Raw genomic sequence first — 144179 nt, 5'->3', positions numbered from 1 at the left:
TTTTTACCAAAAAAAAAAAGTAAGTAAAAAGAAAGTAAAAAAATGAATACTACCTCACAGCAAAATTCTCAAAAATCACAGAATATGCTGGGTTGGAAATAATGCAATTAAAATTGTTATATAAAACATTCTAGTATCTAGCCCTTTTCTTGACATTGCAGTCACCCCTCCACTGCCCTTCTGGGTTCTAAGGTTGATGGCTTCAGTCTGGTGCGTGTGTGGATATGGCCAATGACAGTATTATGAGTCCTTCACCAGAAGGAATGTGTCCAAGTTTCTTCCTCACTCTGTGATCCGAATAGGTTCTTCCCATATGTGTGCTAACACTATAGTTTGCTCATTCTTCACCAGTCTGCAAGTAAACATTACTTCTCAGTTCACTAGATATGGTGCATTCCACAAGTGTCAGACGTACTTGTATTATCGTGCAAAGATAGGTTGATAAGGTAACAAGTTAGACAGAACCACCTGGTCATTACCAAAAATTGCTGTAAGAGCGAAACATTAAAAATATAGCTCTGAGCAAGTCAAGAGCAGTTCAGACAAGCCTTAGACCCAAGGCTTTGAAAAATCAATTCAAAATCTGTGGTGTTTGCAGCAATACTATATTTACTGAGTTACAGTATTACAGTAGAAGCAGCATGATCCAACTTGGAATTTCAAGACTACCAAAAGAGTAGAAAATTCCTGATCTAAATGAATATATTACTTGATTGTTTTGATGCAACCAAATAATCATCCTGGACATATAAAAAGAAATGTCCACTGAAAAATCTTATAATCACTCTTTTTTGAACAGTGCTCAAATGTTCAATCCTCTGAAAAGAAATGCTTGTGCTTTGTGCATTGAATTAATATGGGGTGACTATATCTTTCCATGTGTCTCAGCAATGGGTAAATTAAAATAAGTGTTAGTCACTATGTCAGACTATTCTGACGTGTTATTAATTCTATAATCCAACCCTATACTTCCATATCTCACCTTCACCCTTCAGAATCCATGATGAAAATGCCTTGTCTTGTAAGGCAAAATTCCTTGCATTCTTATTTATATTATTCTGCAGAGGCTGGTATCAGAGTTCTCCCCTTATAAATTTTCTGTTAAAATGGAAACACCACAGAATATAACTGAGGGATTCTTCCTAAGCCGATCACACTTGTTCTGAAACTTGTAGCTAGGTGAAGTCCTTGTTTCAAAAGTAGCCATTCTTTCAATTTATTTTGAAAACATTGTTTCACTGTACACTTCTAGCCACCTAGGATAATTTATTTCTGTCCATAGCAATTTCTGTTACAGGAGAAAGACATTTTCATAAAAATGAACACTATAATGAGCAGTAAGTACTGCAATATTATGTCAGAGTCAGTTCTTAAGACATGATCCAGAGTCCAATGCGTCAAAATGACTGTTATTAATTGGTTCTATTTGTGCCATTTTTATTTACACTCTGTGGTGGTTTTTCCTTAGGGATGAAAATTACACATTTTGTGATGGGGGTGACCATGGCTATAACAATGAATTTAAAAGTATGGAGGTAAGATGATTTCTATTCAAGTCTTATGCTTTATTAAATACAAAATCGTGGTTTGCTAGGTAAACCACCAGAATACAGAATATATGATAGTTTTTGCAGTGTGCTTTTTCTTCTATATGATAGTTTTTGCAGTGTGCTTTTTCTTCTATATGATAGTTTTTGCAGTGTACTTTTTCTTCTATATCATAGTTTTTCAGTGTGCTTTTTCTTCTATGTCAACAAGATATGTAAACTGTTAACGCACATTCTACATCCACATATTTGTGTTGCCTTCCATCTGTGTGTACAAGGGCTACTTCACTGGGGTCCTGTAGTAAAACCTCTCTGGGCTTACCTTGGCTGCTGGGAGCCAGGGTAGACTACAGTAAATCAAGTACACCATGTTTAGCTACGGGACACTGAATTCTTTTGTTATTTCATTCTTCTACCAAGACAATGACTGAAAAATCTCCATAGGCTCTGGATGTTCACCTAAGCATCTGAAAGCCTGTATACTCAAATAAGCCAAATCTCATTGTCTGTGCTTATCTTACAAGAGTTAATCATATCATCAGAACAAAAAAGTTAGCGTAGTTTCATCCAATTTTCATTTCTGTTTACAATGAAAATATTTTGAGGTCTTGAGCTTTTGATTTTTCATGTACTTTCTGTGATGTGAATCTTTAAATATTAACAAGCATGCCACTACATGTCCCACATTCTGTGTCCAAGAATCAAATTCTTCCAGATCTTCACAACTTTGTTAAAACCAAATGTCAGAATGATGCTGAATGTTTATATGGAAAGAAAAGGTAAATTCTAGTTACCCTGGAAATGTTAATCATAGAAAACCTTATTCTGGTGGCACAATGACCAATGCAATTTTTTTCTTTATAAAGGAGCAAATGTCATCTTTCTAAAATAAGTTAAAAATTCCTTTTCTATTATGGAAACATAATATTGCCTTAGAACAGGTCATTGTCCTTTTTAGTCATGTTTCCTGTGTCTTATGGCAGAGAGCTTAGGAGGGTTATAAAGTAGTAGAAACTACTGTGAGATTGTATGTAGTGTCAGTGTTTTGCTACAATGCTTGCAAACTCCAGCAAGGGTCATCCAGCACTGCGTTGTACCATTGGTGATACAGATGTAAGTCTTTGCTGAGCTTGGAATGGGTCTCCACAGTTCCCTGCTGACTGCTTTAGCCATGGCTATAGACCCTTGAGTGACCCAAAGACTTAAGAATGCAACGGGTTTTAAAAAAAAGCCCCAAAAACCCAAACAAGAGTCATTATATAGTTCAAACTATCTTGCTAAATGAATTTATGTTTTGCAATTTTCTTCAAATTATATACAATGGCCAAAATTTGCCTTCTTTACCAGAACAATCCTGTATTTTTAACTTTTATGACTGCAGAAAGACTATCTTGTTTCATTGTCCCAGTTTCCATAAAATGCAACTGAATCATTTTTGAATTTGGATTCCTTTAGATGAACTTTTTTTTTTTTTTAATAATAATCTAGGCTATATTCTTAGCACATGGTCCAAGCTTTAAAGAGAAAACAGAAGTCGATGCTTTTGAAAACATTGAGGTTTACAATCTTATGTGTGGTGAGTAGAAACAATCCAATACTTGAGATAATAAACTGCTTTCAAATACCAGTGTTATAAGTGCTAAAAGAAGAGTAACTAAAAATTCAGTGAATTCATTCAGAAATTAGATTTTTCCCACAAAACAGTAAAGAAATGCTCTTATGCCTTCTGTACAGTGCTAAAATGTTAACTGCCAAAAGTTGTTCTTCTTTGAAGGTTTTTTCTGTTTGCAGAAGAATTCTATTCAAGAATCAGAAAGAACAATACCTACCATGTGGGCTTGCTGTTGAAATGATGCCTGCGGAATTGTGGGATAAGAATCTTGTAGCTTGTAATGTATGAGGGATCGTTGCAGTCCTGGCAATGAGCAATTAGGAAGTACGTGCCTCAGGAAATATGGATTAAAGCATCACAGAAAAATGCAATAGGCTAGGATGCTTCACAGTATAACATAGTTGCAATCACATTTGTACTCCACATTAAATCATCTAATCTTGTGAATGTTATGGAAATGTATAAAACTATACCAACAGTACTCGAGTCTATAATTACCAAATTTTGATGCAGTGGAAGATAGCAAAGAACCCCCCTACCTAGAAAATTGCAGGTTGATGGGAGTAGTTACCATCATAGTTTAGATAATGGAAAAAGCTATGACTTCTACATTTAGAATGCATAGGAGGTGTGTAGAACTGCAAAGTGAGTGACTTTTGAAAATGCCATTTTAGTCTTAAAATATGTTTACAAATTTCAAATGTTCCAACAGATTTGCTGCGTATAACACCAGCACCAAACAATGGAACACATGGCAGCTTGAATCACCTCTTAAGAAAACCTTTTTACAGTCCTTCACATCCAAAAGAAGAATCGCCTCCTTCTTCATGTCAAGTTTCCAGTTTGATTCCTGAAGATGCATTGGGATGCACATGCATGCATGTAAATAGGGACTTCTGGTATCAGTTTCAAGCGTGTTCTGCTTTCTTTGTTTTTTCTAAACTGTGGATTAATTCTGAATGATTCCCTTATACTTTACAGATGCCAGAAGAAAAACTAAATGAGAGGTTAAATCTCACTACAGAAGAAAGTAAGTAACAAAATTGAAAAGTACCTCAGTACTTTTAAATCTATACTTGGTTTATATTTTATGTAGTTGGTATCAGTGGGGATTTTTGCAATGTTAATTGCAGTTGGAAGTGAAGTAGGAAAGCCAAGTCAGAAGCATATCTTTTTTCCTTTTTCCTTTGTGTTTCTTTAAAGAATGCCAATGGATACTGTTATAGCAACATATATATATATAAGAATAGGATCTGAATTCCATTAAAATCTTGGAAAAAATTATACAGGTTCCAGTGGTCTTTGGAGACTGAGTACCTACAGCCTATACGTTGTAACTCTTGTTTCCTACCTTGTATCCATAATTTTGTCTTTCTCTAATCAAAAATTCCCATAGATATTTCTATGTGCTTTTTTGTGGTTTCTGGAAATGTTAGGAAACATTGTAATGCTTCCTAGCCAAATAAGATGTCATTTTCACTGCACTCCAAGATAAGTTCAAAATATATATATTGGTATGAGATTTCAAAGAAACAAGAATTTAAAAATCTGATACATTGGCTTTTGTACATTAAACATAATAAGAAAACTATTTTCTACATTTTTTATTCCACTCATAAACTAAAAGCTTAAAGAAACACATATCCATGTTTACTGGTGTTTTTTATTTCTATTTATTAAAGTTTTAATTTAAATTCTTTTCTCTTCTCTCTTAAACCTTTGTGCCATCCAATATGTTAGAGAAGAATAAATCAATAATTGTTGTTTAAATTTTAGTAAAGAAGGCAAGCTCTTATCATTTGCCATATGGGAGACCCAAAGTTCTTCAGAAGAAAAATGTATACTGCCTTCTTTCCCATCATCAGTATGTGAGTGGATACAGCTATGGTATCTGGATGCCACTGTGGACTGCATACACTGTGAACAAGCCTGTAAGTTATCATATATCTGTACTATTCTTAAATATATGATATAATGGTTTGAAAACGGGGTCCGTTCATCAGGAATCCTGGTTAAGTACTGATGGCCTAAGGCCCTTACGTCTGAAAATGAAATAATTTAAATATAATGATATAATTTAAATTTCAGCTACCTTAAAATATAGTTTTAAAAAAGTGGGAATGGCCATTTTTTAGGGACACAAAAGGTATAGAAGAATAGAGCTGCTGATAAGCTGGTTCCCTTCAGCCTGTTCTGTAAAAGGAATATGCTGTCAACACAGTGCTCCAACTTACCCATCAGTTCCTGAGGAAAAGCAGGCTGTGATTTCCAAAATCAGAAGCTTTTAAGCTTTCCTAAGAGTATCGTGATCTTTTTCCTATTTGGAAAAAAATTCGGAAAAAATTTCCTATTTCTTTTTCCAAACCCTTAAAGACAGTTTGTACTAATGCATATTTCTGTATGTTCTGCTTATTTGCTCTCTGTTACATGATATCATTTCTGAAAAATGTAATTATACTTGAATGAACCTCTCAGGGTTCAAGGATATGTGGCTCCAGAATAAATTGTTTGAGTTTTCAGGGTCAGTAAACTAGTGGACATTCATGGGCTTATTTTCCCCCATAATTTGACCCTTTTTCTAAGTTGTCTTGAGGAAATAACTTCTACATTGATTTTCCTGTCTGAAGAGGTCTGTTACTGATGTCTATGAGATTTCTTATTTTATCAGCACAAATATGGGGAAATAAGAGACCATAAAAAAGTTAAAGCTGTTGTTTAATATCACAGCTTAATCATGAAGTTTAAAATACTAGTTTCTTCCGTGACCCTGATCCATTAAGCTTGCCTTACTGATTTGGACACTATAAAGGACAAATTGCTCAAATGAATTGGATATCAGATTTGTACTTGGATATACATTTGCTTGACAATGATGTGATGTGCTCAGGTGGCAAAGAAAGACTTTTGTATTATATATTTCATTCCATATGATATATATGTTTTCCATTAATATACAACCTGACCATAATATGGGCATCTGAAAGAATTTTGACAAAATAAAGTAAAAAATTTAAATCCAGGAGTAGAAAGAGGCACAAGAAGAACATTCTTGGTTTTTATTTCTGCTTGGTTTTAACCAATCAAAATAAACAATCTACTGAAAATCAATTTAGATGTTTATTCTGTTTATAAAGGTATAAAACAAATAAATAGGTTCAATTCTTACAAAAATTAAAATAAATTATATGCAATTTACATGTACAGGATGAAAAAGAAAATGACAGAAAAGCATATTCAGATTATTTAGTTAATGCTATCGCAAAATTCTGAAAAAAAGGTTGTAGAAAAGGTTATAGGAACAAAAGTTAAGGCTATAGAAACAACTAAACACATCAGAATCACTTTTGACAAGATCTTATCTAGTGCGCATGTTAACATGTCTCAGTGAACTTAGTGAAACTAACCAGTAAAATGTACCAAATTTACTATGAATTTCTTTAGATATAACTCTTCAGCAGCACAGATTCTTATGGAGACAGCATTCTCAGATGCTAAGATGAGATGATAGTGTCATTTTTGTATACTAGCTGCTTTCCAGGAGGATGTGACATCAAGCTTGTGTTTCCAGAAATATGTAAAAGTGACAAATGAGTCAAACGTCATCTGTTTTTGCCTAAGGTATAACCTTATTTTGCTACTACAATTTTACATGCTGCATAAGGATTTCCCTGAATTACCTAAAAACAGAAGTAGAGGAAAAACACTATCCAGAAAACATTAGTATCCCTTACTTGCAGTGACCTGATTCACTATGAAAATAGGAGAAGATTCAATGAAGTCCATTCTAGAAAATTAAAACCATACAAAACACTGGCTTAGCCACAGCCGTGGGTGTAATACCTTTTTATTTTTTTCCTTTTCACAGGAAAACACATCTTCTCTTCCTCCCACTGTTTCAGACTGTCTGCGGGCTGATGTTAGAATCCCGGCTGCTCAGAGCCAAAATTGTTCCAACTACCCAGAAGAGCTGACCTTCACCCGCAGTTTCCTCTATCCTCCCAGTGAGCATGGTTCTTTTTATAGCTAGACCTTAGAAAGTCTTAATCAGCTGGATGTGGGTTTACGTTTAAACATATACCCAAACACCAAAAAAAACTTCTTTTGGATCAGCATGTTGGGCAGAAAAAGGTTTCCAGTGTTTGCAGACTGACCAAAAGCAGGACAACTGCTACTTGTATCCAAATATTTTCAGTTTAGAACATTTAAGTTTTTCTTTAAAAAATGGAACAACTTGAACGTGATGAAAACTGGTTGGAAAGATGTAAAGGGTTAGAAGGAAGGGCTATGCCTTTTCCTCTGCATAAATATTAATTTCCTATTGTCAAAGTTGATAATTATTATTTATTGAACAGATCGTACAAACAAATAAGGTGATATGTTTGCAGTAGGATCATATGCTCATGCTCAAATATAAAATGTAATTGAATTACATATACCTACAATTCTTAGTGATATATTGTCTTTGTATGGCATTCCATTCATTTATACTTTGGTCTTTCTATATAGACTTCAATTCATCTGCTGTTGAACAGTATGATGCCTTACTTACCAGCAATATTGTTCCCATGTATAGAGCTTTCAGAGGTAGGTTGCAAGATTTTTATTAATTATGATTAATTTTCTGTAATTCTGGATTTGATAAAGCTATCACAAGGACTTAAAAACATTTATGCATGGCCTGCTGTATATCCAGATGTTGTGAAAATACATTTAAAACTTTTGAAAACTTTTGAAAAGAACACGTTTGCAATTTTGAAACACACTTACATGAGTTTGGTTTTTTTTTCCTGTGTATAGTCCTGTCTGATCTCTGCTTAGGTGTACCTGTTCACTTTCGAATTTTCTTTTCATCTACCAACGTGAAATGATAGCTAGGAAACTCTCATAAAAATATCCCCTTGGGAAAATGCCCAAGGTGAATGAAAATGGCACTTTTTCCTTTTGCAAAATCTCAAGAGAAGACAGAACACAATTTGTTAACAGTATCCTGATAAAGTGCCTATTTCATCAAGCAGAAACTCAAACCAGATAATATTAATCTTGGAATATTATTTCTATAAGAGATCTTTTAATTATACAAATGTGATAAGCTACATTAACTTTTCTAATCAAGCCTGACTCACATTTGTTTGTAATCACTGATAAGAAATGTTCTACAACTGCATGTCATCCTGTTTTACTCTTAGGCCTAGGCTCATTTTCTTAGAAAAGAGATAAAAAGAGGAATTGTGTAAGGCAAAAGCTGGAGAAAAAGCAGTGATGTAACTAGCTTTCTAATGCATTCAGACCTCATTTAGATTATGAAAAATTTTTCCAAGTAAAACTACGAGAAATTCTCTAGACCATGAAGAAGAGGAAAATCAGTAGGAGATGCTCTCAACCCTCAAAACACATTTGTTCTTTTTTGCCATGCTAGTTATAAATATTTGAATAGCCTCACTAGTTTATATCTTACAAATTGTGTTTTCTCTAATGACATCTGTGAAATAGGCCAAGTTGTCTAGTGATATTAGATGTGAGTTCTGTAGAGTTAAACTGACTCTCAGGTGGTGAATATTTCCTCACAAAACCATTATCTCAGTTCCTACCAATTGTAATATACTAAAAAATAGAGCAGAAATGAATGACCTCTCAGCTCTAGAATTGTAGCTCAATTTCAGATTGAATGCATTATATCTCCAGTTGTCCAATTTACCTTGCAGAACTATAATAGCATTTACTGTGCCTCTTTCAATGGTGAGTGAGAATATGTCCCTTCTGATGAAATCCAAATTCTGATGAAATCAACAAGGAGTTGATTTTACAGGCAGTTTACTTCTGAATTTTTTATCATTATGGCAAAAAGAGAAATATGTTATTTTTCTTTAGTGGTTAAATGATTTCAAATTAATATTAATTATGCTTTCATTTTCTTTTAATGACAGACATATGGGACTATTTCCATAATGTGCTTCTTCAGCAGTACGCTAGAGAAAGGAATGGTGTAAATGTTATCAGTGGACCAGTGTTTGATAACAATAATGATGGCCATTTTGATAGTCTTGATGAAATTAAGCAGTAAGTACACAAAAAAGCCAGAAGTCAAATTCTATATTATTTCCACTGTATTTCCACATAAGCAAGTTATTATTTAAAAGGAACAATAAACAAATATCACGGAGATATTATTTATATATATATATGGAATATTCTCTTTATAACCCTACATCCACTATTACTCATAAAACAGCAAATACTCTTGCAAACAGATACACTACTGTAAAAGTTGAAGCTCCAGTAAAGAGTAAAAAGCTTTGCAGATACATATGTATCTCTCTACACAGGCACAGATACAGACCTATAATTAGTTTCCCAAGCTTTATGCCTTAGATTTTGGGCCTCTGCAACAGAAATACAAGGAGAATATATGGCATCTAATTATTCAGAAGATATGCTTAACCATAATTTTCTCACTTTCATGTTGTGCTTGCTAATGTATTTGTTGTTTTTTCCTTTGTATCCAACTGATGTGTTTTATCAAAGATCAGATTTCTGTGTTTGCCTTCTCTGAATTGTGTAACTGGGAATGAAAAATGTAGCATTCCTGAGAGGTACTTTTCATAGCTATGACTTACACAGCTCACTTCAACATCTAACATGTTTGAGGTACACATAAAAGATAAAGACTGATAATTTATGTTAGTGATTAAGGACAAAGGGAAGAAAAAACAGAATTAGAACTACAACTTAGATTAAGGAAAATGCCTTGTGACAGTAAGAGCATTTATGGAGTATAAAGGTGCTGACAAATCTGCACAACTGAATCTGTCACTGGAGATGTTTTATTCAAGGCTAGACTTCATACCACATCTGTTAAAAATGGTTTGAGAACAGGAAAATCAGCTCTGCCACGCAGTAGGAGCATGGAAGGGAGGAGAAACTACAACTTCCTTCCAAGCAGAATGCTGTAATACCCAGCTGACCGCATAATGTTGCCTACAGTTTGGAATAAGCATGTTTTATTCAGCAGTATAATGATTTCAGTGATGGTGTTTTGTTGAATACTGAAGATATACAGAAAGCTTGGGAAGCGTTCAGCTCCTCATCAGTTTATACACAGAAGTGACCATGTTCACAGAATAGTCAGAAAAGGGTGGCAAAGACATTTTCAATTGGTTATCCTAAGCTGGTTTCTACAGTACATAGCCACAACTCATAATTCGGGCATTTCTTGTCATTTCTGGCAAGGAACCAGAAGTTAATTTTCTTATTACTCTTCTCCAATTCACAGGGTTGAAATTCTTAGTGTAATGAAGGGCAAATATGATGTTCTATCCTGCGTCTTCCAGATGTAGATATCTCTGGTTTTGTAAAAATTAGTATTGACCTGTAAGCAGTCCTGTTGGTTTCAGTGGGACTGCTTGTAGCAGAAGGAATAATCCATGCGTGCTTGCTGTTCATGAAATAGATAGTGAAGCTGCCTATCCCATCAGGTATTTTTTTTCAGCTATAAAAGAGATTTAGTCATATAGTATTGAAAGATCTATGCTGAGAAAAAGTCTATACATTGTTAATAGCATCAGTGGGTTTAATACTTGATAGTGCAATGAATGTCTTAATTGATGTTTATTTTTAGGTATGTAAACAATACAGAAATCCCTGTCCCAACCCATTACTTTGTGATTCTGACTAGCTGCAAGAACAAGTCCTATACTCCACTGAACTGTTTAGGGTCCTTGGATGCTTCATCTTTTATCATTCCTCATCGACCTGACAACACCGAAAGCTGTGCTGTAAGTATAGTTCTATGCTCCTGTGTGCCAATGAGCTTTGTGAACTGATTCCCATTGGAATTCAGTCATCAGGAGAATCTTTTTAATTATTTCATTCCAAATGGGTTAAGATTGAGTTGAGAGTCAAAACAATGACTGGAAGAGCAAGAAGCTCTAGTAGAGGTAGCCTGAAACTAATCAGCTGATAGGAAGCAAAGAAGAAGAAAGGAAGGTTTGACAAGGTTTGACTTGGAAACACTGCCACCTAGAACAACCAAGAACAGCAGTACAGGCAACAGGGTAATGAGATAGCTTTATGGAAGGTTATAGCATAAACTTACTCCAGAGGTATCAGAGGACTTCAATGTAGCTAGAAGAATTCCTTCAATCATTTGTTCCATCTCTATGAGAAATTGGACAGCAGGCATTTAGATGGATGGTTCTGCAGTTGAAATTCATACTTGGATTAAATAAAATCTATGCTTAGCACTAACAGTGTAAATCCCATGTTTTGTAGCAAACAAAACAAATTATCTGAGTCTAATATGTATTGTTGTGCCAGCTGAGTATCTGTTCTGCAAACTCTGGATCGCAGAAGGTTCCTTAACTCAGTGTGTGTATTACAGAGTCTCCAGACACAATAATATAGCTGCATGGACTTGAATTGGCTCTCAAAGTCAGTTTTTAGTTTATTTATATCTTTGAACTCATAACTCAACACAGGTGCAAGTTTGTGCTACTTGGAAACAACTTCTGTGTCTCCTCATTTGTGGTGTGTGTAATCCACAACTTACCAGTGATCCTTTTGGTAGTTAAGAGTTGACTAATTGTACAAAATTAGAATTAATTAGTTAGCCTTTATACTTTGGAAATTAACTGTTATTTCTAAAGTTTAGCAAACCCCTCCCAAAATTGTTGCACTTCATATTCATTGTATCTTGCAGTAGCATAAATTTTGTGAGCCATTTGTGTTAGGAGCAGATATTATTAATGGAAAAGCAAATTACCATCTCTTTGCAAAAAAAACCCCTTTGTAGTAAAAGAGCTGAACAGTAACATTTTTGATTGATTAGTGGTTACATTTCCATTGTTTTCTCCATCTAGCTAGCAACTATTATTGCTGTACAACAATCAAGACTGAGCTGTTGTAAGGACTTTGTTCGGGTTGTCAGGTGCCTGTTGTTGGACTAGCCTGAGCGCTGCAGCTGATTTATACTGTAACTAAAACTATCCCTACTTGTATGTTTAAAACATGACTCATATGTACTTAGTAGTTAAAGGTATACTTGCCATTTCAGCACAATTTGCTTCTTTGTGGTTTTGAAAATGGGGAGGTGGGAAGAGGAGACATCCATTTGATTCTGTTTAAATGAGATACCTAAAAGCAAGACTGTAAAGATGCCTAGGAAAACCCGAAAGAAGTTTTACCAGCTGGAGGCCTTTAGCCTGTCAAACTAGTTCAAACACTGGTAATTGCCTAGCATCACCACCAAAAAACAGAGTGCCTTTTTTGTGTTTGAACGTTGTTCTTGTTTGTTTTGACAGGAAAATAAGACGCTTTCCGAATGGGTTGAAGAAAGAATTCAGGCTCATTCTGCACGTGTTCGGGATGTGGAGTTGCTAACTGGGCTTGACTTTTACCAGGAAAGAAATGAACCCATCTCCGAGATCTTAAAGCTAAAGACATTTTTGCCAATATTTGAGGCTGAAAATGACTGAGTACCTGTGAAAAAAGTGTCAGCACACAGAAGAAAGAAAATTTAAGTGATTTCACTTTTTTCTTTGCTAAAGTACGTGGGAAACATGACTCCAGCTCTCCTATAGGAAAACACACTTAGAGGAGCTAATTTCTTTTTTTAAATTTGTGTTTTTTGGTCAAGGGTTTTGTGTCAATAGAAATTGAATAAAAAATATGAATAAAAATTATGTAAAGTGAATTGAATCATCATTGTTGAGCCAGGCTTTCAAAATACAAATTATATTTTTATTATATAAAAATTAATATACAACATTATATAAAATACACAATATAAAATATTAACATAGATATTTTATTAGTTGTGGGGAAAAAACCAAACCTGCAAAAGAAACATATTTTATAATAGAGAGATGCCAGAATTGTAGACTGTATAGAAAATATTTCTGTAATGGAATTGGAAAATGAAACAGTTTGAAAGGAGCATGTGTGGTTTTTCCCTTGTGTTTATCACAGAGATTATGGTTGTCTAATACTAGGATTCCCTTAAATGTTCTGAAGTTTCTCACCTATTAATTCACATGAAAACATATTCAGCGTCACAAAAAGTTTGCATGTTGTGGAAATGTCTTCTGCAATCATTCTCTGTGTTTTCCACTTGGGTTAATTCATTATGCTGGTAATGTGAAGTGAAGTTGGAGTAAATGAGCTATACTCTGTACCCTTCAGAAATCGAAGAGATAAAAGAAATGCTCTAGCCAGAAGAATTTTGTCTGGATGTTTACCTGTATTTTCAGTAATTTCCAAATGCCTGGTAAAAAACTGTTTGTGTCTATTTTTAAGTAGTTAAACCTGAGATTAGAGCACAAAATTACTCGTAACATCCAAAAACAAGCAAAAAAAAAAATCAGTATTCCTTTCTGTAGAGACTGTACACAGAGACTCTGTAACTCACACTGTGCTGTACACAGATTATTACTGAGGATGGGTAAGTAGGACAAGACAGTGGAAATTCCCAGACTCTGCTATTATACAAATGTCACCCATTAATAGTGTTGAGCTGATTTACTCCACTGAAAATGCTGCTAAATATAGGTATGAATAACAGCAGATAATTGATCACTTATCTTATTTGTAGGTACAGTGGGGGCATTTTAAAGAACCGTGTCAGAGTGTTTCAATCTGTAACTAACTGTGTACTGAAGGAGGTATATCTGTTTAAAGAGGGAAACTTTAAAGTCTGCACAAAAAATCCAAACCCACTCCGGGACATTTTTTCCCCCCAGGTCTTGATCATTGTATGCCCACACATTCCAAACATAGTTTAGCAATACTGATCTTAAATCATGATGTGGGACCAGAGATTTTTATCTTTGGTTAAGCCACTACACTGTCTCCTTGAACATGGAATTGTATTTCACCACCCTATAACACTACGGCATCTAAGTCTGCCCATCTAAATCAGAGACTTATGCTAAACTGCCCCAATTAAGACTACAACTGATTTTTCACTGCATATTAAATCATACCTAACTCTAGTCAATAAATCTACACAACACATACTTACTTAGGCACGTACATTAATTAATCTAAATCATAAAATGAATTTCAGAGATAAGAAGAAACAGTTTCTTAAGAGTATAATATTTGGTATGTCTACATTAGCAATTTGAACTAGCTTGAACGATGTGATGTTCTTGTGACTTGATATATTTAAATTTTAATTAACCCCTACATTACAAACCATGGCAGCAATACAAGCTTCAGGACAATACTTCAATTATGAAAGCAAACTTCTGGTGCAGATAAGCCTTTGTGAACAGTTACACTCATTTTTGAATTATGTATATCTCTGGGTACCTGCATGACAAAATAATATGTTTGAGTTTTGTGCAGACTTCTGAATATTGATTTCATCCGTGTTCTCACACATGACAGGTACTGGATTTAGCAACAAATTTCATAGCAGCAAAATTGATTCATTGTTCTCCTTCACAATATTCTTTCAATATTCTTACGTATCAAAACGCCTAGCCTCTCCCCCAAAGCACCCCATCCTGCTGATAAAAGTTGAGCCGCTATGTGTAAAGGTCCCTGCCTATCAGGCTGATAAAAACTGTACTTATTTTCAGTATTTGTGTAGCATCTAACACAAGAGGCTCTTGATCACATATTTGGGTTTTACACAAACTTTTATGGTAATGGTGTCTCAAACTGCAGTTATTCTAAGAAAGCAAATATGAAAGTGATTTTGCTGTAGTCATGTTTATTTCCCCCTACTATTCATTCAGCTGTCATCTACAACGCTGCCGTTTCCTTTGAGAACACACGCAGGATCACTCTCGAGGAGAAAAGACAACGCAGAAAGAATCGTATCCTGCTGAATACACCACCTAAGGACTCTTTCTGCTGTGCCTTTTGCAATCGGATATGTCTATCTCGTATTGGCCTCATAAGCCACCAGTGTGCCTGTAACAAACGTGGATAGAGCCTTCCTAAATCTTCGTTCGCGAAGCCCAGCCATGATGATTCATTCAGCTGTCATAATATCTAGCATTCAAAAGTGAAGTGGGTCATTTACAGTTAAAAGTATAGACATTACACAGGAATATCCCACTGAAATTTTTCTATGAGGAACCTTTATTCTTCCCTTGGCACTGACGGCTGGGTACTTTCTTCATGTTGTAGAGTCTCCAAGTGGCATTTCCCTATTCAGCATCATACAGCTTCTGTCATGCCCCATAACATAAACTCTGATATAAACTCCTTTGGGCCTCCTTAAACCTCATGAATTTTTTGTTACTTAGATGAACAATCCTGGAAAATTTTCTTTCCCTCATCATTACTAAGTTCAACTAGGGTGTCGAGTTATTGACTGATGTGCTGCATAAACCAACCTGCCCCCAGTCCAGGAAGGTCACCCACAGTGTGTTTTGCCTGTAATGGTTGGAAGTTGGAAGGAGAGAAAGTGCTTCCCAAGACTACTTCCAAGGAAGTGCAGATCTCCAGTTCTTACTCCATGTGCGAGAAACGTGGCTAGAGGGAAGAAGACATCAGTTTTCCAGAGGCTTTCCAAGGAAAGGCAAACTTGCAGAGCTTTATTTGCTGTCTAGCTTGCCTCTTATCAGTGAGTTAGATTGCTGCCTAACAGATGGAACAATTCCCTAAAGGCATGTGTGGTTTTGCACAAGATTAGGGACTGTATAGAGCCAAGAGGCAGGGTGGCCTCATCTGGGCAGGTGGTGGGCACAGGCTTTCCTTCCTACCAAAGAAGAGGCTCAACTAATCTGATATTTGGCAGTAAGGATGACATTTCTCTGGCTGGTCATACCTCAGCAACAGGTCCCAGAATCACAGTTAGTGACAGCAGGACATTATTTAGAAACCACTCTCAGGAGAGCCACAGCTGGACAAGTGAATCCTGACCATTTTGTAACTTCCGTGAGATCAACAGTTTACAAACAGATTTGCCAACCATATCAACTCCAGCTGTGCTTGCAAGGCATACAAAAAAAGACAACTGAAGGTTTTTTAATCATTTGCATAACTGCCTGTGGTGCCACGTAGCTGAAAGAAAAATGAGCTGTTGGTCTTCCTCCACATTTTGATGGGAGCATAAGCCAAAGTTAAGTTCTGTCATTTCGTTAAGACTCCCGGCTTTTTAACCCTCATTCTATCCTTTGGTAACCTGTGTTCTTAGCCAGATCCAGGAAGGATATCTACAGTAATTCAGGAGGATTGCAGGGTGCCTACAAGGCACCACAGGGTAAGGTGGAGGCAAAACTTGAAAGGACCTGTAAGGTTAGTCTAGATGCATTTTATAGATCATTGCAAACATAGTGAAAGAATTTTTTCTTATGTTTAAGCTGAATCACCTGTGTTTCAGTCTGTACCCATTTCCTCTTGTTCTGTAACTGGGCACCTCTGAAAATAGCCTGGCTCCATCCTTTTTGCACCCTCTATTTAGGTATCTGTCCACAGTGATTAAGACCCACCCCAGGCCTTCTCCAGGATGACCACTCTCTCTCTCTCTCTCTGTCTCTCTCTCAGGGCTCCCAGTCTCTTTCCTTGCAGAAAAGATAGTCCAGTCCCTTAATCACTGTAGTAGCCCTTCACTGGACTTTCTCTGGTATGTCTGTACTGGGCTCCTGTACCAAGGAGCCCAGAACAGAACGCAGAACTCCAGATGCAGCATCACTACTGCAGAGTAGAGATGAAGGATCACTTCTCTTGACCTGCTGGCAACACTCCTAGTGCAGGCCAGGGTACCATTAGCTTTCTTTGCCCCAAGAGCACATTGCTGGCTGTGTTCAACTTAAGCCCCAGGTCCTTTTCTGCCAAGCTACTTTCCATCTGGATGGCCCCCAGCATATGCTGGTACCTGGGGTTGGTCCTACCCAGGCTCAGAACTTTGCACTTCCCCTTGTTGAACTTCTTGAGGTTCCTGTCAGCCCATTTCTCCAGCCTGTTGAGGTCCCTCTGAATGCAGCATGGCTGTCTGGTGTTACCACTCGCTCCTCCCAGATTAGTGTCATCAGCAAACTTGCTGAGGGTATGCTCTGCCTCATCATCCAGATGTTGGACACTACTGGATACAGTATAGACCTCTAGTGACTACTCAGCAATGGGAATGCCTCAAAGGTTTCAAGGCTAAGATCTGTGCTTTTTCTGGAATGCTTTTTGAAGGCAGTGGTTTTATATATTGTGATGATTGTTTTTCTCAAAGTCCTGTATTTCAGATGTCAGACTTTTTTGTATGAGTAGCTTAACAGCCATCAGCACAGATGGAAGCTATGTCAGTCATCTGTAAATATAAAAGACTCAGTTTGATCAACCAAAAAAAATTTTCATTACAGCTATGGTAACTAATGATCTTTCTGTCCTCTTGTTATCAGAGACAGGTCATCCACAGAATTCTCTCTCAAATCTCAAAAGCAACCAGGTTTCTAGGGGAAAAAAGAGTACTTACAGGGAATGACTGAGAAAAAGCATTTTGAAAAGAAATACTCCCTTTGCTTTGCAGGAAAGCTAGTGAATATAATTTCCTTCTATTCAGCTGTACTGGTTTGGCCTTTTTTCTCCATGGCTATTAGTTTTCAGGGGAAAAGCTGATAGATGTGTGCCTAACTACCAAAACTACAGCTGTGAATACCATTTCTATCATCTCTAGAGCATTTGGAGGATATTCCCATCAGCCAAGAATGCAAAACAGGATTCAGAAATGATAGTAGGTTTTAATTTCTCCTCATGAATTTCTCCTTCATTTGAGGGAAAACGATGCCTTTTCTGTATCTGGGAACACATTTTCATGCAGCAGCATATTCCAAAGAGGTTATTTTGCAGCCTACTTTTTCTCTCTTCCCCAAGAGGCATTGTCCACATCTTTTCAGCTCACCAGTTTCTATTCTTTTAAATTTTTTATTCAGATTACAGATGCTAGATATCTCCCTAGCACCATTAAGCATTCCAGATCAGTGTTCAGTTACAAGGAAGAAGAAGGGCAGCAAAAAAGCACTGCTGAATGTAGAAAAAAAATGAATATTCAAGTCTTTGTTCCTTTGTATTTTTAAGACCTTAACTGTAAACCCATGGGAAAAATGAGTTCAAGCTGTTGCTTACTCTAATTCTTTCCACAGAATGAGAAATCTTGCCTCATTTCCTTTAATCAGTTATGAGTTAGACCACGTTTTATGTGGTATGCGACTTAATCTCATGAGTAGTACACAGTTTTGGAAACAGTTTAGCTGCATAGGCTTAGGAAACATACATGATAGGAGCTCATATTTGTTTCAGTAGATTTGTATTGGTGAACATTTTCAACAATTTTTGTGTGCTGTTTGGTGTATGAAACTTGCTTTTGGTGGTTTGGCAGCAAATAATTCCCCATAATCCTGGTTCCTGAAGGCACTGTCAGATGAAGTGATAGCAAACAGGATGCTGTCTGGTGGAAATGCTGTGGAATGAGAAAAGAGGAGGAGATGGCAGTGAGGCGTTTCTAAAAGGACTGGTAATGTTTCCCTAGGAGACTGTGGGCTGTGGAGGGCACAAGGATTGCCCAGTGACCTCTCTTTGCAGAGACCCATAACATTGGGTAGAAGAAACAACCACACAAGTTTCTATTTTTTTGTGTAATGTGTTACTGGTTGTATCTTCTGTCTAACATCTTCTATTTCCCATGGTTCCAGCTTATAATTTCTCTTATTCCAGTGTGTCTTCTTCTCTTTGGAGCCTCCGTCATGTTTCTTCTCAGTGCTTGTGTCTCAATGTGATCTTTGGCTTCTCCAGCAGTTGCCACTTATAAGGAAAGGAGTCTCTGTTCCTTTCTCCAACTTTGCCCTCAGCATTTGGCTCAACTGTTCATATGCCAACCATACTTCCTAAATGATTAATTGGGAATAGAGCCAGTATGTAAACTAGCTCCATGCTCAGTCTTTGGGACTGTGATCACTGCCACCCATGCTTTCTCTGACCAGAAATCTTACTACTTCTGCAACTCAGGACTTTCAGAAAGTTTAGTATAAAAGTGATTAATTTAGTCATGAAAATCAGATGGCTTCTGCCAAAGAAATAGAATAAGCTATGGGAAGCTCAGAAATAAGCATTTTCAATTACAAAAACCTTTTAACATGTATGGTATCATAACAGTTCTCTGAGCTACAGATTTAATTTAATGTACCCTAAAAAAGACCCTTAGCTAGAAAAATTCTGTTGGTCTGAGTAACTTGTTGTTGAGAACTTCTAAGTAACATCATTGCATTAGAAATGCTGAAAAACCATATGGGTTACAGAAGTGTATATATAGTTTTTCTTTTAATGTCTTCCTCACAAGCAAAATGCTTAAGAGAAATAATCCAGGGGAGATGTTGATAGCTATACTGCCCACTGTTCTAGCTACTAAAAGCTACCAACTGTTACCAAAAAAAGTGCATAAAAAAATGTGAAGGCTTTATATAACTTTATATAGAAATAAAAATAGAATAAAAGTTTTTTGTATCTTGCATAATAAGCAGTGCATATTTCAAAACAGCAGGGAGAAATTGCTACCTGCTGTGAGTGCAGTTATGGAAAGTTCCCTCTTTTCCTTTATGAATAACCTAATATAACCACGGACATAATGCTACAGTATTGCTTGACAAATTTGCTGATTAATTGCTGTAAAAAAATGGGACCTTGTGAAACATATTTGATGCATGACGTAAAGTCAAAAGGGAAGCTGATTTCTGGAATAACTTCAGAACATTATGGAACCCACTGTAAGAAAGATTATATTTCTTCATAGGAATTGATTTTATATTTTCTCTTATATGTTTCTGCACTGTGATTAATGCAGAATAACTGCACTGTAAACCAGCACTGAACAAAGTTTGTTCTGGATAAAGCTCCTGCTTTATGAATAACTGAATCCACAGTCTATTTCTTGTCCAACCAAGCTGCACAGCATTCTAGACGACTATAGCATGGGATAATGACACACAGGACATGACACACCACTGTCTTGTTTATGCTCAAGGATTTTCCTGTGTGACATCTTGGCTTGTTTATGGAGGTTTGAGGTTAGACTGAAGAAAACTGTGATTTCCTCCTAGTCTCTCACAATCCGTCTGCTTTTTAACTGCTCAGTGTGATTTGTGAACTGCTGTCAACTTGTACTCATTGCTTTGAAAACAAAAGAGGTGTTCCATGTGTATTGGTGTTTATATAGCCACGGGGACTTGGCTGGACTGAGTAACAACTGCAGTGATGCCCTAACGGCCAAGGAGAGGAGAGGAAATAAAGAATGGCATAATTTCTTCTTCCTATATTAATTCTGAGTGGTTTTATATATAGCTATTTACAGGTTTGGCCAGCTCAGACTAGATGGCACAAGGATTGTGTGTGGACCTGGAATGACCATCAGTGGCAGTGAAACTCCCAAGAAAGTGGTCTTAGTCATCCTAAAACCTGTAAAAAGTGCACCCAGGGCTTCAGAAGACTCTTACCTTACAAAAAACTTGCTTCAAAGTGAAGAAGGGTATGACTACCACTGGTGACACCTCCCCGTCTTGGATTACCAGTTCTCAGTAGCTAAGTAGCTGGTCAAATAGTTGTCCATATGGTCTTCAGCGGTGAGTGCTGTAGGTAGAGACAGAGTAGAGCAAATGTAAGGCTGGCTAATGCACACTGATGATACATTTTTGTTGCTGTTGAGTACCTGAAAAGGGCTTCAAAACATAGGGGAACATTGTAATTCCAGTTACAGAAGAGGTGATTTCAATTTGGAGCCAGAGCAAAGGAAGGTTCTGATATGACATGGAAAATTAAATCCCTATATGGTTATCTACTTAAATCACTTCATAAAAAATAAGAGATTTTAAAATCTTGTTTTTGTTCAGCAGAGCAAACCCAGAACCTTAGAGGAGATAAACCACTCTTTCGAGCTGTATTGCTAGGATTGATAGTAGTGATGACAGATTCTCATCAGTAAGCTTCTGGAACAGCTACTCTACGAAAATTGCAAGGGATGAACAAAAATACTTTAAAGTAAAGAGCTTGGTCAACCTCTGAATGAGCCTGAATTACACAGTTACCCATGACAGCAGGCAACTGTCTTGATGACTCAAATGGATCTGTGTTCTTTGCCTCAATGAATAATAATTAAATGAAGGAAAAAAAAGGTATTTTTACTTTAGGAAGGTAATGCAATATCTGATTGAGACAGTACTCAGGGATATTTTAATGGAGATTAATACGTCAAGTTCTTACAACCAGGAACTTGAGAAACTTGCCTGGGTTTATTGCAATTTAAATAAAAACTACCTGTGTTGCCAGGATTTGTAAGAGCACTGCTCATGCTGCCATTTCACCAATCCTATCTCCCGCTCTGCTTTGACTGCTTGTGAAACATCTTCCTGAATACACTGACAGGAAAATTGTTCCCTACTTGCTTTACTTCCATCTGTGCGTGTGAGGTTGGGAAGTATGTTTGTGGATGACTGACTAAAGGAAAAGGCAGTGGGGAAATGGAGGAGTCCTCTATTCCAAGATTGGGGTTGTAATGCAATTCATCAATATGTCCTTCCTGTATTGACTTTACTGACTGTTTTGCACACCGTCTTCAAAAATGTATGAGACAGCCTCTCTGGAATGACATCAGGAGATGTCATGCTGAGTCAGAAAATATTTGTACAAAGTGCTTTTGATTAATTAGAGGGAAAAAGGGCATGGATAGAGCTGGTCAGAAAAAACTTAATAAAACTAAGTCAGGGTTTAGGTGGGTGTTTTGGGATTTTTTTTTTTTTGAATGAATTAGTCAGATCACCAAATTAAAATTATTTTACAGAGTCTGAATTTGCTTGCAGTGGTGTCCCAATACAACCTTGTCAGCCAAACAATTTTCAGAACAAGGTTAGATGCCAACACATCCTCTCCATGACTTTTTCTTTCAGACTTCTCCTGAGCTGACAAACAACCTGAACTCATTGAATCCTGGCTGACAGCCACACTGCTCCATGGCCTGCTGAGCTGACAAAATCCATAGTTGGAGCAGCTCGAAGGCACAAGCTTGATGCCAGATTTTGTACAACTTGAGTGAGTGTCTTAACAACTAATCTGCTACTTGTTTTGTTGTTTTTCTGTCTGATGTGTCCCCACACCTGAAAGATTGCTCTGACCTGGTACAGAATGTGAGAGGTTTTGAAGTCCTAAAAATTCCCCGAGGACAGGAAATTTTTTCCAGCACAGCATTTCTGCCATGACTTTCCTCTGCTGCACATCCAAAACTCATGCTGTTGTTCTTGCTTCCTTTGCCAAAATCCTAATCCAGCTTCTCATAAGAAAAATATATGAATTTTTGTTGGAACATATACAGAGACTGAGGCAAGGCAGCCTGGCTAAAAGGAGACCAGACACATGATGGAGGATGTGGTCTGCTCAGAAGCTTTAATTTCAGAGAAGCTGCCTTGCAGGTCATTTCCATTTATATCCGCTGAGAGCAGTCAGTCAGAAAACAGAGAAGAAATGCAAGAGACCAAAAGCAATTAAAGGTATTAAATTACCTAGATGTGAGAGATGATGACTGACTATTATGTGAATATCATAATATCTGGGTCCCTGCATCTTTTGTTTTGGATGCAGGGGGCAGCAGTTGATCATTATTCATCAGTATCATTATTTCATTAGGGACAGAAGACTACTCAGCTGTTATCCTAGGATGCTAGACAGTGAAAAGACCTGCCTGTTTTATCGTTTGCAGACTTCCAGAGTAGTTGAAAAATAAATTCTACCTTTCTGTTCACCTTTCAATTATCTAGGGGACACACAATGCATAAGATAAACACCAGTAGCTAATAGGCAACCTCAGAAAGAAAATCAGAGTGAAATTTGTTTATACACTTAAGCCAATGCATGAGATAAACTGATAGACTGGAGCTTCAGATTTTTATACCATAAAGGAGAATAACGAGCAAATTTACTGCCTCGTAGCTTTTACCTTTAAAAAGTTTATTCCAAATAGTTTTCATGTGAGCCTTGCAAGAATTCAGTATTTATGTACTTCATAGGGTACAATCAATGCTTACTTCTCTCTGCTCTCCATATAAAACTTGTAAAAAGATCAGTGTGTGGCATGTACTTTGAGACTTTAGGCTCACATACAGAAAGAAGTGTAGTAATATCTTCCTTGCATCCTCAAAACTCTTTTCTTTAGTATCTATCTTCCAATAATTAACGGAGAATCTAAAAAATAATACTTGCTGGCATATAGGCTTTTGTAAGCAAAGTACAGGCTGGATGGAGTACAAGGGTAGCAGCACTGCTGGGACTGACCATCAGTTTTAAGATTTGTCCCACCCTATTACTGGTGCCAGTTGAATAGCTCTTTTTTTTTTTTTTGAACTCATAGTTGTACAAAAGACCACGTCACAGTGGGAGCCCCAGGAGTTGGTCATGTATAAGTCAGCCTCCATATGAGATTGGTCTTCCTGATAGATCTCAGGGTTCTTGAGTTGGATTTCCTCGTGTTAGAAAGATGAGAAATGTGGAAAGTGAGAAGGTTGCAGCTCCTGTATTATAAATTGTGCTAGCAAAGAGGGCTGTAAAAAAAGCCATAGGAAATGTCTCTGTGAGGTATCAGGCAAAGAAACCATGGTTTGTCTACATGGAGAAATAGTCTGTGTTGTTACTATGGAAAAGTTAATCTGTGTTTATAGAACCCTCTTAGACACTCCCATTGCTCTCTAAGAATGCCAGAAAGAACATGGAGCTATGCCCAGAGTTTTCCCTGTTTCATAATTCTTTGTACATGATCTGAAAAACTATGGGGCATGGTGGATTGCTAAACCAGTCAGTCACTTCTACTCTCAGTTAAAGCACATCGTTACTTCATCTTAAGGAATCTGTTGCCTTACCCCTCTCCTCCATGGAGAGCAATTAAAAGTATACTCTTGACCTTCCCCTAAATAAGGTAGATTAAAAACATATTTTGAAGTTCAAAATATAAGATCTTGTCTGGCTCTTTGATTAGTGGTTCTAACTGTGTGTCACAAGGCATCACTATGCTGTCAATTAATGCTACCATGATTATCAATATTAAACATGTCTAAAGGGTAACTAACAAAGAAGTGCCTTAGCACAAATGTTTTGCCATCTTCAAAATGCCAGCTATCACTACTGTTCATATGCTTCCTCTGCAAATTATCTTGCAATTCAGAAGATAAGAGTAACTACTAGGGTAACTAAGTTCAGCTACCCCATGGTTAGTTAACAACGCAAAAGAGTTATAGAAAGATACCTTCTGGAGACAAGCAATTCTTCAGAGACAAACTGATTTACCAATAACTTGGAAACTTTGTTTACAAAATATCTGGTAAATAGAGCTCTTGGAACTTCCCATGAAAAAGGAACCCCAGACAAAAATAAACATTAACTAAAAATACACTAAGTTTCTTTCTGGGTGAAGGATAAAATGACTTTTAGACATCACCAACATCCTGGTTGAGTCAATTCAACCTCCCTCAAGTCAAATACATAGTTTGGTTTGGTTGAACATATTAGTTTTTAAATTAGTTTTTAATTAGTCTAAAGAAGCATTCCTACAAAAGAGCTGATGATAAAATTCTTTTGGTGTTTTTTTCTTCACATCTTCTTACAAAAATACGAAGAGAAAAAATAATATAAAAATTAGCTGTCAAGGAGTTATTTGTCAGGTAAATTTCATACACCTGCATTTTGAGATATTTTCCTTTTTTCCAGCTTCTGAGTCCTAGTAGGAAAAGCTCATATGAGAAGGCAACATTTGCACAGACTCTGCATTACATGTGAGTGACGCTTAGCCAGGATTTGCTCTCTCATAAGTGATGGACTACTGAGAAACTGAGGAGAAACAAGTTTTGGCAAGGGAAACAAATATGGAATGAGCAAATCTGTCTCTGACACCTGAAAATAATCTGGTGGTGGCATGTCCACATAAGGAATTGCTGATTTAGTTGAATGTAGACAACTGCAAAAAGAAGTTTGTTAACAAAGTTGACATAAATTATTTGGGAATTTTATAAAGGATACTTAACTCTACTCCTCAAAAGATTCATTTGCAAATTAAGCTGGAATGAAGAGTGGATTTAGCAGTGAATGGGCTGAGATCTTACTGCCTGAAATACCCAGTACAGGCTTGTAGTCAGCAGAGGAGTGGCTGCTCTGTTTATTCTGTTTTTTGTTATTCTGCTTCCTCAATAGATGCAAGAGTATTGCCTTCCATTTCTCTTATGGGCTACAGGAAGGTATGAAAGGAGAATAGTAGAGATTGGAAGCCTTATGGCTTTAGTATCCCTTTATACTAATTGTGGAGTCAGTATTGACTAACTCACCATGTGTCCCTTTAGGACTGGTTTAACATGTGTTCCCTAGATGAGGTCTGTCAGGTTCACCTGCAGACTTCAGTTCTCTTTGTCCACCATATCTTTGTCCACCAACAATATTATGACTCATAACAACATCCTCAAATTCTACTCTGAAAGTAAAGCAGTGGATTGAGTTTTGATGGCAAGAAGAACATGGGCATTGACTTCTGACTCTTAGTTGAAGCAAATTGTTACTTCATCTTAAGTAAGGGGTTGCCTTAACCCTCTCCTTCCTTGTGATCTTCTGGGCTTCTGAAGATCATGTCCATGGTCTGTTGCATAGACCTTGCTTCAAACCTGGAAGAATGTGCTTCCTGGTGTGCTCCACAGTCAGAAACAGCTGTTCTTCCTTGCATCTAGCTCTGGTGACTCTCTAGACAGTCTTTTGATGATGCCCAGGTCAGGCATAATATGCCCAGGCCATACAATAGCAGGGATTCAGCAGTAGGCACCCTGCTAGAGACTTCATACTGGTCCTCCAAATATATTTACTGAAGCACGCATTGTTTCCCTTTCTTGGTGGGCTTCTTGCCTGGGCCACATCCCAGAAAATGGTTTAATTTTATCTCTCTGGAACAGCTTTGCTAGAAGCAATTGTGCATCCTCTTGTATTTTTATAAATATTTCTAAATATCTATTTTCATAAACACAGAGGAGGCAAGTAATGGAGCCCAAAAGAATAACACTAAAATAATCTCCCGGAATTTCTCTGGGTAGTTTTCTGTTGTGAGAGTCTGAGATGAAACAGCACAGGTTAGCTGGATGACAAGGCAGAGTTGAAGACTCCAGCTTTGAGCAAGGACTGATGAGCTCAAGTGCTGGCCACACTCACTCAGAGAGTTTGGAGATGAGAGTGTGAACATTTCCTATCAGGAGACCGTGCTCCCCGGCTTGGTGATTTTTTATTTATGTGCATCAAGTCAGAAAAAGAACAGAAGCAGAACAGATGAGCAAGAGACGTGTGCCAGCGAAGAACTCAGGCATAGGCTGACATGGCAGTGCAAGAACAGGCATTTACTTCTAACAGTGACAACATGTAAGACTGTAATTTAGATGGTAGTTTCCACTGGAAAAGTTAGTCTGCCCGAGAAAACATGATTCTAGTCAGCTCACTTAGCTATTATTAGCTCTAAAATTCATGGTTGATTTAAAATTTATAGACAGATGTTCTTCTTAAACAGTGTTTAAGCTTTCAAAAGTGCTCATGCAGAGACCTCTCAGGATTACAAAACCAGATGTCCAGTGAAGGCTGTGATGGTCAAGATTTCAGAAACATGAAGTATTTATTGTTGTCTTTACTCTGAAGCACAGAAATACCACAAACTACTCAAATTACTTGAAGGCTTTATGGGTGTCCTTTCTGTGGAGGGGCAATTTGATTCAAACAACAAAATGTTTTCATTAGGTGTTTTGTTCTATTTAATCAGATCACCTCTTAAACTTACAACACTTGCATACAGGGCATTAAAATTCAGATGAATGAGAAACAGCATCTGTACCATTAAAAAACAAAGATAAAACTTCCCCTCTCCTTCCTTCCAGGTGCTGCTCTCCATCTGTCCCTTCCTCCCTCACTCCTGGAGTTCTTTGAGTTTTATCTCTTGAGTTTTCCAGTGGGCCTTAACATTATACTTGTCAAGTATAACATTAATGTTAATAATTTGAATATTAATGTTAATAATAATGTTAATAACGTTAAAATCCTGTCTTATACCTTCATTAGGTCTTTTGTTTGTTTGTTTGTTTGTTTTCCTGAAAAGAACACATGTTTCTTCTCTCATTATCCCTGAACACAGTATTCTAATTTTGTGTGCATTTTATGGAGTAATTTCATATTTTACAATACCAGATGTTTCCTTAAATGTGAGACAAGTTCCTGGATCCTTTGTTGTTTGTTGAAACACCGGAAGAAACAACTTGCATTGTGAAAATCACAAACTTTTTTTTCCTTGATAATTCAGTGCAGCCCAACCTAAAGCATCATTCCAGGTACTTTTCTAAAGTAAAGATTTCTTCCAGAATCTTGTCTTGATGACTTTTTAGTATGTTCATTTGAAATAGGTGTTGTTTCAGCAGTGAAATACAAACTTGGTATTCCATGCACTTGTTTCCAACTCAAGTAAAAAAGTGGTAAATGTCAATGCCTGTAGCTGTTGGAAAGGAGACATGCTAATGCTACTAAACAGGACATAGGACTTCCTCAAATTACATTGACTTACATATTTTACATGAGGACAAAAAATACTAAAATTTAAAGAGGTATTTCTTTAGGTACCAAAAATTAAAATGCAAAATTTTCTACTGCACAATAAAGTAGATTCTAAAAGTGTGCATGTGTTCAAAAAGTGGTTAGACAGGATGAAAAATTATCTCAAACGGTACTCAGTAGGAGACTTTCCCTTTGGCTCAAAAATCTTCTAGATGCAGACCTCTGACTGCTGTTTAACCTAATTTAATACAGCAGTTGTACTTCTAGGAGTGAAATAAAAGTGGATTTCAAATCTGTTTATATGATTTAGGAATATAAATTTGTATGGAGCTGCAGTATGTGCATTCATACATTTCTTATGTATTTTTTTCAAATCTCTGCCCTTAACTCACTACCTATTTTGAAAGCCTTTTTTTCCCCATGCTGTTTTTTGTCTAATCTTGTTTACTTTGAGTTGTCAAAAATCAATGAGATGTAAGGGAATATCTAGTTTAAATCATAACACATTTAACTTGTGAAAGAATGTTTTATCTTCTTTAAATCACCATCTAGCTGCAGTGCATGTTACAGTACCTACACTATTGCTTTTTTCTGGACTCCCCTCAGATTGATAAATACTGCTTTTAATCTCACTACAGGCACCATGGAATTTACCTATCAAGTCTTCAAGAAACCACTGGAGTAGTTACTCAAATACAGTATTTTCCCCCCCTTGTTTTTTTTGTTGTTGAAGATCCTACAATTCTTTCAACATGTACAAAAGTATTCTTCCTGATAATAGCCTTGCTTATGCAGACCTCTCAGAAATGGTCGGCAGATTAGCTATTGTCCTAGTTAGAACAGCTGGGACCAGTTCATCACTGTATGGGTGTAACCCAAAACTGTGTATTCTATAGCCTCCCATGCCATTTCCCAGAAACTGTTATCAATAGACTATTTACACCATCTGCCCAGGGCAGGCCTGACTCCTCAGGCTATAAACTGGGTGTTAAGAGGCCTGCAAGATAAGAGGGTGCTCCTCACACCCATTGTGGAACTCCCCACCCTGAGGGAGGTACTGGGCATTCCTGCCTGAACTGGAAGATATATAATCTTGGGGTCTTGGGACTTTTTCAACCACTTGTGGGATCCAGAGGAAGACTGCAGACCACCACTCTTGACTGGACTGCAACCACCACCCTCAACTGGACTGCAGTCACCACTCTTGACCAGACTGCAACAGCACTCTTACCAACAGGTTTTTCCCCTCTCTTTTTACTTTGGACTCAGGGGGCCCAAGGAACACCACTCTGTTCATGCCCCAGGGTGCTGGGTTATACATTTGGGTTTTGTGGGTTCAAACCAATTGTTTGTCTGTATAATCACACTTATTGTATTATTTTATTAAATTGTTATTCTGATTTATAATCTCTCCTTTGAATTGGGTTCATTTCCTCCACCAGTTTACCTTTAAACCAGCACAGCTATTAAAATTGTGTTTGCTAGAGAGATTACACTGATAACACCATAATGAATTTCTGCTTGGATAGCATTAAAGTATCCAAACATCTTACAATGTGTATCCCAACAAATACTACCTATATGTTACCATATCAGGATTTAAAGTTCAAAGGTGCATAGGCATTTTTTTGAAAATCAAATAAAGGCATTTTAATATAAGCTAGGGAGACAGGCAATCACTGTCAAGCAATTATTTCCTGTTGCTAAAAGACTTTTCATATTTTGCTTGTAGTGTTGCCAGCAATCTAACAACTGTTAGGTTAACAGTTATTAAACTTGCAATAATATATGCCAAACTAAAACTGAAAGCAGGCACAAGTATGCCACTTTTCCATGACAGGAAAAATATTAGGTGATAGGTTTATTATCCCTACTTTTTTTTTCTTTTGGAGACCAGTAAAACAGCCTAAAAAACGGGTAATTCTTTGCAAAAACAATTCTCTTTGCATACTTATTAAAAGGGGCATGTTGAGGACCAAAATAAACAGATTCTGAAACAAGTAGTTATAAAGCACAAAGTAGTTTTTCCTCACAAAAAGACATTGTCATGGAAAGTTCAGAACCTGACACAACATGTGTGTTGAAACTCCAACTTGCCCTTGTATCTTGGATCTTTGCTCAGTTGTGTATCATCCCTTGATGCTGGTTTTGTAGATGCAAATCTGAAAAACACAGTTCAATCCACACAGTTTAATATGGCCATAAATGCCACGGGATTTCTGACTTCATCTTAGGCATTACTTCCAGACATAATATAACAGTTTTGAGATATACCTCCAGCTTCATTTGTTTCTTTCACTAAGGATTCCTTGCATTTTTTAAAGTTTGAGACGTACTTTGAGCGCTAAATAGAACTCCCCATAAGGATATTTCAGAAACTAAGATAATTACCAGTTTTTCAGTGATTTTTAGAGTAGTTTACAATGCAGATCTCATGCAACAATGCCAGAGAAGTCCTCATAGCAGAAGCTGAGAAACAGAGCTTCAAGTAGGTAAAGAGTCCAGTGTTAACACTAGGCAGCAATGGTCTTTAACAAGCAGCTTCAGGCTTTTCTGGGGCTTCTGGTCTTTTTTATGGCTACAGAAATTTTACTGAGGATTACAGATAATGTAACATGAAATAGTTCCCACAACTACTGGGAGAAGGTTAACATTGCAGTTTAAGGGTCAAGACTCAGCCAGCCTGGAGTTATCGCAGGCAATCTTGCAGGATGATACTCCTCTGCCTACAAGCTCAGTCTGTGCCCCTGCTGTGACAGCAGCAAAGGTCTCCCCACTCTGTCTGGAGTGACTGGATAGTCCACTCATGCAATCTGGTGCAATTTACAAGCCCTGTCACTAGCCCATAGTTCCCATTTGGGCCATAGCCACTTCACAACCTGGGGCCAGATGAGAGTACTTGGTATTTGCTCCAGAAGAAACAGATATTTGGTGGAGATTTTGTCGAGGTAAAAAATGCAAGTAGAAAGCATTACAAGCTCTGACATGCAGCAGCGTGGAAAACTTCTTATGTTTACCTTTTTCTCCTACTACCTCATTTACATTCGTCTTCACTGTAGCTTCTATCTCGTATTGGCCTTTTTAGCCACCAACGCGCTCTATCTCGAATTGGCCTTTTTGGCCTTTTTAGCCACCAACGTGCTTGCAACAAACGTGGGTAGAGTCCTTCCCAAATCTTCGTTTGCGAAGCCCAGCCATGATGAGCCACTAACAACTGAACAGCAAATTAAAATTGATAATCTCTTATGACCCCCTTTACAGATAAGGCCTGGAAACATGAAGCTGGTGTTACTTCTGTTCTCCTTTGACATTTGGTTAGGCAGCTTGATTCAGTCACAGCTGAAGCTGGCAGCTGTGCTGGCAGAAGCCCTGGCTTCCTCAAAAGCTTCCTCGGTCTCTGTTGAAATGGCCACAGCCAATTCTTTGGAATTTGGATTTGCAACCTCAGTAATCCCTGCAGTTAATTCATTGCACAATGATGTCTTTTGTCACGGATTTCTTCAGATGGTATTGGACTGCTATTTAACAACTTCACCCCAAAGCAGCTGTGAATTTCTGAAGATTTAACGTTGGAAATGTTTTGCCTCTTCCCCCAGTATTCAATAGATTTCTTCAGATTGATCTGCTATATTCAGCATCAATTATTCCTTTTTAGTTTTCCATTCTCTTCTTGTCTAGAGCACTTTGACACCCTGTCGGTCAGTTGAAATGAGCTTACTTCTCACCAGTAGGTTAATTATTTTCCATGCTGGTTAATTATTATAAGCCTGAAGCACCTTAACTATTTGTACTGTCATAGAAAGAAATTATAAAATCAAGGGTGTCTCATGAACATTTGTACACAAAAGAGTAACTGTTGATGAAAGAACAACTCAGAAGTTAGCTCCAGCTGCAGAATATCCTTTCTTTCTATGGAAAAAACCCATACATATTTGTCTGCAATGTAGTTATACATAATTTCCATTGGATCATCAGTATGCAACCTATACTATTCAAATTTTTGAGTGGATGAGTTACACAGGACAAGGAAGATTTACATTTGACTTAGTCTTAAAATTAATCAGAAAATATCTTTCTACATACAAAAACATGAAAACGAAGAATGAAGTTTTCGTTATTTGTATAAAAACATCTCTAAACTTCTAATTTTATCAGACTTTTTTTTTTGGAAGAGGCAGGCATTTTCTTTATTTTTATAAAGAATTTATATTTTTAATATTTTAACTTAAAACCATGTGATTACAGTATCTTTTCATTTTTATGAAGAAAAATATAGTGAGGCTCTTGTTGTCACTTGTGCTAATTCTTAAAGCCCCATTCACCAAAAAAACTCTAGACCCAAACAATTCGACTATCTCAGTTTTCATGAGAGTTTTAAAATTATCAAGCAACCAGTATTCAATTTACAATTTTTAACAGTTCATATCTCAAAGGCCTTGAAGACATAATAAGTCAGCTGCTTAGTTGGACAGTTGTTCGAAATGCCACACTGACAGACTAAAAGAGCTTCTTAATACAGACTCAAGAGCTCAATTCTCATGGTTTCTGTTATGTTTTTCTTTCCTCTGCAACCAAGTGAACTATTAGTGTAGAAATTCTCAAGACTGCACCTATGGAACCTCATAAGATGTCAACAGGCATATGGAGGCAGCTGAGCAGTAATCTTCAACATGCTGTGAGCTGCAGTAGCACTCCAGACCTGCAGTTATGTAAATGCTGTACCTTTGAAATTATTTTTAAAGGAAAGTTGTAGTGACAGCTTGATCTTGAAACTCAACTGAAACAGAAAACGGAGCAACAATACCGTGACAGGGATCAAAGTAATTTCCAAAGGAAATTTTCATTTCACTTAGCTATTATTGAGAAAATATAGATTTTTGTCAGAACCTATGCAAATGCCACTCTCTTCTGAGTACACTAACAGCTAAATCTCACACAGACTCCTCAAGCCCTAGGCAATCAAAACCACCATCACACTAGAAGTGAAAGAGGAAGCCTAATGTCAATAAACATACCTGTATATAATAACATTGCAATTGGATATGTCTATCTCGTATTGGCCTCATAAGCCACCAGCGTGCTTGTAACAAACGTGGATAGAGACTTCCTAAATCTTAGTTCGCGAAGCCTAGCCATGATATAATAACATAGTATATTGAAAAATGAGATACTTCTAGCAATTTCAAGCTTAAGCATACTTCGCAAGTCTTGATGCTACTGAACACTACTACGTTTCTTAGAGGAAGGAAAAATAACCCACCCCTGGAGCCAGCCCCTGCAGTCAGTACCTACACACGTAGAGTGAACTGTCTTTCCCCACGGGCAGTCAGCATGGGTACAAATGCCCGTGGCGCATCTTTCTCTTGCCAAACAAGTAAGGCTGAATTTAGTGGGAGTGAGTGGGAAGTGACTCCCTGGAACCAGGTGGTGCTTGAAGAGCACCCAAACATGAATTTCACCCCGACAACGCTGCCTCTCCGAGCACGGCCCGGCCTGGGGGCGTTATGCCCAAGTCACCCCAAAGGAGAAGCAATGTCCCCTGGGCGGGCGATGAAGCCGCCTGCCGAGCTGCGCCCCAGTGTGCGGGCATCCAGCTGGCCCGATGCCCTGCGTGGGGAATTTCCGTGGGCGCCCCGCGGGCACTTGTGGACGGGAGGGGAAAACCTCCTCGGGAAAGGGCGATAACTGCAGGGAGCAAAGCACCGTCAGCCTGCGAAGGGGACCAGAACCTGGCAGCGCTCTGGGTGCAAACGCGCACCGGGGGCTGGCTGCGTGCCTCCGGCAGCACCGGAATCGGGATCGGGAGCAGCGCCGGGAGCGGCACCCCCGCCCCCGCGCACACCTGTGCCACCACCACTGGGTGGCTGCGGGGAAAGCTCCGCCACCGCCTCCACCCGCTTTCCGCGCCGGGGGTCGGGTAGCGGAAACTTGCTCCGCGCTCCCTCGTAAACACGGCCCAGCGCCCTCCCCCGGACGCTATTTCGGAACAGCGGGATGTCCTCCGGCCCTGCACCGCCTTCTTGCCCTGCCCTGCCCGCAGGGAGGGGCGGCCGCGGCCCGCCCTCACCTGCAGGGAGGGGGCGGAAAGGCCGAGCGGGAGTGAGCGAGCGGGGCGGGAAGACAGGGAAGGAAGTAGGGGAGCATCCCGCTCCCTCTGCGCTGCGGCTGGCGGAGGAGCGGGGGCCGCCGACGGCCGCGCTCCCAGGCGGGGTGGGGCGGGACCGAGCCGCTATTAATAGCCGTGTCCGGGCGGGCGGAGGGCAGAGCTGCGGGGACCATGCAGGGGAACGGGCAGCAGGTGGGGAAGAGCCACGAAGACCACCTGGCCGGGAACGCGGCGGCTGACGGCGGGCTGCAGGCTGCGGCTGTGCCCATGCTGCCGGCCATGGAGGTGGCCGAGGAGCCGGACAGAGCTCCGGGCGGCAAGAGCAAGGACCCCAACACCTACAAAGTGCTCTCTCTGGTAGGGGCCGGGGCGCCGCGGGGCCGGGCGGGCGGGCGGCGGTGCCCGGTCTGACCACACCGGCGGGTGCGTGAAGAGCGGCGCGGCTGGGACAGGTGTTTCGCCCCGCTCCGAGCTTCAGGAGACGTCGGGGCCTTCAGAGCCTCCCGGCGGTGTCGGAAGAGGGAGACCGCCTTCGGCAGCACGGGCTCCTCGGGATGCCCCGGGCAGCAGCGCTGCGGGACGGTTCTTTTCCTCCCGCTTCGGGAGTAAGCCTCGGGCAGGAGCGTGGCACTTGCGTATAGACAGCGACCTACCTGAAAGAGGGATTCGTAACTCTTCACTTGATATATTTTACTCTTTTGACTCAGCGTTCGAATATTTCCAATTCTTTTGTGCTGTTAATGGTTGTCCTGAGTTCCATCACGTGGTTTTCACTGTTTGCTGTAGGGGGGACGCCAGGGAAGACAAAACCAGGTTAAAATAGGAAAACATGGCTAGAAAAACTAAAAAGAGTTGAAGAGCCTAAAGGACGGAGGAAGTGTAAAAACTTGCCTTACATTGAATTTGAGGTACCATGGGTTGAAAGTTTGTATCCAAATGCTGCTTGAGGACACTTCTGGCCCTTGTTTGGAGGCCCCAATGGCCAAAGCCTTTGTTAGCAGGTAGGTCACTTTCCCGTTTTAGCCACGCTGCTGTATTATAATTATCTTCCCTGTAGAGCTGAGAAAATAAGACCTTCCAGTGGAAGGTCTGGAGTGATCATTATGGGGCTAAAATCATTATCAAGGTGAAGGAACTGTAGTGTTCTTGGAAGGAAGCTTTAGTGGAACTGCAGCAGACTTTATTACCCATATGTATATATGTGTATATATACACCCATAAGTAGTCCTCTTTCAATACATTAAAGCATATGGATCAAAGTGCCTTTCCAGATTTACCTATAGCTTTGTAGTCTGGTTACTGTTTCAAATGAACCATCCACCCATGTCATAGTGATTACATGTTGGTCATACTTCCTGATGTAGTGGGTGATAACTCAGAATATCATAAGAAAAATATAAAAATTCATGTAAAAATCTATGGTAGTTTCTTTGCAGAATTTTTTTTTGGAGACTTTTCATCAGAAAAGCCCCCTTAAATAAAGCTTGTGTTTTGTAGCTTGTTTCATTACTTTGTTGTCTTCTGGGCAGGTTAAGGTTGTGCCATAAAAACCATTGTGGTTGGATGGTAAAAACAGCTCAGCTTTTTTCAGGCTTAGAAATAGATACTAATAGTGGAAAATAATGATATACTGTTCAAAATGTAATGTTGTTGCTCTGAGCGTTTTAGGCTCTAATACAACAAAATGACTAGAGATACACAGCCACTTAAAGACTGGAGTTGAGCGCAAGTTAAAATGTTTGCAGGTACTTTTCTGAATTAAGTTCTTATTTTCCAAATTGTGGCCATTGCCTGAGAACTGGCAAAAGATTCATCCTATGCTGATTAAAGTGTCACCTAATAAGAAACAATTTAAAACTTGTAAATGTAAATGACCATGCAGTATTCTTTTTGGTGATTGTAAACACTGAGATAATGTAGAGTATTCAGAGAGAAGTTGAAAACCTTTCTAAATACTGCAGGGAATATTGGATTGAGTAAGACAGGAATATATTTAACCGAAATGTGTTAGAAAGCAGAAAACAACAGGAGTTGGAAATACAAGTTTGTTCTTTCTCACAAGCCAATGCATTTAGAAAACAGTGATGATATTCCAATGTAAGAAAAAAGTCAATAGCCTTATCTGCTTGCTGTTTATAGTTTCAAATAGTAACGTGGAACTATTAAAGTGTCTAGGTGTAGGTAAACCCCCTTTGCTTGCATTTACCCTAGTTGTATGCACCATTGCTTCCTTTATTTGGGTAGATAAAAAAAATCTGGTTTCAGGTAAGTTTATGTTGAAATTTTTGTAAAAACTGATGAATGTATTTTTGCTCATTAGGGAATACTTGAATTACTCTTTCCATTTTTCTGGAAAGCACAGACTGGCCTACATTCTGCTCTACCTTTACTTGTGCCTGTCACCTGTAGATGTCTGTGCAATTTGTGAACACCACCTCAATGTTCCCAGCATCTGTCTATAAGCCAATCTTACTCTATTACAGAGCAACTGCGGAGTTCCCACGTGCAAAAGGTTATAGTCCCCTTTGCACTCTACAGATATGTTTTGTTGGTTGCTCCAGAAGCCTCTGTGTTACATCGCAGTGCTTAGTTGTTAATTGAATGGACGTTGGTTGAGGGAGGGTGTAGGTAGGTAAGGAGGTGGTATAGAATCACCCTCACTTCTGGCAATGTTTGTTGTGGCAGGCATAATTTTAAGTTCAGTGACAGGTTTTCATACCATGCAGGTCACTCTTCTGTTGCTGCTGCATAGGGAGGATTTCACGAATGGTGGGACAGGCCTGGAGGGATTTACTAATCCATGGTGCTTTCCCAAACGCCTGAAGCACACCTTTTCATTTACTATCTTGCCGATTTTTGAGCTCAAACCTTTTCTCATCAAAGTCCAGTGAGCTGTCTGTAGTCTCTCCAGGCTCACTTACTGCTGTTGTGTGACTGAGCAGCATGTTGCTGCCCAAGAGCAGCGTAGCCTTTGCTTAGGTTTAAGGGCTTTTTATCCCCACTTGCCAGTAACTCTCAGGCATTGCATTTTGGTCTGATTCATTCATTCCATTAAAACAAAATTTTCCATGCCTGTGTAACAGCTGAGATGTTGAGAGGAAAGAAAAGTAATAACATAGAGAACATTTCTTTTTTACGGTTTCAGACTTCCTTTGTCAGAACTGGAAAGCTCATTTAAACTGGCACTGTGGTTAGAAAAATTTTTAAAGAGTTTTTGCAGCTTGAGAGTTCCTGAGGAAAAAAAATTACCAAAAAAAGTTCAAGTAAGGTCCAAATTGAGACATAGATACTTACTCTAAAGAGTAACTCAAGCATTTCAGAGTGCTTAAAGATAATAAAGTGTGAAGTTTTAAAAAATACCGTGGGAATACACTTAAAATAGTTTGTAAGTCTGTAAATTTTTTCTTTGTACTTTCCTCATTAAGGCAGTCCAGTCTTTTTTCTTTTTCCTAAGGCTAGTGTTTTATGCGCATCCCGAACACTAAATAGTCTTCTGAAGTCTTTTGTTGAATTGCTTTCTGCAATTCAATGAGAGGATAGCTAAACTTCATATAATACCTGTGAATTAATATGGTTTTATTTAACAGATTGACAGAGCAGCTCTTGGTGCCTGCTCCCAGAAAGCTGCTATGTTTTATTGCTGGTTGCAGATGCAGTGAGAAGCAATCCAGGATATTTGGTTGCACTCTTGTAGATTTAGTTACTTTTTCATTTGGACAGCTAGTGAATCCTTTATCAGCCTGAAAATCAGACTAAAGCGGTGGGTAGGACAAGGTCTTGTAATCATCTGCAAAGTGAAACCAGTGAAGGATACCATGATACAGATGACATCCTTAGGAGGCTCTGCACTGATTTCAGTTAAATGTGCTGGGCAATATCTGAGGACTGGTAAACTAAGAAAGTTTTTTCTTTCCCTGTACTAGCACTTGTTAGATACCACATCAAATACTGTGTCCAGCCTGGGACCCTCCACACAGGAAATACAGGAAAGAGCAATTCAACTGGAGGACATTCAGTGGATTGCCACCAAGGTGGTCTGAGGTTGGAACTCATGTCATGTGAGGAGGAGGGGCTAATAGATCAGGGCTTGTTCAGCCTGGGGAGGAGATGACTTGGGTAAGGACATGTAACTGCAGTTTCATTATACCTCTGAGGATATCATCAAGAAGATGGAACCAGGCTCTATGTTGATATGCACAGTGGGAGTATGAGATGATATCTATAAATTGAAATGAGAGGTTCTGACAGGATATGGAGGAGGAGGGCAAAAATCACTATGAGGATAATTAACCGTTGGAACAGATTGCACAGAGGGGTTATGTTGTCTTTGTCCATGGAAGTTTTGAATGCTCAACAGCATAAAGCCCTGAGCACCCAGGTCTGAATTCAGTTTTGACTCAACTTTGGGCAGGATATTGAACTGAAAACCTCTTAAGGTCCCTTATCATATCATAGAATGGTTTGGGTCCAAAGGAACCTTAGAGATCATCTGGTTTCAACCCTTCTATCATGGGCAGGGACACCTTTACTAGACTAGGTTGCTCAAAGCCCCATCCAACCTGGCCTTGAACACTCAGGGGTAGGGCATCCACAGCTTCTCTGGGCAATCTGTTTGTCTTCCCATCCTCACAATAAAGAATTTCTTCTTACTATCTAATCTAAACATGCCCTCTTTCAGTTTAAAGTCATTCTATCACTACGTGACCTTGTAAGAAAGGCATCTTTCTTGCAGGCCCCTTTAGGTACTGGAAGGCTGCTGTAAGAGCCTTTTCTCCTCTAGAGTGAACAACCCCAGCTCTCTCCACCTGTCTGCATAGAAGAGGTGATCCAATTCTCTGATTATTTTTGTGGCTCACCTCTGGACCTGCTATAGCAGGTCAATGCCCTTCTTATGTTGAGGACCCCAGAACTGCATGGAGTGCTTCAGGTGGGATCTCACAAGAGTAGAGTAGAGGGACAGAACTGCCTCCCTTGGCCTGCTGGTCATGCTTCTGTTGATACAGCGGTTTGCCTTCTGGGCTACAGGCGCACGTTGATGGCTCATGTCCAGCTTTTCATCTATGAAAACCCCCAAGTCCTTATTTGCAGGCTGTTCTTAATGAGTCCTTCTCGCAGTCTGTACTCATCTCTGGGATTGTCCTTACCCAGGTGTAGCACCTTGCACTTGTTGAACTTCATTAGTTTCTCATCAACCCCCTTCTTGAGCTTATCCAGGTCTCCTTGGATGGCAACCCTTCCTTCTGTTGTGTCAACTGCACCAATTCAGCTACATGTCGTCTGCAGACTAGCTGAGAGTGCCATGTCACTTCGAGCTTCTCATCCACTAATGCCCCCAAGTCTTTCTTGTCAGGGCTTCTCTTCATCTATTCTCTGCCCAACCTGTACTGGTTCTGTGATTGTCCTGACCCATGTGCAGGACCTCACAGCTGGCCTTTGTATGGGCCTACCTCTCAAGACTGTCCAGGTCCCTCTGGATGGCATCCCTTCCCTTCAATGTGTTGACCTCATCACACAGTGTGGTGTCCTTGATGAACTTACCGAGAGTGCACTCAGACCCGCTTGTCCATGTCACTGACAAAGATGTTAACACTAGTCCCAATACAGACCCTGCAGAAGGCCACTTCTCACTGATCTCCACTTGGACATCAAACCCTGGAGCATAACTCATGAGCATGACCATCCAGCCAATTCCTTATCCACTGACTGGTCCTGCTGTCCAATCCATGTCTCTCCAGTTTAGAGATAAGGATGTCACGTAGAACAGTACCAAATGCTTTGCACAAGTCCTGGTAGACGACATAAGTTGCTGTTCCCTCATCCACCAGCGCTGTGACCCCATGGTAGAAGGCCACCATATTTGTCAAGCATGATTTGCCCTTAGTGAAGCCATATTGGCTGTCACTTACCACCTCTGTATTTTCCATGTACTTTAGCATAGTTTCAAGAAGTATCTGCTTCATGATTCTGTAAATCTGTTTTCAGTTGTCTCTTGGTTGCTATGTTAAGCCTAATGTGTAAGATCTAAATCATAAACCTCATTTATCATAAATGAGACAGTTTCTGCTGTCTCAGTTGATATCTACCATTGCTGCAGTCAGGAGAGAGTCTAACTATAGAAAAGAGATCTGTTGGATGTCAACATATTCTATGTTAGTCCTGAAAGTTTTTCACCACTGTCTTCTAAAATAAACCATATCTGCTGACTTTCTGCTCATGCAGGGAAAGATGGGTCAGGATGCCAGGACTTTGTAGACAGCTGTAGGTTTGTTTGATTTGTTTTTAAGTCCTCCATAGAGATGAAGGTGTGGAAACAACCTTTTCTTACATAGGTATCTGGAAGATTGCATGCCTCTTTGGTTGTTTTCATATTGATGATTTTTCTCCTAAATATGTTTGAAGATGCCCAAACCTTTGTATAGGTTAGTACTTTTTTTTTTTTTTTTAATAATGCATTTCTGTACTCTTTCTCCAGAGGAAAAAAAAAATGCAAAGTATGTATTATTTGATATACTTGACAAATTTATCTTACTTTCACTTCTGCACATGCTATTGGAGAAGGAAAGATGGAGAGCAGTTAGAGCAGGTGGGAAATTACTTGGGTTTGTTGAGAAGTAGTGCATTGGCCCAGACCCTTCAAAAGGCTGTTCTGCTCTCAGGTTCACTCTCCTGAGAAGGGTGTGATTATTAGATGAACTATTGCTATTGCTGCAATGTGGTCTTGTTTTCTGGTGGAAGGACTGTGTAGAAAGTTGGTTCCAGTCTCACACATTTTCCTTTTTTGCTTGTCATAAAGACTAAGGAATTAATGTAACTTATGTGAGGAGGGGAAAGAGTGGCAGGAAAGTGTTCTTGCTGAAACCTTGTGATTTGGAGCATGGCTATTCACTTCAGCCAACTTTAGTGTGGGTACTTCTATGGGTATCAGTCAGTTCTTAAGCACTGGATTGAAGGACTGATTGTTGTCTGAGTTCGGGAGACCTGGGTGACATGTTCAGTCTTTCCTCTAATCTTCTTTTGGCCCTCAGCAAATCATTCAATTTCAGGCTTTTTTGTAGTGTTTTACTTTATGTGACTTGTTGGTTTTGTTTTGTTTTTTTCATTTTTCAGTAGGGAAAAGTGGTCCATGCTGAAATTTACTTGCTCCTATGAGAGTGCTGGATTAAGTTTAAATGGGATTTGTGTGTTCCAAGAAACACCACACATCTTAGAAGTAGTATTAAAGTGACTGACTGTTAGGTGACTTAATTTTTTTGTCATCAAGCATCCTTTAGTGAAATATGAAGTAAAAAATGACAGTGACAGGATGGCCATATTTTAAATAGCCTTTGAGGTGCTTTCAGTTTAGAAATATTAAAACAGTTCTTGGCCAATCTCCAATATTTTAAAATTTTGTAGGAAAGTATTCCAGTGTTTGGAAACAAGAGTATCTTACAGCTGTCTTCTGTCAGTGTTACAGCTCTCTGGCTCCAGTGGTGACTTGGTTTTAAGTCTGAAGAAACAGTAAAAACTGACATTTAACAAAACTTTTTTTATTGCACTTGCTGTTAATATTGCTTAAATGCGTTAATTAGAATGCAGTTGTAACTATAAAACAAAAAGACATTGTTATTCAGTTTAAGCCATCAAAAGAAAGTTTGGGGTTTGGTGAATTTTAAAATCATTGTAACTTTTAATGTTTCTCTTCAGTCAATGAATTTTTCAAGGAAGACTTTGTAAATAATTCTCATTATACAAAGGTAACTGTAAACCCACAATTTCTTTATTGTTCTTCAAGTGGGTACCTTCATTCTGGGTAATGAAGACAAAAATCATAATCTTGTTCTGCTACTTGCTTGGACAGTAAAAAATAAAGAAATATTTAGACATTTAACTCTGAAGGGCTTCCAGGGTTAATTTGTATTCTTGCTTTATTTACACTTTACTTCACAGAGCTACTTGGTGTATCCTATCCTAGATGATAGAAGCTGATATGAAGTAAAAAATCTTGTCCAAAGAAACACTTGCAAAAATTGAGACTTTGATTGTTTTTTTTAAAGTATAGAAAAAAACCCCCAAACTAAAACAACAGCAGACCCAACCAACCAAAAACCAACCCCAACCGAACAACAACAAAACCCCCACATCTCCCCCAAATTCCACTTCTATAAAAATCTTCACAAAGGAGAGTAGAGACCACCTTTGTTTATGCCTTTACTCAGAACTCAGTTTTAATTTTATTGCCGAACTAGGTTGAATTTGGGTGCACAGTCAAAGGGGTGTTTGTGAATTGGCTAAGCACACCTCAGCTCACTTTAAGTTTAGGTATGGCTTTCTGCACAGACTAAACAGTATGCAGGTTAGGTAAACCTCCTCTTGGAGTGCAGTGTGTGTGTGAATGCCTTTGGCTGTCTGGACTCCAGCTGGAGTGTAAAGCTTGCAACAGGCTGAAGTACACCCACATGGGTGACTGGTTCTTCTATCAATGCTGTTGGCTGGTTGCCTGTCTGAAAACAACGACGTTGTGCCTAGGAATTTAATGTGGAATACCTGCTGATAGGTCAGCCTGTAGTGTGCTAGGATCAGCCCTTTGGTCCATTCAGACAAAACAAGTGAGTGACTGGGGTCATGACTGGTGTCATGCTCAGACTTCCTGCTCCAACATTCAGAGCTCTTACTCAATTCATGCCTTAGGGTTTCTGTTACCATTCTTTAATTTTGAAGTAATAATCTTTGTCTACCTGTCAGGCATCAAATTGAGGGCAGGTCACACTGGAAGAGAAAGAAAAACTGTATCCAGTAGTGACAACAAGGCAGACACCTTGTGGCCTCATTGTAAAGGGACAGTCTCGCTGTATGTGAACAAGGTGAGCACAGCAAGTTTGAGGATGCTAACCAGGTTCAGCCAATAGTCTAAATTGCCAGATAAGTATATAGTGATGAGACAGATCAAAGTAAAGAAAGGAAGGCCTGTGAATTACGGTCAATAGAATGCTTGGCCGGGATGGACTTGACTGCTGTGTGGCTCTAACACGGTTCAGACAGGGACAGAAGCGCAACAGGCTAAAACAAGGGTGAATGACTCTTCTGAGGCTTCCTCTAGCTTTTTGTTGAACTGTCTTCAAGGCTGGTTGGGGTTTCCCAAACAGTTCTATCAATTGCTCAACCAGTATTGGAGAACTGGCCCCAAGCACACACAGCCAAACTTCTGGGAGAAGGGAGTGTGCTCTTGTTCTGAACACACTTCCATGTACTTCTGCAAGGCTCTTGGATACTAAAATAATAAGGAACATGTTAATTCAAGTGGATAGGCTTTCTCTAGGTTTAATTATTGACTTAAACTCAGAACAACTTAGTTACTGTGCTAAAACTTAGATTTCAAGCAAGACCAAAGATACAAGAATTATGCAAAGCTTCCTTTCAACTCCTGCTCTTTAAAAATTTTCCTTTGCATCCTTCCACTAATATCAGTAGAATTACACAGTGAATTGTTCTGAATCAACTTGCTGTCGAAGCTATGTTTCTGTTGCTTCCAGCTGAAAGAAGGAGCAGAGCAAAATAAAGCCTTTGAAAACATGAAAGATATAAGGAGTTTCTCATGTTGGAGACAGTATTAGAAATTATTAAGAAAAAAAATGAAATATTTGCATTTCTGAAGAAACTCAGGTGAGCATGAACCTTAATCCAGTTCTGCTGTTCAATGGCATATAGGCAAATCTATGTATATAAATTCTTTCTAATATGTGGTAGTATTGGGGTACAAGTTTGTGTTAAAGATTGTTTGTTTGTTGTTCATAGAATAACAAAAACTATAATGTTGTTATAAGCTGCTTCAACAAAAGTCAATAATCAAGCGTGACCATGCATATTTCATTGTGCTGTTTATCTCTGGTAAGTGGGCCAGTTCTTGAATCCTCTTCTGACTCAAATATGTTTCCATGTTGTGAAGCATCAAAATTTTTGTTTTTTGAGGGGCTGTATTCAAAAGGTGCAGAGATAAATAATGGCTTCTTTGTCAGCCCTGCTCTTCATTTTGGGAAAATTGCCAAAGGACTCAAGGCTGAAGATGTGTTTGTGACTGATATCAGTGTGCTTAGTAAAAACCTATCGTGAATAACTGAAACAGTTGAGCTTGATGATCTTAAAGGTTTTTTCCAACCCAAATGATTCTATTAAACCTAATTTGTCTCAACTTCTTCCCATACTGCTTTGTGGTTCTGCAATTTTTTGACATTCCTTACATTCTTACAGTGTTTTACAGAATTTCTTCGCTTGCTCTTTGAGGCCACTGTGTCTTCCTGTGGAGGTTAATGTTGCTGTCATTATAACAGTAACAACAGCATATGCCTTGGAAAAATGGAGTTGAATATAGGTTTACTTGGTATATTTGGTGTTATTATCCATACCCAGTAGAAGCAGCTCCCTTTTTACACTGTTCTTGTTATAACTCTCATGACAGTACTCTAAACTGAAGCAGCTTTAGCTTTATTCTTGAAAAGGGATTTTTGGAATAGGAAGGGCATGAAGATGGCTCAAGGCCATATTTTCATATTCAGTTTTGCTTTTATTCATGGGTCAAGTGCAGCTTGTTTGGAAAACAGTTTTTAGTTGGTGTAATTACTGGCAGTTTTTTCTCTTTCTATGCAACCATGCATTCATATCTGGTTGCCAATATGCAATTCATATCACATCTGAATGACACGTGGTGGTCTTTGATCTGTGTTCTTATTCTGCTGTGCTGAATAAATGAATCATATTTGAAAGTGCAATATTTACTTTTTTCTCGTAAGATCAGTTTTCAGTCCTGTTTATCCTTAGGGTTTTTACAAAAATCTGCCTGGTGATTAAATAGCAGAGTCAGCTGCTCTCTGGTTTCTGGGAATTCAGTTTGAAGTTGTATTTTCCCTTGTTTTTGACTAGCATACAGTTGCACTTTAGTTTCTCTCTAAATTCTCCCATGATGTAAAATGCACTGAAAAACATAACAGATACGGTAAAATATGTGTGCTTTGATAGCAGCTCATGTGCTAATGACTTCCAGGAGAATATGTACCCATACAGTTGAGCAAGCACCAAGTGAGAAAAATATTTTAGATTCCAACTGACAGATGCTAACTCTGTTCTATCTTCTTGTATCTTCCCCTTCCCCCTCCCCCCCCCCCCCAAACCAGATGTTTGAATAGTGTTGGAAGGTATTTAGAGAACTATAATATGATGATGTCTTCTGCTGATAATTCTCTGCTGAATGAAGAGTTATCACTCTTTGGTAAGCTCAGTGAAGGCTTTTTATAATATCTTACAGTGGCTTGATCTACCTTTAAAACGTTCTTGTCCTTTGAATGACCTCAAGTTGTAGTAATATATAATAATAGTCTTGAAAACATTAAATAGAAAGAATGAGAGTAGACCTTCTGTGTGCTGCTTTGAGAAGGAAAACAATAATGCTTATATATTTTTAGAATAAACCTTTTTAGCTCTAAAAAGGTTTTGGGTGTAAGCTCCAGCTTTTTTATCCACTGACTTCAGAATAGTTTAGTCACTTTTAGTGTTTAAGGACAGCCAGGACCTCAGAGCTTCAGTGGTTCTCCTCCTGCAGGCCTCTAGGTGTGGAATGTGGATAAACAGAAACAAGTCTTTGAAGATCATAAAAATATTTACAAATGTGGAAAGAAATATGAGTGGTGCAAGAAGGAGGTGAGGAGGTGGTCCACTTGGTTCAGTGCTGGTAACTTTTTTTTAGGTGATTTACTTAAGTATGTAGTAGTGCTGGTTGAGTAAAGTATTCACCTTCTTTCGGTTTGGTGAACTTTATTAAGTATGTGCAGCTTTTGAATGAAACTGAGCTGTTGGCAGGGGGGTTATGCTTGTTTAAAAATCATTTTTACAAGCGAGTGTTCCACTGTCCCTGGCAAGTGTAGATAAGGGGGTTTTTTTCTTTATACAGTATGCTTTCTTCATTTTAACAGTGTTCTTTTAGAGACAGAAGGTGACCCTTTTTTGCTTGAAATTCATTATTTGTTACTGCATTCTTTACACTTTTGAAGCTGAAATTCTTTCTCAAAGATATTTCAGTTTTAAGGTCCAGATCATTAGTCACCTATTCTAGGAGCACAAAACAGTGAAAACATAGTATGCCTTTCACTGGTCCTCCAGTGGTTTTGGAAAATTCCATGGTTTTTTGTAATTACTGGCATTACAGATCCAGTCTAGACATCCTCCCTTCATGGATAGATGTGACACAACTGTGAGAGCCAATCCTGAAGATTAGATGGAAAACCATTACTTTGCATTGTTTCTTTGATAATTGCATAGTTTTTAATTGATGTGTCTTAAATCTTGGAGTGACAAGTTTTGTTGGCCATGGAATACCAAAGATGAAGAAAGGTAGATGGGAAGCAACTGAGTACATGGCAGGCAGAGTGAGAAAAATCAACATAGAAAGAAACTTAATTCAGAATGAATATTCCTTAAAAGAAGTATCAATGTATTCTTTGCCAGAGAAAATACAGAATAGAAGAAGGGAGTGGGGGAGATGGACTCGGCTAAGGAAGAGCAAAGAGAAAGGGACAGTAGTATTAACTGTGTAAAGAAGAGTAAAATACAGTAGCAAAGGAAAGGGGACAGTAGCTGAGGCTGGTGGGAGATTTCTTGGTAGGTCACTAAGACCTGTACAGTTGATGGGTCTCTTTGGGTTGTGGTGTATACAGCCTGCATGCTTGCTGACTTGCTGGCCCTTCCACCTGCCCCCTGAAATCACTGCTGAGAAATTCTATTCAGCTGCAGTTCTAGAGATGAGTGACGGAAATGATTCTCCTCTCTAACCATGTTATCATATTTCCATCTACCCAGCTCAAAATAAAAGGCTTTTAAAATGTTTTCAGGATTGCAGTTTTCCAGATGCTCAACCACCTATTCCCAACCACTATAATGTTTACAAAGCAAAGCTTTTATTGCTTCCTCCCACATAAAGGAAGCAGTGATGGGACAGAGATTTATCCCTAGATGACAATGTTTTTGTGATTCCAAAACAAACTTTCTAAACATTATTTTTAAAACAAAAAAGGACACGTTCTTCTCTGCAGTTGTTACTGTGTTGTTTTAAACCTTTTCTCAGCTACTATATTAAAACTGAATATGACATTTTGTCCTAGCAATCTCTCAAGACACAGATCATGAAATGTCAATTTTCTACTTTTGTGTATTACAATGCCAGATTCTTTAATTTTATTTGCCTTCCTACTTAATGTTGGATTCCCATAATCCTTCTTAATTGCACCTTTTTCTTGCTTTCTCTTTTGAGTGGAAGAATATGGATGAGAGAGAAAGAACAGGTAAGATTTTCTTCTTTTGTTTAAAAAAGACAGATTAAACCTTCAAGGCGGGTGTTAGGATGACAATGTGGTAGTAGCTAGAGATTTGAATTTGGTGCTTGCAGCAGAATGCTGAACAGAGTTCTGGTAAACAAGAACGCATGCAGCTACTTCTCTTTCTGTGTTTTGAAAAAATATGTGATCTTTATGCAGCAGACTGCAGCATCCCAAACCTGAGTTACCTGTATGTAAAATAGTTCAGGTAATATTGGTAACCTACCTGCTGCAGTGAGGTCCCATATAGAATCATAGAATGATTTGAGTTGGAAGGAACCTCAAAGATCATTGAGTTCCAACTCCTCTGCTGTGGACAGGGACTCTTTCCACTAGACCAGGTTGCTCAAAGCCCCGTCCAGCTTGGCCTGGAGCACTTCCAGGGATGGGACATCCACAATTCTCTAGGCAACAGAGATATGTTGCAACACAGAAAGAAATAAAGTAAATTAGTTTGGGCTGCAGCAGTGAGATGTTTTTCTGTATCTAGGCAACCTTTCCAATTGTATTGAATATTCCTCATCATCTGCAGAGCTGACAATAGGTCAACTACTGGTGTAACACCTCTTACTGCGCCTAGTTAGGACTACTGCTGCTGTTGGCCAGTGTTAGCTGCTCCTCATTGTTCCAGCAGAACATTTGTCATTTGTGTGGATAATATCCATGTGACCAAAGTCATTCAGGCTCAAGATAAAGCTTCAATTCAAGGCCTTAAACACTAAGCTGCAATTGCATGGTATAGTCCACTGGATTAGAGTTGGCTGTCCTAGAACATTGTCAAATGCTTTACCTCTAAGCTTCCCATTTGCGTAAAACTTCCTGATTAAGCATTGAAGAAAGAAAGAAAAAAGAAGGGGAAGCTTTAGTGTTTTGCAGTAAGATATCTTTAGGACTAAAATTTAAGCTATTGGGACTAATGTTAAGAAAACAAAGGTTTTAATGTAGTGAGTCAATAGAGTTTCAAAATCTTCATTTATTATTGCATTTAGTATTGCATTTTGTAGTATTTCCTACCCAAAACAACACTCATGTGCCTCAGTGAACATAATCCTTTTGTTTTGGCCTATTAGAATTATGTTCATAGAAGTGTAAAACTGAAAATCTGGAAAACAACACAAAACTGTGATTTTTGTAACATTTGGTGCCAAAATCTCGGGAATTGTTTGTGAGAAATTTTGTGAGGTTTTACCAGTTATATGTTGAGAAGTATTAATTCTATCACTTTGGAATGGGTTTTATTTAGATTTTATTTTTACATTAATTTGGTGTCACGAATCAATTCCTGCATTAACTACACTGAAATTCCATAAGGGAATATTAATTGTCCATTTAATGGCACTGCAATGTGTTTACCATTCAAGGATGCCTTAGGTGGCTTAAGTCCCATAGGTCATGTAGCTATTTGAAGATATGAGAATAAAGCTGTTGCAGACAGAGTAGCTGTAGGGTTTTTTTGTTTTAAAGCATGTCTGTGCTTACACATCAGAGGACATTCTACTCCTTGATTTTAGTACCAGGTCCTGGTGGGAGCAGAGAAGCAATATATCATTACCCTGAAATAAAATGTGCTCAACTTGGCTTTTTAAAAACAAATGAATCAATTTGTAATTTCCAAATAACAACAACAATAATAATATATAATAGAAGTTAAAAGGACAATAACAGGCTTTGCTCTCTCCTCTGATTTTGCTGGGCTTTGACAACTTGCATTTGACATGTTACATACCTGCCTGTGCACCTGCTCTTATCTAGGTGATGTTTTGTATGGAAGACTTCAAAGGTCCAGAACAATTTACATTAATGTTGTTGATATTGACTTAACAGAAAATGTTGTTGATACCGCATGTGTTAGTATGCCGATTTAAAAAAATAATAAAAAAAAAAAAAGACAAGTACAGAACTCTGCAGTTGTGTTTGTTCTTGACAGCTGAGTTAATGGAGATTTGCATCTGGCTGCACTGATAATGCTAGATTTTTTCCACCTTATTCTTTTATGATTTTCCTTCTTTCCCTGTCAGTTCAGAGACAGATTTGAACTCAGTGTTTGTTTCTCTGCCATACATGGTGTTGAATAAGATTCCAAACTTGCCTGGTTCAGAATCCTAGGCCAAAGCTTCATCAGGTCCAGTCTGTCATTCCATTTTTTTCCTGAATGCTATATATGTAATATTGTTTATATTGATAATTTGTTTAATGATAATCTGTAGTTCAGAAATCCAGAATAATATCTGAATTTTGATGCTGCATATTCCATGCTTTCTTACTGTCTTTATTAACTTCTTAGTGAACAAAAATGCACAGTGAACTGTATAGTTATTAAAAACAACACAAATAGTTTTTAGGTACTGAAGTGCTCACAGTCTTTGAAAAAATTAAGCTTGATAAATAATTAGGTGCATTTTAAAATGGAATTAATTTTTGCGACATCACAACATGATTCAGGCATCCTACTCAAGAGACTTGACTCAGCAACTTTTACTGATGGGAAAAAAGGAAAAAAGGGAGAGACTTCATGTAGGCATGCAAGTAAAGTTATTGAAGTATTGCTTCAAAGCAATTCTTCCACAGAAAAAAGTGACTGGAGAAGTGACATGTACATTCTCCCCTACCCGAAGTTCCCCAAATACTTTTGTATAAGAAAGTCTACATTATTATAGTGCCTTCTGTTTCATGACTTCGGGCAAGCTACCTTAATACATTCTGCACCTGAGTGGAATAGCCCTCATTACTGCATTGTTGACTTCTCTTTAATTACTGTATATGCACTGATAGTAAATACACTTTTTTCCAAAGAGTTTATGGACCAAATCCAATACTCAATGAGGTTAAAAGAAATCTTTGTATTTGAGTAGGTGTTAAATCTTGCCCTGAAATGCTGGACAAGGATAATATGCTGCTTGTTTGATAACTTTAATGAATCCAGAATCCAAAATAAACATAGCCATATTTTGTGGACAGTGCAAGACACTGTGGTCAACCTTAATGTGACATGTCACAGTAGCTTACCATGGTGTGGACCCACATCTAGTGTGAATTGGCTACTAGGAAGTGGGAAAAGGTTTCCCTTTATTATAGATGTCACTTAAGGGCCATGCCTTCTGTTTGTAATCTGTGGTTAATGGCAAAACTTTGCTTTACCTTGTTAGAACAAACAAGGAGAAAGGAAAGAGTGGAGCAAGAAAAGTTTTCGGTAAAATGGGTATATGTGTAAGAAATATAGAAAGAAATATATCAACATGAAAGCATAATATAAAAGAAATCAAGAAAGAAATGAGAAAGAACTATATCATCATATCTGTGTTAAATGGCTTGATAAGAAATTATATACATAGGCCCAGTTGTGACAATATTCATGTTCATGCACTAGTAATTAATGGCAAATAACAACTACCTGTGGGAGTGAAAACTGCTGGTGAAAACAGTGAAATCAGCCTCCTAATCTGCATGTTTATAAATTTCTGTACAATTGTATGGCATTGTAGAGAAAATGAGGGATTTCAAAACCAGTCAGTGGTAATTTAAGACTACTTTCTTTTCCTTCCTGTCCCACAGGTACTCTGTGTCTGCATGTTAACAACAATCCTAGGATGTATATTTGGCCTGAAACCTAGCTGTTCAAAAGATGGTAACTAATATGCCTTTTATTTACTAATATTTGCCTTTTTTTTTCTTTTTGTAAATTAATTTTTGTATTACAAGAATGCCACCCTTTCTTGCTGCAGAAGAGGATTGGATGCATTGCTTGAAGCAGTATCAGTTAGAGGGTACTGAAAATATCAGAAAATAAACCTCAGGTGTACTCAACACTTGTGTGTACTCACTTGAGCGGTAAACTGATCCTGGTACTCGGTGTCTGATCTGGCAGCTTCCATGTATCCCAGCTGTCACTGTGGTGGTGTCACATGGCTGGCTTTTCTCAGTTCACCATAAAAAAAAAAAAACCCAACCAACAACTTGTATTTCATGTTGTCCTGGAACATTTGTTTTTCATCTTTTCCAGACAATTATGGGGGGGAAAAAAAGTTATTTTTTTTTTTACTGGTTAGAATTGTAGCCTGAAAACATTCCTTGTGGAATTCCTCTGTCTATTTTCTGTCCTGAAAAATATGTGGGTTTTTTTGATGGTGAAGTTTCTTCAGGTAGAAGGTTACGAAAGATTTTTTTTTTTTTAAGAAATCAAACTTCGCTTTGTGAACAACCATTAAGAATAATTTCAAAGTTGATCTGTTGAACAATGATTTTTAACTAAAATTCAGATTATTAATTTTCCTCTAGAATATATGTAGTATTTTTCTCATTTTACTACAGCTTTGTAGCATTGGCTGATTAATATCTCCTTTTCCTAATATCACACACCTTAAGATTCTTGAGGAGCCAGATGATGAAGAATTTACCTCGCTCCTTTCTGGTGGTTGCATGGGATTAGACAGACTGATCAACTGCTTAAGTTTTGTTAATGCTTCACATGACAAATTTCTGGTCTGTTTTTCTTTTTTTTCTTTTTTTAATTCCCCTGCCCCCAGCAACTCCAGTCTAGTGGAAGAATGCTATGTCTTTTTTTTCACATTAAAATGGGAGAAAAAATAAACTAGTGAGCAATACAACTCAAGTTTGTATCTCTTGTATCTGCTCTGGAACAGCTCTTTTTGTGTCTTGAGATAGCACCTTCATGGTACAGTGGGATGCAGAAGTGAGGCTTCTTCAGTTCCTCCTCCCCAGGGCATGGGCATGGGAGAGTTACAAGCATAGGCAATTCAGTTTAGATTCTAATTAATGTTTGATTATTTATAACTGTCAGACATGAAAATGAAGATTAGTGTTCTCTGCGGAAGCATTTCATTGCCTAGGGCACCCACAGTGAAAACATCCTCCAACAGATCTTCCATATTCTGAATGGCTGTAGTCAAATATTCTGGTGAGACAGAAAGGCAAGGACAGTCAAACAGTCAAAATGGGAATTGTAGTCTTTTGTTTCACGTGTTTCTGCCAGTAATGAAACACCATGTTTTTGCTAAAACAGAACAAAACCCTTTGTTCAATATGATGAAAAATATTTTTGTTCAGTAAGAGAAAATATTCAGTTGGGTCAAAACTTTCCTTTGGCTGTCACTGTTTTTGCAACCATCCTGTAAGTTTGGAATGACCAGCTGTGTCATCTCACAAACTGACTGTATTGATTTCTTTTGCATGTTGACTGACATCTAACACTATCCAATATTACAGTGAAAACCTGCAAAGGTCGTTGCTTTGAAAGGACCTTTGGAAGCTGCCGTTGTGATAAAGATTGTGTCAAGCTTGGAAACTGCTGCTTAGATTACCAGGAAACATGTATACAACCAGGTAAGGATGAAAAGGTAGTCCAGGTTATGATTGTGGGAGCAATCTCTCCTGTTCTGTGACAAGAGACAGCTCAGCATATATGAATACTGCTGTGGTCAGGATTTCTTTCAGATGGGCTGTGAATGCAAAGGAGGGGCTACTGAACAGCAGAGTGGTTTTGATGCCAGTGATCTCCCTCTCTTTGTGCTCCTTCCATTGCATTCCTGAGTGGAGTTACAGTGGTGATGGGGTTACTGGGGACTCCTGTGGAAACATCAGGGCTTTGTACAGCTGCTGTTTTACACAAACAAAGCTTGTATTTCAGCCAGCTGGACTACATAGGAACTGACATAGCCACTATAATGGCTTTCCCATAGCTCTCCTGTGAGGAGAGAGGCTACAACAGACTGTGCTGCTGCCTTCCCCCTTGGAAAGCGGAGGAATAACTGCAACTCGAGATCTCAGCCAGCTTTTTGTTCTTTGTCTGGTGGTAAGAGAACACTGACCTGCATTGTCCCGGACATCAGGGACAACTCCTACATTCTCAGGCAAGCCCAGAATAGAAATGCATTCTGCATATTGTATTTTTCTGTCATTGCCTGTGTGAAAAAGAGAAAGGACAGAGCAACTCTGTAAAAGCTGCCATCTCTCCTTACCCAGCTATTCAGGCCCTTTGCCATGTTACTTCCCAGCTTGAGTGTGAAGCAAGGGTCATGAGCATGAATCAAGGCAGAATGACAAAACAGATTGCACTGGTGGAGAACGATTGCAGAATGAGTAGCAGTTGTCATGAGTTGCCAGAAAGAGAAGGTCAGATAGGCAAAGGTGTGAAAAATACCTCAGAGAAATTTTACAGGGGAAGTTGTTAGAGCGGGTAGAACACTAAGGGCAAAACTTGACTGTTTTCTCTACTTTGATTTTGCCTTGATGCTTCAAATGCAGCATTCTTTTCAGGTAACTATTTTTCTTCTTGCTCCTCTTTACATGTATTTCATTAATTTCTGGGTGAGACAACAGTGATAAATTTAGAATTCCAATGTATACTTTGAAAATCAAATGATTAAACTAGGCACAAATCCCTGCTTCAACTGACTGCTATTGAAAGGTCATCTCATTTGCCTAAAACTTTTTGTTTGTATATATAAAGTTGCATATATAGTTGAGATATATGTATATATATTTGTATGTATATATAGTTGCATAGAGTTTACTCTGCTGTCTGTTTCATTACATCATTTTCCCTCCGTTAAAAAAATTCTTTAAAAACAAACTGGAGAGTCTATCTTAGCTCTAAGAATGGGAATGAATTGATTTATGTTGTTTTTTTTTAAAATTAACCTTAACATCAGTGGAGAATTAAATTCTTGTTTCCCAATAGTATCATGTAACTAGAACCATAATAGATTCTTCTCCCTCTCTCACAGAAGTAAATATCTATTGATATTAGCGGAGTTACTTAAGTTCAGTATCCTGAAAGTGAGATTAACCTCTGACAGTGCTTTTAGGGATTTCTAATTGCTAGTCATGTATGAAAATGCATGAAAAAACATTGAGTGTCCTCTGTTCAAACATTTAGATTTGGCTTCCGTGTCTCTGTTAAGAGCTTCACGTAAATATTCACTCAACTGGTAAATTCATTCATGCTTATCCTCATTGAATGTAAAGGATCTACTTGTGTTTACAACTGATAACAAAATCATAGTATCATAGAATGTGCTGAATTGGAAGGGACCCGTCAGATCATCGAGTCCAACTCCTGGCCCTGCACAGGACACTCCAAGAATCACGCTATGTGCCTGAGAGCATTGTCCAAATGCTTCTTGAACTCAGACAGGGTGTTTCTATTTTCCAAAGTGCCAAAGTTTGCAATACTATGCATGAATGAGAACTCAAGGCTTTTCTGTGAGTAGACATTTGAGACCTAACTTTACACTTGGTTTATTAGTTCTGCACTTACAACATTGTGTAAGTCATTGTGCTGTCCTTCTCTCTCATCTGTTTTTTAGCCCACATATGGACCTGTAATAAATTCAGATGTGGAGAAAAGAGGCGACCAGAATATCATTGTTCCTGTTCAGATGACTGTGTGGAAAACAAAGATTGCTGTGTCAATTATCAAGCTGTTTGTAAAGGTAAATATCCCCAACAAATTTCTATATCTTTCATATGTACCTGTAGTTGTATGAAAGGAGTAAGGACTTTAAAAGCATCCAGTAAAATGAAAAAAATCTTACATTTATCAGTAAGAATATACTGTCTTAAAAAATAAATTGCACTCATTTGTTTTAAGGAGAGGCAAGCTGGGTTGAAGAAGAGTGTGAGGACATTACTGAACCTCAGTGTCCAAAAGGGTGAGGAAATTGTATATTTGCATAGCTCTGCTCTTTGCTTGCATTTCATTTTTGTGATTATTTTCGCTGCTGTGCCTTCCTGGGATCTACTTGCCTTTCATACATACAGTAAGAGCAGTTACCAGACAGAAGGACACCTGTTCAGCCAGCATTTGGTGTGCTTACTAACAGATCAAATTGCTCTATCCCAGCAACACTCGTGTATCCCAGCACTTGCTTGACTTGTAAGACATGCCTATTCCTCAGCCCTCCTGTCTCTCACACATATGTGTGGTCTGGGCAACTTTGCTGTGCTGCCAACCTTATTGTTGACCTACATGTTCTCCAGTACCCACTATCCCAAATATTTTGTGACCCATCCAGCAATCTCAGGCTCCTAAGACTGCCTCCCTCCCTTGTCACTTCGAAAGACCTTTTCACTAGCTTGCATTTTACAGCCTTGGAGCTGCAAAATGTGCACAGGTACGCTGTTCCAGTTTCACCAGCAGTGGGACAGCATTACTTGCAAGCTGTCTGAACTGCTTTCTTTAAAAGGTGTAAAATGCCATGGGATCCTTGTATTCTCTGACTCAGCTCCACAGTGGGCCTGCTCCTGCAATTTCTGTATAAGCTGTGTGAGGAATGACTTGTGGTTTATGGCATCAGCTCTCAGGCTCAAATAATACAGCAAAACTCCCAGGCAGGAAAAAAGCGCCTGTATTTCTTGTACTGTTTTTCCTGTAGGATCTTTAAACTAACTCAATAGCTAAAGTTAACTACAAACTATGATTGTATGTCTAAGCTATTTATAGAAGTGACTTAAATGTTCTTGCTTGAAATGTGCTCTACTGGTAAATATTTGGTAGATATGTTGTGGCATAAGTTGAATTAAACTGTGTTCTTGACTGACAAGTATCAAAAAATCTGACCTATTTTCATTTTGAAATTATGCTGTGCTGGGGATATTTCTAGTGAAGTAAAAACATCTTGTTTTGTTATATCACTACTTTTTTGACTTAAGATATTTAAATAATACTGTATTTATTCACTGGAGTTATAATGCTGTCAAAGTACATTTCCTTTTGAAATATTTAATACCAGTTGAGTACTCTTCATTCTGATTCAGAGTAGTAAACAAATGCTAACACTTCACAACCTTCACCAGGACAGAAAATGGAGCTTCTGTCCAGCTTGTAGTCCAAGTCCCCAGCAACCCCTTATGTAGAAAGGTGATAGCCAGGTGATTCTTGAAGCTTTTGTCATTAACTCTTGTTCTGAGCTCAGGAACCATTTGGGACTGCATGCTGGGAACTGACTCTAGGATGCTGATTTCCCTAATACAAGGTTAGGAAGTCTTGCCCCTGAAAGGTTGGTAAACAAGCAAGAGCCTTCTACAGATCCACAGTCAAAGTTAATGACGCAAATGTAATAGAGCAGCTCCTGTTGGTTAACTTGTTTTTTTTTCCTTGTGTTCAGTGTATGAAAGAGTTACATAGTTACTCTACTAAAATTGTTTTATCCTGACAAACCCAAAATGTTGCAATAAGACCCAGCCCAGGAAAGGGTGATGTGTGGTCAAAGTGTTGACTGAAGGCTCATCTCGAACTATTAGCACACAAACCTCTCCCAAAACTAACAGCTCTGTAAACAATCCACTTCTTCCTATGGTGCAGTAGGCAGGAAGGCAGGTGACTTCAGTGCAGTGCTCATTTTGAGACCTCAGGATATCAGTTCCAATTCTGTGCATATCAATACAGCATGTTTTGTGGGTTCAAATGGCTGGTTTTATTCTGCTTTCATTTTAGCTGGGTTTGTTCTTGTAGTGCAGAATAGACAGAACAAGATGCAGTGTTCAATGAGGTGCTTAGTCTGAGAAGTCCCACTGACTTCAATGAGATTTGTCAACTGCTTAAAATTAAGTACACACCTAAGTCTTTCCAAGATGAGGTTCTATGTTATTTAATAGAGTTATAAAGTTAATGAGCTGTGAGATCTCAGGAGTGATCTATTACTTAAAATTAAGTACGCACCTAAGTCTTTACAAGAGTAGGTTCTATGTTATTTAATAGGGTTATAAAATTAATGAGCTGTGAGATCTCAGGAGTGATCTAGTCCTTCCCACTGTTCTAGGAGTAAAACAATACTCTGAGAATTCAAACCTATTTAAGCAGTTTACCCTAATGCTTAGCTAGGTGGCTTTACTGATAACTTTTTCCTGTCTTTTTGTCCTTGTGTCTTTTGCTGTACTTTAAGCCTATTACTGTTTGTTCTGTCTTCACTGAGCTGGAAGAACAGCTGATTCCTTTCCTCTTTGCTGATCTCTCTTTATATTTTAAGATGCTATTGTGCCTCCTGTTGAGGCTTTGTCTACATTTAGTGGAAAAGAAAGCTTTTATTTCTATGCTTTATGGCTGTATATAAACTGTAATGTATGAGTATGTGTGTGGGATAGGAAGTTTTCTGTGTAGTATGTTAAGATTTTCAAGGGGACTTTCTTTCCTTTATTTTTCTGTTTTCTTTTTTTTTCCTCTTTCTTTTAATTATGGCCTAACCTGCCTGCAATGAGGCAGGTCCGCTTGGCAAAGTGTTCCGTGGTTCTGGGCTCTTGATCATCCAGCTTACTAGACCACAGTAAGCCTGTGTTGCCTGCATTGTGTTTCCATAGAAGGTTTATAGGAGGGGATAATTGCTACTGCATTTCCTTCAGTTTGGAGTCAGGATGTGACTGTGGTGTACCTATTTATCCAGGAGCTGTTAAACATGCTTGTCATACCATTTGGACACAGCCAGAATGAATCACTGGCAGGACCAAAACTTGAACCTCCCAGATCTGCTTGCTCATGGCAGCGCATTTCTGAAGTAGCAAGTGCAGTCTTGGCTACTGACAGGAAAAAGTCATGGAGATTCCTGATATACCTCGGAATTGAGCTCATGTCAGTTTGTCTGGGCATTGTACTGGAGCTGTTCCAAAGAGTGCAGTTTATCATGGTAGTCGCGCTTTGCTTCCCTGAGCACCAGGGAGGTCACTAACTATATGAGTTTTGGCATGTGTAGAGTTTACAAGAAGTGAAATGGCCAACTGCCTCGTTGTGGCAATGGTCTATTTTGCCAAATTTAATTTCACATGTGCGAAGGGGTCAGTAGCTAGATTTGCAGACAACCAAAACATGTATTTAACAGTTGGTTTACTTGTAAATGCCAAACCAGAAACAGTTGCGTAAAGTCCCTTTCTAAGGAGTTGTCTTAAATTTGGTGGGGTTTTCTGTTTGGGCTTTTTTTTTTTTTTTTTTTTTAAGTTAACCTTGTTGGTAAGTAATATTGAACAATCTTTGCCTCAAAGTTCATCTTCTATTTCAGGGAACTTTGTAGTGAAGAGTTTTAGACCTCTGCATTTGAGTGAATCAATTTATTGAGCAAGAGGGGGCATGGAGAAGGTGTTTGCAAAAGGTGCAGACATCAGAAACTTTTGTGCAAAAAATACTTGTAATATTGGGCAAATGTAATACCTAATGTTTCCCTACTCTGTTCTGCCAAAGGGCTTTAGTCTTGGTCTGAAAATCATTCATTTCTTGTTCCCAACTAGTTGCCCCTACTAGATTTTCAGATGACGCTAAATGTGCCATATAAATTAAAAATCAGGATACAAACATGCATCTTAGAAATGCAATTAAATGTTTTGTTCTGTCTGGAGTGTAGGGCAGGCTATGTAATGGTTCTGAGTAACGAAATCCTTTTGGCTGAACTGTTGATTAAAAATTGTCGATTAAAATTTTCTTAAGATAGACATGTTTTGGTTGCCTGACTAATCTTTAGCTTAATATAATCACATTTGTTTAATGGACATAAGGCTTATAGATGTTTCCCTTGTAAATGACTGCTTGGATTTTTTGTGGAGTACCACACCAAAGAAATTGTTAACACTTTATAAATAATATTTGTCTTCCATCATCACTGTTTTATTTTGGGAAACTAAAGTGCAACAAAGTTAAAATATTCATTTTACCGTTTGCAAACATAAAAGGAAACATGCAATTGACATGTAAAATATATTAACTTCTTTTATGGGAATCTGTATTTTCAGTAGTTATTGTTGCACTGCTGTGGGGTTTTTTCGTTTGTGGTTTTTTGTTTTTTTTTTTGTTTTTTTTTTGCCTCATGTGTCTTCATATCTATAGGTCAAACCTAGGGTATGTTTTCTTCAAGGAAGAAGTTACTGATGACTATTCCTGTCTGCGATGCAATGTTTTAAGTACTTACAGTTGGAGAGAAATTGTTTGAACAGGGCTGAAGCTGGGAACAAGTTAAGACTGGAAAACATAGGTCCTGTGGAGACTGGAAAGGCAGACTTTATTTTAGCTTGCTCCAGTGAAATCAGTTTCTGAATTTATCTGTCAAGTTCCAGACAGAAATACTGTTACAGTGTTTCCAGTCACAGGGTCACATTGAGTTTGGAGATGGGTAGTAATTCTGGTACAGTAAGCAAATTCTTCTTGGTTGAATAATCTTTATAAGATGAAAGGAAAAATGTGTGTTTATAATTGCTGATTTAACATACCCTGTACATTAGACTTGCTTACAGTTTTGTGTTATATATATATATATATATATATATAAAAATCCTCTTTTTTTCAGCTAGATTACAAGTTGTTCAGGAGTAAAGTGAATAAAGGAAATTTTATTTTAACATAAGGCTTCCCACTGCCTTATTTCTTTCCCTGCTCTTACCTTGGGGTGGGAAAGTGGGGTTGAAGGGGCTGAACGTTGCTCCAGTGGGACTGATTTCAAGATAAGGAGTATCAAACCCACCAGATGGATTACCTGAGCATCTCATGTTATGGGTGTGTTTGAAATCAAACCTTGTAATGACTTTTCTATACATACCCTACTGCATTCCTCAATGTCTTTGGGAAGGGCTTCTATGCCAGCCTGCAAGCAGAGGGAGCAGACAGTTTGTCTGGTCACCACTGTGCCAGCCTGCAAACCTTCCTGTTTGGGACAACTTGCTTCTTTGGCCTGGTTTATAACCCCATAATGAACATTCCAACTATTTGGGGGAAACTTTCTTGAAATAAGTGATAGGAAATTATTTCTCAGAGTCTGTCTTTTAATATTTAATTTCTGTTTGTTCAGATTTACCAAGTCTCCACTGTTATTATTTTCATTGGATGGCTTCAGAGCAGAATATTTGCAGACTTGGGGTGGACTTCTCCCTGTTATTAGCAAATTACGTGAGTAGTTTATTTGTCTAAGAAATATTATGATGTCTTACCTGAAAAATCCATAGATGCAGCTATGCTTACTCTTTAAAATCCTCACTTTTCTTCCATGAATATGGAAGTAGTTGTCCTAAATAACAACCATACACAGAGGACTTGAGGTGTGGGAGAGTGTAAGGGCAGAAAGAGAGAGGGCTTGAGGAAAGGACCCTTTGGATTTTTGATGAAATCTTCTAAATTATTAGGTAGCCCTGTTATATTTTGGAGGTGGATGTTTTTTGCTGTGAGCTTACTTTATTTCTTTGAAATAGAAATAGACCCTTTTCACTCTATAATGTATATAATCTCATATTTAGGTGGAATGGCTTGGAAAATGGAAAGCAAGATAGAAAGCATTTAATTATATTTGAAAAAGAAGACAGAGAAAAAAGAGATTAAGAACAGATGATATAGAAGGGCTAGTAGAAATGTGATGAATCCAAGGAAAACTTCATTTAACAAACATTTTCAGAAGAAATGAGAACCTCACCAGTACATGTTTATTCCCTAACTTTTGTAGTGTCTTAGTTATGTAGGCCTAAGTAACTTTAGTTAGTTTTCCTGTTTCTGTTTTGGCTGTGGTCTGTAAAGAACTGATGGTATTTCTTGTCTGAAAAATATGCCAATTTTCTTGACTTCATAAATTACTACCTGGGGTGCCTGGTTTCAGTTTGACTAAAAATAAGTGAGTAAAAATACTTGCTTTTTTATACAGTGGTTGTCACCACTTGATATGTTCCAGAGGATAACAATTCACAGATGTATTTGAGGATGGTTTTTTTTCCCCTTATTTCGTTCCCTGTTAGCATAAAATAAGGCATTTGAAAAGTTTTCATTAGATGCAGTTATAAAAAAATTAAACTGGAGAAGTCTTCTTGGGCAGTGCTAGGAGAAGCTGGCTATTACAAATTATTATAGCTCTGCCCTAGATAAAAGATAGCAGTGCCACAAAGCTTCTGTGGGACTTCTAGTCTGTGATATGCACTTATGTGTGTAAAGTTTCTTCATTCTTTGGTCTGGATAGGCTACAGTGTGACTTCTCTCATTGACTTCTATAATAATCTTGTATTTTTCTTTGTACTGAATCTATGATAAATTCTGACCAATACAAATATCTTACTATCTTCATCAAAGTCACTTCACTTCTCCAGAACTATAGAGTTTGTGATGATTTTTAAAGGATTCTAATATCAGAAAGCCTAGTAATACATGTTTTAGACACAACAAAATTAGGAATAATCTGGGAGGAAATATTTCTGCATTATGTTAACATTTCTAAATTACTCTGCAGCATTTTTTGGCAATGTGCTAGAAGGCTTTTACAACAGAGTATACTACAGGATTTTCAGCTTTCTCCTTTTCCCCCTCTTCGTAAAGTGATGGGTGAAATACTCAGATAAGGCAGATATTCTTTGGTACGAGAAAAATAGTTCCACGAATGAAAACTGGTGTCACTGAGGTGTGAACCCAGGCATAGCCTTACTGTGTCATATGGTGTTCAGAGAAGACATTTTCACACGCTTCTATGCTATGATATTGCAAGTTTAAGATAAATCATCCTTTTGTATTAAATTGTCTTTAACTAAGGCAACAAGCCAAAAAGATGGAAAATCCCAGGAAAAAACCCCTAGGATTTTTGGCAAAAATTTTCTAAGTGTATTTTTCTCTTACTTTTAAAAAAGACAAAAAAAAAAATCAACCTCTCCACCCACCTCCACCAAAAAACTACAGTTTTGGAAAACAACCTCAAGAACAGAATTGGAAATGGTTGAAATGTGTTAAGTGTGTTGCAGTAATAAAAAAGATACAAGTGATGATTTGTTACTACAGAATGCAAATGTGGGAGAGGATGTCTATGGGACTTGAGAACATTTATTTTTCTGGCTTCTTTCTCTCTTGATTAGCTCAAATTGATTATTTCAACTGAAAAGTAATCAAAACCTCAATTCAATGAGTTCAAAGTGCCTTGATGCAACACATTTTATGTTATTAAGCCTTTCATTTCTATTTTATTTATATTATATATAATTACCTATAGTCATAGTGAAGATGATGGTCCAGTGGTGTTCTTTCTATAGGCTCATTACTTTTGGTTCTTTAGCTTCTGTTGAAGCAGTTTGGATTATCACATAGCATTTTTTAAGTTGTTAATGAAGGCTTTTTCTTTTCTTTCTGAAAACTGGGGCCCATACGTTTGCCAGTGGAAATTTAGGCCCCTTAAATAAGGTTTTCTCAGTTGCTTTGGCCTGGCTAATGACTCCTCATACTGACAAATACAGTACACTAATCTCTTTTAAACCATATGGTTTTATATCAAGATAAAGAAAGCTTTGAAGTTCATTCTAAAATACGAGCTTATTTTTATATTTTAAAAACCCTGCAAACAAAAAATGAGACTACAAAATAAGCAGTGATTTGACAGGTGACTGAGAGAGCTAAGGCACCACTGTGCCAGTGGCCACTTAATCTTTGGGAGCATCCAGGGTGAAGTTGGTCTCAAGCTGCAGACTGAACTTACTGCATACCAGGGTAACATTGAAGGGTTTGATTTCTTTGATTATTCATTCTTATCTATGCATACTTTTCACAAAGACTGTAGGTTTTGCTCATGCGATCATTGCAGTCAGTGATTAGGAATATATAAAATTCATGTTAATAGCTATTTAGTCAGCTTGTAAATGAAGGTGGGAAGAAAAATTAAACCCACAATTTTGAAGAACAAAAACTTTCTGGAAACATGTGTTTTGGTTTTTTTTTTTTATGTCTTCATGAGAGAAACTTGCAAGATTTTTATTTCTGTAATGTTGCTCATTTTCTTTCTTCCTTCCTCTAGAGAAATGTGGAACATACACTTCCAGTATGAGGCCAGTGTACCCTTCCAAAACCTTTCCCAACCATTACTCCATTGTCACAGTAAGAATTCCTCTATATTATATGTTTCCACGCTGAATAGATGGTTCACTAGCAAGTTGTCTCCAAGGGAGTAGTATATTTTTGATGGATTATTAAAATAATAGTATTTCCCTTCAGAATAGGAAAGTGTATATATTATATTCCTTATGTAATTTAGATTAAGTCATTATATAACACTACAACTAAGTGGCCAGATCTAATGTAAGTAAATCCAATCCTTCCAAGGGTAGCTGTGAGAATTCCCATGTGGAATATCACATGACTTTATAACTCCTTATTTGTGTAAATATTTCCACTAAATTGCAACTCACTCTCTTGGAATGGGAGCAGCCCGACTCCTTTATATTGCCAGCCTTATTCTACTTCTTTAAGGTAGTATGATGCAAAGTAGAGTATGAAATGAGAGATCTGAGCATCATACTGATGTTGACTCTGTCTGTGATGGACTGTACCCAAGACTGCATAGAAATGTCACAGAACTGATCTTGCAAATTTATCACCTCCTGCATATGGAAAGAAAAACTAAAATGGAGGTTTTTAACACCAAATGCAGGGTTGGAATCGAGGAGCTCCTTATTGATTTCATCATGCTAGAACTAAAATTCAATCAAATACTAGGATCTGTACCTCCTGTCTTATCTCTCTAGTTTGTCTAAGTGAGGAGAACAGGTTCAGGAATGAGATGCTTAATTGTGCAATCCTTGAAAATCTCCATGACTGAATATGCAACTGAGAGGCATTAAGCATGCCCTGCAGCCATGTGAGGTGTACAGTACAGAGCTTTGTCTCAGCTTCCTATTCTTGTGAAAAGTAGCAGGGTCCTAATGGTGGTGGTGTTTTATCCTTTATAAATGTAAAAAGGAGCTAGTCTGCTTAAAGGCAGAGCACAAGGTTTCCTTGTGCTACCCAAGAACTGATGCCCCTGAGCACTTCCTTCCCTGCAACAGGTATCCCAGCTAGAGCTTTTGCTCATGCGATGGAGGTCCAGCATAGGTGGTTGCTTTGTCTTTGGTACTAAAGATACAACAAATGTGTGAACTCATAAGATATCTTTCAATTTGATCCCAGAAGAAATTGCTGACCTATTTTTCTTTTTGTCTCACTGAGAAACAATTACGAATTGGAAGGTAGGGAATTGGAAGAATGAAACAATTAAGAATTGGAAGCCGTGGCACATGATGCTGTAAAATTTGGGTCTTGAGGTACTGGTGGAGTAAAAGTCACATATAGAGTATTCCATGTATATACTTGTCTAAAAGACATGTTTGTGCAGCCAGAAGGTTCTTTTTCTTTATAACATTGCAACAAGGTATACTCTCAATTACAGGGGCTGTATCCTGAATCTCATGGTATAATTGATAATAAGATGTATGACCCCAAAAGAAATGCATCCTTCACCCTTAAAAGTAAGGAGAAGTTTAATCCACAGTGGTACCAAGGGCAGCCTGTAAGTATTAATACTCTTCTGAGAATGTACATCAGCCTGCTATGTTACTTAATATCACTTGAATGCATAGTGATGTTGAAAGAGTACAGAGGGTACTCCTAAGTCAGCCAAGAAGTGTTACTCAGCATGATTAGAATTGCCATACTAGAGCTGCAAAATAACAAATGAAACAAAATGTAACAGATTTTGTTGAACTTAAATGGAATTTTCCCAGAGGAGAATGAAGCCTTAAAGTAACTAATAGAGATACCAGATCTTGTTCTGTTTTTAATATGAGTGGGCTTGCACTTAGCTTCTCTGAGAAAATTGACAGACCAGTTAGTTTTAGTAATAAGAATCATTAGTAAAGGTTTATGCTCTGAATAAATTACTACTAAGTCTAAAGATGTGGTTTTAAAAGAAATTGTCTCGGTTCAATCATACACCTATGCAAAACTGCTGAGACTGCCATCAAAATGAAGTGGCATGGAAAAGTTTGGGTGAGTGCTAGCCTGAAGAATAGCAAGGGACCAGATGCAGCTATTTACTAATGCAGGGAAGACTAGGTTGTTTGTGGGTTTTGGTGGTTTTTTGTTTTGTTTTGGTTTTTTTTTTTTTTTGATTCTTGAGGAAAGAACACACTGTTGTAGACTTTGCAGGCTACTGAGAAGAGAGTGATGTGAGTCAGGCAGAAAATACACAGAAGGCATAAATGTGCAAATCATGTGATCAGCAGTAAAACCAGAAAAACTGACCACAGTGTTGCTTCCATATGTCAAGAGTATGTGGGATGTAGGTCTTTGGAATATTCCTACCCCTTCTCGTGTCACTGTTCTTGAGACATTTCCCCTTCCTGGTGTTCAGCCATGGGTCTACCATTACATTCTACTAATGGTTCCTATTCCTGCCCTGGCTCCCCCTCCTGTAGCAGCAGAAGGGATGTGAGTGCCTGCAATAAGGAATCAGGCTACAAAGTGTATCTGGTCTGCAGATAGTGGTGACCTGCAAGATCGACTGGAGTGTTCCACTTAAAAGTTTTAGTTTTTGGTCTTGCTAAAGGGTGCAGAGTTAGTGAAGGTGGCAGTGGGGTCTGTCAGCAACTCAGCTAATTCAGTGACCTGCACTAATGACAGCAAAATTCTGCTGCAGATTTGGCTGACGGCTGTGTACCAGGGTCTGAAAGCGGGTACATTCTTTTGGCCTGGGTCAGACGTAGCAGTTAATGGAACGTTTCCAAGTCTGTATGAAAAATACAATAGGTATGTGCGCCTGTGACTCGGGTGAATATTTGATTTTAACTATTATAATGGGACAGATGCCAGAGAAAGCATAATTTTTTTTTTCATGCTTTCCAAACAGTTGTGTGCAACATGGAATAAAAAAAACTAGAATCCAATTAACTTTGTTTCAGTATAATGCAGTCTTTGTCTAATAATCTTTTCATTCCTCAGCAAATATTTTAAAGGTATTTATAAAAACCTTTTTTGGGTGTGTAGAGTATTTCAATCCAAACTCTTCATACAGTGAATGGATCAGGTCTTGATGTGGCTCTGTCCATGAACACTGAAGTTTTACTATTGACTGTGATAAACTATTCCAATTTAAAATTATTTTAATTGCAATTTTTGAAAATATTGCACATTAAGGCAATAATGTTAGTCAGTGATTGCTCTTCACTACAGTTGAACATTTTCTGCTTAATGAAATGGTTTATCACCAGTTATTTAATAACCTCAAATCTTGCCCAAGGAATCAGACTTTTTATTTCTATCTTCCTAGGACCATTTTCTCTTCCTACATCCTTCATATAGGATGGAAATTTTGTTTCTTGTCTTGTTACCTACATTTTTTCCCTAGGAACTGCTACATTGTTACTTGAATTTGTGTTATGTAGCTGAATACTAATTTTATGAATGCCTCACATTGTTAAAAGGTCAATATGCTTATTTTTAGTCTGCTTTAGTAATTGATGTAGAGGATCTACTTTGTGATATAGTATGAGAACTTGTATTCAACCTGTTTAAGCATAAAAAAACCCCCTAACCCCACCCTTAACAGAAAACTTTTTCATAACATAATACAGGAATGAAAACATGCATGTGACTTTGCACCTTGAAGCCAATTATCCACTTTGTATAATAAATGCAAGCAGTACTGAGAGCTTTACTCTAATTGTATTGCAATCAATGGGGACTGTATTCAATTGAGTTTTAGATCAGACCATAAACTCCTGTAGAGTCACAGGCAATTAGCATAGATGAATTTGCATCCTGCTAAATAGTCCTTAATGAATTCACTTTTTTTTCTGCTAAAATAAACTGACTTTTTGTAATGTATGGCTAAAAGTTTTTAGCTCTTGGAAATGCATGGTTGGTTGATATTGTATTATTCTGATACAGCTCAATCCCTTTTGAAGAAAGAGTGGTAACTGTCCTTCGCTGGCTGCAGTTACCTGAAGATGAAAGGTAGGTATACAATGGCAAGTGTAAGTTCCTGTTAGAGTGGAATATCTTATCCATGATTCTAATAATGTTAAAATATTATTTAATGCCTGTTTCTATGACTGAAAGCTTTTTCTATGAAATTGCATTTCTCTATTTCCCTTTAATGTGTTTTTCCTCTGAATGACAGCGTTTTTTCCAATATATTATCTCCATTGTTTAAATATAATCTCTTCAACCTGTCTCAACATGTATGTAAAATATTACATTTTTGGTACTGTTTGATATAGACCACACTTTTACACTCTGTATTTAGAAGAACCAGATTCCTCGGGCCATAAGTTTGGACCAGTAAGCAGTGGAGTAAGTAGTTTTGTAGTTTAATTTTTTTTTTTTAATTTGAAGCTTTGCTCTTACTCTATAATTTCCATACTTAATGTTATATTAACCAAGGTTATAAGAAGAATGCTTATTAGGAAAAAAATGATGAATAGACAGCCCATCCATAATTAACATTGATATAAAGTGTATAATAAACAGCCTGTTTAGTAAATCTAGTTTTTATTTTCTTTATTTTGCAAACTTTTAAATTACCAAAACATGTTTGAGTATGTCTTGTATGTTGTTTTATCTGCTCCTACTAATGGTTTGTGTTGATTTTTGGTGGAAGGGAGTAATAGGGACATAAAATTTGTATACTCTCAACTTAGCAAGAACAGAGGTTTTCATAGCAATGTGTGTGTTTTGATGGTTCAGTATTCATGTTATAATTGTCATTCATTTCCACTCAGTCCCTGTGCCAAGGTTAGATGAATATTGGTCTTATCTCCCTGCAGTTATACTTTATGCCTTTTCTGAAAGAGGCAGATAAAAGGAACATTCACCCCATCACAGTCCGTGATTTATTGTATAAATAAGAAGTTTTTGGGACTGCTACTGTTTTCAAAAGTACTAAATAGCTTTACTTTTTAACAAACCAAAGTGAAAAAATGGAAAGAAAAAAGTTCTTGGAAATTCAGGAACTTTGTAAAATTCTCCCATCTTGAATGGTCAGGAAAAAAACAGGGCTACACTGGTAGCTCATTCTTTGGCTTTTTCAGTTTCTTTAAACTAGTTTGAAAAGATATTAGTCTTGGAGCACAATTTCAAGGACAGTTTGCTCCAATGTCTCTCCCAACAGACATTTTGAGGAAGAGTGCTACAGTTTTGGCTTCCTCTATTCTATTCAGCACATCAGTATCTGCACTCTTGTGCATTCCCTGTTGGCCTTGGTTGTGCCCCTTGTAATGCAACAAGCATCCTCAATTTCATGCTTTAAAACCCCTGTCACTGGTTGGTTTGGTTTTCTTTTTGGGTTTGTTTTTTTGTTTTGGTTTTTTGGTTGGTTGGTTGGTTTGGTTTTGGGGGATTTTGTTTGTTTGTTTTGTTTTTTCTTTATTTTTTTTTTAAGCATCTGCAACTGAAATAACACATAAAAATATGTAGCTGTATCATAGTACAGTGTGGGGTGCACCAAAAATTGGATTAAGACCTGTATAGTGTAGATATAACCAGTCTTCTGTAGATGGAGGCAACTCTGAACATTGCAGGTGATAGGCAGTCTGCAGGCTCTCGTTTTTATTTCGCTATATTTAACAGTATTTTTAACACTTATTTTACATTCCTATTTTTGTTCTGCAGGTCATTACAGCATTACAGAGAGTGGACAACATAGTAGGGATGCTGATGGATGGTCTAAAGCAAATGAACTTGCATAAATGCCTGAATATTATTTTTGTATCAGATCATGGTAAATTTGATTTTATGAAATATATCAGAACTTTTGAAGAACTGTTTTTATAAAGTAATATTCTGAGTTTATACTTGCATGTTTCTGATAAGATTAGCAAAGCAACTAATACCTATAAAATATGTTTTATATTAACAAGATGATATAAGAGAGAACCAATGTAAGTGAGAATCAGACTATTTTATGAGGGGGTGAAGAAGTGGAGAATATGGGGGGGGATTAAATAATTTTCATATTTTATTTCTTTTTGTGACCATTACCAGATGATAAAAGAAATAGAATAAAGAAATTGAACTGTAAAAAGTAGATTTCATTTTATTCTGTCTTTTAACTACACTACACAGCTACAGTTTGAAGATTGCTGAAGAACCAAAAATACAAACCATATCTTCCTTTCAGTTGTCAGTTCCCTCATCCATTGTTAGAAGGCTGTGAATGCAAAACTTTATTTCTGTAATAGTTTTTCTGTATATCTGGAATTATTTCTATAAGCTAGGTATTTTACCAATTTTTTTTGTATGTCTTTTTCTGACAAACAAAATATAAGCACACTTTCATGCAACACAAAAGTGACTTGCAAAACTCATTGCCACAGGGAATGATGCAAACCGAGTATCTGTACAGGTTTAAAAAGTATTTATGAAATTAATGGAAGGTAAACCTGTCAAAAATTATTAAAAGTAAGGGTTCAAATGCAATATGCAACTCGAAGTCCCTTTGGCTTCTGGAAATTGATAAAGGGCACTGGGAGAAAGACCAGTCCATAATACTGTACTTATTGGGTGTTTCTCTAGACATGTTACTGAACGCTATTAGGTTGGATACTCGGCTAAATTAATATTTGGTCTGACCCTTGCTTCTGTTGTTAGGCTTGTAAGATTTCTTTTCCCTTCAGAGAAGAAAAATTGTACTTTTATTCAATTGGAGAGTCTTTCTCAGCTGAGGAAAGAATTGATTGTGTTTGTCTATGTGTAGTTTTTTTTCTTCTACATGCATCTTGGGTCAGATGTCTTGGGATTGCTGATAAAGAGTGAAGAGAAATTACGTTTCTCACTTTTACAGCTGAAGTTACCTGTCTCCATAGCAAGGCTACTCTACATCAATATTGCCACTTTAAAATAAAATTTATTTCATTTTACAGGGATGGAAGCAGGGAGTTGCAGAAAAACAGCATATCTGAACAGCTATCTGGACAATGTTCAAGATTTCATAGTTGTACCTGGTCCTGCAGCTCGCCTAAGACCTAATAATGTTCCAGATGAGTATTTCTCTTGTATGTAGTTGCTAAACTAACTTTTGTTATTTGGTTATATGTTTTTTGTACTTTATAAATACAAACTTAAGCTCCACATATTCCACGAGTAAACTTGAGTGATGCCAGCTAGGGTCAACCTGAGTAACGATGAAGAGGAAATACTGGGTAGTGCACCTGTGGTTTTAAAGACCATTTGACTTTTCAAGTCTGAAAGTGTATTTGAATCCTACAGGTTGCTTTTATGAGCTGCCTCAGAGTGACCAACTGCAAATACCTCCTGCCTGTGAATGCCATTCCTTTGAATAAGATCATTGGTGCTCAAGACAGTCCAAAAATCCTCTCCTCATGTCTCACCTCATTTCCTGATTTGCTAGCGTGTGTATAAATTTGCAATATTTCTGTCATAAAGGAATGTTAGATTGTTACCATAACTTGGATATTATTTTGAATATTATAATGTTTCATAGTTATTAAAAAAATGGCCCAATGTTCTGACAACAGTTGAGTAAACTGCAAATAAACATAAATGAGATAATAAAACTGAGTGAAAATCAATGAATGCTTACAAATTTTAAACTTTGATTAGTTAAGCAGACTCATTTTAGATGATTGTTTAATGCCTGCAATGTTTGGTACTTATGAATTTTGAATGCAAGTTTCCTTTATGTTGTTTGAATGTTTCTTTTTTTTCTGTCTAGATTATTGTTCCCTGTCCTCTTTAAAACTTGTAGGTCTCAACCCCAGTGATTTTAAGTCCTGTTTACTTCATTGCTTAATGGTATTCTAAACTGCTTTAAATGTTTAATCAGAGAATGTGGGAATCAAATACTTATTTCCTGCTTTTGACATGTTCACTGTTTTAATGAAGCAGCGTAGCTGTCTTTGTAGCACTGCATATATCTCTGCAGGAATTATGAATGGTTCTCTTGCCAGGGTAATGGCTTTATGTACTTTAGTCAAGTATTGGGTATCAGACTCGGGACAGAGTAACTGTGTGAAATGTAGTGGGCCTGTGTTATACAAAATGTCGAACTACATGATGGAATGGTCTCTTTTGGCTTGAGTATAAGCATCTGAATCTTAGCCAGCTTGCACTTGGCTGTCTTTCTAAGGATGCTTGCCAGATGAAGCTGCTGTCCTGATAGTTGCATTTGTTTCTTTTTCTTTATAAGTTTATTAGCAAATAGGAAAAATCCATCTTGATTAACACAGCATTTAATTGTCTCTTTTGTACAAACTTACTTCTTAGATTATTCTTCTAATATTCTGTGGCTAATATAGTTTAACATTTACATATAGTTTAACATGTAACTGATAGTATTAACTAAAGTTTAACTAATATAGTTTAACATTTGAAGCTGTAAATAAGTAAACAAAGAGAAGAGAGGCTGAACTAAAATTTCATGAAAGCAATACTTTGACAGTTTAGTGATTATTTTGCTCTATATGGTTTTCATTCTGGAAAAAAAGTTTCTTATGCCCAGGAACTTTTTGAAACTAAGCCAATTATATTATGTGATGGGAATGCTTTCATTTTACATCTGATTTTTTTTGACTTAGGTGACTAATACTTACCTATGATTCTTCCAGTTAATTATGAAGGCATTGTCAGAAACCTCACGGTAGGTATTGTCTTATCTGTTGTTCTAGCTTAATGTCTACTGACATTTACAGGTATTTTATAGTGTCAGCTGTTTTCTGGACTTTGAATCAATGACAGGATGAGAGGACATAGTCTTAAGCTGCACCAGGGGAAGTTTCATTTGGACATTTGGAAGAATTTCTTCACAGAAAGGGTGATTAAACATAGGATGGACTGCACAGGGAGATGGAAGTCACTCCAGGGAAGTCACTGTCCCTGGAGGTGTTTAAGGAAAGACTGGGCATGGCACTTAGTGCCATGGTCTAGTTGACATGGTGGATTGGACTCAATGATCTCAGAGGTCCTTTCCAACCTAACTGATTATATGTACGGTTCTGTGTGTGTGACCTTCCATAACCACAGCAAAAGTAGTTCCATACGTGGAAAGATGAAAATTGACTAAGGTGGCATTGCTCTTGGGTTGTGCATTAACTAAGGCTTTGTATTCATTTCTTTTCACTAATTGTTTCCTGTTGCTCTTCAAACTGAAGAAATTGTGTATCTGGACCATACTACCTGAGGGCCAAGTCAGGATAAAGTTCAGCTCTGTTGTTAGGACACGCATAAGATTTTCTTGCTCACACCTTTTTGATAAACAGCTTTGAGATAGGATATTGAATTTTTTGTCACTTATAACTTAGTGAATTTGTTTTTCCACTCTGTCCCTGCTGTTGTTGAGAGCTATGCTATTTGTATGGATGACTTCAATGTTCAAAAATTCCAGTATTACAGTAGAGGTTTTGTTTTGGTTTTGTGTTGTGTGTGGTTTTGTTTTTATTTTACTTTTTTAAATCATTAATGCATCTTAGTTCGTGGAAAATTCTTTTTGTCCCTGAGTGACTTATCCTGTGCAGGGCTGAGAGTTGGACTCGATGATCCTTGTGGGTCCCTTCCAACTCAGCATATTCTGTGATTCTTTGAATCTAAAAACCATTTGAATGTTTATTACCTTCTCTAGTACAGAGGTATAGAATTATTGCACTGGATAGTCTCCTACTACTTGTGAAACTATCATGATGTTTATCTTAATATAATTCGTTATTAATTCTAAACACTACTGTTTGATTCTGTACAACTGTAGGCTGTAAGAAAAAAAAAAGTAAATTATGTCCATAATCCAGTATTAAATATTCTTCTAATAACCATTGAATCCAAAACCAGTCAGTATTTAAGTATTCATTCATATTTATGTTGGAGACCGGATGACTCCAAGCCTCATGGGATCATACCGTTCTTAGTGCAAGATATTGCAGACCCTTTGCAATTGATGTGCTGTATGAGAACTATGCATGACATAAGTAAATTTTGGTGAAAAGTACATTTTATGTTTTAATTTCAACATTTCAGTGCAGAGAACCAAACCAGCCTTTCAAAGCTTATATGAAAAAGCTGCTACCCAAGCGTTTCCATTATTCCTATAATGACCGGATTGAACCGCTGCACTTCTATTTAGACTCCCAATGGCAGCTTGCTCGGTGAGTTAGAGTTTGCAGTACTTCATTATACAACAAATAACTTCTTGTTTTCTCATAGCTTTGTTCTTCCAGATGCTGAGAGTTCAATGGTATCTATTGGAGTGTGGTATTCTTGTTTGTCACAGCAAAGGGGTGTTGCACAGAAACAGTGCATGCTTTTCTCCACAGGTTTTGCTGGCCTGGGGAGGCTTAATTCTAAACTGGCAGCTATAGATATTCTCCCTGCTGGGTATGGAAATAGTGACAGGTTAGAAACTAAGGTTGTTATTGTCAGATACTTGAGCACATCTTGCTATGCTTTAGGAATTTCCAAAGTGAGTCCATGAAATCAAAGCATGTAATTAATTACTTGGTTGAATCAATCTTGTCAGTCTTTGAACTTACTGACTCCACTACTGTTAATTACCTTACATGTTTTGATGAAAGAATTTACAACACCCAGTATAGTGGTATCTCCTGTAATAATATAATTTTGAACACCTCTGTGATGATTCAGGGCTTTCATCACGGAAGAATTTTTAAGTCCTGTTGTATAACACTGTAGATGTGTGCAAGTTGTGCCAATGAGGTTTGAGTTACTAGAATTGTATGTGTTTAAATAATATATATGGACCTAGTATAGATTGGAGGGATTTTTTTAATTAGACTGTAAGATGCCTGGCTGAATGGTCTAAATTACATTAGAGATTTTATAAAAAAAAATATTAAGAATCACTCACATAAAGTAGTGTAAAGTTCTGTTACCCCAATGACAGTGAAAATCTATTATCCTGAGAACAAATATTCAAGTATTTTGTTCATATGTCATGTGCTATTTGACTTCAAATGACTCTGATGGGCACATGAGAATTCCAAAGGGATAATATTTGCAGAGAAAACTACCATTCTGATTTTAAGGGTATTGTCTTCCAGAGCTTTAAGACTTCTTATTCCCTATGGATGATCCTCTAAAAATCTTTAAATAGAGAAGTAAACAAGGCATCACTGAATGTGTTTTAGACCAATATGATTTATAAAGTGTGAGTTATATAAACTGTGTATTTTTAATAGAAAACCATTTGAGATTAAAAGCTGCACAGGTGGATTCCATGGCTCAGACAATCGCTTCCCCAGTATGCAGGTGAGATTTAAATTTGTGTTAGCTCTTATTTTTTGGCTCCTATTTCCAGATGTTGTATTTGCTGGGTGTTGGGATTATTTTTTCAAAGATCTGTGGCGTTATTCCATCTGTAATTAAAAGAAATCAAGCAATTATGGGATTAATATTGCTAGGTAACCTACAGAGGGTGGGATTCCATTGTTGTAAGAATTGGTCAAAACCCAACAGGATTTAGCCCAGAGATCTTGCTCTGCCAGTAAGAGTATAAAGGTATGACTAGTTGTTTTGTTGTAACATTAAAAGCAGGAAAAGAGAACTTATCAAATCATCAAATAAAATAATTGTAGATCTTAAGAGAATTCAGATTGTAAGGGAGCTCAGGAGGTCTCTAGTCTCACATCCAACTCAAAACAGAGTCAGCTCTCAGATCAGACCAGGTTACTCAGGGCTTTATGAAGCTGTGTCTTTGAAGTTACCAAGAGCAGAGGCTCCACAGCTTCTAACCAACACATTCCACTGCCTAACTATCCTCCTGTTATAAATGTGTTTAGTTATTGCCATCCAGAACCCTTCTTCTTTCAGTTTGCCTGGTGTATCTCTGTCCCTTGCTGAGTAGCACTGAAGAGCACGGCTCTTCCTCCTCGATGACCTTGTTGTATGTACTGGAGGACTGCTTCTGAGTCTGCCTGAAGCAGTCTCTTCTCTGTGCTGAATAAGCCCTGTTCCACTTTGCAAGACAAGGACTTCAGCCCCCAGCCACCTTGGGGGTCCTCCCCTGAATTTATGATGATTGTTTATTGATGTCATTCTTATGTTGAAGGTGCAGTATCCTGATGTAGTCTAAAGAAATGCTGAATAGAAAGGGATAATCCCTTCCCTCAGTCTGCTGGCTGAGCTTCTGTTTGTACAGTGCAGGATGCTCTGCTGCCAAGGTGTGCTGCTGGCTCAGATTTGCCTTGCTGTCCACTGTGTCACTCAGACACTTGCAAGGGAAGTCGTTGCTTAGCCAGTCAGTTTCCTGGTCTGCAAACCTAGAGTTCATTTGATTTCTGGGTTGCCTAAGAATAGAAGTAACAGGCTTAAACTGCAATAAAGAAGAGCTCATTTGGTTATTAGAAAACTTTCTTTTAAACCATTAATGAGTACATTAGTTTGCCCTGGAAGTCTGTGGAACTTTTATGACAGGCACTACCTAAAAACTGGTCAGATGAGCATCTTTCAGAAATAACATAATTACTTTTGATTTCGGCTTTTAAAAAGTTGACTAAATTATCTTCCAGCTCTGTAATTCTACTCTGTCATGATAGAATGTGTATCACTGTTTTGAGGTAGTCTGTTGAGGAGAAAGCATGTTGGTCATAAAATAAGGAAAGTCCTGAAATTCTTCTCTTTAATGACAAATGGGAAGAGATCATAGGAAAATGTGAAATCAGATTCTTAGTTTCATCTGATTTGAGGAAGTCACTTAACCTATCCCTGCTTTAGTTTCTGCTATCAATAAAGTGAAAGGCAATACTCTTGATTTCAGGATAAAGTTCAGCTCTGTTGTTAGGACACGCATAAGATTTTCTTGCTCACACCTTTTTGATAAACAGCTTTGAGATAGGATATTGAATTTTTTGTCACTTATAACTTAGTGAATTTGTTTTTCCACTCTGTCCCTGCTGTTGTTGAGAGCTATGCTATTTGTATGGATGACTTCAATGTTCAAAAATTCCAGTATTACAGTAGAGGTTTTGTTTTGGTTTTGTGTTGTGTGTGGTTTTGTTTTTATTTTACTTTTTTAAATCATTAATGCATCTTAGTTCGTGGAAAATTCTTTTTGTCCCTGAGTGACTTATCCTGTGCAGGGCTGAGAGTTGGACTCGATGATCCTTGTGGGTCCCTTCCAACTCAGCATATTCTGTGATTCTTTGAATCTAAAAACCATTTGAATGTTTATTACCTTCTCTAGTACAGAGGTATAGAATTATTGCACTGGATAGTCTCCTACTACTTGTGAAACTATCATGATGTTTATCTTAATATAATTCGTTATTAATTCTAAACACTACTGTTTGATTCTGTACAACTGTAGGCTGTAAGAAAAAAAAAACTGCAATAAAGAAGAGCTCATTTGGTTATTAGAAAACTTTCTTTTAAACCATTAATGAGTACATTAGTTTGCCCTGGAAGTCTGTGGAACTTTTATGACAGGCACTACCTAAAAACTGGTCAGATGAGCATCTTTCAGAAATAACATAATTACTTTTGATTTCGGCTTTTAAAAAGTTGACTAAATTATCTTCCAGCTCTGTAATTCTACTCTGTCATGATAGAATGTGTATCACTGTTTTGAGGTAGTCTGTTGAGGAGAAAGCATGTTGGTCATAAAATAAGGAAAGTCCTGAAATTCTTCTCTTTAATGACAAATGGGAAGAGATCATAGGAAAATGTGAAATCAGATTCTTAGTTTCATCTGATTTGAGGAAGTCACTTAACCTATCCCTGCTTTAGTTTCTGCTATCAATAAAGTGAAAGGCAATACTCTTGATTTCAGAAAGCTATTTTCAGGATAGAATTCACAAACAGTTGTGAGGTACTTGGAATTATTACAGTGAATATGTGTAAACACATCTGTAAAGAGAGAAAATTGTTGCAAACAGGTTTTATGAAAAGACCTGCATAGTCCATGTAACACAGAGATTTCTCTTAAAAACCTTCTTTTCCTGTGTTGTAGAATTATATGGTGTTGGCATTAAACTGTTTTTAGAAAACAGCCATAAAACATGTTAGCCAAAATGGTGTTAATTTTGTATCGATTTACCCTTCCAGGCCTATTCTTCTTCCCTGATTTGACAATGGAAAACCTGTTGATAGTGTATCTAGTAATGGGTTTCAACCAGCAAGGCTATGTGATGCCAAATAACAGTTTAATATATTGCCTCTCTCTGATACAGTTGAACTGTGTAAATTTTTTCAGTATGCTTATTCGAATGTTTTGCTGGCACTTGGGGTTGTCAGTTCATAGCATCCCTAACAGGTCTTAAGACAGATATAATTTGTCCTTATTGTGGCTAACATTATAACAGCATAGATTTCATACTCTGTAATTACCAAAATTAAGAGAAAGGAGGTAGCATGTCCCTACCTCACCTAGTTCAAATTAGGCTTGTTGAGTAAATTATTAGCCTACAGATTTTAGTATCAATAGTTGCAGAATGACGCCCTGCATTATGCTTTAATCTCGAAAAAAGCTGGTAGAGTTGAGTTTTTAACTTCTGTGAAATCTGAGACAATTGCATTTTTTGCAAAAAGCTTGGAAATCTTACCCTGGGAGATGCTATAGAGAGTAAAGCATCCATCACTCATTCAGTATCTTGGTGCCACAGATGGGTATAATCTGTTTCATTTCACTAAAAAATAAACTGAATATCTCAGGATAAGTTTTATTTTTGGCAGCAGTTGAGTAAAGTATTTGTTGCCCTTCTCTCCTTGTTCTTATTCACGCAGCAAACCCTACTGTATGCTAGTGTAAGCTTTACATGGCTGCAGTGTCAAGTAGGTTGGCGAATTGAACCAGAAGGAAAAGAGCCAGCAGGAAAAGAACCAGAAAAGTTTTTGAGCTGGCTGTGTTCCTGGCTCAGGTCCAGTACAGCTCAGGAAATGGTGCAAGAAGAAAGAACAGCTGCAAACCAGGCGTAAAAGCCTATGACCTTTTCATTGCTTAAACCACTTAAAACATTGCTACCAACAGATGTTTTTATAGCCTTAAGTTAAAAGCTTCCAAATTGTTTACAGGACATGAAATGTGATGGTTATTTTGGATCAACATTTCCATTAAATCTCTTAAAGCATTTAAGAATATGACTAACTTCTTCAAAAGCAGAGTAGAGCAAGGGTCTTCATAAATGGCTAAAGGCAATGAAACAGAATTGGGTTTCCTAATACTCTTTTACTACTTTTAAAAGTTATTCTTATACATCTACTTGTTTAAAAGAAAAACTTATGCTTTTGACTTGATCTGACCTATGTTGGTAAAGTAAAGATTAAGTTCTTGGAAGAAAATGCTCTCTGATTATGAAGATACTTTCCATTTCAACTTGTCTTAAACAGAATTCCACTATACTTTTCTCTGTAAATCCTAGGCTATCTTTATTGGTTTTGGACCAGGATTCAAGTTTCGTACTCAAGTTGATCCATTTGAAAACATTGAAGTATATAATTTATTGTGTGGTAAGTACAATGGATGAGGGTCATTTTTGTTCAGTAAAATGGGATATCTTTTGGGCATTGTAAATCTTTTAGTAACAGATTTTTAAGTGTCCTTAGAAACTCGTCCTTAAGACTTGCTGCTGACTTTCACAAATAAAAAGCTGTTGTTTTTCTGAGAAAGGTCTATCTCTAAATGACTAACAGCAGTTTAGGATCTCCTGGTCAGGCCACCTTGTGTGTCTCTTTTCCATTGATCTGTGTATTCCTCTGGCTGCTCCAGAGCTGACACTTTGACTCGCCACTACTAAAACTGGCTACTTCACAATCTCTCCACCATCAAGAAGAAGGGATATTTCTCTCTCATATCTAACTAGAGGCTTTATCGGATTAATCACTCAGGTGACCTTATTCAGGCAGAACAAGCAGAGTAATGGGTATGGGTGCAGCAGCCAGGCAGCTCATTTCCAGAAAGCCTACATCAGTCACACCTTTTTTTGCAGGTTCCTTGTATTTTGTCATGTGTTTTCTTCTTTTTCACTTTACCATATTTTTAATTTTAGTTCCTTAATTTAAACAGGTTTTTAATTCAGATAAAATTTAGATTTTTCTTTTTTTTTCACTTTATTTTCTAACACCATGCAGACCACACTGCACCAGAGAAGTGGTGTTTTTTTCTAAAAATTAGATGTGTTGCGGCCCCTTTTTCCTCCCTCTAACAGTAACAATGTTACTGTTACTCCTCGTTGCTTTGTCCCTTCTTCATTATGTTTCTCCAAAAGTCTATCACTACATCTACCACTTTCTGTTTGTTTATTCCCCTTGAGGAATACTACTGTTTCCTGTCTACTTCCCTCTCTTGTTAGAACCTGTACTGCATCTATGAGAGACAAAGTATTACCAAAGGGTTTGATCCAGAAAACACTTAATGGGAGCATGGCAAATGCTTGAGATCAGTGGCAATATTCAAGTGTACTGTATTTAAACTGTGTGTTTAAATTGTTTGCTGGAATAGGAAACAAACATGTCTCTCTCAACCTTGTATGCTTTTCTGTCTTCTCATATCATGGTTGATATTGAAATACTGTCTTGTGCCTCCCTGAGCTGTTCTGTGTATGCTGTATGGAAGGGGTAGAGTACTTACACTGAAGTGAGTTCAGTGACAGATCAGATGTTTTAAGTGCACTCATTGGTGTTTAGATTTCCTCCATTCTGTACAGAAAGCATTAGAAGAATAGGATGTATAAAAGGCAGCATGTAAACTTTCTGATATAAAATTAATTGAGGGAACTTAAGCAGACTTATAAGCAGACTAATACTGTCCTGAACCCTAATTAAAAACATGCATGATCCCTCTTAAAGAGGTTACATTGCTTTCCTTGTTGGGTGTTGTTAGCAGCAAGAAGTGCAGCTTTATTGATTCATCCATACTTCTAAGCACAATACAATCAACTATCACAATCTTTCTCCTTCTGCTAATATCACTTGAATTCTTTCATAGATTTGCTTGATTTGAAACCAGCCCCAAACAATGGAACTCATGGACGCCTAAACCATCTATTAAGGAACCCTGTTTATACCCCCCACCATCCCAAAGAAACAAACCATCCTTCTGAATGCTCTGTGGTGGGACAAAGAGCCTTTTCAGTGAGCCTTGGCTGCTCCTGCAGGACAGCAGTAAGTACTGAAATGGTGAAAGTCGTGGAGGCAGAAGTCTCTGTTGTATTCAAAGAGTAAGCTCTGCATTCTCAAGATATGTTTCACAGTCCTTTACTATTCATTTCAAAATCAAATCTTGCTTGGGGTTAGCAGGTGCCAGCCTGTATTTGTGTATTAATTTTTGCAATTTGCTTATATAAAGTAACATTCACCTCTGAAGAGCATGGAAAAATGTCACAGAAGCTTGATGGGGAAAGCATTCAGTTCTTGCTCACTTCACTTAGTTATGTTGAAATTTCTGTTCTGTGTTTGGCCTGTGGTTTTCAAGTCTGTAGATGCAGACAAATGCAAACCACATTGGTTTCTGCAAATTCCCTGTTGCTCCTCTTCAGTACATGTCAGTCAGTTCTGTATACGTGTGACTTACAAGACAGAAGTTACATGCAGTACTTTAAGTGTAATACCAACTCAAGGTATGCTTTGTAGAATACTTTGTAGAATCTCACTGCTTTTGCTTTATAATTATAGGGCTTGCCAATAAGGGATTTTAATCAGCGTTTAAATCTCACTGAAGCAGAAGGTAAGAACTTTAGATGATAATAATATAAGTTATAAAATATTTGATGGCTAATAAATTTTTTTGTTAAATTTTTATTTTTTAAACTTCTGAGGAACTCTTATGTAAATGATGTAAAAATTCTTTGAAATACCCATTGGATCTATAGTCCTGTCTGGAGAATTTTTGGATGCCCCATCCCTGGAAGTGTTCAAGGCCAGGCTGGATGAGGCTTTGAACAACTTGGTCTAGTGAAGGGTGTCCCCGCCCTTGACAGCAGGGTTGGAACTAGATGATTTTTATGGTCTCTTCCAACCCAAATCATTCTATGGTTCCAATGTTTTTGAATACAGTCCTACTGAACAATTTGTTCTCAAATAAATGTGTGTCCTTATACATGTGTCTTTATGGCATATGTATAATCTGATACTTTTGACTTTTCCAGCATTGAAGTAATGAGCATTCCAGAATGGGAAGCTAAAGTGGTGTAAGTGGAAATACCTGATAAGAAATCAATGCAAATACTGATATCATAGTGGCAGCATACTTTTAATGAAAATACATTTGAAAATCCAGCCAGCTTCACTGTATTGTTTGTTTAGATCATTGTATTTCTTAGTCCTTTAAATGTCACTTTTACATATGACTTTATGGTTTCTACTAAAGTAATAACTTCAAATCACCAGAACTGGTTTCTCTCTCATCTAAATGTTGCATAGAAGCAGATCTCACATTATATATTTAAATTGAAACAGAAAGTCAACAAAGACTTTAACTTTGCAACTTAGATTAACCTCCTATTTTAGATGGCAAAATGTTTTGGTTTAAATATAAGCTTTATTTGTGCAGCGTAAGTTTAAATGATTGCATTATACTGCCTTTGTCACCTTTGCCTTATAACAGAAACTGTGCCTTTGATATAAGAATGAATTTTTTTGTTCCATTACTGTGATTTCTGTTTGTTTGGCAATTTAAAATTAAAGGTGTATAAAAGATGAAGATACTTAACAACCAGTATTAATTGAAAAGTAATAAGCACTATTTCTGTTGCAGTTAAGAAGACAGAGAAACTTGCTTTACCCTACGGACGGCCCAGGGTTCTGCAGAAAAGACATAATTACTGCCTCCTTTACCATTCCCGCTATGTGAGTGGATACAGCAAGGACTACAGGATGTCTCTGTGGAGCGCGTACACTGTTAGCAAAGATGTAAGTATATGAAGAAAGGTTTGTAGCAACCTTGAGAAGTAAAATGCTTGAATGTCAGTTATTCCTGAATGCTCCTTAGATCCATGTGTGCTATGAGTCACCATGGTGGTGGAGTCACCATCCCTGAAGGTGGTCAAGAAATGACTGGATGTGACACTTAGTGCCATGGTGTGGTTGACAAGGTGGTGATTGGTCAAAAGTTGGACTTGATGATCCTAGAGGTGTTTTCCAACCTCAATGATTCTGTAATATTACCTCCCAGAGAACTAAGTCAAACCACATGAGATATAAAGAGGAACTTTGTGAGAGTTTTTCTTCACTTCACTATGCTGAGAAGGATTGGCTTTGACTCTTTTTCATTTCTCAGAGTGTAACAGTTTTGCCTCCAGAGTGAGCAGATCCACCAGGAAGTGAGGAGTCCAATGGCATTGATATAGAACCCCTGTGAGTCTGCACTGGCTTACTGCTTGGCAGTATACGTCTGCTATAGCAGTCTGTCAGTGCTATCCTGAAACTGTGGTCTCAACATAGGTTTCCTGGTCTTAGTGTTTGTAATGTGGCCAGATCCTTTTGAAAAAGTAATCTCTGGACTGTCTTGAACTGTTTATGCCCTGATATGATCCTTCTCTCACAATATAATCCTGCTTGGGGCAAAAAAGAGGTGGAAATAAATCAGGTCTTTGCTGTCCTGAAACCTATGCTAAGATACACCTGTTGATGCAGAGCACTAATCTGGTGAATGGAAGATTTTTCAACTTGACCTTTCCTATTCTGAGGAAAATTAGAAGCCATATCATGCTTAGAAGGAATTAGGATAGTAGAGGATGCTTTTAAGTTTGATTATAGGTTTTAAATAATGACTGTTATAATTAAATTTAGCTAAACTCTGTCAAGGTTTGCTTGATCCTAAATATTTTGAGGTTAGTGTCATGAAGCAACCAGTTACTGTAACAAGTGACCCACACATCTGTTTGTGTCTCTGATTTCTAACCTGAATGAACAAGTACATTTACTGTAAATCAGGTGTCTAATGGACACCTCTAGATTCTCTTTTGGAAGATGTTATTCTCAATTTGGCTAAAATCCTGCCGTTCTGTTCACTTCAATTCCAAGATATATGAAGTGGGTGGAAGGGCTTGTTTTCCACTGACAGAAGAGGAAAAATTCTTGAGTCTTGCTTAAGTCCCTTCACACCGGTAAAGGCAGTTGCAGCTAAATATTTAGAGTTCTGCAGTCACTCATAACAAGAGAATTATTGTAAGTCATCTTTTAACAATGATACTTTCTTCTTGTTCAACAGGACAAATGGGTTTCTGCTACAGAAAATACCTCCAGCTGTTTACACAAAGATGTTCGTATTTCACAGAACCATAACCAGACATGTTTGTTTTATAACAATCATCCTCACCTCACTTACAGTTTTCTTACTCCTCCAAGTAGGTTGCCTTCATTATATAGTTTATCTCGTTTAAATAATTTGTAATGTAGCAGATATAGTGTTTTGTAGATGTTCTTGATAATGAATCAGAGTTGTTGCAGTTCACTTCAGCATATGAGAAAAAGAAAAACATTTTAACCACTTAAATCCAATGGATTGTCCAAGGTTACTTAGTACTTCCCAGAAGTTTTGAAACTTATCAGGTTTCTAAACAGGCATCTCCTAGAAGAAATTGGAAGGAACATATAAAGATCGAGTAAAGTCTAGCAAGCCAGTAAATTGCAAATTCACTTAGTATGACAGGTGTTAGTTAGAACTACCCAACGTAAAATGTAGGGATGTTTCATAAAGTAAAAAACTGCCTTGATAAGTTTATTTTCTGTTTGAAATATACTGTTATGTGCCATATGTGGTCATTAGTGTAGAAATTCAGCATTGGTCTGAGGAACATAGGTCTGATTCTCAAATATATTACAAAATACTTAGGTCTTTAGAAGTGGATAAATTGTTTGTGAACTGTCACTGATGTGATTTGGAAGCCTTTTCTCTTTACCACGTAGAGTACCAAGTAGTAGGTTATTTAAACATCTGCGTCAAACGTAATTTGCAGAGTTCCAGTAGAGCTCCTATCTTTAGTCATAGATTCTGCAGTCAGGGTGGTTGGTCTGGTGATTGTGAATTTTATTCCCTTCCTCACAATTCAGAAGCCTATTCTGATATTTTTAAATCCCACAAAAATTCACCAACTGTATATCTCAGAAGTGAAATTGCTGCTGCTACTAAGATAATTTATTTTCGGTGGAATCCAGTATGTACTGAAGTTAGCACTTAGACCCACATCAGGTTTGGAAAGTGAAGTTAGGTCAGCTCCATCTTAATGTTATGAGAATGCAAGTTTCAAGTAACAAATCCAAGTAATTAATTGCCTTTTTTTGCTTCAGATTTTATGACAGATGCAAAGAACCCTCACTATGATGCTTTGCTTACCAGCAACATTGTGCCAATGTATCCTGCATTTAAAGGTATTTTATTTGTATGCACATTTTAAGTGCACAGTTGAATATAAGAAAGACTGCTGATTTTTTTGATTGCTTCCAAACCGTGCAAATGTTCTCTGGTTAAGCTGCCTCTGTTAAATAAGACTTCTTGCGACTGTATACCTCAGTCAAAAGTTCCTTGAAGTAGGATTATCATCCTTGTGAAAAAGGCCCACTGTTGTGAGCTAATGATTCCTAATCAACTGGCTCATTACATGGGAGCACAGTGTGTCTTCATTTGATCTCTAACATTTTTTTTGCATTTTCCTATGCACCTAAGCAGGAGTTTATATCAAATCTGTTCTAGAGAATCCAGATACCATATATAGTTATGGGAGTTATATTAAGTTGCATTTTATGCTCTCAGTTACTAAGGAAACATGAAAATATTCATGTCACTAGTAGAAAAGTTATGAAGACCTGGGCTTTCCTGGGAGAGAAGGAATGTGAGATGGCTGTCTGAGAGAGATAAAGCATATTCCTGGGGTGAAAAAGAAGGCACTTCTGGACAAAAGAGATATCCTGTTTTGTAATGGAATATTGTTCAAATGTTAATTGTAATTAAAATATTATATAGGTTAGATACTTACCAGCTTATAGGCGTGGGTGTACAAGCTAGCCAGGCCAACTTGATAGTGAGGCAAGACACAGGCGGGCATGGTCTTCTCTGGCCTTTCCTCCTCTAGTCTCTCCATGATTTTGTTTCCAAGGAAAAAGCCAAGGCCACAAGGGAGCAGCACCACTATGCCTCAGTCAGGTTTGTGGGTAGGGTGACTGTGAAACCACAACGCCAGGAGATACTGCAGTCCATGCTGCTGCCCAGTTAGATGCAACCTTCATAAACTAAACACCTATAGAATTTATTATTTTCCTAGCTTATATGTCAGTTTATACTCCACTGAATACTTTACAGAGTTGTATTAGCAGCTTCTATCTTGGAGACTATTTCACTCTTCTATTACTGTGTTTCAGTGTTATGGAACTACTTCCATCAATACCTGCTACCTGAATATGCTGCAGCCAGGAATGGTGTCAATGTAGTCAGTGGTCCTGTGTTTGATTATGATTCTGATGGGCTCTATGATACCCCAGAAAAGTTGAAAAGGTGAGAACCTTTCCCATTCTAATCCTATGTTTCTTCCTCCCATTAGTGGTCTAAAAGTATCAAAAGTGGTCTAACAAGTATCTCTCTTTTGAGAGAAATCTTGTGGAGATGGGCCCTTGTCAGGTTATATCAGTTCAGAGAGACAGACAAATGGCTCTAAGCAGATGCAGAAAAGTTAAGAAAGAAGCAACAAGTACAAAAAGAAAATGCACCTCCAAAATGTGTCATCCTAAAACCTGAAGGTGAAGTGTAAGAGAAGCTGTTTCCTGTGCAAGAATGTCTGCTAGCCTGAAAACTTAGGACATTGCCTCTAGGAGAGGATGAGACAAGGACTTATCCCTAGTGGAATGGTTGACACTTCCTGAGCTGGCAGTGTTCCACTACAAGTTGTGAGTTATGCTACTTAGCAAAATTGGTTCAAGCCAGCAGGCGGATGGGCTTGAGCTGAACTCTTCATCAGCTCTTCAGTTTTACACATTTTTATGACAAATCAGTTTGTCATATCTCATCAAACTTGTTACTTAAATCAGCCTGCAAGACAAACTTGATTTGCAGAATAGTAATGTGGAGTTTTCCTTCCAGATCTAATCTTTCTTTGGGAAAAATAGGTGAATTGCTAAAATTGATATACCAGAATACAGCTGATTGCTGTCATTTGTTCTTTGTGCAAGTATGATTTGGTGGATTTAGAGAAAGATCTTTTCTATTTCAGATACCCTGGTAATTCAGAAGTTCTAGTCCCATCCCACTTCTTCATTGTGCTGACTAGCTGTAAAAATACTTCTGAAACTCCTCTAGAGTGTGAAGGGTCTCTAGATGCCTTGTCTTTCATTGTACCTCACAGAGAAGACAACAGTGAAAGCTGTGCAGTAAGTAGTCTCTTCAGTCCCCATGAACATCTGAAGTCAAGCTTGAGCTTGTTTTGCTTGGATATGGTGATTAACTACTTAAAGCCTGTAAGAATGGTACAGCCTATCATGATCATCTTGAGAGAGAAGACAATATTTTTGTAGACAGAATGATGTTAAAGTCTCTATGTATGATCAGATGTGAAAATAAAAGTTCCCTGGTCAACAAGCAAAACTTTGAGCTAGCAGGGTGGTCAGAGTATACCAAGACCATCAATGTGATATATACATAGACTTCTGTAATGCACCTATCCAGTCAACAGCTGAGAAGGATAAAGAGCTTCTAGGGGGAGTCACCCACAATGAAAGGTCAGTGCGAAGGCATATGCATTCCCAGAAGAAAACACAGATGTTCCTGAAGAGTACTGGTTGCTTCTAGTTCAGGTACCTTGGTATTGTGATGGGAATGCACATAGCTCCACTCCATATACACGAGAAAAGAAGTGTGGAAAGTGTATAGACCTATCCAGCAGCAAGGGGTTACAGAAGTCACTACTCAAGTCAGGCACAGCTCTCAGAAATGGTTTTAGCAAAGCGATGGTGGTTAGATCTGGTGTAGCTACAAGTTTTGTATACTTGAGGAAGTAACAGCAAGTACTGAATTCAGACAAGCTTCTAAATTTTTATAATCCTGCACACTCTGTTTGTTAGATGTTTGCCAACAGTTACTGCTTTCTGTCTTTATAAAACATCAAAATTTCTTTTGTTAATAGTTTAAATGTATATCAGGAAAAATTTTTACAGCCCTTTTTTTTTTTTTTTCCTCCTCTGTCCCAATAGGATGGCAAGTCTGAGTCCATGTGGGTTGAAGAGAGAATGAAATTTCATACAGCTCGGATTAGAGATATAGAATTAATTACGGGACTCAGCTTCTATCAAGACAGAAACCAGCCAGTATCTGAGATTTTACAGTTAAAAACATATTTACCAACTTTTGAGTCAGTCTGATTTTTCCTATGGAATGTTATTATCCATTTCACAACTGATTTGTAAATAGACTGTTTTTAATTAATGAAAACATTTTTTTTAAAATAAGCTGGAACATTTATTGAGAACTCTTGACCAAAATGCCAGTAGGGAGGAGAGTGGGTGCCATATTTGTATCTCAGGGACTCCTGATGGACTATGGTTGTGACATAGGATGGCAGCTCCTGTCATTCCCACTTGGATGTGGTAGAACCTTGTCCATTATTATGCTAACAGCGTTTGGTCATCATGGTCTGAGACATGAACACAAATGTTATCTTTGATATGCACTGGAGAGGGAGAAATTCATAAAGCATGGGTTATGATCAATATGCTACTTTAAAAATACAGATGATTAGTAAATACAGTTCTGGTAAAGAACTACATTCTTTGTGACCATTGAAATCTGAACAACAGCACTTCTCATTGCAGTTTTCCTTGAAGCGTGAATTACATTCTGAGTTTTGGGTCTCACAAAATAATGCAGCATTATGGTGCAAGAAGCTGTAGTTCGGTTAGTAAGACCGGTAACTAAAACTTCCACGGCACGGAAAAGCCTCCTGGCTACAGGAATTCCATGAGCTGGGAAGCCTTGGCATGTCGGTGCCCTCTGGTGGCTCCAACACCAGCAGCGAATTTGATGCACAATTTGCATGTTGTACATGCATCCTCAGAACGTTATAGGATGCATCAAGTCACCTGTAAATTAAAAGAAATTGATTCAGGGATATTTCTGAGCTCCTAGAAATAATTATCTTATTTCAAACTGAACTTGAATTTGATTAAAAGATTTCACTTTATTGAAGCAAAGATGTGTTTCTTAGTTTGGTACATAATTTTGTCAGCTGTGATTTTGAAATCCCATTTTTGAATGCAGAGACAATGTCAGAGATGCAAACTCTGAAGAACCATGTAATGAGCTTTCTTGGAAACTTTCAGGCTACACAAACAGCTGCTACAGGCACTCAGGAGTGTAGGAATTCCCTGCTTTTCCAGTACACATGCTATTACCTTTGTAATTCTCCCACTCTCTAAATGACCCAACATTGGCTCTGTTATGTATGAAATTTGGCATAGTCAATTACGCATTTATGTTGTTCTCACTTAAAAAGAAGAAAACACAGCACGCACAAGCATGTCAGAAGAAGGAAGAGCCTGTGACTGAGCAGAGAGACATTTTACCTTACAGCTTGGTCAGGGCATGTTGAAAGCTGGATTCAGAACCTGGTGAAGTCAGAGGAAGCTTTTCCATTAACTTCAGTTTGAGTGGGCTGAAATTCTGGGACCAGTTTTCTTTTAACCAAATATATTTTCTTGATCTTATGTTATGAGTATGATTTTCTTTTTCCTAAAATAGTTTCACTGTGTGAAATCCAAATGTGTTGTAGCAACCTCACATTATGATAGGACTGTGACAGCATTATTCAATGTAACTGCTTTGTAACATTGCCTGTGACCAATAAAACCGTCAGAAGTAGTATGCTGTTCATGACCCTTTCTGTACCAAATGCTACTGACTGGTGCAGATACAGAGCACTATTTCACATTATTTTTTGGGTATGGAAAGGGAGTTGCTTCAATCCTTGCTCTGTGATTTGTAGATAACTTCTCCAGCTGGAATATTAGTTACATTCATTATTGGAAGGGAAAGGTAGGAGAAAGATTGCCAAAGACTAATCTCTTTTTTTTTTTTCTAGAACTGGTATTGTCTCTTGAATGCAAATGGAAGAGATGTTGACATCTTGAGAAAGTGAAGTGATGCCAGTTTCAATTAAAAGGCAGGGCTAGCCTAGCTCCTGGGTAAAAAGGGAAGAGGATAGGCTTCAAGCAGATGACTACTGGTTTGACCCAGGGAGGATTTTGGAATGAAAAGCAGTTGTGAAAGCCACTATGGTCATCGAGAGGTTTGGGATATGGCTTTGTCAGAAATTGACAAGTCAACTTGACAAGGAAGAGAGTTACCCTGATTTAATCTTAGTGTAAGTAGTTTTGCTCATTTAATTTCTTCATCTTTGATTTTCAAAAACATTTATAAGGATGGTATCAGAGCACATGAGTAAATGCTAGTGCTAGTCCTGATATCCAGCAGCTGGTGATACCCCAGGATGGCAGATACTCGGTTGTGTTCTAGAAGGCCAGTGGGCCTTAAGGAGCAATGCTACAGCCACCATCAAACTCATTTCTGAAAAAAAGCCTACAGCTTTGTCCATTTGGATGTAAAATGTTTCCTGTTTCAGCTGATATATTGTATCAGAGCTCCGATAAGCCTTCTCAGTAGGTAAAGTTGGAAGGTGTCATAGCAACAGTGTTGTGACTTGACCGTCAGTGTTATTCAATGTAACTGCTACTTTGTTGTGTAGCCTGGCCTTCTTTCAGGTAAAAAAAGACAATGGAGGGACAGAATACAGGTCATCGGTCTGGATGTGCCTAGCAGTGTCATGTGTCACCAGACCTTCCCAGGGATGGCACCAGGAGCTGCTGTAGTCTGCAGCTGATGCCCACCAACAGCAGGGAAGGTGCTGGTCTGTATCTATCTCCTAAGCAATGATATTTTCTTAGGAAAAGGAAAGGATGTCTGAGGAGAGGGGTGGTAGGAGCCTTCACACGTGTTAAAGATTGTTCCAGGGTAGACAGAGCTAATCTGGTCCTTGTGACATTATGCTGTCACATAGAGAGAAAAGAAAGATGACTTGAAGTTATAATAAGGAACATCCATTGTAGGTATGGGCTGTCTAACTGTGGGATGAGTTAAGCAGTGGAGTGGACTGGTTAGGGAATGAAATAAGTCATGAAAGGCAGGCAAGCAAGCCTTAATGTACCTGAGAAGCTGATAGCTCTGGGACGGTGAGGTAGGAGTGAGCAGTGGAGAAGAGGACACCTTGGGATGGTTTTGCTGCTGAAAAAAATGTATGTGGAGTTGTGCCTTCAGAGGTATTCAGGTAGCACAGATATATCACTGGTTGCTGCCATCAGTAACTGTGAGGTAATTTGCTTTACTAATGTGTTATGCGTTTCTTACTCTTATTTGCCTCAGGATCCAACGTGTTTTAATAAAATGAAGCAATATCTAACTGCCTGTGTTTCAGATAGGCCTGTTCTGGTACATCTCTTCTTGACACAGCCAGCATCCACTAAACCACAGTGTCCAGCCTAGTACACAACAGGCATCTGCTAAGAGCACCTTCCAGAGGCTGCCCTGTGTCATCCAGTGAGTGGGTGGCCTGGGCTCCCGCCTTTCCTTAGTCTGAGGAGATTCAAAGTACAAAATTATCCCTTTAAATATCAGGTTATAAACCGTACTTGGCAAGCTGGGAGGAGCCTGCTCTCTGTTGCATGGGAGAACACCCACTTTTCCAGGAAAATGAGATTCATGGGGACCAGAAGACAAAAAGGAATATAAAGGAAAGCCTAAATCTGTGCCTGTGGTTAGGATAGTCATCTAGGAGGAAAGATTGCATTTCTGACTTCCCTTCTTCCAAAATCTGCTGCAAAGCTCAAACCTGTTGCTAAGGAGGTATGTGTGCCAGGATGAGTTACCCATTGTACTACTCCGGAGTGGATGCTCAGGTGTGAGAGCACTGTGAGAAACTTCTGCTGCAGGTTGCAGGGCAGCTGCTGTAACACTGTGCCCACAGTGGCACCACTAATGAGTTCAGGAAACCAGCCCAGGGCTCATGACAAAGTCTATATTCAGTGCTTTTACTACTGTGCTGTGGTAAACTGTTTTTACCCTTCTGAGGAGTAGAGGGACAGAGTCAGTATGAGTTCAGCAACTTACTAAAGCAGAAGTTTCCAAAGAATTTTGTTTGTTTGCCAGCAGCAGCAACATCTCCTGCTTACTCTTGTATACCCTGTGGCACTGTCTGGGAAGTTTTGGAGCACCACGCTGAGGTGGCTTGTGTACCATGAGTGGTATGTCTGCCATAGCTTGGGAACCTCTATATTACGGGAAACCAATCCAGGTTTGGCATTCTGTGACTCAGACTCCTTTGGAAATAAGTTGAGTCCTTCAGTGAACCACTGTGAGTCATCACACCGGCCTCAAGTCTCAGGAAAGGCTGCTATGGAGACCATGGACAAACGTGGAATAATTATGGAAGCCTGGCAACAGATTTTGGAGGATACCATTGCAAATTATTGTACTTCTCCTCAGCCACAACATGTGTTATATTTGTGTTGCCATTTATTGCAGGTTTAGTCCTTCCTATTTTTAGTTTACCAAAGTAAAACAAATACAGGGGAATGGAAGTATTTTGAGTCACCCCAAACCTCTGCACTGATCTCCCCCGATCAGAAGACAGCAGAATTGCCATTTGGTCATGTCCATAAGACACATATGCATGGCTGAAAGTCATAGAATTATAGAATTATTCAGGTTGGAAAAGATCTCTAAGATCTAAGACCAGTAACCCAACACTGCCAAGTCCACTATGAAACCATGTCACTAAGTGCCACATCCATGTCTTCTAAATAGCTCCAAGGATGGTGATCCAGCCACTTCCCTGGGCAGCCTGTTCTGGTGATTGACAACCCTCTCAGTGAAGAAATTTTTCCAATATCCAAATTAAACTTCCCCTGGTTCAGCTTGAGGCTGTTTTCCTCTCATCCTGTCACTTGTTACTTGGGAGAAGAGACCAACACCTATCTGGCTACAACCTCCTTTCAGGTAGTTGTAGAGAGCAATAAGGTCACCTCTGAGCCTTCTTTTCTCCAGGCTAAACAACCCCAGCTCCCTCACATGCTTGTCATAAGACTTGTGCTTCAGACTCATCACCAGCTTCATTGCCCTTCTCTGGACACACTTCAGCAACTCAGTGTGTGTCTTGCAGTGAGGAGCCCAGAACTGGACACAGGATTCAAGACATGGCCTCACCAGTGCTGAATACAGGGTGCTGATCACTGCCCTAGTCCTGCTGGCCACACTACTGCTGATACAGGCCAGGACACCCTTGGCCTTCTTGGCCACCTGGACACACTCCTGGCTCATGTTCACCCACTGTTGATCAGCACCTCCACATCCTTTTCCATCAGGTAACTTTCCAGCCACTCTGCCCTAAGACTGGAGGATTACATGGGGTTGTTGTGACCTAAGTCCAGGACCCAGCACTTCACGTTATTGAACCTCATACAATTGGCCTTGGCCCATCAAATCCAGCCTGTCCAAATCCCTCTGCAGAGTCTTCCTGCACTCCAGCAGATCAACACTCCTGCTCAGCCTGGTGTCATCTGTGAACTGACTCCGAGTCCCCTCATGCAAGTCATCAATGAAGACGTTAAACTGGACTGGTCCCAGTACCGAGCCCGGGGAAACCCCACTCATGACTGACTGCCACCTGGGTGTAACTCCATTCACCACTACTCTCTGGGCTCAGCTGTCCAGCCAGTTTTTCACCCAGTGAACAGTACGCCTGTCCAAGCCATGAGCAGCCAATTTCTCCAAGAGAATGCTGTGGAAAATAATGTCAAAAGTTTTACTAAGTTTAGGTAGAATATATCCACAACCTTTCCCTCCTCCACTGGGCAAGTCCCCTTGTCATAAAAGGCCAGGTTGGTCAGGAAGGATCTGCCTTTCATAAACCCATGCTAACTGGGCCTGATCCTCTGGTTGTTCTGTATGTACCATCATCACTCAGATGATCTGCTCCATGACCTTCCCTGGCACCAGGGTCAGGCTGACAGGTATGTCGATCCCTGGATCCTCCTTCCAACCCTTCTTGTAGATATGCGTCACATTTACTAACTTCCAATCTAGTTGGTAGGAGTCTCTGCATCCAGGGCACCCCGGTAAAACTGCACTTCAGCACCAGTCTCTCTGCACCTTGACAGAATTTATTTATGTCTCTTCAAATCCCTGTGCTGGATGCCTTAAGTTTGCCATCCTGTATCTGTGCCAGAGCTTAGAATTTCTGTGTGGCAAAAAGCGTGCTTCTTAAGGACGATGAATTAATTTTTAAATCTTGCACCTTCTGGCTGCAGAAGATGGCACAGCCCACTATAAAAAATTAATAATGCTCTTTGTTACAGTGCTGTAACTAGGTCTAAAATTGCACTTAGCCTTTTTACACCAGAGAAAGGAATGATGTACACTTGCTTCTCCTGTTCAAAATAAATTGCTTATGGAAATGCAGTTTGATAATCATGTATGGGTACATTTTACTTTGAAAAAATAGTGAACATAGCTGCACTTGCTGGTGATATCTGGCCCTCTTCTGGCCTGATCTGGGATAACTGGTTAACAATCTCTTTTGCTCAGTGTACATTTTCTAATGAAATATGTCCCCAGGAGAGCAGAAATCCAGGTAAACCACATGAAAAATAATAGGCTTTCCTAGGCTTCTTATGAAGTACTTCCCACTCTTGTAATTAGCTAACCCAGTACAACTTTTAGAGATGAGATCATGGGGAAGCCTGAATTAATGAGGTGCAATGAATCAAAATGCTGCAAAAGAACATTATGCTATGACTTTCTATCACTGAGGAATTTTGTCATATAAATTCTGTATATCCTGTGTATCAAACATGCCAGTAGAACTAATTACACTACAGATGTTAGCACTTTCTTATGCAAGTGATCTAAACTCACGTAAAATGTGCATTGCTAACTTCCACTGCTGGCTTCAGCAGAGCAGAAATGCAGTATGATTCTGTATCAACCACTTAATCACTGGGGAAAACAATTGTTCTTGGGATGTCTTGCAGAAATGGATGTCATCTTGGAGCTTAATATAAACCTGGTTGTCCATAGCTTTCTGCAAAAAAAAAAAAAAAAGAAAAGAAAACCAAAACCAATAAAAGCATGACTCCAGAGTCCCTGCCCCCATATGCTGCAAGATCAGAACAAATTGCAGCCAAGATAGCCTGATACAAATGGGAAATGGGACAGGTGGGTTGGTATTACGACAATGAATGCTTATGACTTCAGAGGAAAGTCAGCTAATAGGCTGGGTGGTAAAGACTGTTTTCATTAAGTCAACAAAATTAGCTGCAGATCTCAAGTTTCAGAGAACAGGACTTTGATATGCTTTTCACATGGAGTAGAGAAGAGTTCAAACCTGGGAAGATCAGAAAACACCTTGAGGAAGAAAGCAGAGCTGTAGCTCTGGGAGAACAGCTGATGACATCTGCTCAGATTCAACACTTGGTTTCATGTAGCTTCTTGACCTGTAGCTCCTTGAATATAGGAAGTGTGGAGATTCCCGCAACATCCACACTGAATCCTTCACAATGACAATTTGCCAAAAAATCATCCATGCTAGAATAAAGCTTTTGAAAGATGAACATTTTTGTTATCAAACACATGATGGTGAACCCAAATTATTACAAGAAAAAGCCCTACCTAAAAGAAAAAGTCATGTGGAGCTTAATATCAGAGTCCACAAAAATGACAGAGCTGTAAATATTTCAGCAAGAGTGCAAATATTCTATTACTGAAAGGGCATCAAAAAATGGGTAGTGCTTTGGGAGTTGGGTGGAATAGGTCTATTTGTTGTGAAAATCACATGGCTTCTTAAAAGAGAAAAAGCCAATAATCAAAAGACTGTTTTGGCCCAAAGGACTTGGATAAATGTGTAAAAAAGAAATAATTCCCACTGTTAGAGAAATTTTGAGGACTTGGTAAATGGCAAACAGTTTCCTGAAGTCCCATCTTGATTTTAGCTCTCTCATTGGAAGACGGTTTTCTCAGATGTAATATATAGCAGATATTGACGGTATAAGAGGTGACACTTTATGTAGCTAATGGTTTTGTTAGGGTGTGTGTACAATAAGAATTTCAAAACCATCCTAAAAACAGCTAGAACATCAGTGTTAAGGCTGAATCACAGTGCAAAATACTTATGTGGGGAATATCATGCTCAGGAAAGAAGTTAACCTGAGCATGTTTTTAGACCTGCTTAGCTGAGCCGCTACCTTAACATTAAAAAAAAGGAGCAGAAGAATTTCCGTGTAAAGAAAACTATGTAAGGAAATGTTTGCTAACCTGGATTCTCAAACCAGCAGTGTGAGAGCAATACTTGTGCACAAGTAGTTACAGGATGTAACTCTCGGTAGAGATTTACAATCTGAAGAAATTGGTCAGTTAGGACCAGGCTGATGGTGAGCACAAAGTTGGGCTATCCACAAGACACCTTCCTTTCCAAGAAGGGGGTTTACACTAGGAGAGTGAAGAGGTTTTTCTGACACCTGCCTGACCTAGTGGTACTGGTATCTCAAGGTCTCTGGGTCCTGTGCCAGGTCTGAGACTTACTGAGCATTTCCAGCCTGGTTAGTTAAGAAAACACTGCCATAGGTCTGAAGTTCTGTGAAGACCCCTTGTTAAAAGTTGTTCACCTGGGAAAGGTGATCTGATGAAACATATCTCTAAAAAGTCTCTGTTCTTTGCTCATGCAGATGAAGTACATAGTGCTGTTAAGGAGCAGAGTAAGGAAAAGAAATCTCAGATGAATCTCTGGTTCTGAGTGACTAAGAATGGCCAGTCCGTCATTGCTAATATTGAATAAAGATGTTATTCAAATGAGTTGTAGAAAACATCTTTACTTATGAAGGAAATGTATGTACCTAACAAACATACAGCATTTCTTACCACTTTTTTGAATCTAAGTAGTGTAGCTGTCCATGTACCAGGCTCTGCTCCACAATTTGGCTGGGGGGTCAGCTGCAGCACAAAGCATGCAAGAACAAGGCACAGCAGCCCTCTGGCCCATTTGTATGTTCAAATCCATTACACAGTAATTGGGTCTCAAGTACAGAGATGGATCAGAATTTTTTTACAGTAGGTTTGGGTTAAATTCAGAGCATCAGACTCAAAGACCTGTTTAGGAGACCAAACCTACACAAAATGCGTGTGACTCATTGTCTATGCATGTTGAAGAAGTCAGGAAGGAAATTGTCCCTTTCAACAACTTAACTTAAAAGCTTATTGTAACATAATTATTCAAATGTAAAAAAAAAAAAAAAAAAAGAGGTATAAGTGTGTAAGATAATGTCATGGACTTCTGACAGATCCCAAAACCTATGTGAGAATCTGTACCCAGAGGAGGAGAAGCAAGTTCTACTCATCCTAAAACTTGAACCTTGGGGCATTGGATAGTTTTTAAGAAGTGTGCAATATAAAAAGGAAGACAATTAAAATATACTCTTCTTTATTATTTTCTTTAATTCATAAAGCCTCCTTATGGATTATTTTATCAGGTACCTTGTGGTAACAATTACTGAGATGTATTGTGTCATATTACAGTAATCTGTTCTTCCAGGATGGTTGCTATTGGGAAGTCAGACGCTGCCCAGGGAGGGTTTGCAATGTCTCCTGTTCTGCTGCCCGCTGCCAGTTCAAAGCATGGCAACAGCCCAAAGCAGAAGAGAAAGGAGATCAGTGAGGCCTCATCCTGTGACTTGCAAGCTGATTCCAGAGGAATTTTAACCGCATGCTTGGGTTTTATTTTCTGCATCTTTAATACAGGTAACAATGATGCACAAAGTGTATTTCATATATCTAAGTAATCCATGGTGCTCAGGCAGAGCTGTGTAGTTTAATACACTTTGAGAAAATAAGAAAGATTTCCTGTATTCCAAGCAAGTCTACGCCTAACTCACACGATTTTTTTCAAGTGAGACATTAAATATCTACCACCAAAAAGAGCATAATGAGCTTGTCTCGTTTTATCCTACGGAGGCAAAGTTTGTACTCAGAGGAAAAGGCGGCTGCAGCTGCCGCCGCTGCGGAGCAGCCACACGGTGTCAGTGTGATGCAGAGAAAGAGCCCAGTCTCATTGCCGAGGTCCGGCTTTAAGTCTGGCAGAACCCTACGCCAACTGGGACCCCACAGTGTCTTTGTAGCACCTAGCATAGGCCGTATTTGCTGTTTCAGGAGCTGGTAGTCTGATACTGGTTCAGGTGGTGTATTAAATGCTAACTAGGTTAAATATGAGAATATATTGCTGTACTTCCTACACCATCTATTAACACCATCATCTAACAGAAACTATATACTCCATAACTGCTTCATCAATAAAGTCCTTTTTATCTAAATGAACTCATGAAATAAAATGACAGACTGACTTGTGCTTCCTCCTTGTTTTGGGAAAGCAGACAGACAAAATACAGATGTCAGTGCAGGACAGGATGTTTCTATGCAATCCTACTAGCCCACAAGTTGTCCTGGTATGGATATACAGAGCAAAAAAATATTCACAGACTGGTTTAATGAACTCTAATAAATAGTCTTAGAGAGATCTTAGACCAGACTGTTAACTATTTGGAAGAAGAATCTGCTGCCTCCCACAATCAGCAGTAGCCACACAGCACAAAGCGATTTTATCAGCCAGCGTCACAGTTGCACGTTTGGCTGTGATTTGTGTTGAGAGGGCCATTGTATATGTCTGTGTGTGGTTACTAGTGAATATACATATTGTTTTTAAATAGCTTTGTGATAAGGTCTATGGAGAATGCCAGGCAGGAGCCAAAGAAAACATTACACAAATAGCTTCTAATTTGCTTTTCAACTGTATGAAATTAAAACACTTTTAAGGACAGAAGAGTTTTGCTTTGTTTCTGTGTATAGAAAATCTACTATTTCTTCATACAGAAAACAAGTTTTTATCCAGATAGTCCTTGTACTCTTAAGGCTGGCTGTACTTCCAAGATTTGCCATGCTCATTATATTCTTGCAAAAAACAGGAGAACCAGAACTAAAAAATCCCCATTGCACATAGTTATCCAAAGGGTAAGATTCACATTTGTAGAGTGGAATGTTGTATTAGAGGACACATTGATATTATAACTGTATCCTCATTACAGAAAGCTGCAGTGAGAACCTGTGCATATGTGTGTGCGTGTGTGTGTGTGTGTAAGGCTAGACTTCATAGGATATCCTTACACTAGATGTATCCCACGCTGACTAACTCTATGTTGGGCACTCTGACTGTTAAGTGAAGTGGGATGGCATTGTCAATTCTTCTCTAACAGCATTTCCCGGTGTGTGTAATCAAATAACTGTAAAATAAAATGGTACTTCTAGAGCGCTCTTTAGTATTGCTATGGATCATAAGGATGAGCAGCTGAACCTATAACACAGCAAGCAAAGCCGAATGTTGCCTTTCCTTGAAATGCTGATCCCAGCTTGCTTCCCTTAGGCATTAGCCATGCCAGGATCCATTCAAGATCACTGACTGGAGCATATCCTGATCTGTGTAGTTCTTTTCAAAGTGACTACTTATTGGCTATGAAGATATGGCTGGAAGGATCAACAGAAGGAAAGAAACATTTCAATTCTATGCCATCTTATAGAAATCTTCAGAATTACAGGTGAAGAAAACCTTTAGTTGAGCAGATTCCCCGAGATTGGCTACTGCAGCTATCATGCTGACGGGAAAACCCACTGAGAGACATTCATGGCAGTTCCCAAGACAGGATGAGCTGGCCTCCTTCATTAACTCCTACCACATTAGATTTCAGAAGCTTGACCAGCTTATTGACCTTGGACTTTTTGACTTCACAACAAGCCTATCATTACAACAGTATATATAAATGGAAAAGGTCAAATATGGCTTTTTATTTATTTCCATTGCTCTGTATGTTTGCTCTCTTGTATACGTGGTGTTCATAAGCATTAAGTCAAAACAAATGCTCTTTTCCACTGAGATCAATGACCTTTAACACTGACCTTCTTTAGGTGGCATGATTTGGAAAGTTGTGAAAATAAGTATTGTCTCAGCACTTTTACTCTCTGGTTTTACAGCATGTAGTGGTTCTCAACTATTCTCATGCTTTTCATCAAACAACATTTGCTCTTGATCCACGGATAAGAAGGTGCAAATTTTACACAGTAATATCTTTACTCTTGTTGACTGTGAAGCTGGACCGCAGAAGGACAGTCATCTGTTTAATTGATCTGTTTTCTGTCATTTTACCATTCCTTTTCTCTTACCAGGCTCTCTATCTGAGAATGGAGCTATGTGATAGCAGAGCATTACAGACGTTGGCTGTTCTTGAATCAGTGAATGGTTCAGTGCATGTGGTGCAACCAAAGTCTGAGAGTTAGGGCAGAATAAGTTCCTTTAGTATGCTAAACTGGGAAACTCATGATGACATGAACCTCATAAGAAGACATTAAATGTCGTCTTCTTTGGTTAAGAAAAAATATTTGGGTATTTTTCAAATGCATGATTTAAAAAAAAGTGATTAAGAAATCATACTTCACACCATATCACAGTGCATTAAGATTGTATCTAATACATTCCCAGATGTTACAGTGTAGAGTTCAAATAATATTTCAGATCGATTTTGAATCCTTGTCCATCACTTTCATTTACCAGATACACCAGTTTATCACTTCCCTAGTAGGGTTGCACTTGGTTGTACCTTTAGCTGTTTACAGAATACTTTCTGTAATGTGCTTATTGCCTGTGCTTATTGCCCAGCAAATGCCACAGGAGCCAGCCTGTGTCCTCTCAGGAGCCCTCCCAGGTATAAAGCCCCATGCAGTTCCCCTAAAATTGTACAGCCTCAGGATTTAGGGTCACAGATGGTTTAAACCAGTCTGACTGCAGTTGTGTCAATTAGCTAGGCTGACCTAAGCCCCGAAAACTGGCTGAAAAGCTGGTTCTTAGCATTTAGCTCAGGAGCAGGAAAACATATTTCGTAGCTGCTGAAAGCTGTTAAATACCTGCTTTTAATAGGACTAATTTAAACCAGCAAACATTTATTTGGACTGTGCATTTCTTTCAGTGGCTCAGTTAATGGGGCTGAATAATGAATGGAGGCACCACTGGACTGTGTTAACATTGCTGTACCGCCTTAGCAACCTTTTGGTCCTGCTCAGGAGGCTGTAAAATGCTTTATTCCTTGCAACATAAACACTATTATACTACTATCAGGGCTGAATTTACTTACCATTAAGCAAATGTAAATAGTCCTGCATTTGGCACTGCCCCAATAACAGACAGGAGCTCAGGAATGCTGCCACAAATACACAACCAGATGTTTTAGGGGGAGGATATTTCAGAATCAGCCCAAATTCACTACTCTGGGGATGTGGGCTTGGACCAGTGCAGAGAAGAGCTGAAAAAGCCAGGGCTAGCACTAATGACTGCAAGCAGTTGTTCTCTGATGAGGGAGTAACACTGGATCATGCAGTGGAGATGGGACCTTAGTCATGCTTCTAAACTCTGTTCAAATGCTAAATGTGTTGAAGGCTTTAGTACAGTTTGGGAACAGGTTCCTTGAAGAAATTCCTGGTATTTCCTGGTTCTAGGCAGGCTGAAAAACACTGTGAGAATGTAGTGGCTTTTGGTATGTCCATTTATGGACATGAATCAAAGGAACTGCAGGGAGGAAAAAAGTGGAAAATGAGAGGAAAAATAAGTTAACTGAACTACTTCCTCTCTCGGATTCTTCTTGGGTTTTGGGCAAAGCCTTACTCTGGTATTTCATCCCAACTTCTCCTTGCTAACTACTTCCATATGTAGGCATAATATAACATCAGTTAAAGCTGCATTTAAGCACTGTTTTCAAAGAACTTATGTTTTTGGTGGTATGATGCAAAGTCAGAATGGTTGAATTATTATATATTTAGATAAGAATATTACTGTTCCCTCTTACATTTAACGTCCTTTTCAGTGTAATGCTATGACAGTTTTCTTCAAGTGCGATGTCTGAAAAAGCTATGCTACATAAAAAAAATACAAATTATCTAGTTAAGAGTACTCTATTTCTAGCTGTGTCCAAAAGCCAGTTTTCTCAGCTGAGTCCTCGTCTTTGTGAGACAAACAACTGGATACTGTTCAAAGACTTATTTGTTCCTATGTGGTTATGGATCATTAAAAGTGGCTCATTCTTGAAGAGTCTCTTAACTAGTGTCTTTTGGACATTTTTTAGCTCTGAGGAATCTGACAAATTTCCATCTGGAGAGTACAGCCTATTTCATATGAAAGGGCTATAATCCGTGTCTGTTGTTCACATCTGTATTGTGTTAGAAAGCTAAGCTGCAAATCCATGCAAAAGTGTTATGGTACAAAAATCTGAAATATGATGGCTTAGAGTTATTTCAAAGCAATTGATACTTTGATCTCCAGCCACCTTGAATTCCTATTTAATGTTTAATTGAGTATCTTTCATTAAATGAGTATTAACTTTACAGTGGTCCTTTACCAACTATATTATTAATATAGCTGGAGATCCATTTTAAGGAGCTAGTCATTTGAATGAATATATTTTCATATATGAATAAAATATTTTAAAATTACAGTAGCAAATCTACACAATAGGATTTTCTGAGGATGCAAACAACCAAAAGCAAACTTCCAAACCAATGTATTTGGAAGGAATGTAAACCAGTGTTCTCCCACATGTAAATGACTTTGGACTTCTGAGCTCAAGTTTTTATTCTTCCATTTATGCATCTTAGGCACAAAGAATGAAATCAGGAAAATTCTTCACAGTTGAAAGGCCCACATTGTAACCCTCATTTAAGGTTTCATAAATTCCACACAAGGCTCCTTTTCCTGGGATACCTTTGAAAGAAAGTCTTACAAACAGTATGGTGCCTACCTACACCTCTAGGAGACCTTAAAACAAAATATTTAAATTTCTTTACCTTCAGAGATAAAGCCATCAGAGGTCTAACACCCATGTAATGGTGTAAAATGTATGCTTCTGTCAGAAGACTACATAAGTTCCTGGAAAAAAATGGAGTGCAATTCATTATAATGCAGTGATATCTGACATTTATGGTGCCTGATATGCTCAGGGGAGAGCAAGAATTTGCTAAACAGATTTGCATATGCAGCATACTTCCGTATTTTAATTCACAGTGGCAACAGCAAACCACAATTAAAATATTCTGACAGGCCTCTTCTGTTCTCCGCTGACCTGTAAAACAGTGCAATAATTTGTCAGACGGCAGGCACGGCAGTTTAATCACTGCATTACCAGGGAGAGGATAGGTAGTGGTCCTGAGTTGTTTTGGGGGACCCCCTTTGTGGGTGTCTAACTACAGACAGCCCTTCCTACGCTAGAGCCCTGCTGCTGCTTGCTGGCCCTCCAGCCTCATATACCAGGCACAGCTGGTAGAGAACGCCAGGGGAGGCCACAGCATTGTGTGGCTTAGGTGTTGGAGATACAGCCCACACTGCAGAGGACTGGGAGAAGAACCTGAGAGAATCTCATGAGCTGGTTGTGAGGCTGATGAGGCTGATGTTACAAGGAAAGACCATTTATTATAATATCTGCTACCAATCTGTAAAAGACTGCAAGGCAGAGTTGTTCCACAGGCTTAAGCAGTGTCATAAACACTCAATCTCTTACTGCCAGGTGCAATGTGCTTCTTTTTGTTCTTGTGATCCTGAGAGCTTCTACAGTGATGGCTATGAATGAAGTCCACATACATCCTGTCCTCACTGGAATTAGACAGTTTTCTTGTTATTTGGGCGTCGAGCCACAGGAGCAGTCAGGCAACCAGTCCTTGGTGTTGTATGACTATTGGAAGTGTTTCCAGGGTGAACTGAATGGCTGCATCATATTCATAACCTGAAAAAAAATAATACATAAAAATTGCTGGAGAGTCTCAGGGAGTTTAAGAGCCAGAGGCTACCCAAAACTATTTCGTATGGACAGAGAAAGCCACTTCCTCATGCCACAAGAATTCCTCGTATTTTTCAGAGGAAGGGAAAATGCTTCTATGGTCTTGAGCAAAGCCTGGTGAGGCCATTGGCAAGACTCCCATTGACTTGCCGTTAGTTTAGGGCTCTGTTGTCCATCATTAGTCAAAGCTGGTGTTACACTGATTTGCTGCTAATGCTAGCTGTAATCAATGGGATTGGAAGGTGCTCAGGAAGGATGGACATTTTTCTAAGCTAACACTCTTTCAGCACCAGGAAATTCCAGATTGAACTTGTTTGCCTGAAAAGGATTCTTGTTGGAGAGCATGTGTTTTTTTCAGAAAAAAGAACTAATGCTTCTAGTGCAAAGGTTAATTTTGAATTCAAAGAATCTCCTTGTCTTAATAAAGGGACAAAAAAGTCTGTTATTAATGTAGGACCTAGCACAGGACTGAAGCTTTTCTTCAGCTTTAGGGGAATGCTTATCTAAGAAGGTTTGGACCATTATCAAAATGTGTAGCTCTTACAATGCTGCTCATCTGTGAGCTTGGAAGAGTTTGAATCAATGGACACTTTACACAGAACTGTCATGTAAAACTATTTGCCTCAGTCATCAAGTAGGAAGATAATCCAGGTAATTGCAATTCGAGTTCAGTGCTCTGTCTACCATACCATACTTAGGTGTTAATTTAAGTAAAACTACATCTAAATTAACTCTACTCTGCATGAAGGTTAAATTGGAAGATTTTCAGAGGCCCCTTCAAACCTGTATTATTCTGTGATTTTTATGTACAACTCATTACCTCTTCCCTGAGAATTGTACCAAATTTCAGACTTCTGGATTAGACTCTAGAGTCAAGAGCCACTTCAATGCTTTCAGTAACTAAAAATACTTTCCTTAACTTATTTGAAAACAAATCTTAACCAGTGGAACACTTCAGTGAAATCAAGCACGTGTCATGGTACATTACAGCAGCAGTCCATCACCATGGTGACAAGCTGGCTCCCTTCAAAGCATCGTGATGCATGACAGACCTGCTGCACTTTCTAATGCCATATCTGACTTGGCAAAGCAAGCCTGTCCCCGCCCTCCATTCAGAAGAGTAACAAACTAGAGTTGGTTCACTAGTAACAGAGTAAGTAACTGTAAATCATTAGTTTATTCCTAAGTGTATGTGCTTCTGGACAAAGAACCCACCACACTTTACTTGATTTTCATCTAGTGCAAAGCCAAGCCCTTTTAGGAGTATGTAAAGGAATAGTGAAGACTAAAGGCAAATGAAATACCAAGCCATTTATATATTATATAAAATATAAATACTTTATTTTCAACTAAAAAGGTGCAAACATGTAACTTTTGGTCACACTTCTCAACAAATAAACTGTCCAAAAAGAGCCATAGTCAAAGAAAGAAACAAATGCTCGAGCGGAAAGACTGATAAGCTACAGAAGAGCCATTTTTCTTAAAGTCACTTGTCCTATAAAGTGTGAGTAAACATATTTTGCCAGATGAATGCTTTGTAACACTATAGGCACCTCAACTTCATCTTGACCTCAACTCACCATTTGGCCCTTTCTGAGCAATTTCCACTAGAGTATCTATTTCATGCTTTGAATGCATTGTCAAACAAGCTTTAAATCTTACCTATCTTGTTCCAAAAAAGAAGGCTATCAGTGAACTTTCAAAGCATTAAACAAAAGCACAAAACTTTAAATTAATTTAGATAACTGTACAAAGATATATACACACAGTATTTACAATATTAATAAAAAATAGCTTGTTACAGGTAAATTAACTGCCACAAGCTGTCCAGTCTAATAGACATGATTCTGATTCTTGTTGACCAAGCCATCCGAATCAGAGTGTCAGAGCTGAAACATTACTGTCCTGACTAACAGAACACCTTCTACTTATCACTTTGCTGGGTGTTTGCATTCCAGCTGTTGCTGTCACTAAACTGGTGCCAGCAAACATGCCAATGGTCTGCTTCTCAATTGCACTACTAGATGAAGCACGCTGTACCACATTAAGGGAACATTTGCTTGAATCTGCTTTTCCTGCCTATTTCCCTTAACGTCGTCCCACCACCTCAGGAACAACGTGTTCTGAAGCTGTGTCTTGCTGTGGTCCCACTGTCCATTTTACCTTCTTCTTCAAACCACCGTTTGGGGTCAGTAGAAAAATTGTCTTAAGTCACATGGAGCAGTTTGTTGAAATTGAAAAAAAAAAACTGATTTAAATACCTTGTGCTATTGAATCATGTTCTACAAAATGAGATGCAAATCAGTTCAAGTTGAGAATCTACTCAGCGTCTCCTTCTGGCTTTATGCCATGTCTCCATACATCTTTCTGTAGTACAGAGACTCAAAGATGTCATTGTCTCCAGGGCAGTTGTAGTGGCACGCGCAGGTCTTGATGAACATCATTTTCCTTTTCATGATCTCCCCATCAGGGCACTTGAACTCCACAGGGAGGGTGGCTGTTCTGTGGGGTGTGCAGCAGCGCCCGTCAGTGCAGACACCACAGAACTTGGCTCTGTAGGTCTTCACGCTGGTGCAGCCAGACAGCTCGAACTTCACAGGCTTGGAGATTTTGGGGGTGCGAATGCACTTTTTGCCTTTCTGTTAGGATGTAAGTGAATACAAGACGTTTAGAAGGCAGGATTTCACACAGTACTTAAACTTGCAAGTTAAAGGAGAGCAGACATGCTAATCCTTACTATATTATCATTAAGCAAGAGCGTCGTACACTGTGCCATAATATACAGCATGACAGAAAATTAAGGATATTTAACTGTAAACTGTTCACCACTAGGGTAAAACTCAAATTTCAAGGTAAACCACTTGAAAATGACTACTTGTCGGAAGTGCACTTTTGGTCACTGGCCTTTTGCTAGTGGATGTAAGCATCCTAGAAGATCTACATAAAGCTAATCATATTTACCTTGATGTTCTCCTCCAGGTCTGCTTCACAAGGTCTGACCATGCAAAGTCTACTCTGTTTCTCCAGTCTGCAGAAGGCATTATCATTGGTGACCCTGGTAGAGATGCCCATGCCACAGGTCTTGGAGCAAGCACTCCATTCTGTGGTCTGCACCAGGCAGTTGGCACGCATCATTGTTGGATCTGGACCATAAGTGTCTTCCAGTCTGTAAGCTGCAGGAGACAGAAAGCCAAAATGAGACCACTGCCTCACTTCATGCCCTGTTAAAGGTTCCTTTCTTTTCCTGAGAAATTCAGGCAGCCACACTGTGAGGTGACTCCACTTATTGCATAATCCAGCTGCTGGGGTGCCCTGTGTCAGCCCATCCCACAGCCTTCAACCTCCATGCCCCCTTCCCTTGGCTGCCATCCATAGAGAGATCCCCACTCACCAGCAAGAGCAGGTCCCACGGCAGTCTGCTCTTTGGTCTCATCGCAGACCCACTCCTCGCAGCACTTTCCAGGAAGCTTCACCCGGCGCGGGTAGGGGCAGTCGGGGCTGGGCAGGCGGACGTCCATGCTGCAGAGGGGCACGCAGCCCACCGCCCCGTCCAGGCAGGTGCACTGGTACTTGCAGCTGCTCTGGAAGGACTCTCCGCTCCGGTACACCATGCCGCTGAAGACGCACGGGGCACCGTCCCGAGCTGCGAGGGGCAGGAGACCGAGTGTGAGACGGGCGGTTGGTTCAGGGATTCCCTCTTCCCTCGTCCCCTTGCCCGGCGGGACCCTGTCCCCGTTCCCGTGGCCGGCGGCAGCCCCGGCCCCCACTCACCCGTGCAGACGCCGATCCTGCGGTTGGCGGGGGACCCGAAGTCGCAGAAGAGCCCCTTGTGGTGGTCGCAGGGGTCACGCTCGGTGCAGAGCTCGCCCAGCTGCTTGGCGCAGACGCGGCAGCAGCCGCAGCCGTCGAGCACCAGGGAGACGCCGGCGGGGCAGGTGGGGCCGGGCCCCGCGCCGCACTGGCACTGCCCGCTGCACTCCTGGCCGTGCGCCTCCTGCGGGTGCCGGGGGAGAGAGGGAGAGGGAGACGTCAGGGCTGTCGCCGGGACCGCCCGGACGGGGCAGGGGCGGCGGCGCCGCGGGCGGCAGAACTTACCGGGCTGAGGAGGGCGAAGAGTAGGGCTGCGGCGAAGGGGGCGAGGGTGGCGTGGACCATCCTGCAGCGGTCGGCGGCTTGTGGGCGGCGCGGCGGCGGCGTGGGGCAGGCAGCGGCGTCGGGCTGCCCGGCGGAGGTGAGCCGAGGTGAGCCGGGAGCTTCCCTTGGGGCGGTTCTCCTCGGCGGCGCGGACGGGGCTGCGGCGGGCGCTGTGCCGGCGGGTGGCTGCTCAGTGCTGCAGGGCTCCGCTCTCCTCCGCTCCGTCCGAGTGCGGCGAGAGAGTGGCTGTGTGACTGCCGACTGCCGGGACGGGCGCCCCTTTATAGGCGGCGGCGACGCGGCCTCGCCAATGGGCTGAATGGGGCCGCGGACAAACAGCGACATTCCGCGCATTCCTGCGCGCCGCGCCGCGCCGCCCGCCCCGCCCCGCGCCGCCGCCGCCGCCCCGGAGCGGCCCTGACCCCTGACTCCCGCATTCCTCCGGCTGCGCCCCCCCAGCGCACACCCCCACCCCCCTCCCCCCGTTTTTTTTCTTTTTCGTGCCGATGTGTTTTAAATGTAAGTCACCGCCGCTGCCAGCGCTCCCGGCCGCCTCCGGCAGCGCGTTATTCCGAAGCGGGAGGCGGGTTCGGCGAGAAGGGGCGAGGGGGGTGGCGGCGCGGTTGCCAGGGGCGGCCGGGGGAATCCGCTATTTCCCTTCCCCTGTGATCCCCGCGCGCCCCTCGTCCCTCCTCCGGGCAGGGAGGACAGCAGGCGGGTGGACCGGGAGTGGCGCGGGGTACCCGGTGCCCGGCGGCGAACGGTCCCGAAGCTTTGGTACCACCGAAAAAAGGTATAATTACGCTACCGGGTATAAATTGACTCTGTGTACCACTGAATCATACTGGATATTTGTAATGTGTTCCTTCCCTAATACATGCTCTCTATGAATAGAGAGAGAGTGCCTGTTTACTCTGAAATACTTGGCACAGCCAATGGAGTCTGAAGCATGGAAGAAGTGGCTATTATTTTCCCACTGCCTGTGTGCAGCTGTCATTTTCGAGCAACACGTTCCTTGCACAGCCCTGCCTCCCAGCCTTCTTAATGGTCCACCCCAGGATTACAAGGAGAGACTGGCATGCTACTGCACTCAGCCAAAACCTTAACACTGTAGTTTGTATTTGACTGAACTCAAGACGTAAGCATTATGGCTTGTATTAAGTCATTATAGATAACTGTTTTGTTTTGGTTTGTAAGGATGGTTCTTCCCCCACCTCCTGTGTGTCATTTGAATATTCAGTGATGTCATGTTGTTTGACCTCCACTTTAACAGAAGGAATGCCAATGTTTTGGCTTTTGACCTGTAAAAGTATATTAGCATTTAGTAAGAGAGGCTGGCTTAATGCATCATCGTTTTAAGCAAACTGAAATCTGATAGTTATCTTAAAAGATGTCATCTTTTGTATACAGGCTTTCTCCCGCTGCTGTACCACCCCCTCCCTTGCTTCTTTCCACCCCTGCATATGTAGGCACACTTCCATGCTATGATGTAGCAATATGTATGCACAGGATTCATGAGGGGAAAAAAGTTCTTCATGTAATGCCCCAGTAGGACTATTGTACCATAAAACTGTTATTTATATTCTGCCAGCATTGTACTCTGTCTGGTAAAGTAATTTGGATATAATTTCTTCCACTCAAAATTCTCTGTTAAAAGAAATGAGATTGGCTCTGAAAGAAAAAAATAAATCTCAGAGGAATAGTTATGGTAAATAATACATGTTCCCAAACTCATGAAGCCTCCCAGAATCTGTATTTACTTGAAGGACTCCAGTGGCCTCAGTGCTGGGTAAATACTATGTGTACCAAACTATGTATGACATGCATACCAAAATGCAAATGTAACCAGGTAAACAGAATGCCTTTTTTAAATGCCTAAATATGGTAAGGAGAACATCTGAGAGAGAGAGAGAGAGAGAGGCTCGAGACATGTTTTATAACTTTCCATGTGAGAGGTTTTTTCAGAGATACAATTTTATTAAACAAAACCTAAGAATCTCACTGACAGAAAAAGTATGTTTAAAAGTAACAAACCACCAGAAAGCCAGGAAATCCAAAATTACAGGATAAATCTGTCCTAAGTCTTCCCACTGTATGCCAAGTACAGCAAGCCCCATACACTTGCTGCCCTGAGAAAAACTACTTAAATAGGTATTTGGACTTCAGAACTAATTCTGGTCTTGCACCATGGTGAATTGGGCATTAGCCCACTAAATCACAAGTTCTACCAGCCCACAAGGGTGGGTAAGAATCGGAGTCCTTAGGAGTGCCTTTTTTTCATTTTGGTTTCTGTGCTGTTAGATGTGTCGCAATGGGTATCTCGTTTGTGCATATATGTGTGCGCATGGGGGGTGAAGGGAACCTGGAAGAAAAGGCAGTTCTTTCAGTCCAACCAGTCTTCAGCATATTCTTTCTGATGATAATAGCACAGAATCATCAAGGCTGGAAGAGACCTTCAGGTTCATTTAGTCCAACCAGCAACCTGACACCACCATAATCACGCCTAAACCATATCCCCGAATACCACATCCAGGTGCCTCTTGAATATGCCACTGGTTGGAGAAGTACATATTGGCATTGATGAATAAATAGTTAAAATGCACTAATTTTGACTTCCATGCAGGTGTTTATACAGCACATGCTTTTAAGATAGTATATTTTTTCTGCTGAAACTAGGAATTCACTACACTGGTCTTGCAGACTTGTTTACACAGCTATATACGGTATGTGTGTGTCTACATCAGCTTCAATTGATGAAGTCTTGTAAAATGTACAGGTGTGGATTGCTACATTCCTCTCTCATGTTTTTCCTTCTTTTTTTTTCTCTGCTTCCCCCCAAAAAGTCACTTGATCAGGTATCAGACATAGTGAAAACCTGGCAAGGCTACAGGAAAGTGGCTAGACTTGGAGTGTTTGTGTACTTAAAGAAAGAATCTTGCACATTTTCAACTTTCAGTCACAGATATTTTTTTATAAGAGCAATTGGAGGTCTGAGCCAGCCCTCAAAGCGGAAATCAAAAGCTCCCAGAGAAACATACCCGAGGAATGTGAATCTGATCCAACAACCATACGCAATGAACATACAGTACTGTCAGTCTTATAGGAAGTCTTTCCATATATGGACATCTGGACCCTGAGCTGTTTATCATCACGATAGGCTTGTAGCTGGCTTCAGACATTTCTGGCTTGCCTCAGGTTTAGTACGCCAATTAGTTCCTTTCCCAAAACGCTCAGGAGGATATTTCTTAAAAATTGAAATAAATATATCTCAAAATTCAGAGACGTCTGGTTAAAGTTACGTTCGCAGGCTTTTGCTTAAAATGCAGATTCCAAAAAAGACTTACTCTGCTAGCTCAGAAATAGACAGAGAATAAAAATAAAGAGATTTATTCAATCGTGAATGTGGTTGCCTGGTATTTCTCTTTCTTAGAAGTCATCTGGTAGCTTATTCTATGTATCTGTAGGCATAGAAAGGGTTCTGAAGTAGACTGCTTGCTGGACTTTTACTCATCCTTTTTCTGGAGACGTGTGAGCTCATGAATCGACAAAGGCAAAGCAAAAACTGCATTTCCCAGGATCTGTCAAGCAAGTTATCCATGTCGTGCAATTTGTATTGCTTTGTTAGAGTGATACAAAGCCTTTTGCTTTGGAGCCGCGACAGTTCACGTCAGCTCATCTTACCAATGAGAGACATTAGCTCTTCTCCAAAGTAAACCAGAATAAGAATTCTGGGAGGGGCAGTAGATGGCATAGAGCCTATGGAAATGTTCACTGCCAAACTGGTGGACTGTAGTCCAAGTTCCTTGAGATACTAGTTCAGATTCTCTGCTACTATTAGTTGGGTGGATCACTAAATGCATTGTTGGCCATCACAATACTTGGACTTGAGAAGTCCAAGTCCATCAAAGCTGCTCAGCAATGCAAACCCAATAGATGCAATTCCTATTAGCAGACCTGAGTTTTGTTGTTTTCTGTAATCGTCATTTATTAAACTTAACATTCTTTATGTTTTAACATGCAATATTTTGTTACTTCTAGAATCACTGACAGTTGCTGCTTTAAGCTCTTGGCTTTATTTTTAAAAAAAAGAACTGGAGTTTTGGTGACTGTGTGTGGTCTTAAACCAGCAAAGTGATTACTGGAAGTAGAATAATCTAAATGAGTATTCAAAGCACATGCAAAACTATTTGTACAAAAGTGAGATTATAAGTAGCCTGAAGCCAAATGTCCTTTACCTACTGAGCCACAGATTCAGAGTGTCTGATTTTATTCTGAAAAATTTGCCATAGATCTTATAATCACTGTAGGAGCAGCATTTGCTACACTTGTGAGGAGGCTGGCTGTGTCCTGGCTTTTTGCAGGAAAGTGCAGTCCTTCCACAGCTCACAAAGGTGAATAAGGAGGGAAGAGACTTTCAGTTGTTTATTTTTCAGATTTGACTGAGGTTCTCAACCTCTTGCCGTGTAAGTCAACTGGTGTAGGATTGCAGTGAGTCACTAACCACTCCTTTGACAATTGTTCCATAAACGGTTAACAATTCACAAAAAACTAGTGTCACTGGCTGGAGAGGAAATGCGGCCAGGGACTAACTCAGAACATGCACCGGAAATCCTGTTGAGATTCTCAGAGGAACCACGTGGAAAACAGCTGGAGGAACACCCTCCCACTCCGTCATGGAGTATGTGGGCAGGAACGAATCAGATCTACTTAGTCTAAAATGTTTTGTTTTCAGTCTTTCAACCTGCTTCTCTCAGGAGCTGTCAATGTAAATTTTGAAGTTTCATGGTTTTTTTTCTCCCTCAAGCTGAGAGAAATTGATGTTTAATTAAGACTTCACCAGATTAGGGACTTCCCTTAACAAATGCAGTTTGCTCTGCTGTAAACTGTGGGATCTCTTAATTTACATTTTAGCTGCTGTGGAGAAGTAGAGGCCTGTGGAGAATCCTGTGAGATACAATTGTCAATGTTGTCTGATAAGATAGAGTCAACACTTGTACATGTGGGGATAACAGAGTGTTTTCTTTGTGGACAAAAGGAGAGAGAGAACTGTCTGTAAAATCTGCCCCATTTGTGATGCAACCTGAGTTACTGACCTTGGTGTAGTGGTCTTTTCTGTTTACACAGTCCTTCCTGAGAAAGTGGAAGAGTTGACTTATTGTATAGGTCTGTAATGCCTCTGGAGGACTTGATAAGCACACTGCATCATCTGACCTGCAAAGGAACGTAATGTCCTCAATGTATTAACATCGGGTTTTAGAGATTGTATGATTATTCAGGAAAATGGCTCCCTGTGGTTCAGCTGCCAGCTTGGCTGGCTGTTTTTTCAGCAAGTGATGTGTGGTATGTGACCTGTGTGAATACATCTGTATGAGTGACGCAGGCAGGGAAACTAGGATGTAACCTACAACAACCAAGGTGGCTTCCTTATTGACCCGCAAATGTGTGTGAAATTTAGCAACTACTGGGGCAGGTCTGAAAACCATCTTGAAATGCTAATCCCTCTGGTGTTGGTGGGCAGTTCTCTGTCAGACCATTTTTCACATGGAGATGAGAAAAACAGATACTCCAAGAAATGTGCATTGTTAGGGAAGTGGGAACATGTCTAAGATATTTTGATTTCCTGTGGGAACTAATTGAGGAAACCTAGTTGTTTTAAACAGCAATGGTCTCAGGTCTAGAGTTTACAACCACGTTGCTACAGATGTCTTAGTGATGAGTGGCTTTTAATTCATAAGCATGATGTTGTAAAAGTGGTAGGACTCTCAGTAACAGCAAATGTTTCTGAACATATTACTCCATTTATAACCATTTTATTAAAGGGTTTTAAATAGAAATCAAAGTTAGGTTTTTACTGTACCTAGGTGTTTGTTTTGATCATTTTGGACAATGGGATCTTTATGAAGATTGAGCCTAAGAAGTTATTTGTGGTGCATTTCTTGTGAGGAAGTTGCCCACGATGGATCTTGTGGAAAAGTCTAACCTTAATAGCATGGTAGATCTGTATGATTATTTAAGATTCAATTATGACACGGGATGAAAAGACAGTTCAGCAATTGCCTTTTTTCATTGCCTAAGATTTGTAAGGTATTTGAAAGTCTTAAAACTGTGCTAAGCAGTGTTCCTCTGTGAGTTACAAACTTTGTAATACAAAAATTTCAGGTAAGTTTTAAAAACATATATGAGCTAGCATCATCTTTTTCCTTCTCCTTGTGTCACTCACAAGATACCGAGGGTTGATTTTCAAATTCCCTGGAAACAGCTTTCTTGTCTTACCATCTTAAATTCAGTGAGACCTCACCTAGGCTTTCATATCTCTCTTTTCTTTTCTTGATAAATGGTTTGCAAAGAGTGACGGTACGGTGCATGACTTGGGAAGCATGCTTTCTATTTCTTTTTTTGCTATCAAACTGCCACAGGGGGGAGTAGAAGTTTGGAAAGGACTGTACTGCCTAGGAAGGAACGTAGGCAAGTGTTGTATTCCCTGGCCAGTCCCTCGCAGGGAGAAGAGCAGAAGAAAAAACGTGGTGGATGTGCTAAGATTGTGAGGATTGGTTAGAGAAAGGAGCTGGAGGGTTTTTGCAGCTGCGACAAGCTGAATGGTTCACTGCATCGCAAAACCACGCTGTTTTCCTTATTCATTCCTACCAGCTTTTCTGTCCAGATATAAGGGGAATGTGACTGAATTGTTTTCCTGCCTCAGGAGGGAAGATGACATGTGGGAGTTGTAAAGTACTTGCAAAATCCCTGTTGTTCTGACAAAAGGCTTTTCCCACGTTAGGGCTATTGACTAATGAAGAAAAAATGTGAGGCAGAGGCAAAGCAGAGGACACAGTAAGGACAGTTTTGCCAACGTGATAGAAAAGGGTTGTTCTTGTGAGACTGTTTGTGTTGCTGAAATCCACTGTGTCTGCTTAACCCAGAAGTAACTGGACTCTGGGTCCTATGCAGCCAGGATGGGGAAGGGGGATGCATTCCTCATGCCCTGGCCCTGGCTGTAGGGTTGCTCTCTCATCCCACGTGTGGCCACAGCTGCTCTTGCAATGCATAGTCTGTGGTAGCAGCATGGCTGACAGCCACCATCCTGCCCTGCCGGGGGGTTTGGTGTAATTTTGCAGAGGAGGGATGTGGGCAGAGATAGGAATGTAAGAGTGGGAGTTGACAGAGTGGGTTGGGATTTTGGAGTAGTGTAGTGTAAGAAGAAGTTGGAAAGGAGCTTATCCCTCCTGATAGCTTTGCATCCATGTGCCGAATTTGAGCATGTACCCAGAGACAACCAGCCGTGGTGCTGAGTGGGAAAGGTTAAAAAGAGCTGAAGAGAGAGGTGCACATAATGTATTTGTGTGGAAAGGGTTGCAGGGGAGAGGGGTGGACAGGAGGGAGTGGAGAAAATGGTGTGTGAGGAGAGTGCTGTAAATGAACAGCCAAGGATGAGGTGGGCTTGGTAGCTTCCTTCCCACTGCCTTCACAGCATTTTACCACCAAGAAACAGTGCTCAGGTCAGCTCAAATGAGTTCAACTCATTTGCCAGACGAAGAAAGATGTGTCTGCAGCAAAGTCTGGGTGCTCCTGTTCTCCACAGCTTCAAATGCCAGTCTCTGTTATCTCTTGCCCCACTGCACTCAGGAACAACCTGCATTGAGGGCCACAGTGGAGTGACTCCATTTCTTGCTTTATGAGTCTGTGTTAGGGAGTTTTATCACTGGACAACCTAGTCAACAATTTTGGGGAAAGAACAAAATAATTTTCAGGAACTAGTTAATGATCAGGAAAGCAACCAAAAGGAGTGAATCAGGCACATTTTTTTTTTTATAAAATCCTCCAGATCTGAGTGCACAGATTTGTAATGAGATAGAGTGAGGAAAAAGGAAGAATTAAAGGAGAAATGCATTTATATTTCTGTAACCTATCATGAGAAACAACAATACTGTGTATTACTTGCTAAATGTGTTATTTTAGAATGCAGAGGGAAATATGGCAAGCCAGTCTTTGCTTTTGGTTTTAATGACGGGAATAGGATGGGAAGGAAAACAATTCTTTGGGTAACATTTTTTTTGTGCATTTTGTATGTCTGTGATTCTTGGACTTTTGAACTATGATGAAAAGGAGCCTGGGAGAAATCCACATTCTTTGTGTTTAGTGTATTGGTGAATTCAATGGCTGCTCCACAGCCTTGTGCCTAACTAACACACACAAAAAAGAATGGAATTAATGGTCCAGTTTCCAAATAAGACATAAGGACTTTGTTTATACTTTTGGGAAGTAATGTGTCTAGGTTTGAGTGGAACTTATGTTAAGTATAATGAAATTCTCAAGGAATGCAAGGCTGGTTTTGCTCAAGAATAAACAGCTAAGATAACAAGAATATATATATCTATATACATTTTCCAAACCTGTGCCTAAACCTCAAGTTTCTTGTTTTTAATTAGGGTGGTTGTTGCAAATTCAGGAACTTTACCAGACATAAAAATGCAAACAGAAGAAGATAAAATTAAGTAAATTTAGAGCATATTTTAATTTTCCCTTTATTCCAATGATGCATGAATTATAGAGGGGATTAAAGTCAGAAGCATACTGAAGGTAGTACCACAGTTTGCTGCGCTCACCTGGACTCTTGCAGTAATAAAACTGTGGGGAACGCTGACCTGAGTCAGTGTCTCAGTGTCACACAAATCCATTTTAAAGATACCTACTCTTCTGTCCCACTTTTCCTAAAGCACTTTCAACTTGGTTTGTTGAAGGTTTTTTTTTCCCTAGAATATTTCCTGAGGAAATTGGCAAAGAAGTGTGAGCATGTAAAAGAAGAGAATGAAAAGGCTGGCACCTAACAATATAAAAACCTAGACCCTGAGTAGAGTGTTTTTACAAAGTACAGTGTCAAGATGTTAATTCTGAACATGGTGTGTGTTTTGTAACATTTGAAGAATTGATATGTGTACAAAGACAAAACCAAGAGTAAACCAGCATATATGGTTTGTAAATCCAGTTTCTACAGGTTTTCCATTTTCATCACTTTAAGGAAAAGGAAAGTAAGTTAAGTTTTAGGGAAATCACAACAATCCTTTTTGAGTGTTTAAGACATGACATCTTCTTGACTAGATGTGTTAGGCCTTCTGTTTCTACTCTTCATCACGGTTTAGGATGAATGGACAGCAGAGTTACTGTAGTGTAATTGAATTATTCTTCTAGTTGAAAAGGTATAGATGTGTATTTCTGGTGCTAGAGGTCACAGGTTTGTTCATGTGGAAATGTAATTTTGCATTATGTCCAGAGCCGATTCTTTGTACACTTTTGACATTTTATTATGATATAATTACAGCAAGAAACCACACATGCTGTATTTAAAGCCAAATTAGCTGATGAATGGATGAGGTGTCTAATTTTTGTTTCTTGAAGGCCATCAGAGCAAATCTTGCCAAAGTTATGTTTTTACTCAAAATTTCTTCATTTTTCCTGTTTTTGCTTCAGGCCAACATGGATCAGTAAATTCTCATCATTTAATCAGAAAAACAATAATAATATGAAACAAAAAACCCCAACAAGGTAACAAGAAGTTCTGTCCAACAGAGATTTACCAAGAAAGCTAAGCAGGAACATAGTTGCAGGACTTGGAACATATTTGATAATTCTAGACTAAGTGAACCAATGTATTAGAGTTTTGGAGAGAACTAAGATGGGAATAACAGGGAAGGTGGAGAGAAAAAACCTCCAAAGGTTAAGAGACTAGAGCACCCATAATTTGTGTGATATGAGCCCACAGAATTGATGCTGGGAGACTTCTGGTGAAAATAGACTCAGAGTTTGCAATCCTCTTGCTTAATGACTGCCCTTGCTTGGAAGGAAGTTTTGAATTGGTAAGTAAGTGTAGGGGATATCATATCATGGCCAGTCTTCGTGAACGAAGATTGGGGAAAGGTCTTCACCCACATTTGTTACAAGCGTGCTGGTGATACAGGGCTTTGCAAATGCGGGTAAGGCCTTCGAGCCTGCGCAATGGATTTTTTAGGTGAGACACAGTGTGCGCTGAACTGAGCCCACCCTTTAATCCTAAGGTTCATCTACCAGGGCCTAGCAAGCTTGGACGGTGGCAGCGAGGTCCTCAGGATGTAGGTTTGTTTAGAGTGACCTTCTCTTAGATGGATGGCCTTACAGGGCTGAACGAGCTCCGTCTGCCAGGGTTTAGAGTTGTCCTTCTCTTCTGTGTGTTCCGGGGCTCCCTTCTCGTCTCCCACGGTGGCACTGTCCACACAGGCAAAGCTCCCATTCTCTCGCTCCTTTTCACACCTGGGGCCGGGCCCCAGCCCAAGTGTAGGGGATAATTATTAGACATAATACAATACCCTGCTGCAGATAGCTTCAGATTGACCAGGGGGTAGTGTTGACACTCTGCCTGACCAGCTGTAACATGTCATCACCAGAGCAGGAGGGGTAAAACTTTCTTCCCCACCTGCATCTTCCCCTTTGCATCAGTTGCGACCCACCCCAGAAGGGGAGGGTAACCCAGGTTCTTATTATTAAATCTCTTGGGGTGGGTTAGAGTGAGACAACACTGAATAATTGATTTTTGTAAACATATATATATATATATATGTATATATGATTTATTTTAGAACAATTTTATTTCAAAGGTAAACAGGTATGTTGCCGTTTTGGGTGTTGTCATCTATAGCAATACAGCAATATTGAAGCATCTATAGCAATAAAGCAACATTAGAGCATAGCAATATAACACTATTAAAACATGTCAGTATTAAAGCATAGCAATATAGCACTATTAAAGCATAAATATAACACTTAAAGAAATACATAAGGGAGAGAAAGGAAAAGAAAGGATAAAGGTGGAAAGGTGTGTATAGTCATCACCCCCGGGATCCAGGGATGAAACCTGGTAGTCGCAGCTTTCATGTCTGTTGTTTGAAGTGGTGGTCTTGATCTGTTGGGCCTGGGGGAAGCCCCCCCCAAAACTCAAAGAAGTTATGAGATTACACACTTCCAGCTCAGGTGGGAGCACCCTGTACCTCACTGAGGTGGGGAGTTTTCCAATGGATTGTGTCACGGGACATGTCACTGAGTCTCTGACATCTCCTAAAACAGCTGCAGCTGCCTATTGTGTCACCATCAATCAATGGTCCATTGTGGTCCCAGGCTAGATGCGCAGTTATCATGTAAAGGGAGAACATTGGCATGATAAGAGAGATTTCTCCCACTTCTTAGCCTCTTCCCTTATCTGGAAATCCAGTTTGTAGCTTCAGGTATGCATCTGCACCCAGGATAGTTGGACAATGGCACCCACTTATCTGATCTGAAGGTCCTTTGGTAGTATTCAGGGAGGGGTGGGCTTTGCTGGTTCCTTTCAGTTTGCAAAAGTCTTTTGGTGATCTTAGAATGTGTAAGTCATTAAATCATTAACTGTTCCAGTGTCTGACAGCATCTTACAAAGTATTGACTTACTTTTGCATCATTTGTGCATAAAATCCCTGGTCATTTTGGAAGCTTTCTACTTTTCCTGACCATCATTTTCCCAGACTGAGTCTCAATGTCTTTTCACCACCTTTTCTCTTTTCACTTGTGTCTTAAATGAGCTGCCTTCTCTGAAGCAGAGATGAAACTGGCTGTTGCTCCTCACTGTCTTCAGCCGAGGGTCCCATGAGCCTCCTTTTTTGTCTTCAGATCAGTGCTCCTCTCTTCAGTAGGTGACTCTTGATCTGCTTCTGAGTATGAGCTTCTAGCTAAGACTACCTTTGCTAGCCTAAGTGAGAATTTTTTATGGAACAGTGTATAGGTGAATGTGGGAGGTTTTTTGGAAGGCCGTTGAGGGGTCTTACAGATTTGTTTAGCCTATACCATAGCTTGAAGGATGTGGTTAAAACGTTTCTGCTCTCCAAGCTGGAAAGGTCACTGTGTTTCTTTAGAATATTTTTGGAGATGTTTCTCTGGTTTGTCAGATCTAAAAATAAACTATGATCAACACACTTTAAAATTATGACAGGATTTTTTTTCTTTCCAAGAGTATATAAAGCAGTTAGATGTTTGTTTTCCACTTAGGGAACAAGTCAGACCTACAGAAGGCTATGAAAATCTTCTTCAGAACTCCAGGACTATTTTTTTAGTGTGTGTGTGTTCAAAATTGGGAGCATCTGCCTGCCTATCTGTTCATCTGTCTTATGCAGTTAGGTAGCCTATCATTTTCTCAACTGAGAGAAGAAGACACTTGAACATTTGTAGTCTTTTCTCCTTAAATTTCTAGGGCAACTGGGGAGCTTTGATTTAAGTTTGTTTTCATTAGAAAGAGGAATCCTGATGAAATAGATGCTGTGCATCACTTGTGTTAATTTTAATCCACTTTGTGTCAATGAGCTACTGGTCTTGATTGGTCTGAAAAACGCTTTTAAAATTTTCGCTTTGACTGACATTATTTAATGTCTGTCACTGTAAGTAGGGCTGAAGAGATGATTGGAAACCCGGTATTCTTCAAGGAGCAGAAAATCCATTTTCTGGCCCACATCAGGGAACACTTAAAAATATTCTATGATTTGTTCAGAGTCATTAAAGCCTGTTGTGTAAAAGCAAATTTGGTAACGCAGTTTTACTGTTTTCTGTTGCTATAGTTGTTCCTAAACCAAATCCCATTGTTGTGAGTGTCTGCAGTACAGAGCCTTGGGCTGGGTAGTTCAAAAGGTTAGCGTTGGGTGCAGCCCACTGAGTCCAACAAGTAGGGATCGATCACTGATGACTTCTTTGGAGACCTTCAGCCATCATTCTGTATCTTCTGTGCTTTTACTTGAGTCCTGTTCTTGAGTGCACATTGAAGTAGGCAGCATGGGCTGAAGCTTTGCTACCTATAAAGAAGCGGTAGCTGTTTATCATGCTTTTTCATTGCTGGGATGGCGGGGGAGTTTCTGAGACATGGCAGTAGGGACTGAGTCTAGTGAGAGCTTCTTTGGAGACCCAAGGGTACTAAACTGTTCTCTGATGGCGCTTGCACACAAAGGCCTTACCTCCCCTCACAGCTGCTTCAGGACTGCTTTGTGTTTGTTGAGTTTCATTTAAGTGTTCTGACACTGAACAGGTCTCCAAAGTAGTAGTGGTTGGGTTTCTGCCATAACCCCTCAAACATCTTGCAGAGGGGTGATGTGCCAGAGATGTTTTCAGAGAACTCAAGTGTGGGCTGTGTTGTCAGTGGCAGCAGGGCAGAGTTATTCCTTCAGGGGTCTTCTACCTTTTGTAGCAAAGGGCAGTAACGTTCAGCACTTGTCTGTTTTACCAGCAGCTGCCCTTTCATACTCTGCTTTGCAGAGTGTCACGGACAAGAGCTGAGGAGAGAGCCTTATCTACTGGTCTGCCACCTCTAGAGTACACAGGTTAGAAAAGTCACCCTTGCATTTAAAAAAAGCAGCATGAGCTCTCTTTCTGTGCTCTGATTTAAATCCCATCCTATTTTAAACCCCATCTTTGATGTTGCTTCTCATCAGGACAGAGCCTGCATTTATCTTTCTTTCAAGTGATGCAATAAAATATGGGAATAAACTTCAGCTTCCCATGTTTTAATTCTTCTTTTTTAATCCATGTTTTCATTTTTGAAACTATTTGGATACAAGAAGACATTTTTTCTCTTTCCACTTCTGATTTGTTTGTTGGAGCACTGCCTGCTCACCCTATTCGGATGTCTAGAGACACTCTATTTTTCCATTTCTGGAATAGTCATTCACAACTCAGTGGTTCTTGAGCAAACTCTCAGAATTTACAGTGTGTTTATTGGTCTCTCACCAACTGCAGTTTCTGTCTTGTAATATTTTGTTTCAAAGTTTCTCTCAGATACCGTTATATAGATTTTCTTCGCAAAATAATTTTGTTGTAAGCCTAGGAGTTTAAGTGACAATCTTCCTAAAGGATCTAGCTAATTAGCTAATTAAAATATAAGGGTTTTACGTAATTTGTTGAACTAGTAGATTTAAGACATAATTGATGGGTTAATACATTTTTAATAGTAAACTAGTGTGCAAAGGATACCAGTTGTGTGCAGCATTGCAGGAATGCACAGTAAAACAAAGCTTCTGTGTTGAAGAGACCATGCTCAGGTCCAAATTCTGCCAATTGTGCCATACAGATTAAGGGCAGGTTTGTGTAAAAGAGCTTGTAAAATCTGGTAAAATAGGGGAGAACCAGTAACCCGGGATGGATATTTCCTCAGAGTGCAGGTAAGGTGGTTTGACTTTTGAGGTGTTACCATTGAAAGGAACAGTGAGGAAGAAGAGGTGTGTGGCATAAACTGAAGCAGAAATAGCATGAAAGGAAAATGCTGAGGGGGAAGTTCAACAAACTGTAAAGCAGAAAAACATATGGAGGAATGATTGAAGGATTAGACTTTGGTAGGTTTTGCATCAGGACCCATTGCTGTTCTGCCCAACACCTAATTAGCCTGGTACAGGGAAACATTAATGGACTTCACTATTGACTTTTTTCATTTTTACAGCTATGTAAGTTGAAGTGTGGAAGGAAGATGTAGAAGTGCATAGAAGGCTGGAATGTGCTACATGTGCATGAGAGTGGCCAGGGCCACTGAACAGTGCAATGAGACAGGAGCAGGGGATGGGAACCAGTCCATTAAATGAAATATCTGCCAAATCAGACCTGTCCTATGACTGCATTTCTCATTTTACTTCCTTTATTTCTTCCATTAAAGTGTACAGCTTTCAGGTAGACACTTTTGGGAGACTGCCTCAAAAAGAAAACTGCATCTATGGTTTGGTTCGAGTGCTAATAGTACAATAATTGTGCTTTAGAAATAGCCTAGTTTTAAGCCTGGGCATGAAATAATTCTTTTCTAGAAACCAAGACTATTTGTGAATCTTTCTTTTCCTGCTGTGGTCCTTTCTGGGTTTTGTCCAGGATATCCTTGGAAATGTGAGCTCTAGATATATCATGAGACTGCCTGTGTTATGTGGCAGCTGCATGTTTCAGAACAAAATGCTGGAGGACATGGCTATGCATGTGGACTTCTGGATGTTGATCAGCACCAATTGCAAACATCCTGTTTGGTTGCTGATCACTGATTAGCACTGTAAAGCATCACAAGATAGATAGCTTTAGCCACTAAAAATGAGTCCTCTTCCAGTCTCATGGTCTTTCTAGACAAGAATTTTCTAAACAACCAGATGCAAATTTGTTTCCAGGGATCTCACAAACCAGATTTTGGTCCCAACTAGTTATTTCAGGCCTATTTAGACTCTACTGAAAGATGGATTTATAAGGAAAATGTTGACAGATCCTGACCTCTTGTATCACTGGTGGGAGCCACAATAATAATGACTTCCCTTAATAGTCTTCCATCAAGTGTTCAGCATAAAAAATGTGGACAATTTTGTTTTCCTAAACTTGGACGACATGTATGTTTCCACCATTTCTGTGGGAATGCAATACACCCTTTTCTAATTTTATTAAAAAACACCTTTTTGGCTAAAGTGTGTGCCATCGCAAATGCTTTAAGTCTGTCTCATGTATCATGTTCTAGGAAGCTGGAGTCTGTGTATTTTATTTCTCCAGGACTTTCTTCCTTTGAGGAGTATAGATGAGAACTGTGTTTTTCCTCTCAGAATGCCTTCAAATTGGTTGCATTCCTAACCTAGACATTATAAGTGTTTCCAACAGTTAAACGACTGTCAATGATAGTAATGTTTTAGTGGTACTTGTGTTGCTCATTGACCCAAACCAAAATTGATGATGGTTATACTGAGCTCTGACATCTGGAAAAAGTTGTAGTGAATCCCAGCTGCAGTTTAGTTCTTTACCTCTTGGGAAAAGCCTCTTGCATTTCATCTGGGTTGGAAATCTTGAAATCAGCTTTGGATGTACATGTGGAAAGAAAGATATAAGAGACAATGCAGAAGGATCACAGTGTTTCCATTGCTGTACTTTTTGAATTCTGCCCAGTAAGGAAGACACCCATCTAATATAAATGTAAAGGCTTGTCAGTGCAAGGCAAAAGTTACATGTTAAAATGTGTATCTATGTTCTATAGACAGGTTGTTTATAAATTAGTCTTCAGTGCCTGACAGGAAGACTGAAGAAAGATTTGGGCTGGCTCATGGAATCCCACACAGAGCAATAAAGTGCTTTCCAGAGAAAGGACTAGCTTTTCTCTGAGCCACAGAAGGGTAAAACTTACACTCTTCTCAAAGTTTTACTTTAGAGTTTGTGAAAGGGATTGGCCTTGCCTACATGCCTCTCATCATAAATGAAAATAGACAGCCCATCTGTGGGACTGGCCTTACTTACATGGAAACTGTTTTACGTAAGAAGAGGAGACTGGTCCAGCAAAGGTGTGGTTTTATTTACATCCATGCCCTTCCCTTATGATTGGAGTGTGTTTGGAAGGTGTGGTCTCATTTACATCCCGCCTCAACTGCCTTTGGCTTCTCTGAATTCAACCCTTGCCTGTGGCTGGAAAAGGAACTCCTCCAAGAAGAATAAAACGGCTGTGTGAAAAACATGACTGTTTTCTGCCTCTGTTTCTTCAGTGTATGTGTTCCTGCTGGTATGTACCTGAAAAGGGAAGGCCATGTTCCTGAGGAGAGAGTTTTGGGTCTGCGTAGGTATGTGTATATATGTGTTTGAAATAATGAGGTGAACATATCAGGTTTTGTGCTGTCCTGAGTGTTAGAGGGTGCTAGAGCTGCTTCTGAAGAAAGGTAAGAAAAAGAAGTTCTTCAAAAATAGCTCCATTTTTTTTTTTTTTTTTTTTTTTTAAGGTGTATGTACAACTTTTCAAAGGTGCTGCTGACAGTTCTGGAAGAAGGCCTGTCTTTGGGAGGGTGTGTGTGTATGTGTGTGTGTGACATTTCAAGTAGTCACTTGCATCAAAGTGAAGCCAGTGTAAACATGGTAGCAGCATCTTACATAATCTCTGAAGCAGGATAGAAGGCTACAGCAAAGCATATGCAGGGCAGTCAGGAACTGGCTACACTACATGCAGTTGCCATTTAATGTTCTGTCCCTTCCTCACCATGTATATGGTGTATATTCAACTGTAGGGGCCACTGTACCTTATTTTAGGAAGCAATTCAGTTGTTACTGGCCTCTGTATTAACTTTGGAATGCAGATATGTTTTTAGCAGAAAGTGGACTGGAGGAACTCCTTGCATGTGGATTGTGAGGAATCCAGAAAACTTTCAAGTTGCTGTTGACTTGGTTGAATTGAATTTGCGGGGATTACTAGTCCTTCTCTATTTTTCTTCTTCCATCCATGGCTGATCAGGCACCACTTTGGTTAATTCTAGTCAGTAAGAAAGGCAGAAGACATAGTTTGCTGATTTGTTTTTTCTTTTTTTTTCTAAAAAGGAAATTGAAGTATCTTGGATCTACAACACTGTGATGGTTGATCCAGATGCATGTACATGAACATCAGTGTTATTTTCACTGAGAACAGAGCTATGGTGTTGCTTTCATTGTAGGTGGAGAGTGATGTGAAGCCCTGATGTGTGACTGTGTCCAGAAGCACTCAGTACTGAAGGAACTGTGACCAATGCACTGGGACTGGCTGCCTCTGCCATGGCTGGGCTTACTCTGCTGTGACATGCTGTTGCTCAGCGCAAGAACAAGGCACTTCCAAGAAGAGAGCCTTGTGTGATGTGCAGGTCATAGTGCTGTTCTCTAATTCTTCCCATTGTTGCCTCTGCTGCCTCTGGTTATATTCCTGTAACTCATGGCAAACATCTAGGCATGACAGCCTAAGGATACTAACATTTTCAAATCAGAACTCTTTTTCAGCTTTAGATACCTCTGAGTGCCCTTATAGACACCTGGCAATGAGCCATTTCTCCTTTGCCCGCAAAAACTTTAGCTATCTGCCATACTCTGGTTTAGGAGATGAAAGGTAATAAAATATTTCCTCTCTTTTCTGTAACTGAGGCAAGCTGAGGTGCACAAAAATAATTGCATGCCAGTCTACCACAAGAGGAAAAGTGTCTGGCATTGTGTCCCTGGATTGCAGACAGGTAGGAGAGCCAGAATGTTTGTCGTCAGGATGCATGTACTCCGGAGCTGCAGCTGAACTTTTTAAGTCACAAATAGGTATTGCACCGTCTGTAAAGGCACATTCTCCAGATGATGTAAACTGAGTGATGCACACTGAGGACACCGTTGTACATAAGGCCTTTTTGCACCCAAGGCAGTGACTGGTCTAAACTGCCATGGCAGAAGCTGTGTAAGCTAGCCTGGACTGTGTGCTATGCTATTCTGCTTCTCTGGAGCCAAACTAGGATGTTTAAATAAGGCTTTTGAATCTCTACACTGCCTTGCATTCATGGCTTAGCCTGCACTAATAGACATATGCCTCATTTTTAAAATTGGCATAGGTTCCAAAACACAAGGGTGCTTTATAAAATTTTCTGGCTTCTTGATCTTCCTCTTCTCCTTGAACTTTCTTCCTCAGACTTAGCTTCCCTCCTTCATCCCCAGCATTGCGCCTGAGCAAACACTCTGGTTACATCTCTGTGGGCAAGTGAAGGTGTCTGTCCCCAATTGCAGCTCTCTGGTGAACGTCCAGCAGCTGTTCCCTGTGTCCTGATGGATGCGATAACCTTTTAGCTAGTGTGCATACACAAAAATAGATTGTTTCTTCTGTCAGAGGAAAAGATAGCAAGCTTGTAACTTAAGGAAAAGGGATCCAGTGGGAGATAAGAGTGTAAGAGACATTACTGCAGTTCTATATTTGGAATTGGTTACGTATATGTGTGGTAACCCAAATGGTGGGTGGACTGTACTTTCTCATTACCATAATTACATTTCCTTTCATAGCTAGGGTTGGGGACGCATCCAGACATTGCAGAACACATCAGTAGATTTAGTGTGGCTTACTCAGTCTCCATGTATCAGACTATGTCCCAATTATGTTACATTTAGGAAACAGAATAATTTTCTGGTTATAGCACATGGAATTTGTGGCATTCTAATCCTAGTCATCCTGCTGTATGACCTTGGGGAAGTTGTTTTACTTCTCTTTGATGGTAAAAAAATTAACTCACCCCATGGATGGATTTTAATACCGTGCCAAGTTTAAAAAAAATCTTCAGCTAAAGTTAGCCTTCTAAATCCCTATTTAGGGGCTAAATGGGGTCACTTGTTTCCACAATCCTGAGCACCCAGTAACTGTCTTCAGCTGAGGCCAGCTAGAGATTTTGGGTGTTCAGCATTCTGAACATGAAGTAAAAGAAGAGTGAAAGCAGCTGCTTGTGTGCATACGAAGAGGAACTCACTCATGTGGTGTGGTGAGACGGGGACAGCAGTCTGTCTTTCCTGAGTGGTTCTCACAATGACAGCACTGGGGAAGTGTAGGTGGGATTAAGCTCACTAATTTTGCCGTCTAAAAGTGGAATGTCTGCCTTAGGCTGGCTGTTCAACATCTCTTTAGTGGATCCCTTGGTTCAGTGGATCCAGAGCAGCTCTCAATTGGGACAGATGAGCATTCCCTGATGTGTCATCCTGCACACCTATCTGGATGTGGGCTGAGTTATCCTCAGGAGACACTCATCTTTGTGAAGTAAAGAGCTTCCTAAACACTTAGATGGCTTGCTCAGGCTCTGCTGATTGTAAAGTCAGTGCGTGACTTACAGTGCATTAGATAAGTCCAAGAGCGTGTTAGAGCTGCTCATAGCTGCATATCACAGGCCTGAGGTGTTTGGTCATGAAAGTTATGAGCAAGTGAAAGCAGGGAGAAATAGTTGAGCCTTGCAAGGAAAAGGGAATATAAACTTGACTGTAGTCATTGAAAACCTATTCTACATTGATGGCATGATTTGTTTCCACTGGAGAGCTTTGTTCTGTATTTGAGGAGGAAGATTAATTTTCCCACGGGAGAAATAAGCTTTGAATAAGTCAGCTAAAAGGGATTGTTCTTATGTGCACTGCACATCTATAGGAGAAACAGAAGACATTTACATGCTCCCTGAGGAGGAACCATGACAAGCAGACAATTAACCAATTCCCCCGAATCCCCAGGTTTAAAGAACCACGTAATGGCTTAATTGAGTTGAGTTGCTGAGAGTGCGGCACTGCACTGAGATTCGTGCTGTGAAGTGCGCGATTCCCAGAGGCATCCATCAGGTTTTAAAGAATTGACTTTCCATGCTAATTGACTCAGATGTTCTTGATTTTACCTCACAATCTCCATTTCATTCAATTACTGTTAAAGAGAAGGGAATGAGAAAAAAGGGGACTCCATTTGTCTCATTTACTATATTAAAAGGGAATTTTCCTAAAGCAACATTTTGTAGTGCTGAACAAATTGTTCAACTTGAATTGGAGCAGCATTTATTTTGCTTTTTTTTTTAATTTCCCGAATGACCGAGCATGTATTTTGTAGGCAGTAGAGAATATTAGATAAGCCACTCTGCTTGACAAGGAAAGAGGAGGCATCATCACCAGAAGAATGAGGGCAGTACAGATGGATGGATGGTGTCTGACCTGTCTGACTAGGCAGGGCTGAGCAGCACAGCATGAGGGCTCAGGGCTCTCGGCTCTCATGCCTTGGTGCAGTGCTGGTCTACCTGAACAATCAAAAAACGAAGAAGGAAAATCATGGTTTAACTATTTTTATCTTCTAGAAGGCAAGGAGCCAAGTTTGAGGAATAGGCTTTGCAATGTGAATCAGCAGCTGAACTCTTCTATGTACCAGGCCAGTGGGCACCTCATTTTGGCAAGCTATGGTTGTCTTTTATGTGCGTGTGTAAACAACCCTGGAGCACAATTAGTCTAAGACTGGTGTTCCCAGTACATTCTAACTGTGTGCAGAACATGAGTTTTGTTTCTTCTCAATTCACAAAGCTTAATTAATTTACAAATCTAGTATCTCTATGTGGTAGGGAATGAGTCCACCTGTGTAGTTACATTCCCGAATACCACTGGAGGCTTTTTTCTGTAAGGATGCTGCTCTGTACCTGGTTAATGATTTCAAGTTTACCTCAAATATCACTAGAAAGAGACATGTCGAGGAGCTGTTGTACGTTCATATTTAAACGGGCTGTGTATCATTGAAAATGGTGGAGTTCATATGAGTTTACACAGTTGCTAGGGGAGCAGAATTTAGCCTGATGCTTGTGATAAGCCATATTTTGTATCAACCAAATTATGGAACTCTGCTGTGAAGTGAAGGAGTTAAAGGAGTTTGCTAAGAGTTGTATGCCATATATGGTCAGTTGAGGCTTTTTTTGCTGCTGGTTTTTTTTTCCTTAAGAAGGCTCGCCTCCAAACTGCTGAATCATATTGCAACCATAGACCTGGTGATTTTTCAGAATTTGAGTCATACTTGAGCTCTCTGGATATCAAGCTGTGAAGCCACACGTGGGCTCAACAGTTTGGCAACCCCCAAGTACAGCTATGGCAATATCATATGCAGAGTCCAGATGTTGGGTGGTTTCAGCCACAGCATACAGCATGTTAGAAGAAAGAAACAATGTGACTCAAAATTGCTGTTTTCTCAATTTAAATACCATGGTTTTTACTGTCCTTGATGATTAACCTGGATATTAAGAACCAGACTGCTTTAGATCCGTATCCTGTCCCAGAAGAAAGTCTCATGTAACAACTCAATATAAAATAAGAAATCTTTTTTAGCATGTTTGCTCTCGTATTCTTCCTTACCAATGTCTTCTGTGGGAAACTGTACCAGTTAGGGCAATTTCTGAAGACAGTTATAGATATATCAGGATTATCCAAAAGCAACAAGATCCTGTGAAACCAGAAATTAAAAAGTCAGGATAGTACCTGAGGTTTGTAAATGTAATATGATCATATTCTGACTTAATGTTGTGCTTTTCCCTTACAAGCTGCAGTGATTAATTCCTTAGCAATAATTAGGTAAAATGGAGACAGTCTCTATTAAAGCAGGCTTCTTCTTCAAAGCTTCTGCAGACTTAGTCAGTTGAGCTCCTTCTCGCATGCAATTAATTTTAAATAATGTTCTGTACTTAAATGAGGTGTTTTGAACTTACTGAAGTTTTGTGCATATGATAAAAGAAACTGAGGAGAGTCTCAGCAATTTGATTCCTATATCAATATTTCTTTAGAAGTAGAGAATTTAGCCTGTGAAAAGAGTTACTGTTGTTTTGTAGAGCATTTAAAAGAAAGATCTTTCTTTTTTCACAATGAACACTAAATCTGAAAAGGAGAAAACAATGAATCACCTAGTCCAAATTACTTTCTTATGTCTGCAGAGAACATGTTGACAAAACTTTGAGGGTTTTGTTTTGTTTTTGTTTTTTTGAGAATTACTGTGGGACACATAGTAGTGAATTGTTCATTAATTTGATCTCATTTATTTCAAATTAGAGGCCTAAATTTGAGACCTAGACAGCCATGAAAATAGAGAACATGTTTAAAAAATACTTATAAAATGCAAGAATGTTCCTGTGAAAATGTGACTATTGAAGTTTCTGCCTTCAGGCAGAACTGATGATCCCTCTGAGCCTGTTGTGCTACAATATGCCTGGTAGTAATATGTGCTGCTGTAATATGCCTGGTAGTATACCAGGGTATTTTTCTGGCTGAAGCATTAAACTGAGCATTCTTGTGGGAAGACGTAGTACTAGAGCCGAAGCAGGAGATACCACATGGGTGAGCAGGAGGCAACTTTTGTGTGCCAGTCTCAGTGCTGAGCAGATAGACAGGAGTTTCAAAGGGGAATATTGTACCAAAAGAAAGAAGAGATTTAGGGACATGAAGAAGGGGTATTGGAAGAAAAAGGGCTTCTTGGGTCTGTGACATGAAAAAAAAGAATAGTTTAGTTGTTTTCATGTGGAAGAAGAGTCTAAGAGAGAAAACGAGGAGAATGGCATTAAAATATCAAGGAACCAAGAAAACATTTTGTTTGCTTTGCTTTGTGTTTCTGCAGCTGGGGTAAAACTGAGTTCCTCTGAGGAGAACATTAATGGAGCAAAGAAGCACAGGCCCTCAAAACAGAACAGAAAGGCTGGAAGGAGAAAAGACCCAAGCAAATAATAGCTCTAGAGTTCAGTAACAGCATATTGAACTGACTAGAGAACCTGGAAATTTTACAATATATTTTTTTTCCAAAGGAATAGATATGTATGGTATTTATCTAAATAGAAGATAGTAAGTTTTTGCACTGTTCTATATGTTCTCCATTTTTCCACTACAGTCAGCTGCCTGAATGCTCATTTGTTGAGAAGAACATAAAGGGTTTGAATAGAGCTTTCCATGAACACTTTATTGTAAGAGATGAGATCTACAGGAGGAATTAAGGAAATTTATACCAGTTAAGGCCTTGCCTCACAGATTCATGAAGATTCTTCAGTCTTCAAATGGGAGAAAGCAGGCTCAGATAAGATGGTTAAGTTCAAGTCAGAAAACATCACCCTCAGTGGGTCTAACTGTCAAAGCTATTAAAGCAGCTTTTGTGATGTTTGTTAATTATTTTTTATCCAGGAGCCCAGGAAAGAAAGAATGAATGAAATCCCTGATGATGTGCTCAGCAATGGAGTTGTACGTTATTGTGATCCTGTTTATGACAGCAGAAGGTCAGGTGAGAGATTAACTGACAGATATTTTGCTTTTGCACAGTCAAAATAATGCTGCCAGGAAGAAGTTGCAGAAAAATGTATATGATATTTCTATGTAAATGAAATATATTCCACAAGTTTTATTAAAAAATTTGAAAAGAAACTAGAGGAAGCTTTTAAAACCGTAGTGTTTTGTTTCTTAGGAGCCAGAACCACTGTAATGGAAGCAGATGTTTACATGGCATACAGGATTTATCACTTAAAATGTCCAAATAGCAATGTAGCAAAAGGCTTGCTGTGTTCCAGGAATTATGAGATGCACATGAAATGCTTAAATTAGTCAAAGACTTAGTCATACTTAGAGCAAAGAAATCTGTGTACTACTTCATCTCTGCTTAGATTCTGAGCTATTAATTGTCTTAGATACTGTTAATCCTATTCTGCATTTTATTTTTACGCATAATGTTCTCATACTAGAGTTGTTGAATGTCTTGCCTCAAATGTTTCATAATATGCAATTCCAGCAGATTCATGTGTGTGCTTACAGACAGATACCATCCCCTTTAATTGTGTGGGAAGGGGAAGTGATAACTCTCATTATACCCTGTGTCATCTTGTTGCAAGCTAGAAAGACAATGGCATCATATTCTGTGATTCTGTGAAATGTGGAATCCCCAGAAATACCCTTGCTTTCTTTCAGCACAGTGACTGAGGGTATTGCACCAGGTGCAATACAGGATTTACCAGGAAACTTTATTCTCAAAGTAATAACTCCCAAGTACTAGCCAGATACCTCAATTTAAATACTTTTTGAATGGAAAAGCAAATCCTAGAATAATTTCTTAACTTTACTACAAATTCCAAATCCAGTAGTATATTTATTTGGAAGAAAACCAAACATGGGTAAGGGATCAAGAATTACAAAGAAGCCCTGAAGCCGTACTCCTCTCCCCCTGAATTAGCAACCAAATTAACAAATTGTTTTTGTTACCTCAAGACACTGAGAGTGCTCAACTGCAGAGTGGAATTGAAGTGCCACAAGGTTTTTCTTCCTGGCAGGGAGGAGAACTAGTACAAAGTTGGGAGGGGATAATTAAAACTCTTCAGTCCATTGTGTAATATGTGAAGAAAGAAACATTTCTTAGAGAATATACTATACCATTGATTACTCTACATACTTACATATCATAGAATCATAGAATAGTTTGGGTTGGAAGGGACCTTAATGATCATCTAGTTCTAATTCCCCTGCCATGCATGGGCAGGGATAACTTTCACTAGACCAGGTTGCTCAGAGCCCCACCCAACCTGACACTGAACACTTGAATGGATGGGCCATCCGCAACTTCTCTGGGCAACCTGCTGCAGTGCCTCACCATCCTCATAGTAAAGAATTCCTTCCTAATATTTAAGCTAAACTTGCCCTAATTCAGTTTAAAGCCATTGCCCCTTGTCCTGTCACTGCAAGCCCCTTTTAAAAGGACTCTCCAGTTCTCTTGGAGGACCCCTTTGGTACTGGAAGGCTGCTATAAGGTCTTTCTGGAGCCTTCTCTTCTGTAGGGTGAACAACCTCAACTCTCTCAGCCTCTCTGATCATCTTAATGGCCCTCCTCTGGATTCACTCCAAGAGGTCCACATCCTTCTTCTGCTGAGGGCCCCAGAGCTGGATGCAGTACTCCAGGTGGGGGTCTCATCAGAGCAGATTAGAGGAAAGTATCACTTCCCTTGACCTGCTGGTCATGCTTCTTTTAATACAGCTCAGGATGTGGTTGACCTTCTGGGCTGTGAGTGTACATTGCCAGCTCATGTCCAGTTTTTCATCACCAGAACCCCCAAGTCCTTCTCCCCAGAACTGCTCTCAAACCATTCTCTGCCCAGTCTGTATTTGTGCTTGGGATTGTTCTGACCTTTCTGCAGGACCTTACATTTGGCCTTTGTATGAATGCACCTCTCAGGCTGGTCCAGGTCCCTCTGGCTGGCATCCCTTCCCTCCAGCATGTTGACTGCACCACACAGCTTGGTGTCATTGGCAAGCTTGCTGAGGGTGCACCTGATCTCACTGCTCGTGTTGCTGGCAAAGATGTCAAACAGTGCTGGTCCCAGTACTGACCCTGAGGAATACCAGTCATCACTGGTCTCCACTGAGATATTGAGCCATTGACCACAACTCGCATAGTATGACCATCCAGCCAATTCTTTATCCACCGAGTGGTCCATCTGCCAAATTCATATCTCTCTAGTTTAGAGACAAGGATGCGGTGTGGGACAGTGTCAAATGTCTAAGTAGATGATGTCAGTTGCTCTTCCCTAAGATATAGTTTTTGAAATGGGATAGTGGTTTTCTCACTGCTAAGATATTGTACAGAAAAATTATTCACTTATTTACTCCAGGATAGTTGGGATCTTACTCATTTCTTAGTTTTATTTGTGTTTTATAAGAACAAAATCTAAAGTAATCTGTGCGGGTTGCTTTCTGAGAGCTCCAGTTTCACTGATTTCTCCCTTCCATTACCAGAACAATAAGAAGTACTTTTTTTTCTTAATTATCCCAACCCTTACAATCACGCAGTGAGATCTTATCAAGCCCTCTGGTTTTGTTTTCCCTTGTTCTTCATTTCACTAGAATGTTTTCAATAACAGCTCCACACATTTCTTCAAGAATGGGATATAGATAAAGAAATCCAGGAGTGACAAATTTGCATTCAGTGAGATCAGTGTCACTATAGGACGTTGTGGAAAAATGGTTGCTAGGAAGGTGAGGACCAAGGAAGGTTGAAGGAGCTGTGAGAGACAGGAAATAACTTTTCTAATACACTGAGAATGATGAGTGTATTTCCTGGATCTATGTTCCTCTACCCATATAGCCAGAAAATAAACTTTACAGATCAGTTTCTAGGAGCATGGAATTCTTTCCAAAGAACATTATTATCTGTGAAATAGATTCTCTTTTTCAAAGTACATGTTCTGGCTGTACTTGACCTAAAGAACTTGTCTGGCAAGCACATGATTTTCTTTTACATCGGTATTGCAAGAATTAGTTCAAAACCTTTTTTTTTCTGGTACTAGTTCTGTTTCTGTAGGCCCTGCAGGAAAATAGTTGCTGACTGGTTCCCAGTATATTAATGGCAAAATAGCCTTTTCAAGAAATGGAAATCAAGAGCTTTCTCCTTGCACCTTGGTAGAATACTTGTCTGAAAGAAGATATAACTTAAAAGCAAAATTAAATGCCTGAGTGTAAGTAAATAATGAAATCACAGGTAAAACTGTAGATGCTATAGCTCTTTGCTTAGCCTCTTCATCTCCTCGCAAAAGCAGTGGTTTTGTCTGTATTATGACTACTCAGTGGAAAACAGTAGGAATTGTATTCTCTATTCTAGTTTAATGTCAGCTGGCAATCACCTTCAGGACAGCATTCATAAATTACTCTATGTGCTTGAGAGCAGCAATTCTTTTTTCCATACAAAATACATACACTGTATGTTGTACTGCTGGATCACCTGAAAGTTGTTTTTCCGGATGGTATCTGTGAAAGTTCTGAATCATAAGTACAAATGAATTAAGCAACACCACAAAGAAGGGAAATAGCATAAAATCTATTTCTATTCAGAGAAGTCATTTATCTGGTGCTGACTGTATCCTCATTGTGCATATGTAGTGTGCAGAGAGTATCCCTGTCATGCGCGGGTTAGTGTTGCCATCACTCTTTCTAGGCACGGATTTACTCTAAGGTCAGGAGCCTGTTGCCCATTTCCCCTCCCTTCTCCCTGTGCTGCTGCCATAGGAACACTGGCTGCTCAGATCATGTGAGGCTTGCACTGTTCTCCTACCTAATGCTCCTTGCAGCTGCCCGCAGCCTTTCATGTCTACTTCAGTTTGGAGTTGTGGGTCTGCTGGGAAGGAAATCAAGCCACGAGACATTTTAAGTAGTGGTTTGATCTTTGTCAATGAGATCGACTCAGTTTAGACATGTACCATTGAGAGGTCAAATCTGGACTGGAATATGTTAAGGGCTGTCAGAACATTGTAAGGGGGAAAGGCAGAATTGCAGCCACCAAGGGTTTGATGCCAGCAGAGAGTCTTGTAAATGGGGATGTTTAATAGACCGTGGAGAAGTTAAAAGGAAGGATTAGACAACTGGTGGGGTCAAGTGCACTTAAGTAATCATAAATGCATAGGCTAGTGCTGTAATTAAAAATGCTCCCGCACTCACTCAGTTGGCCTTGGCATCAGAGCCATCCCTAGTACAGGCATAGCTTCTGTTCCAAGGGGCTTCTGTAGTTGGTCCAAATCATATGAAAGCTTTAAAATTTATACATAGGATTAAACTTAAAAAGATAGGGTGGGAGAAAATACAGTAATGATTCAGACTCTTAAATAAGCAATTTAACCACACTGTACTCTGAAGTAAAAGTGTTCGTGATAGCTGATGGGAAAGAAAAATTTTTGCAAACAAAAAAGTTTCAATTGTCATTTTGTCATGCTAAAAAGAAACTATTTTTTAATGAGTATTTTTGTTAAACATGTTACCTGAAGAGCCTTGATAAATGTTCATCAGATGCACTTTGATACTAAATACCTGTAAAAAGCATAAGAAACTTTTAAAAAATAAAACAGCATTTTTTTATTGAAAAAGTGAGTTTTACTATTTTTACTATCTTTAGAAGATACACAAGAGTTATGCAACACCCTTAAATGCTTAGAATAATATTTCCAATGCACACTTCGCTTGTTAAGTTAAAAGATTATTTTCTTATGCACCAGGCCAGAATCACATGACGAAATTCAAACTGATTGCTTTAGGCTTTCATTCTCTTTGATTACCTATTTGGGTCAGACATTTAGAAAGAAGATAAATATCATATAAAAAATATTGACCTTCTCCTTGAAAACGCATTTTTTGAACAACTATAAGAGCTGCTGCTCTGTGCTTTGTGATGTACTACTTGGTAAGTTCAAGTTCAGATTTACTTATATTTTTTAAGGGACAGGAAGCTGACAAATGCCCTTCTCACTGCATGTGATGGAAATTTATGAACCTGAGGTAAATGCTGGCAAGAAAGGTGAGGCAGGAAAGGGCAACCTGCTAATAAAAGGATTACTGAGAATATGATACTTATGTGAACCAAAATAATATTTCTGTTTCTCTTATATTATATTTCTTTTAGCTGGCATATGAAAAGTCAACTGTGACCCTGGCTTCTTAAAAACCCTTTTTGTGTGAAAAGTGACCTTTCCTCCTTAAATGTACTGGCCTCCCTTGGTCCTTATACCAATTTCAGCCATATGGAATGGAAGAAAGTAGCTTATCCTGTCACTCTAACGATGGTTTTTAGGAAACTGAAGCAAGGACTGGGTCTGGAATTTGTGTGAAAACTGATGGAGCTACACTGGAGCCTGTTTAGCAACAATTAAACTGATGAAGATTTGCTAAAATTGTACTGCTAAAAATCTTTTATATGTTTTGTTAAAATACCTTTTTATACTATAGGTAAAAGTCAAAATCACTAATACAGAGATTACCTTAGAATACCAGTGAAATGCCTCACAAGAGCAGCAGGGAAGTATTTCAGAGGAAGTGGCTGAGTTGCCCTCCCAGAGTCTTTGCAGGCAGCATCTTCAGGTGTTCTGGACAAGCAGCTGTTAGGCCATCAGTCTGGAGAGAAAGAGAAGGAGATGAAGGTTTGATAACACTTGAGAACTCTTTTGCGAGATGTTAGTAGTGACATTGCAGGTGTTTTGGCATGAAGCTCTCAGGTGATTAATGAAAATCCAAAATCTTCCCTTTCTTCATGAACAAAGAAGACCTGCATTTCTTGCCAGCATAATGGCAAAAAGTGTTTATTCCTTTATTCTGTCCCTGAAGGGGATACATTCTCTTAGTACCATACATTTTGAGATTGAACAAAGCATGAAAGCAAAATCATGAGGAACCGTATTTCTGTCTGGTTCTTAGTAAGATAATAGGGCATCTCACAGGGGATAAATGTAAGCTGCTTTGTTACTTATTTTCTTAATATTATTTTTCATGTTTCACCCATTCTGAAGGGTGCAGGCAGGGAAACAAAAAACTGCCTTTCCTTTTCAGTTATTTTGTGTGCCAGCAACAGCACATTACCCTGTGCCTTTCCAGTCCTACATAGACACTTCTGAGTTTGTACAGCTCCTAGCACAGCAAGGGCTTGCTCTAAGATGATGATTTCAGGCAAATCATTCACAGTAGTGATTTTTTGTGCAAAAGCAGATCCATTTTGCACTAGTGATGCCCTGTTCCCTCCTGGGAGGAAGCTGCAGAGTTGCTCTGTGCCCAGAGGGAATGACGGGGTGACCCTGTGCAAGGACCCTCTGGTCAGAACCTGGGTCTGAACCCTTCTTGCAGACATATCACAGAATCACAGAATATGCTGAGTTGTAAGGGACTTACAAGGATCATCAAGTCCCACCATTAGCCCTACAAAGGACCATCCCCAAGAGTTACACCATGTTTCTGAGAGTATCATCCAAATGCTTGAACTCTGTTGGGCTTGGGGCTGTGACCACTTCCCTGGAGAGCCTGTTCCAGTGCCCAGCTACCCTCTGGGTGAAGAACCTTTTCCTATATCCAGTCTAAACCTCCCATGACACAACTTCAGGCCATTCCCTTGGGTCCTGTCGCTGGTCACCACAGAGAAGAGATCAGTGCCTGCCCCTCCTCTTCCCCTTGTGAGGAAGTTGTAACTGCAGTGAGGTCTTCCCTCAGTGTCATCTTCTCCAGGCTGAACAGACCAAGTGACCTCAGCTGCTCCTCATACGGCTTCCTTTCAAGGCCCTTCACCATCTTCGTTGCCCTCCTTTGAACACTAACAGCTTAATATCTTTCTTATATTGCAGTGACCAAAACTGCACACAATATTCCAGGTGAGGCTGCACCAGGTCAGAGCAGAGCAGGACCATCCCCTCTCTCGACCAGCTGGCGATGTTTTGCCTGATGCAACCCAGGACACGGTTGGCCCTCCTGGCTACCAGGGCACTGCTGACTCATATACTATGAAAGACACCTGGCCTGGGCAGTGAGAAGACTGGAGCTGCCAGTCTCATCAGTGGGGCTGAACCCTTTCCTCACAAGAAGCAAAGCTGCTTCATGACAGGCACTGCTGGAGCGTGGGTGCTGGTCCCGCTGCAGAGCCCTGCCAGGCTGCAAGCACTGGCAGCTGGAGGCAATCTGCTGGGGAAGGACTGTGCATCATGAGGCCTCAAGGCAAGTGTTCAAGCAAAGGTTAAAATAGCTGGATAGCTTGCCCACTAGAAAACAGGGGTTTTTTTCCATAGCCTCTTCCCAGTCTTGGATATACTGTCTCTAGTTACTGGAGGGATTCAGAGCTGGCACAGGCACCCTCGTATTAGGCTGCCCCTGTGTGCTTGGCACCAAATTCAGACAGTTTTGAGAATAGTTCAGATCTTCTGGAGGGTGTTTTTTCATTTGTTTGTTTGTTTGTTTGTTTTGGATTGAGGTTTTCTTTTGTATTTCTTTCCATAAGAAAGCAATTCTATTTTTAGGACTTGGCCCAAATTGTTGAACCCAGCGGTTTTACTGTTGTTGTTTTTCCTCTCTTCAATCAAAATGAAGTGATTCTAGCTGATCCAACAAGCAGTGCTGCTGCGTCTCTTAAAGTTACACTCGAGGAGGTTTTGTGATTGCACGACTGCGTATGTCTGCATGGAAAGTTTCTCTCAATTTCCTGGAATAAAAGGAGTCTTGGCTTCTTCCAAACCTATACTCCATGCTTGTAAATGTCTCTATTAAGACTGGTTTTGTGGAACATTGTGAAAGGAGGCTGGCCTAAAACATGATATGTTATTGAAGTGAATTTTATATTTGAAGTTAGTCTCCCCAGTCTCTTCTGTTTTGTTTCTTGCTGCAGCTGTTTCATATAATGTTTATCTGCAGCCCACATAGATACCAGAATACCCCATTTTTATCACCTGTGGAAAATCAGACAGCATAACAAACTAATGACCAGAGCAGTGACTGAAGCAGTGATAAGTATCCCTATCACTTCCCTCTTTGGCTTCAGCACATATGTAGACCCTGCACACCCAAGTTAGCTTTTGAATGAAAGGGAATATTGCTTCCTCTGCATGGTACTCTGCTTCAACTAATTAGCTTTTTCATCTATGCTGCTTCCAGGGCCCAGGGAATTAAGATTAATATGAAAAGCTACCCCTTTTCTTCCTCTATGCATAGTGTTTAAGTTGACACTTGGTCTCACTTTGAGAGCATCTGTCCTGTTGCAAAGGATGCCTGAGCAGGCAAGAGGGCACGTGCCAGTTACTGGCTGCTTTGGGAGCTTTCCAAATAGATAGGATTTCTCCCAGTTCTGAGGGACCAAAGTGAGTAGCAGTTAGCCACTTTCCATGGAACTGCAGATGTCAATCAGGACACTGTAGACTGTTCTGAGGTCATTTTCGCAAAGCATGGCTGAACACCTCTGCTTTGTGTTGTAATTTAGGCAGTTTTCCTACAGGCTGAGACATTGGTTTGAAGAAGGGAAGGCACCTTCCAGTAACTCTCAGGACAACACATGGGCCCTTGAGGATAGCGTTAAAAACCTGTGCCTGTCCTTAGGGTTTCCCTGTTTGCTAGCTGGAGAGGCTCTCTGTTACTCTCAGCAGTATACAGAGAGGATTTCCTGTAGCCATCCCCTGCACAGTGCCTAGTAGGGGCCCAGCATCACCAGGCTGGGTGCTGACTTTCTAAACATGTCTCTCCAGTGCCGCTTCTGAATTGCTTTCTGGATATAGACTTTTGCTCTTACTAATCAATATAGACTTCAGACCTTCCTTCCAGGACTTAAAGGCATCCAAAAGATCCCAGGCTATTTTTTTAAAGATTTGAGTGCTGTCATCAAAACCATAATGAATTGCCAAATAATTTTCAACAGTTTCCAAATGTAAGTCTAGCCTCAGGTCTTAAATCCTATGAAAGAAAGGCATTTGTGTCAAGTTTAGCATTTCCTGGGTCAGAAGTATCCCTGGTTCTTTCTGCCTCTGGCTCTGGCTTCTAGAAATTGAGAAATGTATGAAGCTCAAAACTAGCTGTATTTTCCCTTGATTTTGCTTTTCTTATGGCATATTTTTTCCTTATATCAGCTTGAAATTAATAAACATTCAGGAAATATTTATTCTATTGTATTTGGTGGGGTTTTTTAACTGTAACTTTCCTGCCAGCACTCTAACAGTGCAATGTTCACCTAGCAAAGAGACTTAGATCACTATATGCTAAAAAGTACACTTTTTGAAGGAGTGGAGGCATTTGCTTCAGTTTCCTAGGCAAATTCTGACACACGTAGTTACATTTTGCCTGCTGCATTCCTCTGCCACTTCAATTGGATATGGTGTTCTTTCTCAGTTTGTTCCCTACACTTTTGCATAGCATTGTCAACTACTGTTAAATATTTGTTGTCCACCATCCCAGCAGTGACTTCACTATAAAGGCAGTGATTAAAGTAAGCCACCAGATAGGTAAAAATTAGCAGCATATTCTCATGGAATTTACCATCTAAAATACTTGTTAGGCCAAAACTTCCAGAGGTAAGTGTTTTTAACCATGACTGGGTAGTACAATAACTTATAACATAAATCAGCAACATAATACATGTGGTTGCTTTCAAATAAAGAATGTTTGATGGTGACTTTGGTACACCAATATAAGAGGATCACTGTGGGCCACGTGTACTGGTACCTTCAAACTGTGACCACTGTTTTACAACAGAAGCTGACAAGTTACATTAGTGGATGAATTCGAGTGTGTTTGCTGTAAGCAGAGGAAGAGAACTATCAGTACTATCCAACCCACAGGTAAAATCTGGAGACGGAGAGATGAGGGCTGCTCTCTTGGTATTCTCACATAGGTATGAGCTGTTCAGGTACGAGTTGAAACAGCCCAATACATGATCACTAGATAATTCCAGGGAACTTTTCCATTTCTCCCTGATAATCACAGCACTTCAGAGCTCCCTGACAGAAGTAAGTCTTTTTTCCTCACATTTCAGCACATTCATTCAGTAATGGCAGAATTGGACCTGTGAAGCTAGTGTTTGAATACAAATTTTAGCTTTTCTTTAATTTCACCATGTTACAGAAGAAAATATCCCTTATTTTGCATGGTCCTTTTCCTGGCAACTCTCAGCCTTTAGCACATTCAGTGTAGTGAACCAAAACTTCTGCTACTTGCTTCCCCTGAAATTATACCAATTTATATGATTTCACCCACTGAGACTATTATACCCAGTATTATACCCTATATGTTACTGAGAGGGACACCAGACCCAGTGATCGTGTAGAAGTTCTTGGGTGAAGGCTAGGGCTGTGCTGCCTTCCAGGACCACCAGCGGGCTGGCTGCAAGGGTAAACCTGGGGAAAGCCACCCCCCAAAATCTGAAGTGAAAAAACTTGGAATCTTTGAGAAGGAGGAGAGTTTTTGTGGGAAGGGAAGGAAGGCAAGGCAAGGCAACAATATTTTCTTCTGGGTGCTGTAGTTATGGAGGAGCTGCTGAATATGTCAAGAATTTACGGCTCAGATGCAGGAAATTCAGCTGAGTGAACCCATATGACCTGACATGGGTGCTGGAAGACTAAAATAATGAAGGATCTGACCTTCTTCTGAGCATTTCCTATAGTGGAGATTTCTTTGGTAGTCCTGAAATGCAGTGGTCTGTTGTCATTCAGTCGAGCAGTAATGGCACAACTGGGAAGCAGTGGAAAAGCTCACATTGCAGTGAGAACTGTGGCCTTTGATCTTGTCTTTATTCCCCTACCAGTCTTCAGATTTGTTTAACAGCTGGTTTGTTTTGATTGATATCTGATGCCATTATGCTCCCAGATTTATGTTTCATTGATGTAAATGGTTATTGTTTCTCCATGCCAGGAAAGAAACAGTGGCAGACATTGGCCTACACTTCCACAAGGGAGTCAGACAAGGGAGGGATGGAAGGGTACCTTGAGGGTAGAGGAAGGGAGGGACTCCAAGTCTGAACCATCCACACTTTGAAAGGAAACAAAATTCTGACCATTTTTGACTAAAAAATTTGATTGCCTCTAAATCTTAAAGGCAGCTAGTTACCAACTCAGATGGTGGATGCTTACGGATACTCCAGCCCTTCTGATAATTTTCTTTTCTTCTTCTTTTTTGTTTTTCCTGAAGGAGATGCCAGAGCTTCTCAGTACAGTAAGGACTTCAGAAACCAACTCAAGCAACGGTTTTTGAACAGAGAACTGTAGGACAGAATATTTTTCTGAAGTGCATATTCAGTTCAGAAATGTATATGACTTTTTTTGCTTAATCTCTTCAATTTGCACATATATTCTGCTACTTTGAAGTGAGCAGAGCAAATGTTCTGCTTCTTGGAACATTTTTGTGTACTTACATGGTGCAGGAAAAACAGAGAAAAAGTTCATGAACAAATGTTTTTGCTTGTTTTCTTGAGATGCACCATAACTACACAGCAAACATTCCAAGCTTTTAAAACTTAGAAGCTTGCTGAGCTTTGTCTACATGTCCCCAGTTTTTTAGTGTTCCTCGTAAGATGTTTGCACTAATGGATTTCACAGCTGCATTGGTTCACATTTGCTTCATGTCTCATATATCAAATATTTTTTCAATTTTTCTCACTTGTGGATTATAGAAATGTCTGATAACTACTGTTCTCTCTTGCTTGACAAATACCTGGAAAGCGATACTATTTGTTTCATGAAGGAAGGTTGTTTTGATCAAGAAACCAAGGAGTAGCTCTCATTTTTTGTTGTTTTCGCATTTAGTACTGATGAAAAGAACATTCAGTTTTTTGGCGACCAAAAGCGGTTTTTGTCTTTTTCAATGCTTATTTTTCCCTGGTGGACTTGCCCTGTTTTTGTTTGGTTGTATTTTTACATACACAGAGACAGAGGCTGGTAATCTTTTATAAGATTTGAAATCAGGAAATTTGAAACCAGGAGTAAGTTCTCTGTAATTTTTTTGGTTTCCTTTTCAGATGACACCTCTAACAATGAGGTCTTTAGACCTTCACCACACCCCTGAATGTCCCTAAGGCTGCAGAGTCCGTGGGCACTGTCCAGTGCAACAGACCAGAAGGTTCCTCTTTCTCTTAAGGTTGCACTGGGAGTGGAAATATCAACAAAGATGTGTGCAGAAAGTAGTAGAATAGACAGTATTTCCACAGAACATGATGTAAATCAGTAAAGACCTCAGACCCTACAAGGTGACAGTGATGATGTAATCATCAGTGTGATTAGCAGAAAGAAACACAAAGTCCCTCAGTTAAACCAGCAGAAGCCCAAAATTGTAGCACTTGTGCCACAGCAGAGGGTGAGGATACCTGTTGTTGGCTGGCACTTGCAGGGTGCTGGGAATATCCATAGTAGCTGTCAATGCCTGATGTCAGGCCACATGAGGGGAAGTGAAGGCTGGAAACCGAGGGGAGATGATGAGGCAGGACCTCCATGGGCAGCTGGCCAACCCCTACCCGGGAGAGGAGCCTCTACCTCATCCTTCACCTTCTGACAGTGCTCCAATATAGAGGCAAAGGAAAACAAAAATGTAGCTGCTTTACTAGCAAAGAACTGAGAACTGCTTGACTGGAACTCAAGAGGGGAAAGAGAGAAATGTCTTAAGCGACATCTGAGAATATTTTTCCTGTCAGTATAGCATTTCTTCTTTTGAGAGAGAAAAGTCAAACCCACAGGTTTCATGAGCAAGGGAAAAGGTCACTCAGATTTCCTGGTCAGACTTGAGTCTCCTGTTCTACATGTCCTGTCTACCTAGCCTCCAGCTGCCCTGCTGGGAGCCAGGAAGGGCAGAGCATGGCCAACTGGCCAGGTTTTTCCTGTGACAGCTGTCATTCTTTGTGCTTGCCTGGGGTGTGGCTGTTACTTATGCCTGCTGAAATGCTCTTCATGTTTTTATAGAATCATAGAATAGTTTGGGTTGGAAGGGACCTTTAAAGTCATCTATTTCCAAACCCCTTACCATAAGCAGGGATAACTTCAACTAGATCACATTGCTCAGAGTCCCATTCAACCTGACCCGAATGTTTCCAGGGATTGGGCATCCGCCACCTCTCTGGGCAACCTGTTAGCTCCAGTGTTTCAACACCTTCATCATGAGTATTTCTTCCTCATACCATTACCCTTTGTCCTACCACCACAGGCCCTACTGAAAAATCTGTCCCCATCTTTCTTGTAGGTCCCCTTTAGGTACTGGAAGGCCACAACGAAGGCCCTGGAGTGTTCTCCTTTCCAGGCTGAACAACCCCCACTCTCTCAGCCTGTCTTCATAGGAGAGGTGCTCCAGCCCTCTGATCATCTTTTTGGCCCTTCTCTGGACTCCCTCCAATGCCTTTCCTGTGCTAAGGACTCCAGAGCTGGATGCAGTACTCCAGGTGGGGTCTCACCAGAGAAGAGTAGAGGGACAGAATCACCACTCTTGAGGTGATTTTTTTGTAGCAATGAGCATTTACCCTTTGTGCAGATAGGGATAACACCAATAGCTTGGTCATTCTTCTGGCTTCAATGGGGCTCTGTAGGGATTTGGCCCATGGATATTCTCTACTACATGGTGTCCTAAGAGCTGCCATTCCACTGACATCTACTGGGTATGTGTGAATATTCAGAAGCAGCAGTCAATCTGTGTGCACACGTGGCTAACTGGTGCAGCTATATGGCCATCAGCTGAAGGTCTGCGACATTGACCTTGCATTAGGCTTGGATTTCAAGAGCTCATTTGACTGCCAGGTGTGATGGCACGTAGTGGCTGCAAGGCCCAGCCCACTCTGCTCACGGGG

General features: G+C 39.4%; 2 protein-coding genes across 5 annotated transcripts; one reads left to right on the top strand and one right to left on the bottom strand.

Annotated features, from left to right (window-relative positions):
• Positions 1-33949: 33949 nt before the first annotated feature.
• LOC116783681 (ectonucleotide pyrophosphatase/phosphodiesterase family member 1-like) lies at positions 33950-103866 on the top strand. 4 transcript variants are annotated; one of them, XR_004355792.1, is made up of 27 exons: positions 33950-34150; positions 50686-50758; positions 52357-52473; positions 54459-54584; positions 54743-54803; positions 59913-60010; positions 62871-62950; positions 64278-64397; positions 65526-65635; positions 66776-66841; positions 67108-67180; positions 68498-68606; positions 69748-69879; positions 71452-71483; positions 72851-72978; positions 74029-74098; positions 78205-78292; positions 79770-79945; positions 80456-80507; positions 81537-81691; positions 82992-83127; positions 84071-84151; positions 85139-85271; positions 85984-86140; positions 86960-87663; positions 89954-89960; positions 103856-103866. XR_004355792.1 is itself a non-coding variant. In XM_032681411.1 (26 exons), exons 1-26 carry the CDS (start codon positions 34772-34774, stop codon positions 87125-87127), a joined length of 2595 nt encoding a protein of 864 aa, XP_032537302.1. In that variant the 5' UTR covers positions 34757-34771; the 3' UTR covers positions 87128-88622. The 4 variants fall into 4 exon arrangements, 3 of the variants coding, with proteins under 3 accessions (XP_032537301.1, XP_032537302.1, XP_032537303.1); XM_032681411.1 differs by lacking the exons at positions 33950-34150; positions 89954-89960; positions 103856-103866 and adding exons at positions 34757-34794; positions 47070-47100 and having other exon boundaries at positions 86960-88622; XM_032681410.1 differs by lacking the exons at positions 89954-89960; positions 103856-103866 and having other exon boundaries at positions 86960-88622.
• Positions 103867-104031: 165 nt separating this feature from the next.
• Positions 104032-107106, bottom strand: CCN2 (cellular communication network factor 2). Its single transcript, XM_032681414.1, has 5 exons — positions 106817-107106; positions 106493-106715; positions 106113-106364; positions 105683-105894; positions 104032-105360 (listed from the first exon to the last, which is right to left on the bottom strand). The coding sequence occupies exons 1-5, from the start codon at positions 106874-106876 to the stop codon at positions 105064-105066; spliced, it is 1044 nt and encodes a 347-aa protein (XP_032537305.1). The 5' UTR covers positions 106877-107106; the 3' UTR covers positions 104032-105063.
• Positions 107107-144179: the final 37073 nt, after the last annotated feature.

Source organism: Chiroxiphia lanceolata, chromosome 3 (genome assembly GCF_009829145.1).
Source record: "Chiroxiphia lanceolata isolate bChiLan1 chromosome 3, bChiLan1.pri, whole genome shotgun sequence".
NCBI lineage: Eukaryota > Metazoa > Chordata > Aves > Passeriformes > Pipridae > Chiroxiphia > Chiroxiphia lanceolata.
The sequence above is the reverse complement of the archived record's forward strand: the minus strand, read 5'-3'. Positions and strand labels throughout refer to the sequence as shown.

What these genes read in the sequence shown, in the direction of transcription:
- LOC116783681 (XM_032681410.1), top strand. Translation starts at nt 33,965, where the DNA reads ATGCAGGGGAACGGGCAGCAGGTGGGGAAGAGCCACGAAGACCACCTG. An exon ending in GGAAACATGTATACAACCAG is followed by an intron (nt 52,474 to 54,458) that starts GTAAGGATGAAA and finishes TCTGTTTTTTAG; the next exon opens with CCCACATATGGACCTGTAAT. An exon ending in ACAACAGTGAAAGCTGTGCA is followed by an intron (nt 86,141 to 86,959) that starts GTAAGTAGTCTC and finishes CTGTCCCAATAG; the next exon opens with GATGGCAAGTCTGAGTCCAT.
- CCN2 (XM_032681414.1), bottom strand. Translation starts at nt 106,876, where the DNA reads ATGGTCCACGCCACCCTCGCCCCCTTCGCCGCAGCCCTACTCTTCGCC. An exon ending in CAGGATCGGCGTCTGCACGG is followed by an intron (nt 106,365 to 106,492) that starts GTGAGTGGGGGC and finishes TGCCCCTCGCAG; the next exon opens with CTCGGGACGGTGCCCCGTGC. An exon ending in ACCTGGAGGAGAACATCAAG is followed by an intron (nt 105,361 to 105,682) that starts GTAAATATGATT and finishes ACATCCTAACAG; the next exon opens with AAAGGCAAAAAGTGCATTCG.